At 39.3% G+C, this 133298-nt stretch overlaps 1 protein-coding gene and 1 long non-coding RNA gene across 3 annotated transcripts; one reads left to right on the top strand and one right to left on the bottom strand.

The window, feature by feature from the left end:
* Positions 1-21089: 21089 nt before the first annotated feature.
* Positions 21090-72403, bottom strand: NWD2 (NACHT and WD repeat domain containing 2). Of its 2 annotated transcripts, XM_064710255.1 has the most exons (7): positions 72253-72403; positions 51532-51620; positions 46502-46618; positions 30864-31067; positions 29119-29263; positions 28227-28816; positions 21090-26730 (listed from the first exon to the last, which is right to left on the bottom strand). In XM_064710255.1, exons 1-7 carry the CDS (start codon positions 72401-72403, stop codon positions 22798-22800), a joined length of 5229 nt encoding a protein of 1742 aa, XP_064566325.1. In that variant the 3' UTR covers positions 21090-22797. The 2 variants fall into 2 exon arrangements, with proteins under 2 accessions (XP_064566325.1, XP_064566326.1); XM_064710256.1 differs by lacking the exons at positions 51532-51620; positions 72253-72403 and having other exon boundaries at positions 46498-46621.
* Positions 72404-83625: 11222 nt separating this feature from the next.
* Positions 83626-97943, top strand: LOC135447249 (uncharacterized). Its single transcript, XR_010440042.1, has 3 exons — positions 83626-83707; positions 96565-96651; positions 97057-97943. It is a non-coding gene; the product is annotated as an uncharacterized LOC135447249 (long non-coding RNA).
* Positions 97944-133298: the final 35355 nt, after the last annotated feature.

The raw sequence follows: 133298 nt of genomic DNA, 5'->3' as shown, positions 1-133298 counted from the left end.
TTACTGGTGGAGGGGAAGGGGAGATGTGTGTGCTGTTCATGCCTCTTTCCTCTGCCTCTTTCATTAAGACTGTCTGATGTGGCACATACTACCTGATGCAAATATATCCTTATGATTAGCTAGTCTTGCCAGCTTTTATCTGGGTTGAAGGTATCTTTCTTAGGGTTTGTTTCTGTAAACAGGAACACCCAGGCATGTCCCCACCTCTCACTGTTTTCAGGCAGTGGTGACAAAGCAAGGTCTAATTTAGCTACAAAAATCAGTAAGGTTTCTGAAGAGTGTCATTCACTGTCAAAAGCACTTTTGTTGGCAAAGAGCCACGGGGAGCCACCTCTAGAAATAGGGTCTCATTTGTTTTTGAGGATGTGGAAATGGTTGACATTAAATCATGGGCTATAATTCACACAGTGAGAAGTTTGCAGACTGATTCTGTAAGTAGAAAAATCCCTTGAGGAAACATATTATGTCTACAACTCTGTCAGTCAGAAGATTAGAGTCAGTCAAAAACTAACTTACACAAATGGCTTAATAGTAAAGATTGTGCTAATAGAGGTAAGAAATTTAGCTGAAGTCTTTTGCTTAAGGCTATCAGAATTGGGTGACATTGAAAAATGGTATTTCTTTTCCTGGAGATGTAGTAGAAAAGTGTTCTGAGCTATAATTAGTTGAACATGATGCTTCTGTTGCAGCATTAGGAATAATCGTAATTACTTAAATTTGTGGTTGAACGAAGCCCAATGTGCTTAGCATTTGGTTATATATTTGGATAACATATGTAGCCTTTAGGGCTCAGATTTCAGAGTGGGACTTGTTCATTATATAATTGTGTGAGTATTATACTGACACATTTAAAGAATTGGCCAATGTGAAACAGAGGTGCTTCAGATGACATTTTGAATCCTTAGTGCTAGGAAACACTGAGTCGGGAGCAGGTTCTCCTCATGAGTTTGTTATATGCATATATATATATCTAATATATATATCTCTGTGTGTGTGTATAATCCTACTCCCTGTAGTTAGAGCGTGGAAAGTCCTTCACTACCAAATTTAGCTTTTAGTACTGTACATTCCTCTAGAAAGATTGTGTGGCTGCAGTGGCTTCTGCTTCTTCCTCCTGCTTTTGGTAGAGTGCATCCTCCTTTTGTGAATGAGTTGGTCTTGGGAGGGTGGAACCAGGTTTTGTCTTGCTTCAGAATTATGATACTGATACTATTCCACTGATGAGGAGTGGAACAAATGGATGGGCCCTTATTCTATAGCTGACATACATTCAGGTAGCTCATCTTACATCAGTAATTTGTGTAGTCAACCCTTGTTAAAAATGACACATATATTTGGTTTACTATTTGTTATGAAATTCTTGCACCCACAATGTGAAAATTCCTGTCTATGGGGTGGGGTTTGCAGTACAGGGGAGTTTGGCTGACAACTTTCTGGTGTCCTCATCAGAGCAGCAGGAGCACTTGGTCCTGGAGAGCCAGGAGTGGAGCAGGTGCCAGTGAGGTGAAGTGTTAATATGGTTAATATGAGGCTTACTCAGTGCTTACTGCCTTTCCTGAAGTTCCCCAACTCATATGTGCGAGGTGTAAAATCTGTACCCAAAGGCCAGAAAATCCCACTGCCAAAGTAGGCAATAGCTCTACCCTTTTCTCCTGATTTCTGTGCGTGCAGAGACCAGACTGTGGTGGGGCACCTCCTCTGGGTGAGAAACATAGGAGTTTTTGGTTAAAATTCAGTGTTCACATAAGGGCCTAAAAGGCACATAAAATCCTGCTGAAGCTAGATTCTCCTCAAGCATTTGAAAGTTCTAGCTTTAATGTTGGCATTATTTTCATCCTCCAGACAAATTAAAGCTCAGGAGGAGGCATCAGCAGTGAGTCCTCTAAGCAAAGCAGGAGTAGCAAAGATGAAGATTTTGAAAGTCATTTCAGCAAAGCAGGCAGTAATGAAGAAGATTTTCAAAATGAAAACAGTTCCCTAATGTGGTTTCTAATGCCTTTTCAAACCGGGTAGCAAAGGTGTTTTTCAGACAAGCTACTGCAATTCAATTAGACAGACCTAATTTCTATTTCTTCTCTTTCTGCTACAGGTTTCCACACTGATACAATTTAGTTTTCTTAAAATCATGTTATGGCTTGGAAGGGATTTGGGCACAGCACTGTTAATTGACAGAGTTTAAATATAGGAAATGTTCCCTAAAGCTTGCCTAGTCTGTATGCTCATTTTAGCTAAAAAACTTAAAAAGGACTTTTTTGATTTGGGCAGATGAAAGTTTTTATAAGGAAAGTAAGCATTGTTGCTGTCCAGGGCAAATGTAGTTTTTAAATTAAAAGTAGAGATTATAGGCCCACTCTTCTATATTTATATCATTCTCTTTGTGCTGGCTGCTCACAGGGATACACTGAGTGGCACAAACTCTCACTAAACACCTATGAACTCAGTCGTGTGCATCACATCCCACAGTTAGCAGAACTGGTTATGCATTTAAAGCAGCTTAATCTAGAAATAGAAATTCTTACTGGGCTTTCTTCAGCAGCTTCTGTTTTCTTTCTTTAACCTAATTAAATGCTGATTTAAAATGCATTGATGACATCAACATTTGAATAAGATTATGGTGTGATGGTTCTAGGTTCCAAGCCTTTGAAATAAATAAAAGTTCTTTTCAAAGCATGAAATTACTTTTTCTTGCAACCCATTCCCTAATCTAAAATCACTAATCCCGTGAGACTGACAATCCAAGCAACTGTTTAAGCCTGAAGCCTAATTTGGCCATAGACACAGTGCTGCTGTGAAGCAAAATAAACTACGAAGTAATCCAGATTTAAATCAGCACATCATTCCTTTATACAGACTTGCTTCAGTTTAACTATGCTAGTCCAACACCACCCTTTTTCTTAGAGCTGTGAGTAGTACTCATTGATATTTCCACAAGGTGCTTTGGCAATTGTTTTGCAGCTGAAGCAATGCTGCTGTGGCATTTAATGCAGGCTGGGTTGTCACATTTGCAGTGCCAGGAGACCCCTGCCCTGTGCTGCTGTGAGACTGCCTTGCTTGGCAGGTGTTGGGATTTGCTTGCAATATGCATATGCAGGACTGAAACCAAAGGGATAGTTTTATATGGTGAGGGACATCCTCCCTGCTTGCAGTCTTTGTTCACTTCATATGTAAAGAAGGTTTGAAATTCAGGTATTTATTTCTCTGTTGTAGTTCTAACTGACTAACTGGTGTGAATTGTATGTAGTCCAGGGATTTTAAGCAGACAGCACAATGAAAAGTTTTTATTATTACCCAATATTTCTTTTGATTTTACATTCAAAAACATAAAATTTTGATTTTTTTCAAGATGTAAACATCTTGAATGAGCTTTATCAAAATTTTGACGTTGCTGAGGATAGCTAAGTCTAGGAAAGACTTCCTTTTTCTGCAATGCAGTCACAGATGACTGATACCAGTCCTTCAGTCATGTGATTTCATTCTGTCAATGGATGTTTCCTCAGCTTTGACAAAACTTATTTTTTGATGTTAAAATCAGTTAAAATCCTGGAGTTCAATTATACATCCAAAGCAAATACTGATGCAGTGCATTTCTTTTACAAGTCACATTTAACTGAGGGCATAAGTGATTTATGGGAACTAAGAATAAATAATACCTCAAGTAAGAACTTTTTTTTTCTTTCAGCTGTTTAAACTCTTTCTCAGGTTCTACTGACAGGGATGCTTGTGTGGACCAGAGAAAGGAGCCTGTAGGGGTCTGTGCTGTCCCTTGCAGCATTCTAAGTCTTTTCTTGTGGTGATTCATTGTACTTTCCAGATTTTGACATCTAGAGGCATTCCTATTTATTACAGATTTTTTTTCAAATGGCATGTATTAGTAAGGATGAGTAGGGAAAGGCAAGTCTGATTTACAAAAGCCACAACGATGTAGCTTTGTTCTGGTTCAGAAAATGTAATTTTCTTGTGGTTTCTTTTTAAAATTATTTGTGAAAAGACTATTTCCCCTTTATAGCATGATCCTTGTGATGGTCTTTACCTATTTGAGAGAGCCTTGAGGTTCTTGGGTCCCTGGAAAAAATATCAGAGCTTAGTTTTTGTTCTCCTTCCCAGTCTGATATCCAAAGAACTGGGCTGCTGTCCCAGTTTGGATCACAGTGCTGGAAAGATGAGATGGTGAAGAGACAGGCAAGTGGGTGAGTTACTATTGGAGACCCAGATAGCTGCTAGATTCTATCAAATCCTGCCTTGTTCATGTCAAAAAGACATCAGAATTCATTTCAGCTAGGATGGACAGACAAACTTGCATAAAAATGTAGTCAGTGCTCTCCTAACCCTTCTGCTATCGGATCAAGTTTCAGTCTACACATCTCACTGTGCTGAGGTGAGGAAGGGGTCTGAAGGAGTAAGATATTTTTGTCCTTTACAGGAAAGAAGGCCTTTTCACACTGTGCTATCTGGCATATTACCTCCTGAAATCCTTTAATTGTATCAAGCTGTATGCTTTTATTTTCTCTGTGGCAAAATGTTCTTGCAAAAGTGACTTATGAGTGACTTGCTGTGAAGTTTCCTGTCACAATTAAATTTCTGTGATGCTGAACTGCTGCTAAGAGTTGGCCCTCTTCTCACCTATTCCTTGTGCTGTATGCATTCAACAGGAAAAAGTGAATTTGAAGTTTCACAGTGAACAAAAGTGCTGCAAACAACAGCAGTCTGCTGTGGCTAGAGTTTAACCCGAGTTCATAGGGTGAGAGGCTGTGGTCAGAGGCCTTGGCACCTGCAGAAAGCATTGCATTGCCCTGAGACAGCTGGAGTGAGGGTGTCCCCTGGCCCTGGGTGCAGCACTGAAGTGGCCCCTGGCAACAGGGAGGAGAGGTTTTCCCCAGAGGTGAGACAGAGAGACAGCTCTCTGCTGATTTCCTCCTTTCTTCCTGTAACAAAGGTTGTGTTTGTTAGTCAGCTCCTAATTCAGGTGGTGTTTGTTAGCCAAAAACCAACATGGGAATTTGCAAAACAAGCCTGTGGTTTTATCTGCAATACCTGTACTTGTGACATGGTGTTAAAACACCAGCACTGCTAAAGCCTGAACTGGGAGAAGAGAGAGAAAACCCTTCAACATTGCCACCTCTAGAAAGGAACACTCTGCATGTGATGCTGTGCAGAAGGAGCAAAGCTTGGCTAGTTCAAGCCATATTGAAAGATCTGTTGTTTGGGTTTTTGGTTTGGTTTCTCATTTATTATTTTTTCAGATAGTAGAAAGTTTTTCAAATGTGAAAGAAGTGTGGAAACTTGAGAAATGATGATTCGATAGACAAAGCCTAAGCAGAAGGAAAGAGGTGGCAAACATTAATATGAGGGCAATCAGCAGTGTGTTTTGGGTGGAGCAAAGACTGGGGAGGACAGCTCTGTGATGAACAGGCCTGACTGACTCCCAACAATCTGTTTGTGCTTCCTGCTGGCCCTGCCTGTGCTCTGTGCTCTTCTGGATGTGTGTGCACTGCAGGAGGGGTCTGTGGGACACAGCTCTGGTCCAGCTCCAGCTGCAGTCCAGTGCCATTCCATGGCAGAACAATTCACAATTCCCTGCCTAGCTCTATGGGATATCTGTTTTTTTAATGCATGAGACACTGCCTAGCAAAATCTGTTTAGTTGTCTTGAGTCCTGGTACTGGGCTTGACAGCAGCATGCCACTGGCAGATCCTTTCCATCAGTTTGACAGCTGCATTATCCAAAGCAACCTAAAGCTCACAAAGCTGGTGTTTCCTTGACTTTGGAGAGACCCTGCTGCTCTGGGTGGGCTCTGAGCCACCTCATGCCCAGTGCAGACACTGGAACCCACTGCTGCCAAAGCCATGTGAGGCAGTAGTCACCACCGGCTGTGCAATAACCTCCTGATGACACCCATCATATGGGATTTCAGCTACTTGCAATTATGTGCCTCCCAAACCCACAGGGATTAAAACCCAGAGCATTTATTTCTCAGGGATAATGTATTTTTTAACAATAAGCAAGATGGGATTGGATTGTGCCTCCTTCCTCTCCCTAAAGCAAGGATGTGCTGGAAGGCTGGATCCAATCTGGAACAGTCTGGTAATCTAAAAATTAAAAATGGTTTAAGTATGGTGAGTGTTATGAGGTGTGTCTGGGACAGCCAGAGCAGTGAGGCCCTTATCCCCTGTGGTGCTTGTAGATGCTGCTGTAGCACAAACAAGGAACAAAGGCCTGATGGCAGCTCAGAGCCAAGGCACCTGGAGCCTCCTTGTCTGGGGAAACCCTGCAGGAAGGGAGGGGCAAAACCCCAAATCAGGGTGGGAGCTGGGTAATTGTACACTGGGAGTAACAAATACCTCTGAGTCTTGCAGGTGTCTCACCCAGATGCTTCAAAAGGCCATGCATGGAAAGCTTTGTGGTAATCAATTGCTGTCTTGCTTCTGTAAGGAGCCCTTCAGGCCTCCTGGAAAGCAAAGGAAGGGCCTGGAAAAAGTAGGGTAGAGCTCAGGCTTTGCTTCAGGCCAGCCTTTCTTACCAGGCCTTTCAAAAAGGTTTATTAACATGAATGCTACATCAGTTTTGTGTTGTGTTTTGCTGGACTAAAAATACATTGTTTCTCAGTGGGAGAAAAGTGAATTGGCTCAGTAAGGAGAAGATTTTCTCAAATCAGGCATTTCTAGCCTTTGTTTTCCACATAGGTGTGTTATTTTCCTCTTGGGAGGAAAGTACCAAAGGTCTCTCTGTGTGGGAAGGTGGCATGGGAGGAGGGTGAAGCTAGTTCTGCAAGCATGCTTATTTCAAATACCAGCCTAGAGAGAGGCTGCAGATTTTTGGAGACTGGGCTCCATGTGGTAGGTGGGAGGGGGTTTCTGTGCTATTGATTAATTTCAAATTGTGTGGGATTTTCCTGGCAAAAATGCATAGGGTCTTTGCCAATTAAAACTTAATTTTCCTTCTGTCAAAGGAGCTGCAAAAGCTGTGTGAAGAGGATGTTTTGGGGATGAAGGACTCCAGTATCTGCAGGCCTTGATGGAGTTAACCTTTCCATTTTGTCTGGGAGAAGGAGCATGACTTTTCCTGGGCAGTAGTATATTTACTCATCTAGCTTCTTTTGCAACTTTCTTTTCCAGAGCCTTACTAGGAAACTCTGTATGGAGCACAAAATGCTTTTTTAATGTGTCTTTGAATATTATGCTCCTTACTGGGAATGCCATGGAGATGAGGAATAAAGAATAAAGAACAAATCCTGCAGGGTGGCAGTATATTTGTTACAGGGTTGGGAAACAGAAGATCAAATCTAGAAAACAGGAGGCTCTGAGTGGACTCAGTCCTTGGGTTAGAGAGTCTGTGCCAGTCTCTGGGTGAGCTGCTCACCCGAGTTAGCCCTGCACAGTGAGTTCTGTGCTCAGAGCAATATTGCAGGCTGCAGGAATGTGAGATAAACTAGAATTGTACAGGCCAGAAGGTCTGTTGTACTGAACAAAGAAATCTCAGTCTGTTATTAACTTTATTTCATGTCAAGAGCAGAACATACAAATCCAGGCTATTTCATGGCATGATACTGAACGATACAAGCCCTGCAGCACAGAGCATACCACTGCTGGATTTTTTGTCCTAAATGCACTTCAGAGAAATTCAGTCAGGTTAAGTTTATGCTAACAAACACTCATTTAATGCAGCTGTTACAGCAGTGCAAAGCACAGGTTGGCAGTAAGCCATGCTCCTGGGGTGCATCTCAAGTACTGGCCTTGTAAAGCATTTTTTTGCACATTTCTCTTTTTTACATCAAGCTAGAATGATATAGAGAATAAAAAAGAATTCCAGAAAATAAGAAGAATCAGTGGTTTACAAACATCATAATTGCGTGACAGAGGCAATTTTAACACATGTAGCAGCTTAACAGGGTGAAGAATAAACAGATTTGGGGGGAAATATGAGCATTTAACTTCTTGGAGGGCAAATAGAACCCCCAGGGAAAAGAGACAATGTAGGTTTCTCTATTTCAAAGAAAATATATATTGGAATAGATGATAGATAGAAAAAATGCATTTTCTGTGACTGTAAGAGTTCAAGTTATAACTGGATTTTCAAATTGGAATGGAAACAGAAGGAAAAGGGACTGGAACCTGTCTATAAATAGCTTGAGTTTGCAGAGTTACACCCTTGGTTTGTCACTGCTAGCCCAAAGTGAGTCCTACACAAAGTAGGTATGACCCACAAAGCACATGCTATAAATTCATTGTTCAGACAAAACCTATGTTTTCCTGGCAAGACTGAAGCAGAAGATGATGAATTAACAGCTTGGCCACCTGCCCAAATTCATAGATCCTAGCAGGTTTGAGAATCAGACAGCTATGCACAGGGCACGATGAGTGGGCTAAGGCACACACAGAATAATGGATTTTGAGAAATGAAAGTAAAACCTGGAGAACAGCATGCTTGGTGCAGAAGAGTCAGGTTTGAAAGAAAAAAATGATTTTGCTCATTTCAAAAAACAAACCTCACCGAGTGATAAAAATAATTTTATCATTTTCTTCATTATTCCTTATTCTTGTTGCTTTTTAATTGGGTCATAACATGAAATCCAGATAAGTCATATGGCTTGCATTGTGACACCTGGAGAAGATGCTTTCCTCATAAGAAGAATTCTACATGTTGTGGGAGTAAATTTAGTTTATTCTGTGAGCAAAATAATAATATTGTTGATTATGTCAGGTATTGGTGGTCCAGAGTTCACTTAAATGCCTGGCAGCATTTAAATGTTAGGGGCAGCAATTGTTTGTGATCAGGTATTTCAGTGAGTGGTGAGGCTGGGGTGTGCCTGGCTTGTGTTTCTGAGACAATCTTGCAGCCTGTAGTCTAGAACTGCTTCGACCTAGACACCTCTGGGACTGCTTGTGAAGAATCAAGTATGTGTGCTAAAATTAAGAATCCTTCTAAAACAGTATAAGTTATGCAATTCAGCTTCCTTATCAGATTTTATCTGTGTCTTCTCTCAGATCAGACAGTCTGAAAGACATTAAAACACCTTATACATTTATTTTTCTTTCTTTTCTTTTCTTTTTTTTTGGGGGGGGGTGAGTGGTGATGGTGGGGTAGGGTGTGTCTTTTCCCCCAGATTCACTGCTCAAGATGCTCTCCTACACAAGGCTGCTTTTACATAGCAAGTGTGGGAAAAATACCAGGATGCTTTTTTTAACCTCGTTGTTCCTGAACATTTGACATGAGGATTGGTCAGAGAGTAGAAAAGCATAGTTACAGAAGACTGTGACAATGGATAACAAACCTTTTAAAACAGAAAAATACTCAAAACAATTATAACTCACACTCAAAAATTTTCAAGCAATGACTCTGATACAATACTTTAATAAAGGCCCTTTTGTGATGTTTTCTCTTTCCTTTTGATTCAATGAACTTTTCTTTGCTTTTAAATACATCACTCAGATTAAAGTGTAAAGCATAAAGACAATTTAATCTAGAGCTCTTTAGAGTGCAGGTGAACTTTTCCATTTGGTTGTTTTAAACCAATTTCCTTCACAGACATTGAGTGATGATGGGTGGCTAAGGGAATGATTACACACAACAATTTCATGAACAAGAGCAAAGAGCTCTTACATTATAATTGCAATAACAATTTCTCAGAACAACACAGATCCAAAGTATTGACCGCTGCATGAAAAAGGTCTGAATGTTGCTAAAATGTGATAATGGTGAGATAGCAGTGAAATACAGCTGCATTTCTGTAGTATTATTGAATTGCTGATCTTGATTGCATTTGCAACCTTTTTTAGTCTCTCATTAAAACAATACTTGAAAACTATAGGAAAGGATTCATTGCCTTAAAAGACTTAGTCTGGCAACAAGACAGCTTAGTAATTTTTTCTTCCTTTAATCCTGTGGAAAAGAATGGGCTATATTCACCAAAATTATCAATGAAGATTGCTCAATCAGGTCTAATTTGCTGGAGTATGTTTTGTCTGTGGAGTTGTTCATGATGCTGTACACCAGGCTGACATTTCCAGCAGAACTCCTTGCTCCAGGGACTGTAAATGGTGTGTCTCAGGTCACACTGTCATAAAGCAAATATCTGCTGCTTGTGTTGGAACTTTATTTATTGGTCAATCTGACATATTGCCTTGTGACAAAAAAGTCACTGGGTTGGATTTTTAAGGAGTGTTAGTCTCTAGAGGCAGATTTGGCTGTCAGGGCATTTGGGAGACTGGGTTCAAATTCTGCCTCCTACCTGGAGATGGGAGCTGATTTCCCTCCTTGCTTCTCCAACCTGGCTTTCCCCCACATGGAAAATCTGGGTAGCTATGTGCTCTGAGACAAAGAGTTTCACTCTCCAGGAGGAAAGTCCAGCCACACTGATTTCTGTGGTGCCACTGTAAAGCTTTATTGTGGAAGGATGGCAGGGAAATGAAGGCAAGCTGAGGCTGGAGTTTGATGGATACCAGGTACTGGTAATTGGCTGTGAAAACAGCAAGCTGACCTTTCCCTGCCATCTAGCTTTTTGCCCTTGGCTTTCCTCTGTTTTCTTAAACTGTCTTTGAGGCTTTTTTATCATCTGAACCCTAGCAAATCCCTATGTTTTTACTCTATATAAACAAAAAGTGAATGAAAGTGTTTTATAGAAGGTAATTATTGTGACAATTGCACTGAGCATTAGTTTTTAAAGTATATTGGTAAATACAAACTAGCCTTTTAGCAATCTGTGTGCATTCATCCAAAGCAATGGAAAACTCTCCTGAGTGATTATAATTTAAAAAGAGACGTTAAAGAGACAAGAATTGGACATGGTATATGGTGGTAGCTCCTCAGGCCCCTGGTAGCCTTCCATTCAGGGCTGATGGCTGTAGTTTTTGATTCATTTACATTGAAAATGAAATCTTATGGTATTCTTGGTGTTTATCTCTTTATCTACATTTGCCCCTGAAATGGTGCCTGGCAGCTGAATCTGCATTATCTTTTCTGTGCAGATATTGCCTACTCGCTGCTAATGCTCAGTGGAGACATGCACGTACTCTGACAACAGAATTCAGGGCTGATCCCCAGCCATGCAACATCTGCTAAATTCACATGGGGAAAGGGAATATAAAAACAAATACACAAAGGGCACAGCTACTGAGATGGTAAATATTGTTTTTTCCATGCCACACCCAAACCAGAAATAGAGACAGAGGAGGCCTTAACAAAGCTTGATTCAGGTTCCTGACAGCTGACAGCAGCTGCTTGTTTTCCACTGGGCTGTAGGTGAACGAGACTGCCAACTTCTAAAACATGAATTAGCCTGAGACTTAGGCTTCTTTTACTTGGAGTAGATCAGAAGTAGATGAGAGGAACAGCTCCAAGGAAATGTGCAGTCATGTTAGTGCGATTGTTATCAAGCTTACTTGTCATAAGAGAGGAAGAGTGGATAATACTCTTTTTGGAGGTAATAAAAACTGCCTGTACTGCAATGGGACAGTGTGGAGTCACTGCCTGGGCAAGTGGAGCAGCTGCCAAGGGAGCCTGGATTGGCTGCAGTGCCAGGCCTGGGAGCTGCCCCTGCACAGTGGGCCTGGGTCCTGGAGGGGGGATTTCTGCACCAGCTCGGCTGTGGGAAGGAGCACACAGCCAGAATGGAGAGGAGGAAATTGCTGGGTGGCTGTGCCAGGGCATAGGTGGTGCTTCTGCATCCTGGGCTGTTGCACAAAGCTCAGGTGCTTAATAAGGTAGGTAAAACTGGGCACTCCCAAATCTGCTGCTGATAAAACAGGGTTTAAAAGTGGCTGTGGGTTGAAGGGGGAAGTGAGTGTAAGAAATATAGTCCAGTCTACACATACAGTCATTGCAATAAATTGAGTGGGGAGGGTAGGCAGTCAGGAGTGGAACAGACCTGCAGCCTGATGCGCCCTCAGGACTTGTGGCTCAACATGGCTCATCTGGGTCACTCCCTGCCTCTCCTGCCTGAAGGCTGCTGTCAGGTGCTCTGCGTCAGAGTGTATCATAAGAGCACATCAATGCTAACCTGCCTGGAAAAGGGCCTTAACATCCAGATGCACCTGCTCTGAGCATGGCAGATTGGACAGATGTGAAATAAAATGTTTTGTTATGGTCTGGAGAGTTTCTGTCCAGCACAGGCAAACCTGTGCTCATGCCATGCTGTTTCTGCTGGCAGCACTGTGCTGGGTAGCACCGGCCCCATTTGCATCGGATTATTTCTTTTCTCCTGTCCTCTGTTGGCAACATGAGGATTTGATACTGACCCTACTGGAACCAGTGGGAAGAGTTCCCAGAGTGGACTTCATACTGAAAGGGTTTTTAGTCATTGGGTGTGTGTTATTCTTGACATGGGGTACACTTGTGCTCGTTATTAAGCTCCTTCAGAAAAGCAGATTGCGTGTAAGAGCGAGGCATTGGACCTTGTTTACACAAATTCATACAAATAACTGCTCTTTAATAGAAAAACATAACTATATTAAAGAACTGGAAGTGATGTAAAGCTGAGCAAGGTCAAGCTGGTAACATAAAAAAGAGTAAGCCCCAATGAGAAGGCTTACTCTTTCCTTGCTGTCCTAAATGGAAAAGTAACTTGTGTGAATTAATAATAGAATATTCAACCAGAAATGTTTTTCTAACCAGAAAGCATCTGTGCCTTTGCAGCAAACATCTGTGGTAGAAGTGAAAAAAAAAAAGGGAGTTAAATAAACTTGTATGAAAAATGGCAGACAGGAAAAAAGTCACACAGAAAAAAAACCAACTTGGGCCTTTTTTCCCCCTGCCTCCTGCTGTAAGTGATTAAATGTTTGGTATCCACGCAATGTATTCAGTTCTTAATAAAATTTTAAAGTCCCTCCATATGTCTAAGTGAAAGTGACCCAGAGGAGAACTTACAGGAAAATTGCTGCCTTTTTTCCCCCTTTTCCAGCAATCCTTTTTGACCTTTCTACAGTAACTCAATTATTTTGTCCATTTTGATATCAAACATTCAATAAGTAAAATTACATTGTGTTTTGTGCCTGTTCTCCTTAGCAATAGATCCTGCTTGCCAGCCCTGTTCTGTAGGTCAGTAAAAATCATCAATTTTCATGCATCATTGCTTGGACATGAAGTTTTACCATCATGCTGGATTTGGACTGCAGCATGATCAGGTGCTCAATGAGGTGCTCCTGGTTAAGGAGGGGTGGGATTTGGTCACCTGCTCTGGTTAGCCATGCCCTCCCCACCATCACTGCTGTGTGGAAGGCATGGGCATACTCTGCTGACAGGTGATCATGTATAATCCTCAGAAAGGCAGGATCTGAAGGAGAAATCTTAAGTTCCAAACAAATATTTATTGCCTGACTACATTTCATCATGTTTCAGTGGGTTGAGTGTTTCCCCTCCCCTGTCCTTTGTGAAACGCTATTGGTGAAAGATGTGGACAATGCTGAGGCTGTGTTTAACTGGATACAGTGCAAACACAGCAAAAGACCATCCCTTCCTGAAAGAGGTGAAGAAAGGCTTTCCTTAGCTTTCATTCAGTAAAGTCTGAGAGCAAATACTTCTAGCAGGCTTGTTTCCTTGAGGTTAGGTACAAACAACAGTGTAGTTAGAGAAGGGCCTCAACACTCACAAATGTTTGCCTTGCAAGGTGAACCACTTTTAACCAGGTTTTCCAAGGAAGGAAGTCACAATTCCCCTTCACGTGAAGATTTGCCATCTTCTCACCTACCCAGAGCTGTGCAAAAATCATTGGGTTGATTTTCAGTTCTTGCCTTAAATGTGGTACAAGTTCCCTGAGATCTGCAAACCAGAAGATCCGGATGGTCTTTTGATCAATGTTTGTCTTAACTTTGGGGTAAAGAGAAAACTATTCTAAACTTCTGACAGTGTTTTGATTTTTATATTTACTTGGCTTTCCCCAAAATTCTAGAGAAAAATTCTTCCTTAGGTTTCTAATTATCTCATTTTCCATGAACGTCTCTCTTCTTTTGGTTACGAGCAGTAAGTATTTGTTTTATGTCTTCCCTATGAAACAACACTACATTTGGGTCTATATTGATGTGACAAAGCAAGAAAATATGTTCCTTTGTTTCATCAGAAAAGAATGAAGGGTAATAATTAGAGCAGTACAAATTTCTGTGCTAAGAGTAAAATTGTGGGCATAAAAAATATCAGAATTACTAGAATGGTTTGTATTCCATTCTTTAGGAAAGGAGTTAAGGAAAGCTCTCTCTCATTCAATGGCCACTTTCTTTTCGGTCACAGAGTAACTTCAGTGTGCATTGTACCTTCCACCCTATAAAGACACTTTGTGTAATTAATGTTCAACAAATTTAACTGCTGAGCTACCAAGCTGGTTTACCATGACACATGCAACTTGTACAAACATTTCTTAGAAAAAACTGGCCAGGGCAGGCTGCTTTTCCTGCAGGGCTCTTCTCAGTGAAAGCCCATGGCTGCCTGTTGATTTGGGGGCTGCGGTGTTCCTCTCCTGAGATATAAATGTAGCTTAGCAAATAAGCCCCTTATCTACAACAGTTTCTAAATAGATTTTTGTAAATAATATGGGCTCAGAAGTCAGTTATAGTAAACTCAGAGCAGTCCTTTGAAGTGTATTTGTTTATTGCTGCATTCCCGTTGGCACAGTTGGGAGCTGCTCTGTCAGGACGTTGGTACAATGAGTTTGATAAAGAGATACTTCATGGCTCAGGCTGATCTAGGCTGTGTTCCCATCTTAGCCCTCCTCAACATGAGACCTACTATGTTTCAAGATAGGCACCCTGAAAGTGAATGACAATTTTTTAAGTATCCAAACATGTTTGGACTCAAATTTATTTTAAATACTGGTAAAGAAAGCTGAGCGCTTATCTGTGGCATGTTGCATCAGATATTATTATTCTCCACTTCTTTTAGTATCTCCTAGCATTATGTAGAAACAAGAAAAAGAGATGTGTTTTATAGAATGGACTGTGGAAAAATGACATTACCAGCAATCAACACCCAACCATTGTAGGAGGAAAACAATAAACAACAACACTTGCTGCTTTTGAGCAGTGGGAATCCTCAGGATGGGGCAATCCTATGATGCACTAGAGATCTTTAGTAAATTTGGATTGTGTAACCATCTAGAATGCAGTCTTTAAATTCCTATAGAGGTATTAAAAAACTGACTATTTAGAACACTGTTGGTAAACTATTACAGTTTGACAAAAATTGTGACAAGAAAAAGATTTTTCTGATAAAAGTGCTAATACTGTAGCTGGAGAACTCAGTGCAAGTAAAAAAATTAACTCCTGAAATATTGACAGTAATTGTCAGCAAAACTTCATTGTGCCATGTGAAAACTGATATGCTTTAATGCAGTTTAACTTCTCAATTTAAAATAAACTGGTTTTAACTGACTTTCGTCTTACTCTGTATTTTGCTATTTTATTCTTCTTTTATGGTACACTGTAGTACTCTGCATCTATCTTTCATTTGCTTTTGTAAGGTTTTTTTTTTTAAATGTACCAAAGTCTAGGAGGGGAATTTAGAAATCATGTAAGTTCATTGAGGAAGTAAAATCCATAAAAATACAGTAGGATTGGTGTGGGGGAAACAATGTTCAATTCACGATATAAGGAAGTTATAGGAGTTCTAATTCCCTTCATTTCAGACATCAAAGACATATTAACTCCTCCTTTACCCCACATACTACAACTCAACCATTTCAATAACTAAGATATCTCTAGAAACATTGCTTTTGAAATAGGTTTGGCTTGTTTTCTTTGTATTTTCACATGAGCCAAGTCTATTCCTGAGTGTAAAAACAATCCTGATTCTACAACAGGTGGAACAAGTGAGATCAGATATTTTCAGTATAATGTTCTTAGACTATTTTGAAAGGTAGAAAAAAGAGTGCAAAATATGTCCTGTAAACAGTTTCTCTAGAAAGCACAATATTAAAAGTTTAAAAGAACTTTTCCTACCTGTAGCTTTTGTGTGGATCAGGAAGTGTAGCTTTTTCTGATTACAATCTTCCATGGCTTAGCTTGGCTTCTGCATTTGAATGTTAAATATGTAAGAATGCCTTGTTTAGCTTGGGAGTTTGCATGACCTCTTAATGAGACACTGTAGTTAGTGTCATTGGGTATTAAGGCATCATGTGACTGTAGATGAAAATAAAATCCTTTAAAGTTTGCATTTAATACTTCCTAGAATCTGTAACCCTTTACCTGCAAGCTGGATAAAAACCTGATAGAACTCACCGTTTTCTGGCCAGGGATAAAAGGAGGAGAAGCGGAAGAACACGTGCCACGGAATTCCTTTCCTCCGGGACAGTCACAACGACCACAACAAAGCCCGAGCCTGACAGCCTGTTCACGCTGCCATTTGCGTATACTTTAAATTAAATCTCCCTATATCACAAACAGTGCTGGAGGGATTTGGCAGAAAGTTCCTCTGTTGCATGTTGCCTGGCAATGACATTTATTCCCCACTGTTTTGTGTGATTCTCTAAAGAGAAATTCAGCTCTGAGACGTACTTGCAAGCATCGTGTCACATTTACCTTTGAAAGGTGCTGACTTTTCCTGGAATCATTTTGATTTGAGTGTGGTGTTTCCTGAAGTGATAGGAAAGATGTTCTGTTGCCACAAGCAGTTGAGAGAGTTTTCCCTGTACAGGAGGAGAGGTGTAAGTTAGGCAAGCACCTGGGTCGTGTGTGATCTTTAACGTATGTTGGTGTACCTGGAAGCTGTAAAACAACCTCCTGGAAAGAACTGGCGCTAAGATTGCCTGTATGGCAGCTGGGGGGTGCAAAGTAGGGCTAAGAAAGCCTTTTCCATAACTGAATCCCTTAGGGTGTGGTTGTTGGTGTGGTGGGAGTTGGTGTTGGGTTTTTTTTTTTTTTTTTTTTTTTTTTTTTTTTTTTGTGGTGTTAAGCCTCATGGAATCACTGAAATGAAGTTTGGCTGCTGTACTGAGTAGGCGTGCTGTTCTCACTATAAATAATGCTGGATTCACAGTCGCCTCCCTGCCTTGCAGGGATTGCATCCTCGCCTTCCCTGTGGAAGGAGGGTGCTGGATGAAGGTCACCAAGGGCTTGGTTTGCCCTGCCGTGCCTCCTTCCCCCCGTACCCCGGCAGGGAGCTGGAGCCGAGGCTGTCAATCCGCTGTCAGCAGCGGGCTGGGGCAGGCAGGTGCCTGCCCGGATGTGCCACCTGGCCCCTGCAGGAGCCAGCACACATTGATTTCATGTGCCAGCAATCAATAAAAGCTGCTTTGGATAGTCTTATTTTAAGCAGACAAATAAGTCATAAGGTGAAGACCAAGCATCATTTGCAGGCTATGAACTAGCGTGCTGCAAAGCTCTGCAACAGGTCTTTGGCACATTTTAAATATTTTTTTTCCCTGCAAACAATTAGTTTTAGCTGAAAATGGACTTGAACCAGGAAGTTTCTTTGTACAAAACGTTCACTAAACCCTCCAAAGGCTTTCTGGTCAGTAAATAAAGAATTGGCAGGCTAACATATCCCCAGATTGTGAGGGAAGGTGATGGAGGCGGGAGATGCACAGAGGTGAGGGCTGTGGATCTGCAGCTGTGGGCAGCCCTGTGCATGGCGTGTGCTCGGACTGGCCTCATAGTCCTGCCCAGCTGGAGGTCACCCCATGGCCAGCTCTGTGGTATTTTGCCTTCAATGGTATTTTACATTGTTCTTGTGGCTGCTGGGCTAATGAGGTGTGCTATAGGCTGAGATATGTCCAGTCAAAAAGCTGCATTTTAAGCCAGGAGGCCACTCAAAGCAAACACAGTGAAGCTGCCTTCCCCCCTCTCCTGCTTGGCATCCTTTTCAGACCCCTTCCATGGCTACTCTATTTTTTGTTCCACAGACTGTTAATTTCTGAGATTTCTTGAACCAGCACCCGGTATTCCTGTCTTGTAGAGCAGCCCCTGCAATCCCAACCTTGCTGTGCTGCTGAAACCTATCGTTTTCTGTGAGTATGTGCAAGCTGCTGGGATCCTTTTGGGTTGATTGCCTGACAGGTTTTCACAGATGTGTCCTGCAGGAAACGATCACTTGTCTCACCAATCCATAGTGCTTGTTCAGTAACACGGGTGTGACACTTTTTCAAAGGAAAAGTAGTTGAGACATTCAGCCTTCAGAAATCCTCTTTTCCCTCTAATCTCATTCTTGTACCTTAGTCCACTGTTTTGGCTGTGGTTTTCTGGAGAATGCTCCTGCTGAGATAGAAGGCTGCCTCGAAAAAGTGCAGCCTAAAAGGGTAACTTTGTGACTTCATATGCTATTGTCAATGTGATATTACAGTGGGAAGTGCTGGGCAATTTACTAGCAAGCAATGGGATATGCAGACAAATGGCAGTAAACTATCCAGTTGCTTTGGGGATGTTCTGTTCTCATCTGTGCTACAGAATGTCTGGATTTTTGCTGCATCTCTCACCCTGCAATTCTGTGTATTTCACTTTAAATATGCTAACTAGATCTATTTTAGTCTAGAAGCTTTCTCACATGCACTGAAATGCATGTGTAATCAGAGATGTAGTAGGAGAGCAGGCAGATGATTTTATTTATACAGTACTATGTGGTGAAAGCTCTGACAGTGGGAACATGTGAACACGCCTTAAATCCATTTTTGTACATTCTCTGCTGAGGCTGGAGAGGAGACCAGTGAGCTACCACCAAAAGAGCAGGTGCTGCAAATGGAGAGTGTACTGTGGCTGGGATCACATCAGGGGCTTTGCTGAGTTGGGATGGAGCCTCACCCACCCTGGCAAGCAGGCAGCACAGGTCTGGGGTGACAGGACAGCACAGGCAGGGAGAAGACCCTGGTAGGGGCAGATTTTAACCTTGGGGAAAGGTGTGATTTTAAGGGCATGTTATACTGGACTGGAAACATTCCCTCACACTCTTCTGCTTACTGGCCTCTGTTTTCAGGTGCATTGAGCACTGTATAGCTTGTCCTTGATTGTGAAAGACCTCTTTTCACAGAAGGGTCATGGTTCAAACTGCTCCTTCTGGAGAAATACATGGTAAAAGGCTTAATCCTGCCTTGGGAAGGATCATGATGACTATTCTTGCAGCCTTTGACCTTCCTGTTGAAACTCAGAATTGAGATTATGAATTGGACCCACACTGAGAGCATCAGTTCATGTCATAAAAGTCAGGAGATTACCTCCAAAATGCAAGGAATGGTGTTCTGTAACCAGGCTGGAAAGGTAAACCACAGGAAAAAATGTAGCTCACTGGTCTCCCTGCAGCCATGTAGTGATCTAGGAAGAGTAATGTCCATAACAGGTTACAAGAACCTGAAGTAGGTTATATTTGTAGCATAAATACTTTATAATGATTCTTAGTAACAAACCCTTGTTAATGAAACCTATCCAGAGGCCCTAGTCCACGCTTTGATGACTACATGATCAATTTTATGATTATATTAAAAAATGCAATCATTTCTTTAAAATATTATTATATTAAAAATAGAAGAAATAAAAATATATTTCAGAAGTCTGTCCTTTTGCAGTCTTAATATTTATACTAAAAGAGGTATTTTTAAATCTTTAATCAACAAAATGAAACGATGCAGATTGTTGTTAACAGCTTTATGGAAGTGCCCCAGAGGACCCATTTTATGAAGAATTATACAGACACATTAATAGTTTTTGACAAAGAGTAAACTCTCAGGGTTTTAAGCTGAAACAGCCCCCTCTGCATACAAATCCCATTTCAGCGATCAATGTTTGCTTTAAATTCTTATTGCAAAATGGACAATACTTTTGTTTCTGCAGGTAAATGGCTTGAGTGTGCCTCATGGAAAAATCAGAGCTGGGGAAACCTGAATGCCTTCTGAATGCAAATTTTTCCAGGCTACATGTTAACCCACATTCTGATGTTATCTGATAATAATGTGAAAAAAAGTCGAATGGCCACAGGCTGTTTGAAATGAAGTCACGGGCCATGCATTCCCCAGCTGTGGTGCAAAGGAAATGACTGATAAAAATATTTTTTCTAGCTGACCTCTGGCTTACCTTTGTCTGCCTAAGAATTTCCGGCTAATTCCCTGTTAAAGCCTTCTTGCAGCTACAGTCTATTCCTAGAATCTTCTGTGTCAGAAAATACAGACTCCACCTGAGCTTGTTTATAGATGCACTTTATCTAAATGATATCTAAAGGAAAGCCTTGTTCTAGAGATGCAAACAGTGCTTCTTAACAAAAAGTAAATTGCACTATTCCTATGTAGGGGTAGAACAGCACTTGGTATTTGGATGGCTCATTATTGGAGAAAGTACTCTGTCTCAGTACCACTGGATACACATACTTGGGGACAGATTTGTGAAGGGCTGTGGAGCAGTCACTCTTGCAGTAGCAAGTGTCAGCAGCCTGAAGCCACTCAGAACCCTGTGTCTGCTGTATAGGCTCAATGTGAGGAGTCTGACCCCTGAGAAATTGATACAGAAAACTGGCAAGCTGAATGAGATAGGTTAGGCACAAGGTGAGATTCTTGGGGGTGTCCTGTGCAAGGCTAAGAGCTGGACTTGATGATCCCTGGGGGTCCCTTCCAACTCAGAATATTCTGTGATTCTGTGATTACATTATACTCCATTATTAACCCCAAATCAGCCACTCTCCTGGCAGACAGAGGATGTATTTTACCCTTGCAAGATAATGAAAGAACTTACTTCCCAATATTACACAGGTTATGGACAGGGAGTTCATGGCCAAAATGCACAAGTCATGCACTGTGTTTGAAAGAAGGTGGAAGCTGCCTCTTTTGGGACAGGATCCTGGGAACTGTGGTGCCTCTCCCCATAGCTTCACAGGTCTGAACTGGAGTGGGGTTTCAGCACCTTTTCTGTGCTTTTTATTGGCTTGGTCACAAAAGCCTTCATGTCTGTTGATTTGCACACTGTCAGTATGCAATTCAGTCATAAACATCATCTAAGAAGGGTGTTTTTTTTTTTTTTGGCAAATCTCATTGTATTTTGAATGCTTGATTTAGTTACCTGCAATGACAGAAACGCTGGAATCTTTCCTTATCAATACTGTCCTTAAAAATTATTTATGTACAGGCCAAAGGAGGCTGCAAAGGCCACATGTCCCTCTGTCAGAGTGGAATTTCCACAAAATTAAGGGACACACACAAGTCTGCTTCCACAGTTTATTAGTACAAACAATGCATACACAAGACTGTATATTTGTTTGAAGACTGCAATAGATTTCTAATTTAACAACTCTGTAACAAAATTTAACTAAATTTGACATTTATGAAAATATAAATCTCTGATTGGGTAGGTTCTCCCAACAATACAAAGTTTACATAAAAACATTCAATATGATCTATTAGTTGCAAACCAGTTAGGAAAAATCATTCAAGTCACTTAATATACTATATTGGCTTGTACATTGAACATTCACACACTACATTAAGTTCTAGTTTAGCATTCATTTCTTGGAAATTTGTGGTATGGAATTCTGATTTTAAAAATAAGATTATTCTGTTTAAATAATTTGAAAATATTTCCATGGGTATGCCATCTTTAAGATATGTAAGTAAGGGAAAATTTTCTTATGCTTTCAGATCTTGTCCAGTATATTTACTTAGGAAAATGTAAATTTTTTTACAGCATTTTTCATTATTTCACAATTTCTGCCTTGAAACTGGTAAAACTGTACAAAAGGCTCAGAGCAGTTTCTAAAGCAGAAAGTGAAGGTTGTATGCATGTGAGAGTAAGAAAAACCCATTACAAACTGGACTAAGAAGGGACCTGTTGACAGCCTTTACATTTAGTGGAATATTTCAGCAGGTACACAAACAGTCTCAGAGTGTTTGGTCATTTGATCGGTATTAATCATGGGAAAGAAGAGAAACAATACTAAGGCAAATGTTATAAGGACTAATACATGGCATGTCTGAAAACTACCAGGATTACTTTGGAGACAGAGGAGATACTTTAGACTTTCTTACAACAAAATGGACAGCAATATTTTAACATAAAGAAATTAATGTCTTTAAGTGTTCATCAGTAATGCTCCTTCTCTTTGAAAAGTTTTCATTACGACCTGTACTAATACACACTATGAAGACAAAACATTTCCCCAAACCAAAAATAAAACCCCAATCCCTATACTTCCTTTAGAACTCAGGACTTTTATAATTTTTATCACAATACAGAAACCTGAAATCCCTGCATGCAATTTTAAAAAAAAAACTCTCATTGTGTTCATTGAGGTGAACAAATACTTGTTGCCTCACGTGCTGACATGTTAGCAGCTGACTGGCACTTATTCCTTTCAGCCCAAAGATTAAACCCAATTGAAAAGAAAAATAAAAGTAGATATTTTTAAAATGATGATGGAATGTATCAAGTGTTCCAGGTTGGCAGGTGACATCTTGTCATTGCACCATCAAGCAGAAAAACACATTTTTGCAAGTGGGTATAAAGTTGACTGTTAGCTATAGACCCATCTAGGTGCTTGGAATATAAAATAGTGGTCTGACTTCTCACCAATCACTTAGAGCTTTGGCTCTAGTTAAAACAGTCTGTCAGCCACAGATAGAATCACCTAACTTCTGTAATAGCATAACAATTTTGATAGTATTGCTAGAAATTTTTAATCAAGGCCCTGGTGAAATTCTGGACTAAACCTTGTATTCCGAAATTAAAAAAAACCCTGCAGCCCATTTGCTTTACATTTGCTTTTATGTTTACAGAAATGTAAGACAGGAAAAAACAGCTGGTCTGCCCTCTGCTGTTTCTATCTGTCTTCCAAGAAACGCACTGATTTTTACATGAATTCAGAAGACGTACCTAAGCACGTGTACTACTCAGATAAGCTCGCCCAGATGGTTGCTCAGTTATCAGATGCAAAACTGTGTCTGCAATCTATGGCTGAGCACACTTTCTCATAGCAGTAGCTGTGCCTTTTGGTTGGTGTTGCTTCACTCACCTCAGCCTCTGTAACTGTAATGGGGCTATCCCTTGCAAATACTTCTGTTGATTCCCTCCAAATGCAGTCTGCAGTCACTTTGAAACTATAATTGTGACACTTTGGCCTAATCACTTGTGTTGCGTTGTTGAAAATCTGACGGCTGTTTGAAGTAGCAATTTTGATTTTCAGTGCAGCATCAACTCGATCCACTACAGTGTAAGTACCTATACTTCCATCATCAAATCCAATAATAATGTTTAAATGTCTCTGTGAGAGTGCAAGAAAAGTGGGAGTTTTATAAAGAGAGCAGGCACCGATGTTTTTGCCATCTGCTAGCCTCATTACAATTAAACTAGAGACTGCACCATTGTCATCATCTTCCTCCCCACGACAACAAATGTACACCAGGTAGCGGCCGTCACGAGACAGCCTCTGCCGCCAGATGACACCCGGAGCGTGAACCACACGGAGTTTTCCACTGTGCAGATCAAGCACATTGATGTTCTCATCACCACGGGTGATAATTCCTAGCTTCCCGTTTGGAGATATTTCAAAGTCTTCCAATTTTTTTAAGAAATTGGTAGGCAATTGTACACGTCTGCATATGACTTCCTCTGTTAGGCTCCAGATGTTCACACTTTCAGTAGATGTTATAAATACTATAATATCTGGGCAGTCTGGTATCAACTTAATATCCACGATGCTTGCACCATCATCACAGCAAAACTTCTTCGTTATACTGCCGGTCCAGAGACTCACTGCCAAAACTTTGTTCTTTGCCATTCCAACCACAAATGTATTTGCAGTTGTTATAAATGCATTCTGTAAGGCAACTAAAATATTGCAAACCCTATGTCCTGTAGCCAGTCGCCAAACTCTGGATGCATTTTGCTCGCAGAGAGAGACTACAAACTGGTCATTGTGAGTAATCATTAGCTCTGAAATTTTTTGTCCATTAATGCGAAATATATTTTCACCACTGACCGTGTGCCATACATACTGGCTGCATTTGTCATCTGATGTAACCATTATCTCTCCAGAAGAGGTCAGCACACAGTTTTCAACAATACCTTCATGCTTGAACACAGCTTCAATAAATCCAGTGCTGAAGTTCCACTTATGGACAGAATCTGATCCATCCAACGTGTATATTAATTCACCTCTGGCTGGCAACACCAGTCTTTGGATGGGTTTGCCAGATTTGTCAATATTGGACATAGCAGTTATGATGTCTATATCCCAGATAGAAAGGACACCACTGGTGGATAAGGATAGCAGCATGTTATGATGATTTGATTTAATTAGCCTGACTATAGTTCCTGAGATTTCCTGTAAGCTTGCCATACACTGTCCAGTATCTCTTCTCCAAACAAAAATGGCTGAGGTATTTTCCATTGAAGCAATTATACAGTTGCCATTTTTGGACAACACGGCAGATATAAAGCGCTCATTGTGTTTAGCTCTAAACTTTTCAGCCACCTTCCACACACGAGTGTCAAGAAGTTCAATGCTGAGAGCCTTACAAATTAAAATTGCACTTTGGTCTTCAGAAAGCTCTATGCTGACAACTTCACTGTCTTCTCTTTTGCAGTCAAAGTCATCTGTAAGCTGAGGCTTTGCAATTTCCTCTGTATTCCAAACAGAGAGGCTACCCTCACTGTCCACCATCACCATTTCTTGGGCTGTGTCTAAAATGAGAAGGAATTTCACAAATCCACTTGAAAATTCAGAGGTCACAGTGGTCAGCTTCTCTCCACTGCCCAAGTGGAAAATGGTTGCGGTGTTCAAATACTGCCCGCAGAATGCATAAACTCCATCTGGAGAGCACTGCACACAGGTCACTTCGTACCAGCAGTGGAACTGATAGAGAGGCCAACCGTAAAGCAGATCTATTACAGTAACATCTTTACTGGCCTCCAGCCAAGCAAGAGCATGGTTGACCGATAATGTAAATCCATTTATAAAACTGGAGTCCCCTGCAATTCCACAGTGTTTTGACCCCTTAATTTCCACCTCAGAAAGAAGACAGGAATTTATGTTATCATACACCAAAAGAGTGTTGTTTGTTGTAGCTACTACAAGATACTTTTCATCACTAGAAAGCTTCATCCCTAAGATAACAGATGGAGCTGTTGTAATTTGCCTTAGTAGCTGGCGGGTTTCTACATCCCAAGTGCTAATGGAGCCATTTTCTAAAGCAGCAATAATTGTGCTGGGATTAAATGTAGGCAAAATCTCAGTGACATGCATGCAGCTGGATGACAGTGGCAGGCGCTCAGGGCTGTAAGTCACATCCATGGAGGAGTGCAAAGGGACGATAGAGCAGTACTTGGGTCCGTCCTTGTCACATTCTAGGAGGAGATGTCTGAGTTTGGGCAATGAGCTTACTACTGGGAGAAGTCTCTGCTGCAATTCAGCTGAGAGTGAACCTGGGTATTTTACTACTTTGAACTTTATACTGCGGAGGGTACTGGCCAGAAATTTCAGCTCCTTTTCTTGAGAGTAAGTGTAAGCTAGTTCTATGTCAGAAAGTGCTTTATCAAACTGCCCTATTCTAATCATGGTGTACAGCCAGCTGAAGTTCATGATCACTCCATACAGAAGGTCATCAGTTCTTCCACATCTTGTTAAGTGATGAATAAGCTCTGTCATTTTTCTGTGATTAATAAAAAAGATATCAGGTTCCAGTGGGTTACACTGAAAGACCCAAGGCTGATCTGGAGCCTGCCTGTCAAAAGCCGCCTGATCCATGGAGTGCTTTTCATCCTCGTTCAGGCCTCTACTGGCGTGGTCAGGACAACCACTCAGGTATTGGTCATTGCTGTAAAAAGGTTTTCTTCGTCCACCTGACCAAACACCAAGGAAATACTCTGCCATGACTGTGTGCATTTCACGCAAGTCTTCTTCATTGTGCAGGTACAGTTTCTGGGCAATCAGCTGCAAGTGCCTATTTGCCCAAAGAAGCAGCGTTACATTTTTCACCTGTCGCTCTATTAAATACCCCTGTAAGCCCTCCTTAAGTCTTGCAATGTATATATATGGAATTCTCAAGGGGTTACTTTCTCTGACTCTCTCATTCAGTTCATACATAACACTGTTGTCAAGGGCTAAAATATCCTCCAGTTCCATTTCACTCAGGCCAGATTTGGACATAGTGATGTAGCCAAGTGCTCTTGACAATAGTCTTGACCCACACTTGTTTTCCAGTGACCAAAACAACTGCTCTATGCTTTCATGGACAGTAACACAGAGGGAGGACTCATCCACATCCTTGTGAGATCTCCAGTGCCTGACCTCTCTGAAGGTTAAGTTCACAAACATAGGCAGTGTGCACTTGGAGAATGCCTCATTGACATAGATTTGTTGCCCTGATGTTACTTTCCTTTTAACTCGTAGTAGCTGATGTTTCAGTACTTGACTGCACATCTTTCTGTCCCTTGCAGTCAACTCAATGTAGTTGCTTTCTTCATGAATAAGGCACCTCAGTTTTTGCAGGATCCCATGCTTGTTTGGCAGTGTTGACAAAATTATCCGTACTGAACGTGGAAGGTGAATGGGAAGCCACCAGAGCTTTCTACCATCATCACTATCTGTTAGCTGTTCTAAAGCATCAAATATAATCACCAGTGGCCTGTGAAATGAAGACTCGTTCAAGAGATTTATGAACAAGTCCCGAAGGTCATGAATCTTTTTTGGGTAACTTTGTACGAGGCAGCGATAGTTGACTGCTAGTTGTTCACAAATGCTTTGAAGTATATTCTTCAGATCTGTACTTGTTTCAGTAGATCCCAAAAATCTTATAACTACCACAGGGTCAGAATCTGGTCCCATCTCTTCTTGTAACCAGGAATAGGCCTAGAATACAGAGCATAATTTAGTTTATATCTCAATGAAGCACAGTAACAGAGTTTATTAATAGTGATAGTCTACATATGAATAAACATTTAAAAATATTACTGGTTGAATAGAAATGCTCTCACTGGCAGAGTTCAAGGCGGGTGCACTGAATGAAATTCAAATCATGTATCATCTGTGTTTAGCACAAAAAGACTTACATCAAAGGGGACATGACTAGAATGTATTCCATAAATCCCAGGGCACTCTTCACAAAATCTGAGTCTCACCTCTGAAAGTGTGTAGATAGAGTGTCTTATAAATAGACTTCCTTAGACACTACACAATGTCATCCTTGGTCAGCCTCACCAGCCTACTACCTAATCCTGTTTAGCATTGATTCTGACTGAGTAAAAAGACATGTCTCTAGAGGACACGGATCAGAGTACAGATCCCTGGCCCATGGAACTACACTTTGCCCTGGTGTACCTGTGACTTTAAAACACTGCCACAAAAAAGAAAAGGTGTCTGTCGCCTGAAGTTTTCTTGGTTAGAGCACTCCAAGCTAGTGAGGAATGTTAACTTTAAATCTTCCCAGTCTGTGCAGGCTAACACACTCAGTTCTACATCTCTTCACCTCACTTTATGTATTTTACACTATTTTAAAAGAAAAGCAGCACCAGAGTCTCTAGGCTGACTTATGTACTCAGATATGAAATGAGATCTTGAGTTGCAACTCCCAATTTCATATATGCAGCTAATGTGACTCCACAGGAAGTAGAGACAGGGATTTTAAACAGTATTGTTCCTTTCTTCATTTCCTTCTGGCTGATATGGCTTTTTCCCAGCTCACTATGCTAAATTCTCTGACCACCCTGCCAGGATCTCAAAGTTGTGACTGTCATCTGCAGAATTAGGTCTGGTGATGCCAGCTTGCCTTGTTCTGCATCTTGTCCTGCCTTGCACAAAGTGTTTCATTCATTTTCCTGTAGTACTCAGCTCAATGACTTAAACAGCATATTCCAGATAAGTATGGGTATTTTTGCAGCTTATTCCATATAGATTTGTAGCCAGTGTATTAGAATAATTCTGGAATAGTTTCTTATTTGAACATGAGATGGTATGACTTGGAAAGATGTATTGCAATTTGTGTTTAAGATTGAAATCAGAATAAGATGTTTAGATGGTTGTGGATTCATAGGGCCTCAGAGGAACAAGAAGGAAAGAGATCATTCTAAATTATGTTAATTCAGAATATATTGATTCCTATTAGATTTCTAAGAGCTTTAATAAACTATATTTGTTTTGGCTAAGGACATGATACAGATACGTTATAATTGAAAGGTAATATTTTTCTGCACATGTGTACAATAATATGCCGAATATACATGTTATTATTTTTATTTTCTGTATTGAGGGCTGATAGATCTGTTGAGAAAAGAAAGAATTAAATTAAGTTGGCCTTTACACACAGTAATGCTCTCAACATGACCTCTGGATGTAAGATACTTATTTACCTTCTTCGCTGCTTCAGCTAACAGAAGAGTCTTCCCTGTGCATGGTCCTCCATATATGATAAGAGGGTTAATGTGTCCTATTTTTCTAGGTAAAACATATTTGTGAACGATGTTTAATGCCTCACATCTATATTCATAAAAAGTGGAGTACGTTTTACATAGCGATGAGTGTTGAAGGACTTCATCGTACAGCACATCTGTCTCTGTGTCAAAATTCTGCTGCACTGTAGCTTGGATTATGTCAATCATGTCTTCATAGAACTGTTTGCCAAGTCCTTCAATGTAATGGCTCTCCACTTCTTGGGAGTAGCCCAGTTTCATGTCACAGTGGGTGACGGAGGTGTACACTCTCAGATTGGACGATGCGACAATGGTAGGAATGAATTCATCCCTGAGCTTGATCAGTTTCTCATGGGCTTCAGGATCTCGTAGGAACTTCCCAGCTTTATGGACCACGTCCATGTATTTTCCCATCTCTGGAATTTTAACGAAACGCTCAATGTTGGCAATTTTCCGGATGTAGCAAACACACTTCTTTAGGAAAGCTGGTGTTTGTTTACCCAAGGCAAAATCAAGTTCATCTTCAATAGCTGGGGATGAAAAGAGAACACAGAGTCTCTGTCAACTTTTCTTTATAAACAGTTCAAGAACATGCCCTACCCCCAACAGGCAGACTTGATTGCATTTGTTCTCTGTAAAAACAGAAAAAACAAACACAGAGAATTTGCTGAGTGCTTTTGTATGGGTTTTAGTCTCAAGCAAGCACAACAAACCTTTTTTCCCCCCTTTAATTATATGAGAAATGCCAACAGAAATATATTTTCACGTTTGTGAAAAGGTTGACAGGACAGACAATAAATGAAAACATAGAAATTGTTAGTGTGAACCTTACCAGAGGAAAGATATCTCTTTGCCTGGCTGTGTTTCATTTTTCCTTTCTCATACAGCAATTTCACAGCAGTCTTAAAAATCTTCTTAATCTCTTCTGATATATCTTGCCATTTGTTCTCATTCATTGAATTTGAAGAAGATTCCATCTTTTAAAAATATCCATTGTTAAAAAGTAGGTGTAATACATACATATACAACTTCAGAAAGTAGAAGTCTAATATTCAAAGCCAAAAATAACATGGTAACAGAGAAACACATACACTAACGAAAATCAATAAAAGATAAATATTTCATACTGCAGATGATCATACTGTATTCCATTCTAGAATTTTAAGAGTTAGCTCCTTGGAGTATTTTCTAAATCCCTAGTGTAGGCAGCTAATGCAATATTTTTCAAGAATAAGGCCAATAACACCTTTATAGAAAGAGGATTTTGAGAACCAAGCCTGAAATATTAATAAAGCAGCAGCAATACTGCTAAAATTATTGCTCCTTTAATGAGATGTAATAATGATAAAAATTTAAACTTAGATCTCAAAACTGAAAATGGGGTTCCTGGTACCTATAATTAAGTGCCTTCTATTAGCTACCATATTTTAAAAATACAGGATTACATGCGACATTATGATCACTCATTCATTGCTATAGTAACACTAATCTTAACTGTCATCAGAGAGGAACTCTAATATAAATTCACTAATCCTTTCAGATGGTATCTTGCAAATGCCATGCTGGTGCTTTCTCTAAAGCAGCTAGGTTTCATTTACTGCTGGTGAAATATTTCAGGGGTCTCCAGTTTTCTTGGAGTGCGGAATCTCCAGAATAAGTTCCCTAGCAACTCTTTCTTGACAGAGCTGAGTATTTTTTAATAATTTCTATAAGTTTATGAGATGTAACTCTGTGTTACATCTTTAAGTTATGTTACATCTATGTTACAGCTTTAAGTTATGAACATATTTTTTAAATTAAGTTATGAATATTAAGTAATTTAAGTTATGGACATATTTTCATTTAGTCCTGTGTTAGTCAGTAGCTTCAGGAAAAGTACAAAGATTTAAGAACAAAAACCCCTAATAATATAATATGGCACTCAAAATGAAGTGAAAACTCTTTTAAGGATTTCATTTTTTGTACACTAAAATATGTCCTTAGGTATATACTGGATGTGTAGGAGGGTAGAACTGAGCCCTGAGAAATAGATACGGTTTTTATCATCATCAATTAAAGACAAATGCCTGCTTTAAAAATTATAATTAACAGTGTTGAAAAAATCTTATAATGCAGTTGATAAGTTAAAAGTATGATACCTGACTCAGGACAGTGCTAAGTACTTGTTTGACAGGTTTTCTTCTATGGGGATAGAAGGGAAAATGTGTATTTCCTCTGGAAGTCCTGTTCATTGAAATCTAGCATATGCCCAGATAAAAGCAGAAGAGCCTGAGTTCTCCATGTTACAACATCAGGGAAGAGACAGCTGTCCCTCCAGCCCTAACAGGGCACAGATGACCCAAGCTGGCTTGCTCTAGCCATCAGAGAGCACATCAATGCAGGAGTTGTGCTCCTTGGGGTTCTGCAGTTTCCCTGTGTACAGGAAAGGAGCCCCACAGCAGCAGTTGTAGCAGTTGTTCAGGTGTGGATGGGGCTGTAGAACCTAATTCAAAGACAACATCAAGTGCCTGGCCTTGGGGACTGCCTGCCACTGTAAAGGATCGAGAAAAATTTCGTGAGCAGGAGACTGTGACTCACCGTATTCTGGTAGTTCTTCAGCATTTCTGATTTTGGTCTGAGGTAATATGCTGGTGGCACTGCGTTCTCATCCCTGCAGTACCACTCTTCTAAAATCCTTGTCTCTAGCTTGGCCTCTACAGCAGCATCCAGGATCATTTCAAATTCTGCTGACTCAACTTCCCCTGGTATTCGGATGTTCCCATACTTCTCTCCCAATAGGCCCTATGTAGTTACAGAAAAGCAGGGATTAAATTTTTCTTTTTTATTATGCAAAAAGCATCCTTGGGATCTGAATTTTCTAAAAGTAAGTCTGGTAATGACTTTGAAATTACTAGGAAGGGAAACAGATACTGTGTGACAGGAATTCCTGTTAAGGGTACTGTACTGAGCTATATTTTACCATGATGACTTTGAAAATTTCAAGTCGATGCATTGTCTCTCATGGTACTCATGAGTAGTAAAAATACTACTAGTATTTTTAGTACTACAAAGAAGGCATTCAAAAGAAATAATTAAAAAATACCCAATATACTTAGCATGGAATTGACTCATGTATTATTGAGTTCCATTAGTCACAGGTTGAGATTATCCTCACATGCAAAAGCAAATTGACATTGTGGCTTATACCAGCAAGGATCAGTGTTGCAGAACCCCAAGCTGCTTTGCTGTTTTCTGTTCTTGTTGTCTTTGCCCCAGTAGCTGTCCACTGAATGAACAGTGGGGCAAGGAAGAAGCCACTACTGAGTAGAAATTGATCAAACCCAATTTTAGTACTGCTGCATAAAGGTAAAGGTTTGTGGAAGTCAGTCCTTAAACTGGTGCACAGGAGACATTTTCCTTAAAAAATGAGGATTATAATACTGGTTGTCATGCTCTAAATATACTCTTTTAAAATAAATTTATTTCTGTATTTTACTGTTTGCAAATATTTTGTAAAAATATGATTGTAATGTCCTACAACTTCATAGACAATAGTATTATAAGAAATTACTGCAATCTTTTGACATTTTTTTCAAATTTGTCACCATCAGATCAATTCTGCATTAAAGACTTGGCCCACAGAAGTCAGTGAGAATTCTTACTTAATTTAAAATATGATTTTAAAAAATTCTTTCCTCATTTTAAATGTATTCAGCAAAAATCTCGTGTTAATGAGAAGGAGTACTTAATGTGGAGAGGAACCAACAGTATCATAGTCCTGATTTGAATCAGAAAGATCTCTTGGTAAAGTAATGCTAATGCAAATATATTAGTGCCCTAAAAATGTAAGTGAGCATGTTTGTAAATAATATCTAAATATTCATTATTTTTAAACCACTTGTCATAATGAGAAGCTGTTTTAAACTCTTCCAGCAGAAGAACACCCTGAAAATCAATAACTGATGAGGATGAAGTCTGCTTCACTGATTATAAAAGCAGGAAGCAGCAGGACACTTTGCTGAAGCCAGCTATGCTGGCACACAGCCCTCCAGTGGCTCACCATGGCAGATGCTGCAGCCCCAGAGCAGACACCAGAGCAGTGCACCAACACCTCCTAATCCTTCCAGGGAAAACCAGCCAGCTCAGACCACACCTGGCATTGTGCAAACTGACCTGGCTGATTTCTGCCTGGAGCAGACTAGCGAGAAGTCATGAACCACCATACTGCCTCTGATGGCAATCACTTGGCACCCTCCAAAAAGGAGCACTGGCAAAGAGCTGGTGGACAGGAACAAGTCAGTGTCTGCCCACTGCTCAGGAGGAGCAAAGGAATGTAGGAATTGTGATTGTTCGAACAGCCCAGGATCCAGTTTCTGACAAGTCACAGCACCCAAGTCCTTCAAGAAGCTTCTCCAGTAGAGAGGCTTTGGGGGAAAGTTGAGTTTGCCTGGCTGCCATTCAGATCCCACCGTGGCTCCAATTAGGGCACACATCAAGGAGTCACGAGAACAGAATGAATGTGTTCAGCAACTAGAATTATATAATAATTAATTTAATGAAATAAAATGATCCAGTATTTCTATAATCTAAATTTATTTTTGATTTGTGATCATTCCAGCTAGTAGCTCCCTTCAGAGAGGGCTATGTTGCTTCAAATAATGAGATGGATGGGGAAAATTTCAAAGCTTTTACTGTTCTGATCTATTCATAGAGCCCTGTAATTTTGGAACTCTGAAGCTGCAGAGGTTAAACAAAATATAGTATTATTTTCCTTCTTCATTCAAGTGAGGTTAATAACTTATATCATGGTGAATTGGAAAGCCTCTTCACATTCAGGTTGACATAGAAATCTCATAAATTTCTCTCAGAGGGGCTTTTACCTTGTTTAGAAATTATTACTTAGAATTCATTAGGCTCCACTTTTTCTAAATGTAAGTCCAGTGGATTCAATAGACAGTTCCCTCAGCAAAGATCAATAACTGGGCCCTTCATTAACAATACTAAAATGTCAACATTATTATGTCTGATTTTAATGCACTGCATTTAAACAACTAAATTTGTTTTGGAATTATTCTGTGTACTTTTCTGCTTCTCTGGTACAGGTTATGCTGTTCTCTCTTCACTGTACTATAGTTAAATAATGACTGGTTTTACTTTAAAATGAAAAGACAAGACTTTTTTTATACCTCTCATCTGTCATTTCAAAAGACATTATGTAAATAATCTTGTATTAGGGATTATCCTCATGACTACTTGAGCAAAACACAATAAAAAAGAACTTTGACATGATCCAGCAAACCCAGCAAACTAAATACAGTGCTGAGCAGGTGTATCATTTAGAGCAGGTCATCCCAGGCACTGCACTGCAGCTGTGTTCCACAGAAGTTACCTGAGGTTCTGGTATTAATACCTGACTCAGTGTAATCATTTGAAGAATATTCTGGTAGAAAATTTTATGAGGTAGAAAGCTCTTAATGGAGTCACTCCTGTGTTTTCTGGTAACTTCAGACCAGCCTCAACCAGCCTCAGCCCAGTTTTACTGGCCCTCTAATGGAGGCATTGAAACAAAACCCTGTTTTACTGGAGAGTACAGAAGTGACTAGCACTGGTTTTCTGCAGGTCTGTGGTATCACAGCCCAGCCTGGGAGCAGGAGGCATGCTGAGTAAGTGCAGCTGTTTTCTGCTGAGAAACTGATGCTCAAATGCTGGGTTACACCACATAAACACACCAGGCTCCTGGGGAACAGCTCTTCACCCAAATGCCCCTTCTCTACATGCACTGCATGTTTTCCATTAGCAGTGGCACTAGTAAATTAAAAAAAGACTAAGGACTATAAACAGACAATATGTATTTGGTGGAATTTTAATCCACTTTGTTTCTAAGGCTGCATGACAGCCTTAGGATGAGTGCATTTGCAGGTACAGGCTGTGAACACTGCATCTTCCCATGTTAGAGGAGAGCCTTGAAGTACCTCCTTCCCTTCACTCTTTTGGTGTCATTCTGGTTAAATTCCTATATATCTGTATAAATGTTATATATCAGGGTACCACAAAGCCACTGCAACCTTAGAGGCCTCAATGAGAAGCTCTGAACTGCAATTTTCCTTCAGGAGCTTCAGTGTCTGAACTGCATCTGTGCCAGAGGCTTGCAGCAGCCTCTGGAAATATCTGCCCCATCTCCATTTCCCTATACATTCAAGTAAATATAGATTTCTTCTTAGGAAAATGAAGAAAAATGAAGCAACAGGATTGAAAGTAAACAGAATTTTTCACAATCTTCATGTTGTTTCACACTTAGCCTGTAAACAAGAATTACCACTATTTCAGATCCTTTTGAAATATATTATAGTACTCAACTTCAATTTGTGATAACAACATTGCAGCATTTTGATGATTATTATAGGGAATTATTTTTAAAGGGAACAGTAATGTTTATGCTGTGTTCACTATCAATAGACAGTTTTATATGCAGGCTCATGAACCAAAATCTCCCACCTGATGAGTCATTTTCCTCTAATAGTAAAACAACAAATTAAAACTCATGTGATTGAAGGTGGTTGAACTGTATAAAACGACCAGGCTGACAAAGGTATAAAACCCTCAGCAACCATTTGTGTCTAACAAAACTTTACAGAATTAGCACAGAGCAGCCTCAGCAACAGCCTTGTTAGATTTCACAGAATCACAGAATGGGTTTGGTTGGGAGGGACCTCAAAGATGATCTACTGCCACGTCCCCAGCCTTGGGCAAGGACACCTTCCAACAAACAAGGCTGCTCAGAGCTGCATCCACTGTTGTTCCCATCAGGAGTGCTTTATTGAGGCTGAAATCACAATTAAATGAAGGTTAAAAAACTACTGTCTGTACAATGGGAAGTATTTTTCATTCTAATATTCTTGGTGTAGAAGGAGATTGAAATTATAGGTGCAGTCACAATAATTACCAAAAGGAGGACACAAAGAAGATTTAGATTTGATCTTGAGGTATGAGGGATTCACATGGCATGTTGTATGAATATTTCAGATATCATCACTAAAATATTAATGAATTCTGATGCCATACATTATCTTAAAGCAGAACAAGCTGAAATTTTAGATATATTTAATTCCAGCTAAGATATTTGTGGTAACTTTAATAAAAAAACAACTGTCAAATAACAGCAAATTGTATTAATTACTGGTTGGTTTAATTAATCTTTTTTAACAAAATTATATATTGACATCTGCAAATGAAGCCATTTGAGAAGTCAGATTAGTAATGTTTTATGGACTGGTTTCAGGTACTTGACAGCTTAAGAGCAACACTTTTTTTTTGGCCATTTTGCCAACAGAGATCTGATCCAATGACCTTTTGCTGAGTTACTTGGAACCAGTCCTTTGTCTTGGTCTTTGTGAAGATGTGACACTGAAGTGCAAACCTATGGCCTCTCTGTCTGTTCTCAGAACAGTCCTGGATTGCCAGCTTTTTGAAGCAAAGGCATCCAAGAAATTATCTTTGAAGGAATCAAATCTAACCACAGCTAATTTTTAAACTTAATATACTTCCTTGTGTACAGGGTTAAGCACTCCTTAAACAATCTGGTTTTGCAAGATCCATGAGAAATTACAAGTACCACTGTCCCATGTGACACAGGAATTAAGTGGAGGGAATTACGGCTAGGCCAGGACTCAGAGCTGGGACAGACATGTATGCAATGGTCAGTCATAACCACATTAGTGGAAGCTACTTTTTCCTAATTCTCAGCTCTGTCCTTCTTACAGAAACTGCTCACTACTGAAGGAGGAAAGCCCTGACCCCTTGTGATGACAACTTGAGTGACTCACATTTCAGCCTGCTCAATTAATATAAGCTTAGACTAAGATCACTTATTCAAAGAGGAACAGCTCCACTAGGAGAATGAGTATCTCACATTATTGAAGAGCTGCTCAGGGCTTCACACTGTGGGCTGAGATTTGGAGGGATTGAAGAGATTTAAAACACCATGGGGGGTATTAAATTCATCTGTTGTCAGGGGTTGGGAAAGGCTGGTCTTACTGATGTCCCAGAGGTGTCCTTCTACCATTCCCAGGAGAGCTGTGGATTGCAGTCCGGATCATGCTATGCCTCAGCAGGAAGCCTCACACAGAAATTTGGTGTAGCTTGTGGGCAACCACCTGGAGCAAGGCATGAAATAAGAATGCGCATCCATGCTGCAAAAGCCCAGTTTCAAAACCTCCCCTGAAGTGGAAGAAGGACAGGTCTGTGGTCACCAGGTATAAACCCCATTCAGGCCTCAGAGCGTGAATGATGGGGTCACAGTCACACCTCAAAGCCCTGCTACTGCAGCTCCTTTCTGTGCAAGCAATCTCATAGCACTGAACATTAGCAACTGAATATTAACTGCAACAGAAGTGTGAATGTTATCTTTCCACAGTTTGCATGACTAACAAGGGCTACAAAGTCCTCTGGATCCCTCTCTCCCCTAGGTCACTTTCTATTCATTGCCTTCTGTTTATCCTGGGGTTAGAGACCTAACTCCCTCAGCCTTTGCTTCTGGGCTTCCTCCCTTTTGTAGCAAAACTTTTTTTATGAAATAAAACCTTTCTTTCCTCTTTAAAGCCATACATTTCAGTCAAATAGCCATTTTTTTCTCAGACACATATGTTTTTTTCTCTACTGCTTACTGGGATGTTCACACACACGTTAGCTGGTAAAATGTATGTTACTATGCAGTGGATCAGGCTTCTTTAGACAAAAGAGACATAAAGAAAAAAAGTAAGTGAAATATTGACATTTATATTCGGCACCAGGCTTAAAAGACATCAGATGTAATCAAAATATTTTTTCTAAAAAGCATACTTACTGTAATCAGATTACAGTACCCCTCAATTTCTTTCAGTTGCTATATTTGTATGTATGGAGACAGAATCACTTCAGCACCACTACAAGAAATGCTCCATTGTTTTAAAATCTTACTTTTTACATGCATGCTGGCTACATTCCATGTCTTGTCCTTCATATTGAATGTGGAGGTGGTCAGACAGCACATTTGCACGTGCAAACCTGCCCAGGAAGCCATTCAAGTTAAGGAAGGCACACAGAACTGTAACATGTCAGCATGTTTACCCTCCTTGTCTGCAAAAATGTGGATTAGCCAATATAACCAAATATACAGTAAACCACATCTAGAAAATCTGAAACAAATGGTCTGTATACCAGTTTTTAAGGGCCTTTTATTTAACATCCCATCCTCAGAAATTTAGTACAACTATAGCTCTTTCTGATTTCTTGCAGGTTTATGATAACTATGTTTTAAAAATATCCTGTAGAAATCATTTATGTGATATAAAATGTGCAGGTCCAGCCAGACATATTTTGGGGAAAAAAAAAGGAAATGAAAATAACAGGATTAGCTGAGTCTTTGCCTGCCAGGCCTTGAAACCAAGAATTTACTACCAAAAAACAAACAAAAAAGAATGTCTTATTTTATTTTTTTTTTATAACTTAAGGGAACAATAGCCAACTTATTTAAAATTCAAAGCAGAAATGCTAATGGCTAAACAATAGTGAATCATCAGATCTAAAGCCAGAAAAGTATGTTTACTTCAATTTATCTCAATGGAATGTACATGTTAATTGCTTGTTAGGGCAAACTCCAAGCTGTTGTACCAGAAACTGTAACCAAGGTAAAGAAAGCTGTAATATTATGCTTAAACGAAGCCAATTTTTAGGAAGCTGGAGTTCCAGAGTAGCTGGTGCCCAGGAGATGTCCTGAAAATAACTGCCTCTACTCCTTTTTATTGTACTTCTAGCTGCAATGAGGTACAGTGTAAAGACATCATGACAGAAACACAGGGAGAATGTCCTCCAAATAAATAAATACATTTGATGGCTCTTCTTGCCTATCAAAGGTGGAAAGTTATGTTGCACTGGTATTAAGTCTCCCAAAAATACTACCACTAAAAATTAAAAATATGAAAAAACCACAAAAATGTCATAATCTCTGATTTGTGGGATGTACAGGTCAAAATATCTTTTAGAGCAGCATTTTTCTTCTCTGCCAAGAGCTGTAAGGCAGTGCAGCTGATCAGACAGAACATTAGAGCTGCTGCAGATCTCTTAAATCCTCTTTCCTTCTTTTTCTACATCTCAGTATGGAAACTTTTAAGTTCCTGATACTTTTGCCACTGACTCAGACCATCTATCCATAAAATGAGGTTAGTGATAGCTTGCAAAAGAAGCCTTTTATTTTGAATATTTCTATTTTGATATGCAAAGGATGTGTATTTATGTATCAACAGTGATGGAACTGTTATTTTACACTGTTTGTCCTTTTTAGTTTTTAAGGGGAAAATTATACCATAGGCAGTATCAAACATTTTCATTTGCTTTTTCATTTCATTTGCTTCAACCTATGGAGATAGGTTGAAGCTGTGAATAAATAGAATTAATTTTAGAACTTCAGCTGACTGTAGAAAACACAAGAAATACAATTTTTAATTGAAGTTGCTGAAGTGAATAGGAAACTGAAGGCATAATAAAGACGTTTCTGTACTGAGAATTGTTTTTCCACCTGCCCGGATATATATTTATGTTCCCTGGCTTGAGAAATATTGCAGTGTGTTATTTCACAGAACCTTGCCCTAATTTCTGTTTTCCCTTTTTCCCTGGAGGCACTGCAGGAGCACCCTGGGCGGGGGGGGAGGGATGGACGACTATATGAGTATCAGAAATTCAAGACAGGTCTTGGTTTCAGTTTCATGAGAAACAAAAAGGATTGTTGAACTACCTTGTAAGAAAACTGACTGCAATTGGGACTGGAAGGATGAGGTGCAAGTGCTGAAGCGTTTTGCTGTGAGTACAGTTCCTGACATAAAACGTGTAGAAAAGAAGAAAATGATGGTGAAGTTTCTTGATGCTTGACCTGTCTTTCAGAAAACTAGAGTGGCAAAACCTGGCTGTAAATGAGCCAATTCCCTCAACTCTGAACTTCACCCACAATGCCGTATTTTTAAATCTCAAAGCTTTCCCTAGTGGTGGGGATGAAATAAGGATGAGTAATTTCTCAGGACATAGTGTGTAGGAGCTACCAGTCTATCATACAGAGTGAACGTGCTTCCTCAGAAGAAATTCATGACCTACTTCCTTGATACAGTCTGCTTCATCAGAACTCTCTCCTGGCTGAGAAAGTATCTATGGTCTTTCTCCACAATCTCCCTGTCTTCTACAGGATCATGCAGCACCAAATTAATTCTGCTGCCTTTTCCTTCACTGCTTATTATTGCTGGGTCTTTGATCAGCCTGAGCATAGATGCAGGTGAGAAAATCAGTCAAAAAATTATAATTAGGGAAGAGGTCAGTGAATAAAGATAGCATAGAGAAAGAACTGGAGATTTTGCCTACCTCTGCCTAAAGATCTGAGGTGCTCACTCACTCTGACTTTCCTCCAAACAAACGTGTTATTCTCACTTTGCTATATTTTTGAAATTGCATGGGAGATTTCTTGACAGGCATGTACCTTTTCCTTTCACATAAAGCTCAGGACCTTGCAGGTAATTCCTGCCACAGTCCAGATTTCTGTCAACTCTCTGACAGGTCCTGTAACACTTGACAAGAGTGGAACTGGGTAGAAAAACAAACCAAAAGGGTTAGGTTTACTAAAAGACTGGTGCACATAGCCCAGACTGAAGTCAATAACCTTGTCTGTAGAAATCACAGAGAATGGGGAATGCACCTTTGTTGGAAACAGTAAGGAGATCAATATTGTCTTTTTGAGGAAGGCACAGTGGTGTAACCTTCCTTGCTTTGTAAAATAATCACAAACTCATCTAAGCCAGAAAGAATTGTGATTTGAAACCCTGTCTTGCATCTCACAGGCAAAGGGTGGCTAACAGGGAAATGGAAAAGCTTCTCCTCCTACTGCTGTTTAATGTGCCCTCCTGAGTACCCAGGGACACAGATATCATGGAGTCAGAAAGGAGGAAGATACTCTGAGCCCATCAGCGTAGTCCTTGGGAGGGCAGGGCACTGACTTCTGGACCTCAAACCCTGGAGTCAAAAACTGGCACTCTTCCACATTCTCACTGCCCTCTTTGGAATACTTTGTATGCAAGAAGGGGTTGTATCTTTTATTCTCTATGAAATATGATCTTTCTTTTATTTATCAAAAAGGTGGCTTAGTTTCCGCATTCCCATTTTGGAATGGTATTTATTATTAAAAAGTGAGGCAAAGAGCTTACATCGAGCTAAAAATGAAAAAGTGCCATTCTATTGGGATATCTTAATGACTTTTCTAACACTAATTTTTACACAGTAGGTTATTTGACTTACAATTAATGGTAAGCATACAAACAGTGAATGTTAAGTACCGCCCTGCAGGTAATGGGTCAGATCATTAGCCAAAAGTTCAAAAATTCTGCAGCAGATGTCCATGGAAGTGAAAAAAACCAGCAAAAGTACATAAATGCCACTCACCTGAATGAAAACACTGTCTCGCCTGTGCCATGCATGTGTGTGACTGAGAGGCAGAGGATACAGACAGCCAAAGCACGTGGCCACATGGTGAAATGTGTTTCCAGCCATGAGCAGCACTGGTGTACTAAAGCATTTTAAAACCGTTTCAAGCATTAAAGTAATTTCTGTGCTATGCAAAAGAGCTAACAAGAAAAGAACATGTAATTTACTCACAATAATTGCAGTCTCCCTAGTTTTCTAAGCAAATACTCTGTGCTTCATTTTTTCAAGGTGGAATGAAATAAAAAGTTACTCTGTGAGTAATGTGTTAGTTGATAAAATGTATGTTACTATGCAGTGGATCAGACTTCTTTAGACAAAAGAGACCCATAAACAAAAAAAGTGAAATATTGACATTTATATTTAGCACCAGGCTTAAAAGACCTCAGATTTAATTTATGCTAGGTGCTAGCAGCACTATTAATATCTCTCTTTGAACTTACCAGCTGCCTGCTAAATATTGTAAAGTATGCTGTTTCCTTACACAGAAATAGCATTACAAGGTTTAGAATCCCCTCCATCTCTCTCATTTCTGCAGAATAGCTGATGCTGGATTTTTGACCTACAGATTCATTTGCAGGGCAGATCATTACATTTAATTGATTACAGTACTACCTCAGAAGATTGTTTGGTAAAGTTCTTGAGGGTCATGAGAAAATAAATTGCATAAATCTCATGCAGCCTATTTCTCCCTCTACACATTACATAGAACGATGGAAATATGACTTCATGTTAATCGTATTCTGCCTAATGTGGTCATTCATATTAAATACAATACTTAACCTTTCTGGAACGCAGCACCAGAAATTGTATTTATGTCAAGAAAAAGAAGTACAGTGGCTTAGTAGAAAATATGTGCAGTCTTCTGACTGAAAATGCAAGTTATTTTTAGACTACATAAAAACCCATGCAGTTTCTGTGTTACATGGAAAAGCTGTCAGATCAATCTTGTACCTGTTTCCAATGGGTCAAGTATAAAAAATGGTTAAGTATTTAAAATTTAGAGAATCAGAGATGATTCACAGGAAAATACACTCCCATCCCTAAAGCAGATGAAGGAATTCACTTACAATAGCTTAATCATGTAATACCACCTCAGGCTTGATTTTACTTTCTGTGTGTATGTGTTGTTCAGAGCCAAACTATGGGGAAAGGGGTAGACATCCTTTGCCTTTTAGTCTGGAGGCTGTGAAAGAAGAGCAGAGTTTGCTGGGGGGGAAAGCTGCATATTTTGTCTTTAAAACTGATCACTTTGTTTTGAAGGGTTTCAAAATACACAAAGCTCTACTTTGATTATTTACAGAAGAACCTTTCCTGTTGGCCAAGTCCATCTAAAGCAGGATTAATACTGCATACATGTACTTTACTCCAGATCAATGCCAAGAAGTCCTATGGAGCCATTACTGATATGACCCCAAATCCACTTATATTAGAGGGAGTTCTTGCTTGGATGGTTTTAAAATCAGATACAGAGTGAGAAGTAATAATTTGGTATTTCTTTCTTGGAATTTACTTTACTGGAAGAAGTGGACTGTTCTGCCATGTCTGGCTCCATGTATTTATCCTCATTCACTTAAAAACAAACACATAAAAATAAATAGAGCTGTGTCCTGGGGGAGAATTAAATACTGAAATGCCCAAGCTCAGAAAACTTGTGCTGAATTCCCCAAAAGCACTGGGTCCTTAGCAACCCCCCTGAACTGGATGTTTTAGTATAGATACATTTGACTGACTTTTGCCTCCCTAACTTAAAGTGTGTGGAGAATTTCCCAGGAAAGCAAAGGCAAAATAAAACTTAGGCATTCCAGACCTTGTGTGTACTTAGTTTTTACATTAGGAATAAACCTTAAAGTAACACCACAACTGAAACTGGAGTTGATGAGATCCAGCAGAGCAGTAATAATATAATTTGGAATTTTCTCTGATCTGGAATGCACTCAAAATTAATTATAAACTATTTGTACTAAGAAGAGAGACAGCAGCAATATATTTCATGGAACAATTAAAGAATGCATTATACTGAAGAACAAAAAGACACAAACACTTGAAACATGCCACTCCATAATTTACCACACTTCCTCTTCAATTTCAGTGTGATTTAAGGACATGCCAAATATTTTAAATTGCTAATATTCTTTTAAAATCCCACTGAAATTCCAAATTTATAATGCTAGATTCTTTAGGTCTGTGGAAGTTGAAAGAGTGTTATGCTTCCCTAGGAACTGTTCAGGAAGGGATTCCTGTGTTGCTCCTGAATTCAGGCCTGTCAGTTGCTTCCTCCTGCCCTTGCCCTGGACTGAAAGTGCAGAAAAGAGCTTTTATACATCCCCAATAGGTCTGTGGAAAGAGGAGCTGCAGAAATTCTCTGTGGGTACCTCAGCAGACCAGTGAAATCACAAAGCCTGATGCAAGAGCTCAGGTTACATTTGTTTAGATGTGGCAACTCTTGAGGACGTGGTGAGACCCAATTCAAAATGTTTGGTGATTCTTTATCTCGGAGTGGTCACCTGTTCTCTATCAGCAAACAAGGAAGAGAACTGGTTATGGATGCCATGAACAGATTATCAGATTAAGAACAAGCTGCTGGCAATTTGAGAGGGCTAATGTAAATTTCAGTTGCTCTTCAGAGTACATTGAGAATGTTTTTAATATTCTTTGGCCCAGATGTTTTAAATGATAGGTGGAGATAACCTTTAAGGTTTGCACAATCCCAAGCATTAATTGAGCAAACCTTTACAGGTAACAGACTGACCTTTAATTTCCATTTATCTTTTTCATTTTACAATCTTTCAGGACACAGTCATGCAAGGACAGCAGTTCAGGCAGATGGAAAAGCACCTATGTGTTATAATTTTCAGGATGTATGTAAATGTAAAGGTTCCAGTGATGTGCTAAATCAGTTTTTTCTTTGGTATTGTTGTGCAATATAGAGTTTAAGCAGTTCACAATTTAATAAATATACTGCATTTCAGTCTTCCCATGTAGATTCCAAAGACAAGAAATCTGCATAAAATTTGTACGAAAAGTATTTTCCACTCATAAATGAGTCTTCATAAATTGTTCTGTAGACCAAAAATAGCATAGTATGTATTTACCTACAGTAAAAGCTATGAGTATTTAAATCATTTAAATGATAATATAATAGGCACTGATTTTATACGCAGAAAAAACCCTACACAAAAACCACAACCTAACAAATAACCCTAGCTTAACCAAAATCCAAACAACTTCCCTCTCCCTTATCTGAATCAAGTAATAGTAGAGGTTAGGTAGCAGTTAAGGGAAGAACTGTACATTCCCAAAGTCAATGTTCACAGGAAATTAGTTTTGTATTTTTATCAGAACAGTCTCCTGCTTGTGCTTATGTGTTAATTTTGATTATATTGTTTCATATTTGGAGAAAAGCTTGGGACTTCCACCTCATTCACTGCACTAATTTAAGGACTGAATTTCATTTTCTCTCCATCCGATATTACAATGCAGGCAAAAATTGCCATAAAAAAAACACTTTCTAAAATCAGTATATATCAAGTAGCTAATTCTGAATAGTTCCGTTTAATCCCAGATCTGCGTCGCAATTCAAAAAGTGGTAATTGATAACTAAAAAAACAAAAACAAAAAAACCCAACAAACCAAGCCAACCAAAAACAAACCCAAAAAACTCCACCAGCTGAAAAGAAGTGGCACATTTTATAGAACTTTCTCAAGAAATGGCAGGTTGCCCAAAGCCTGCAGTGCCAAAGTCAATTTTTCATTATGTTACTATAAATTAAAAATAATTATGCCTGCTGCAATAGAATCATCTCCAATTTTTGTTGTAAATGAAACAAGCCTCATCTCACTATGGTACAACAGAGAGAAAAAGAAATGTGCATAAACAGATTTCTGTGGTTTTGCCAGTCTAGTCACTGGGAGTGCTACTACTTTGGCCCATACTTGGAAAACCTGAAATAAACATTGAAGTCACTGGCTTACTGCAACCTCTTTGCTAACTGTTTCATTCTGTTTAAAAATTCTGATTCAGCTTGATTTCTTTAGCAACAATATCAGGCAGGCAGTTTTTAAGAGCTTCAAGACTCTGAGCTGCTAAAATATGCAGCAATAGTATGTGACAAGGTTTCCTTCACTATCAGAGATTTTGCAAATCATGTCTAAGGACACTGGGTGTTGCTACATGAAAACCTCCATGCCCTTCTGTTCCAACTCTAGTTTTTTCATCAAAGGGAAGATAGAAAGTAGAAAAATAAACCCAGAAAACTAAATATAGTCACACAAGATGAAAGCTACCCAAACTCTCTAGAGATCTGGGCCAGTGTGTGCTTGTGAAAAATAGTGTCATGACAGCATCAAACCCAGCCCAGACTCTGTACTCCAGATGCTGGGTTCTTATGGTGAAGCCTTTGTTCTCCGGGGCTATGAAGCTAAACAAGAAAGTGAGGCAATCAGGTGAATGAATAAGAGCCAGAGAGATGGTTGTGAGGGTGTGATAGAAGTACAGAATGACATGTGCTACAGATTGTTCCTTGTCTGAGCTTTGGCATGGAGAGAAGTGATCTCCATCCTTCACAGCAGGCATGTGTCCTGCTTTGACACAATTTGTATCCTTTCCATCCCACTGGATACAGTTCACAAAATCTTTAACATTCTTCACTTAAAAAAATAATCAAGGACTTGCAGTTTTTTTCTCAGCCTTACTATTACAAGACTAAGATTTAGAGCTGACTTAGCTACGTTTAGACACAAATGAGAAAAAACTTTGTACTTTTTGTAAAGTATTTTCTTGGCAAATATAGTACAGAAAGGAAAATTTGGGATAGTGAAAGCATGGTGTTAAGACTGTTTTGCATTGAAGTGTAGCAAGTGACCATGGAGAGAATAATCAGTTGCACATCAGTATATCAGAGGGGACCTTACACTCTCTACAACTTCCTGAAAGGTGGTTGTAGTCAGGTGGGGATTGGTCTCTTTCTCCAGGCAACAACTGACAGAACCAGAGGACACAGTCATGTTCTGTGTCCTTGGCTGCACCAAGGGAAATATAGGTTGGATATTAGGAAAATTAATTTTACAGAAAGAGTGATCAAGTGCTGGAATGGTCTGCCCGGGGAGGTGGTGGAGTCACCGTCCCTGGATGTATTTAAACAGAGACTGGATGTGGCACTCAGTGCCATGGTTTAGTTGAGGTGTTAGGGCATGGATTGGATTCAATAACCTTGAATGTCCCTTCCAGCCTAGTGGTTCTGTGATATCACACACTCAGAGCCTCCTCAGGTTGTCACTGACCTCCAGTGTTTTCAGTCTCTAATACCTGCCATACTAAATTGCCCTGGGTTTGTGACATGAAACAGCAAATGCTGATCAGAGCAGATAGCTCTTTGCTGCTGCTGCTTTTTTGTAAGTCTTTCTAGGCCAGCTGATAATGCATGTGTGAGAAGTACCAAGAATTAATTAACTGTGGACTCCTTAAACAAGTTGTCAATAATTCTGTTGTGATAGAAGTACAGTCATACCCATCTTGCTATGAGGACTGATCATTAAAGATCCTTCTTTCCTCTCCACTAATACTGAGTAATCACTGTTAATCTACAGAGCTGCATAGGGAAATATTTGCACAGCAAATGCACAGCAATGAGCATAAAGTATTTTAGAAAGAAGAAAAACACGCATTTGTTACTGAATCATGCATGTTAGGATAGATAACATTATATTTTTCTTGTAAGGTAAAACATTATTTTTATACCCACAACAAAACATGGACCTGCAGAACTTTTCAAGCAATCTTCAAGCAGCTTCATGCGAGTCTTCTGCAGCTCAGGACTGTCCCATTCATCTGCTTCAACTCCCCAGTATAAGTCTATGACCTGGAAAACAGAATGCAACAGAGTTACTTATCATATGCTCTTTCTACCAATCAAATTGAAAATGAGCTTTGCCAACAACCTGTGCACTAAGCTTTGCTCTTCAGTGTGGTAAAATGCAATGAGTTCTACATCCAGTCCTTACACAGACTGGCAAGGTTTCCTCATACAAATGAGAATTCCAGCCTCTTACTTTCCCTCCCAGATAGTCCCTCCTGGGACAGTCTCTCATTTCACAGTCATGTGGAGATTATCATGACAAGATCTTGATTTGATGCAGCCTTTTATTTGGTACTAGATTGCATATAATGGGTAGATAAGAATAATGAGAAAGAATTGAAAAAAAATCCTGGCTCCATGAAAATTAATGGGAATCTCACTGTGAATCACAGTCAAGACCATGACTTGACACACAGTGCCACTTGTATCCACAGGATACAAACTCATCCTGTGCACATGGCTCAAAAGAAATAATAACAATGGTTTCACATTATCATACTTCCTTTGTTAGCTGATCCTCGCACTTTGGAAGCAGAGATTGTAGAGATATGCAGTGGCAGAGAGCTTGCTGTCCTGCCTTTCATATTTAGCTACAGACTCAGTTTTATGACCCTAATTAGTTACAAACAGGCTCCTGGAAGAAATTACTAATATTATACTTATTTGAACAAACTAAGTGACGACCTGTGATTTCATTTTAACTAAAAGGCTAAATTCTTACATTGGGAAATCAAATTTAAAAAGATAGTGATCATATGTATGAATTACTTTTGGAACAAAACTCATGGTACAGGCCACTAATCTCTCATTTACTACTGATTCTTAACATCTTGTATGCAATTTTAACAAAAAAAGTCTAGATGGATAATTAAAAAAAAAACAATCAAAATTGTCTTAATACATGGTTAGCTGTTGTCCAAACAGATTATAAAATTAATCTGAAGATTTAATATGAGAACTAATAATGAGTTGATGTAAAACTAAATTTCAGCAGTTTTTCAGCTGGTTAATCTTGGGAAATTTCTCCTACCAATACCAAAGTGTAGGACCAAATCCTAGAGCTATTTATGCTGATGTGTAATTGCAGTATCAATAGTTTGGTTGATTATTTCTGCCTTAAAAGTTTGTGACTCATATCAGTGTTGGCTGCAGCAGGCACATTGTTACCAAACATAACAGGTAGTGTCCTGTGTGACTCATGAGGAGTGAAAAAACCCAGGTATGGAATGCATTGACTGTAAATGAAGGTATTGAGTGCATTTTCTTGGCAGTCTAAGTGTAGCTTACACTGCCAAGAAAATACACGCAATATCTTTACTTTTTACAGAAACTCTGTTGAAAAATTTTGCAGGAACATGCATTTTCTGCTCTACAAAGCTGCATTTCAAATAACCTTCCTATTTCCCTCACTTGCACAGATTTCTTTTCTGTCCTTTCTTTTTAGTCTCACTAGGAAAAAGAAGTGTTGCCTTCTTCCTCTCTACTTTCTGTTATTTATTAATGCAACTTTATTATCGAACTTCACATTGTATTAATCTGTGATTACTTGCGTGATGTATGATAAAACTTAAATATTCTCATTATAAAATCCTTCAGATACCAATCTTAGCATACAGTAAAAAATGTTTTAATTACTTGTTGAAGAATTTATTGTGCTGCAGTAGTTCTTCTGAAATGTGAAAGCAATTTCTATTTTAATTAACTGTTCAGAAATCACATTAATTCTGAAAATGTGAAGAAGAAGCTCCCTGGAGTACCAGACAATTGCAGGGGCTCAGCAGCTGTTTGCTGTTTTATGGGGTAACAGTTTTGGTGCATAGTATCTTAACATTATACAATTTGATCCTGCAAGAGTAAATATTTTACCAAACAAACCCCTGAAGACACCAAAAATTTCTAAGTAAGGTCTCATCAGTTGATCATTATGCTAACTAAAAGAAATAGGATTTACAAAATTAAAGAAATGGAACAAGGAGACAATTAAATCTGATTCTGAAGCATGTTTTTACTTTTATTTGGAAAACATTGTGCCAAACATTCAATCAAACTCTCAGCAAGGCTGCCAAGGTCATATGACAACTAGAGCCCTCTGCAAGAGTTCCTTACCCACCGTGGACTGACACTGCTCTGGTTCAGTCCCACACGAGTCACCTAACAAGAGACTCTTCATTCATAATTCAGTGTTTCCTTTTGCTTACTTTAGCTTTTGTCCTACCAATCCTACAGTTTCACAGATTTTGCTTAGGAGATAAAATTATTTTATTTTTATCACTTCCAAGAGCTTAAAAAAGAACTACAATTTCCATTCATGCAGAGTTCTACTTTCCTTCTACCATATATATGCTGTTGAAAATTATTTGAAGCAGTTCATTGTTTTGAAGAAGAGTATGTTGCTAATTAACTATATTTGGTTAGCCTCCCAGAATTTTCAATTACAACTACTTTCTTTAACCTCTCCATCCTCTCCTGTAAAAGTACTGTATTTCAGGTCAAAACTACCACGAGCTCTGGAAGGATTTTTCTCAGCTTATTTGCTTTCTTAGCCAATAAGTGTGTATTTTTCTGAAATATTTTCTGTTACAATATAAAAAAAGGCCATCAAGCTAAAAAATTCATAGTGTGATTGAAGACAGCCAGTTCTGCTTCCACTCATATGGTGATTATGTACAGTAAGAGCTCCCACCAGATCGATGGCACCTCACAGATCTCAAGCTTTGCAACAACTGAAACAGTTTGGAGTGCAGCCAGGTGACCCAGTGAAACTTGCAGTAATGCATGTACTCAAATGCTTTTCATTTGGGTCATGATTTATTAGGTAGAGAGTGTCCTGAATAGTGCATTTGTGTGCATTTGTGTAATCTTCTACTGACCAAGTTCTTGCTTGGTCAGTAGAAGATTACTTATGAGGATGAAAAGTTATGTGCTCTGCTCTGTTACAGAGAAATATAAATTTACCCCTGTATCTCAAAATTACCTAATATTTTAACACTGCATGTAAAACTGTATTCTTGACTTTGCATGCTAAGCTAAGAAATTTAGTGTATCAGAATAAGAAAAAATAAATGTCTTACTAAAGTCTACCTCAGAGTCTCTTTCAAAAGGCTTTGCTACTTTTCCTTGGTTATTTTTGTACATCTTCCTACTTTGCTTCCCCAGAAATGTGATAGCTTTCTAGCAGTTTTCCAAACTGTGTCAGTAGAACTGTCATTCAGACCTCATATCACATAAAGATGCTGGTGTTGAAACTATATAATAAAATAATTTGCTTCCATGAATATCAAATAGAGTATGAATATCAACTAAAGTTAATTGTTTGTCCCCTAGAGACTACATTACAATCTGTTTGAGGAAAGACATGTGTCCCCTCACAAAGAATTCAGTAGATTATGATCTACTTGGAAGAGACATTTCCTTCACCAAGAAGTCTCCTCAAAGATAACAGAAATAAGGGGTTGACATTTTTAATGAATGACACATGGTAGTAATACAAGAAAAATATTATTTAAATATCTTTTGCTATTCTTTTCATGTACCACTGCAGCTGGGACTTCCCAATCAGCTGATGAGCTAGGACCTTCAGATGAAATTCTTTTATAGCCATAATCAAAAATCACTGGAATTTACCATCATGCAGATTCAGCAACTTCACTGTGACTCAGGGAATTAAAACCAAATATCCTAATTTAAGAACTTGTTATTTTGATTAAAAACCAGCTGCATGTGCATCAAGAATAATACACTGGGAGGAACAGGATGTTGCATAAAAGGCATTAGCTGTTCCCAAGCTACACTCTGGAGAGATGAATTTTTAGGGTCACTAAGTATGCAAGGAAAATTTGTGGATTCAGAGCCAGAATTTTTGGAAGACTGAACAACATTTTTGCAACATCACAAGCTGTATTTGTTTATACTAGCAGAGAAATGGTTCCAGGCCTGCTGACATATAAAGAACTGTGAATTAGGACATACCTGATTTAAAGTACCAGTGACTTTAACAGTGATGCCAAACACACCTGTTTTAAATCAAATACAACTCTTTTTATTACCAACTGGCTCCTGCCAAAGATGTGTATGAGTCTATGTCTCTCATGGAAAGAGAGGAAAACACAAACCTATTGAAGCAATGGGAGTGCTACAGTTGACATTAAAGAAAGCAAGTTCCATAGTATATAATCACAATAAAAAGACAACCTGTTAAATTCATTTTGGTAATCAGTTTTGGCATTCACCTGGTTAAATTATTTTCCACATTACAGTGGAACTTAAATGTGGTTTCTAGAAACACAACACAGTACTTCAGATGTAATATTATTTCTTCTTATATACTCTGAATACCTAAAAGAGAGGTGATGCTTTTTCATCTGTTCAGAATTTACCTCAAATCTGCTGTAAAATAAGTACATCAAAGTTCTGAGAGAGCTAGGCCTGTTTAGCCTGGAGAAGATACAAATGAGAGGGGATTTTATCCAAGCACACAAATAACATGAAGGTGGGTGTCAAGAGGAAGTAGCCAGGCTCCTCTTGATAGAGCCAAGCAACAGGACAAGAGGCAATGGGCAGAAACTGGTGACAGCAAGTTCCACCTAAACATGAGGAAGAACTTCTTCACTGTGAGGGTGACAGTGCACTGCAACACACTGGCCAGAGAGGGTGTGGAGTCCTCTTCTCCGGGGGTACTCAACACCTATTTGGATGGAATCTGATGCAACTTGCTCCAGGTAAACTTGTTTTAGCAGGGGGAATGGACTACATGACCTCCAGTGGTCCCTTCCAACCCCAACAATTTTGCATGTGATTATGTGAACTAAAGTTTTTGTAATTTTCTATTTTACCAATGATATTTAAAAATGTTATCTGTTCTAAATAGAGTTAATTTCAAGACAAATTAATAGAAGATTCAACACAACGAAACCTACCTGAAATTCCAGGCCATAGTTTTCTCTGCAGAATTCTCTCAGCTTAGGATACACATGTTCTCTTAAGGCTCTCCTTTCTGCTATTGTATCTGTGTTGTGGAAAAATATGCTATTAACAATATTTATACAAACTCTTCTTTTAGTCAGGGATACAGATTTTTCACTTAAAAATGAATCCTTGACACACACAGAGCGCTAATGAAAATCAAGTTCTGGGATCTAATCCCCAAACTGTATGTTGTACAACACAGGGAAGTATTAGCATGTGTAAATATATGTAAAATCACATAAATGTGTTTGTATGTGTCAAAATTATGCTTCATACACATTCTAATGTGGCAGCATATTATAATTCAGTGGAGCTGAATTAATTTTTTAATTCAGCAGTGAGAATTTCTTTATTGTTTTGACTTCCATTTAGTTTCCAGAAAGCTGAATTTTACAAATAAGAAACACCATGGAAAAAAGAGATATAGCAAAGATGAAAGAGATCACAATACTTAGAAACAAATCAATAACATGAACTAACAACATTGTCACAAATGTATCACTGTCTTCATCATCCTTAATCTAATAGTATCCTGAAAGCATAATTCATATTATTAGCATTATTTTTCTTTTGCCCAGGCAATTCCTCCTATAATACCAAATACCCAGTTCTGATATAATGTAATTCTTATCATGCAAAATGACATGTTTTGATAATTAAGTACCATATGGCAATGTCACCAAAATTATTATTAAGTTCAGTATGTCCAAGTAAACCTCAACACATTTATATAAATATACCACTTGCACATACAGTCAAATGTGAAGTAAAGTCAGTTAGTAGTGAAACTTTGTACAGATAATAAATTTTATTATCTTTCACAAGACTATGATATGTGATGGATTTTGCTACATTGTAACTGAGTTGAGAACACACAGAGATAGCACTGTTGCTAAGCTATTTCCAAAAATAGAACAAAACTGTTGTAAACCCCTAACTCTGAGTGCCATGTGATGAAAAATGAAGTGTTAACTTATAAATGATGGGGAACATCTACTGCAGGTAATGCATTATTTGTGTAACTGCCCTGAAACAAAACAATAGATTACAACTGATTTGATGCTTCCCATTTTGTTGCAAAGAAGAGACATATATGCAAATCTAACAATGCTTTAGAGCCACAATCAGAGCCACAGTTGACATACCTGAGTCAGATGTGTGTTCATAGAATCATGGTCACAGTCTTATACTGTTTTCATCTAAAAAATCTAGGAAAGTGTGAAATCTGTAATTTAATTTATTATACCAAATGAATATCCTTCTCACTGTTTAAGTGTATCTTGGAAATATTACACAAATGTGTGGTATAACTACCACTTATTTTCATGAAAGAAAGCAATCCAGAAACATCCAGGGAATTATTTCTCCTGAAATCTTCACCAAGGTAAAAAGTCTGTAACAAAAGGTTCAAAAGTACAGTCAGGTTTAATTCAATTTTTCTGAATTACCACAGTTCTTCTTCACAAACTTTTGATGTGATAAAAAGCCAGAGACGCTTTCAGAAGACATCCGCTCTAAGTGGAATAATGGAATACAATGCATTTATGCTGTAATGTTTTAAAATATACTATGCTTATGTGTTCTAACAGTGGTCCAAGACGCATTGAAGTCCTTGCTACATCACAAGCTTTCCATTTGACTGTCCACATGCCATGTGAAGTGAGAGCCTAAATCTAAAGTGTAGATCTCTTTTATATCCAATGTGAACACTGTTAATGAGAGACCCTGCTCTGGGCTACGTTTGGATGAGTGCAGCCTCAGTTTCTCTGGGGCAGTCATTCCCCACCCTGACACCCCCTGGCTTCACCAGCAGTGCTGTGCCCAGCCCTGGGCACCCCAAATCAGGAGGATGGGGAGGAAATTGGAGAGGCTTCTGAGACAGAGGCCAGAAGCACACGGCCTACACAGAGGGACAGAGGGATCTGGGCATGATTAGTCCAGCAGAGAGTGTAAGAGGGAGCCAACGCAGCCCACAATTACATCCAAGGCATTTACAAAGATGAGGGAGCCAAGGTGCTCATGCCAGAGAGTACAACAAAGACAAGGACAACATATTACATCTTGGAAGTTCAGGCTGGGCACCAGGAGAAGCTCCTCTGTCCTTGGAGCTCTTCAAGACTGAACTAGGCAAGTTCATGGCTGACCAAGTTTCTGCTGACAGCACTCAGGAGGGAGGTTAGCCCATGACCTGACCTGAGTTCCCCTGCAGTAACCTGCAGCAATCCTCAGGAGAACGTGCAGGTTTGGCTTGGTTATCCAGGCTGCTTGGACACTGCCTGGAAAGACTTTGGCTCCTGTCTGGGCTGGTGGGAGCAAAGCTGTAGAGGAACGCAGCTGGTCCCAAGGACCCAATGTTGATGCCATATATTTTTCAGGGCATTTTACTTTACATGGAGCTCAACCCTCACAAACATTTGGAATGCATTTGGTAAGAACCTAGAGTTATCTTCCTGTTTTTTATCAAAAAGGAATCCATGCACACCAAGACGCTCCTGTGATGTGAGTCAAAGCGTATTACATAGTGATGATCAAGAGATTCACTTCACTTGCAGATCTGGCTGAGTACAGACAAATATTTAGGAATAGAGTGAAAAAAACCAGCACTCTCAGCTTAGAGCTGCCTGTGTCAGTACATAAAGGGGATGGATGAGTTGCTCCCTCCTTAGGATCCACAGTCATTAATTTTCTCTCATACTTTAGTGTCTAAGTCATCCTTTCCTTGCACAATGTAGTACACAGCTAACAAGGCTAATTAGTCAGAGGGTCACACAATGCCAATACAGCAATATTATTTTGGCTCCAAAGCAATGGTGTTGCTGTACCTTGTGATAAAAGCTAAATGTGTAGTTTGCCTTTGAAGTATTTGAAATACGTCATTTTTTTACCTTCACAGTAACTGAGGTCCTTAGATCAGTCAGTGACAGAATTTGTATTCTATTTTTTTTTTCCTTAACACATGTTAATTTTGGCATGCAAGTTTATGAAAACACAGAGCATCATATCTTCATGATCAAGTAGAGTAAACTCTGTTGAAAACTGAGTTATTACTCAATTACTGAGATAAATCAAAATGATTCTTGCATTTTTAAATGAAAATCAATCATGACTACAGCTTGGTTATTAAGGAAGCAACAATCCACAGTTATTGTTTGCAGTTACTTAAATGTGACAGCAGACAGAATGGTCTTAGGGATATAAAACAGGTGAAGTTGCAGGAACAACAACAAAAAGGAAGTTTTTCTGGAAAAAAGCAGAATTGTAAATGATAAATAGAAATATTTTGCCTGAAGTTTACAACAGATAAAACCATGTTCTCCTACTTTTTGTTTATGCCCATAGGATTTATACTGCAGAACCCTGCTGGCTCTAGTTTTAGAATGTGGTGCTGCTCCCTGCAGCTTAACGTGCAGAGTCTCGTTCAGAAAATGAAACAACACGCTGCAGGAGTAGTGCTGCTTGTAATATCTTAGAAATGAAATAGATAAAACATTACTTCAACTAGAACTGTGGTCTGGATAAGACACTTGGCATATCCATTCTGTATTTTTATTCCCACTTTCATATCTAATGGAGTGTGCTTATCTAATTGGAATTTGAGTCTGGTGCTTGTATTAATTAATTTTAAGAATTCCTGCATTTGAAATCAGCTTTGAAACTTTAAGGAAACAGAAGTGTATATAGTTAAGATGAACTCTGGTAATTAGTATGGATGGCAGATAAGCTGGTTTAATTAAATATAATCTAGACTTGATTTAAAGTGATGGCAAATCTGTGAAGCTGGCAGCTCCTAACAACGTCACACAGGCAAATTCCACCTTCCAGGCTGCTGCTGCAGATGAACAGATTAACTAAATTACATTCTTCTAGCAGTGAAAATGAGACAGTAGTTCTGAGATGAGCTTACTACACCTCTTAATGTTAATTCTGATACTCAGGAATACAAATAATAGTTCACAAACTCTGGGAATGAAACTACATCTGAAAAAACATAAGAGAAAACTTTAAACCCCCCCAACCCTAAACTTATTTCCAGTATTTAAACAAACCCAAACCCACAAGCCAGGGACTCACTGAGTGCACATCTCTTCCATACAAGAGCCATCTCTTGCAGATGGCTCCCTCCTAAGCCATTCCATAGCCACACTGTCCTGCCCATCCCTACACTTGGAACTGACAGAGAATGTCAGCCCACCGTCCTGCTCCCAGGGGTAATCCTGAGAACTGAACTGAATTAGTCACATCTCCATCTACATCCATCCTGTCCAATAAACAGAACTGTTTGTGTGCAGTGTGATTTCTGAAGGCTTGTGGCTCAGTCAAATCACTGCCAGTTTCCATTAGAGTGCGCCAAGGTGCTGCTTCTCAGCGTGAACTATTCCCATGCCAAAGTCTGACCTTCAAACACAAGCTGTTCTGCTATTAAAGTCACTTATTTTATTTCAATAGAGCAAGTACATTTTTCATTCTTGTATTAGTAAACAGATGATGCGTATTTACAAACAGTCGCCAAACATTCATCTCTGGGATAAGATAAGTCATGGAACACAGCCCTGTTGAAGAAATTTCAAAATGTATATACAAGTGAAGAGAAAGAGTTAACATGGGCCTGATGGAAATCGCCTGTTTTCAAGCACCAGCTATTCTGTCCTAAAACCAAATAGTTTATCTTCTTGCTGGTGCTGTACTGGTCTGAGTTCAGCCACAGTGATGTGGATGGCTGTTTTCATGTATGTGGGTTGCAGTCACACATGGACTCTACCCAGTCAAGGCTTGATGCAGCAGAACAAGGAGATTGCTCAGCCCCATTCTCCTATCATGTGTTGCAAAGGAGGTGCCAATGTGGGTTCTGCTCACCATGCTCAAAGGAGCAGCACATTCAAGTTGAACATTCAATCTGCTCATGGAAAAGTAACCTGTGAGTACTCATGCATGGTGCAAGCTAAGGCCCTCAAGCAGAGGAAAATCCTAAGCAGGGAGGGTGTTTGCCCTGCCACTCTGACTGACAGAGGAACATTGCAACACCCAGCTTGAGAGAGCCAGCAGGAAAACTGCTGACTGACATAACAAGTTGAGGCAGGCAGCTGAACCTGGAAGAACCCAGGCAGAAAAAAAAGAAAAAAAGAAAAAAGCTGCTCTTGCAGCTGTTCAAGGCACCACAGAAATGAATGTCATATGGGGTCACAGAGCTGTCTACAGGTGCCATCTCCAGGCAGTCACCCAAGAAAGAGCAGCTCCTCCCAGCACAGGCAGAAGAAACAATTTCTGTATCACCTCCTCCATTCTTGGTGATCTCGTGCTTTGCCATGGGTCAGGACACGGCATGAGGCGAAAACTTGCAGGTTTTCACCTCATGCCTTTCAGCCCACTGCTCTGCTGCCAAAGTCTCCTGCCCAATTCACATCATTACATTTATTAGCACATAATGTTGGAGTCTCTTGTGCAACTGTGGAAGCCCTGGATGAGCAGCGAACTTCTGATCTAGTCCTGAATGCGTGTCCACTAAGATACTCAGCTATTTGCTTTCTCTAAGTTTTCTAAATACTTAGATTAGATAGAAGAGTAGAACAGATTCCTACCGTAGGATTTTTTTTAATGCATTGCAATATTTAAAAATGTGGGTATTTTATAACCATTGTCTGTTAACTGCAGTGAGAATTTCTGCACTTTAATTATCTAAGGTTAAAAATTACTTAGCAGTAGTGCCAAGTAAGAAGTGGCTGCCAAGCCTCTTAATGCTGGTATGTTCTTGACTCATATGAATGTTCAACTGAATTATTCCTCTTAAACTGCCCTTTTCACTGATAATGCACAACAGCACTGTGCTGCTAAAACTTCAAATACTAGCAGCTAACATGTCCCTAAATATTATGGAAAACTTGTCTCTGAAAATAATACCATAATAAGAAGTAATTTTCATTTCTATAGTGCCTTTCATCTCAGAGCATTTTGCAAGCAGTGAGTTTGAATCATGTAGCAGGTAAGAGAGGGGGAAAAAAGACTTGGGCTCCCTACTACCCTTGTCTTCCTAGAAAATGAACTACATAGACACTGGTGTCATTTTTCCCTTGGAGTTCCTGTTAGGAGAGAGCATTAGAATAGTCATCCAAAGCTTCCCAAGATTAGGTAGACCAGGAATGGGAACAGGTTGGTCAGAGTCAATTCTCCCAGTGTCCTTCCCCCAAACAACAATGCCAACCTTGAGGTCTCCACAGGCTCTCTGGAAGGCAAATAAGAAAATGGACAGTCTGAAGACATTCATTAATTCAACTAAACCCCCAAAATAACTAACCATCCAAATAAATCCTGATTAGCAAACCACTGCTACTGTCATGTAACAGAGCTGCGTGTCCTTACTCCACCTGATGGTCAGAGCTCTCTCAGGAGATGGGCACAAAGTCTGTGTGACTCAACCTTCTCAGTTCTTAAAAAACATAAATACAAGACTGGACTAAGCATTTCAGCCCAAAGGAATGTCTGCTTGTCATGAAAGTCAGAAGAAATAATGAAAAATAACATTAAGATGGTAAGTAATTCTGAAATGTGTCTCTCAAGTGGGAAGAAATGACAGGATGTGATTACAAATTTGTGATCTACACCAGAACACTCAAACAAACTCACTTTCAAAACAAAAGACCTAACTAGGCAGGATTCAAAATGCAGGGTATAATTATAAGCCTAAAACTTCTAGTTGCAGCAATTACCTCTTCTTTTTTAGCCCCAAATCAAACAATACCTGATTTAAAATGAAGCAGTTTTCTCTGAAATGTTCCATGTTGTCAGTTCAGTAAAATGACAAATATAAAAAACACATAGCCATTAAGTGATCATATCCAACATGTATTTTTAAAATTATGTTTCTAAAGTTATAATGGCCAGGTTTCACAGTGTCATTTTATAAAATACTCTGCATCTTGACTGCTAATATGCTTAACCAGTGCCACCTATTGGTTTAACAATAACACCCAAACAATTAAAAAAAAAATGGTTGGATAGTAAAATCAGAGAGATACAGACCCATGTTAAAATACAGAATTTAGGGGAAACATCAGTATTAAACTGATAGAAGGGAAAAAGTGGTTCCTATATCCAAATGTCAAGATTCAAATTTTCATTATTCTCATGATTGTCTTCCCAATTTGAAACAAATGTTGGTTTTTACAGTTCTATTTTATGTGCAGCATGCTTACATGAAACAAATTTGGATTTGGATGCAAAAGTTGGTGAAATTAGTGGAAAGATCTGCTAATCTTAGCAGATTTTAAATGAAGTTCTACATTTGGCATGCACTGAAAGCCTAAATCTTTTGATACCTTACTGACTTCCACAGTCTGCATGAAATCCCTCAATCCATAAATAAATCAATCAACCATTAAATAAACAGTACACACTCCTGTGTCACTCTAGTGGTGATGACATGGATGAAAACTCTGAAGCAGAATTTTATCTCACAAGACGTGTCCTAATTAACTAACCTCACATTAGCCCTTGGGAACACAGCACCCCTATAGATAGATGTTCCTAAATAAAACAAGAGGAGTTAGGTTGACCTGGAATCTTGCCCCAAGCCTGCACAGGTGCAGATTTGCAAACCGGCACATTGCCCCTAGAGTGCTGCTGGGTGCAGAGGTGTCCTGGTGTCCCCTGACTGCGATTTGAGGCACACACGGGAATGGCACAGACCTCAGGAGCTGCAGCAACACCCAGCAGGCGGAGAGCTGTGTGCACTCCGCAAACTGCACAGGTGGAAGGACTCAAAAAAGTCTAATTCCTTCATGTAATAAAGCCAGTCAGGAAAAGCTCCTGGAAAAACATGACAGTTTGCAAACCGTTATTGTGGTACAATTAAATGATGTGACGGGAGCAACTGAAGACACAGCACATTTAGAAACACCAAGATTAAGTCTGAAAATTATCTCTGCAGAACACCAAAGATTATGAAAAATAAGCGCTGGAAAACAACAAGGCCTGTTAGGACAAGAATTTGGTACTATGATCAAAATTAATGTGAAAGAAAAAACTCTTGTAAAATCTAACAGAGGGGTTCAGAATATGTTGTGGAAAAATGAGTAACAGATGACACAAATAAAGAACAGTGCAGTACAAAAGTTATGAGCAAAAATCCCACTGATTCATTGAGAGGTGTCAACTCACACTTCAAAAAATTATGGGATTTCCCAGAAAGGAGAAAAATGGCTTACAACACTGGAAAATGTTTTTAACAATTAAGTTATGCGCACTACAATAGCTTTGCTACTATTTTTCTCACCTCACAGACCAAAGAGAAAACCATCAGGGTGTGTTATGGCATTTAAGGTAATGAGGCTGTGGCAGTCAATAAAGCAAAAGGATGTCACAGACATTCTTCATCCTAACTGCAGGTTCAAGTGCTGGAAGAGAATGAAGTAGTATGTTGCAGGCTTTGAGAAAGCATAAAGCACAGCAGGGCCCTGAAAAACCACAAGAAAGCCAGTCTCATAAAAGCACACACTTATTTCATGGTACAGCTGGTACAGGACCATCACATACACCTCATTCTGAAGAAATTCCAATAAAAACTCCTATTTGACTTTTCATCTGGCAGTACTGCAAAACAATGGAAGAGCTCTGCAAGCACTGTTGGCTCCTGGATAAAGCTGCCCTTCCTTGATCTAAATTTTCTGCTTTAAGTGCACTAGCCATGGAGTTCCAATCCAGCTTGCATTCTGCCTTAAATTTGGTGCAATACAGCCACAATTTGAGTGACACTACAAAACTGGTGAGGTCTGCTGGGCCAACTGGAAAAGCACGACTGAGAAATGTGTGGGCTTCAAGTGAATGATGTGAAGGCTTTTATGCCAGAAGATGAAAAAGCCTCGAACCTGACACTTTTGGGTGTGCAGAAGCACCCACATAAGAATAAGAGCAGCTGCTTGCTATCAGTGCAGTAAGTTTGCATCAATACAGTAGGAGTTTTCTTTGCAACAGATTTTTTTCTTGATGCTAAATGGAGAGGATTAAATAACATCATCGAACAGTCAGAACAGCTCATGGCTGTTGTAGAAACTGCCATCAAAGATGAATAAATGAAATGACAACCCCAGCAAAGGAGAGCAGCTGCAGGAGGGCATTAAGCCCAGGACAGTGGGACTATATGAGGGAGGGATGCCAGATACTCTGCTAGGGCTTGCCTGAAGAAGAGGATCTCAACTGATTTTTAAGGACCACTTCACTTAGTGGCAGGCAATTTCAACCTAGGTATTAACACCCACTAACAGGCCCTGTGGTACAACAGTTCTTAAACTGAGAATTCCAAGTAGGGCCTGCACTGAAACTCATTGAGCATGGCCAAATAATTTACAAAGCTGGCTCGTTTTGATGGATTATGTAATGTCTGAGAGGCAAACAGTGACTGATATGTAAAGGAAGAGTGATTTATCAGACCTTGTTCTCCTTACCCTTCCAATTCTAATGATTCATCTAAGCATTATTTTTGGTGAAGATTATATAATCCAGTCGAAAAGGCTATTTTTAAGATATTCTAAAATATACCTGTTTTTATCAATTATTTTTCTCATGTCTTGATTTTCCTAACTATTGCTTTCTTGCTCTAGGTTTGATTACTTTATTCTGCTTGCTAACCACATTTTGATGATTACATGTAAACACGTAACATTACATGTAACAGTAAATTTGCAGTTTAACAATCTTGAGGAGTTAGTAATTGAAAAAGGACAACATAAGTTCTAGTCACTTTGACAAGCTGATGTAGTTGAAACAATTTCTCACAAATACCTGATACAAGTATGATACAGAAAATAATATTTAAAGAAAACTTTCAAATGGCATATCAATTTCATTAATCAGTGACTGAACTACAAAATGTTTCCCAGATTAGCACTTTCAAATTACTTTAACCATCCTCCCCAACTCTTTACTCTTCCTGATTACAATACCCAATGAGTTATAATTACCTTTAAAGGAGGATAAAGACCTTCTGTGCTGCTAAGGTCTCAGTGGCAGTGTAGAACCTGGCTGAAAGGGCGGACTTGACTTTGTTTCTCTTTCTTGCACTGCCAGACAGTATCAGTCTTTCTCAGTGCCTGCAAAGGTATTTGTCCCTTGGCCACAGAATAGAGAAAAAAATTAATCTTTTAACTGCCACACACAGTTAAAGGCAACTGAATTTATAACTGGAGATTTTGTTTGAAACTATTTTGAATTTACATAATGACTGTGAGGAGCTGACTGTGGCATTAACATTGGAACAATATACTAGCAGTGGAATTGCTTAATAGAATTATATAATATTATACATGGCTGATTATAGAAAGTGTAAAATAGAACAGTTTTAATTAAAACAGGTAGAGTGTAAAGAGATTATTTGCATTTTAATCTCCCTTTTCTAAAAAAAAAAAAAAGGAGGAATAAATGATGAACTGTATTTTCTACATGTCTTCTGTTCTGTTTTTGAAAAGTATTCCTAACACATTAACTGACATTAAACAAATCAGACCGACAAATCACCATGTAAATAAGAGAAATCCTATAAATGAGTCTCCCATTCATAAACAAACCACCAAAGCAAAAGCTGTAACACGAGCCCTAAATTACAGACACTTCATGAATGCTTCATTTCCAGAAAAGCTTTACCTGAAACAAGCAGACCACTGCAGGACATATATCCCTGATAAAGTTATCCTTACAGGAGTTTATTGATTGTTATTGTCTATCTTTTGTACAGATGCTCAGATTGAGTTCCTGACACGGTAAAAGGATGAGAAGGGAGAAACTGGATCTGAGAAATTTGTGAATAATTACATACCAGTTACTGAAAGTTATTGAAACTCATTCTAAACAAGGAAGTTTTCAATAACTTTTTTTTACTTTTGGTAATTGTACTGACTAATGAGCTTATTTTGTGTCTGTATGTTGCTTGTAAGCATGACCACAGTGCCACTGAAGACACACCACTGCAGTATGCTGTAAAGTCTGCTTTCCTGTGGATTTTCTTAACTGGAGGCAGCTCATGAAGAGTGAGATAATCTGCCAGGAATGGCACAGGTAAATTTGCTCCTGCCTCAGACAGGAGGCCAGATCTGAAAGCCTCAAGAGGTCCCTTGCAAGCCCTACAGTCTGTGATTTACACAACAAAAAATGACAAACGAAATATCTGTTTAAGGTCCCTTGGACTCTGTGCCAGCCACACACACCTGCTCTAGGTGCCAAGTCACAGAACTCAATGGCACTAACTCTGCCCACCACAGATGGCTCAGTTCTTCATAATCCCATGTCAGAAATGACCTGCATTTCAAAGTAAATCATGATCCAAATTTTGCTTTGTGTTTTGCTTTGCTTTGTGTTTTGATGTACCAAATCAGGGATCACACAAACAGAAGTGCTTCAATAACTCATTTCAAGAGCACTGCGTAATTCTTCACCACTTTTAAATGTAATGCAATACATATATAGATAAAACAAGACCATTATCAAATAATAATATGAGCCTATAATTTCCCTAGTATTTTCTAGCAACCACTCCTAAAAAGATCAACACTTACTGCTCACTGATATCTGAACTATTAGAAATATTATAGAGTGAAAAATAAAAATTTTCTTCAGAACTCGTTACTTTGTCTTGCCAGAACAGTACAGGCTGTGAATCTAGCCACCACAACTATTATCAAGGAAGAAAATACTTTTCTCTTGATCTCCTTTTCTAGAATTTGTGGGGCCTTTATTACACAGCAGTAAGTATGGAAAAATAAAAATATTAAGTCCTGAATTTCAAAAAATCACTTATAAAGTGGTCATACAAGATTTATATTTAACTATGACAGTAAAGCAAGATCCTCTAGATGTGTCATGTTGGCATAATTAAGTGTAGAAAATTCTCAATAATTAGATAGCCCTTAGATTAGAGTCCTGCATAACACTCCTTTGGATCAGATTTCATACCTTATGCTCCTTAGATTGTTGAATGCTGTCATTTCCTCATTTATTTCTTATTATGGCTCCATTGTAACAACTCTGTAGGAATAAGGACATCTGGGTACCCAGGCCTTCACAGTTAACCTCTCTTTCTATATACACATGCACAAAAATGGATCACTACAATGATGGTTTTGGATAAAGTTACTCTTTTAGGGAAATCTGCTTCTAGGTACTCCTTCTCCACAGATACTCCCATGTTTGTTTTTTGAGCTCTCCTCTTTGGTGAATGTGCACAGTCTTGCTCATAAAAAAATTCCCAATAAACTCAGCAGGACTAGGCCTTTTACTGGGCAATAATCCATCTCAAGATTTGGAAAGGTTTTCACACCTACCAAGACTATTGACTAATTATTAAAGCAACTATACAAATTCATGGAGGCAAAAGGCCTCACAGGTTATTAAGCACAAAGACATCACCCTCATCATTTTGTCCCTCTTGTGATTTATTATTCTTTCATCATACAGCTGAAATTGCCAGGGTCAGAGAGGAGCACTAGGTTCCACTGGTCCAACTCACTAAGCCTGATTTTACTGCATTTGCTTCTCCTTTATCTTGTGTGTAACAGCTGATTTGCATAACTCTTCAAGTATGGATAACTCCTCTCATCTAAAAACATTTAACCCACATGGTTACTCATTGGTTCTCAATCATTTAAAAGTCATCTTAATCTAGTATTTTAAACTTTAGTTAAACTCTGAAACTAAAGCTGTCCAGATAAGGATCTTAGTCATTAATTCTCCTTTCATCTTAATGTTTTGTAAAACATTACTAGTTAGAGACTAAGTAAAAATTTCACAAATAACATTGCTAGGTATTATACATGTACTATAATAACTATCTATCCTAACACCTGTTTCAGTTTGGAGATTCATAAAGCCTAGATGAGACTGTGAAGGTACTCAATGGCTAGGAGGGTGAAATGGGCTCTATTAATAAATGTTTTCAAGAGTTTAATCATTCTACAGAGGACTGTTACTGTACTGAAGAATGCAGTTCTGCCACCCCAGGAAATGCTAGGAGCAGGCTGAACAAGAGCATTTGACCAGCTCTGACAGTTTGAAATCTGACCTCTTCAGCTACTTGATCAGTCCCAATGATTGATACACACAACAGCATGACTCTGGATTAAGTTCAGTGTGGAAGTCCTGCCATTTTCTGGTCTTTCCAGTTTCTGGCAGGAAGTATATTTTGAACACTCTGATAAATCAGGTCTCTAAAGGTGACTTTCTTGATTCTGCACAAGAATGACTGTAGCTGCCCAGGCTTAAGGTCTGTGCAGCCCAGTGTCCCATCCCTTCCAGGGGGCAGTAACAGGTGGTGACAGAGGGAGCTGAAGACCAGGTCAAAGACAGATGGAGCCATTTAATTATGGTGGTGGTGAGGTGGCTTACAAAAGTTGCATTTGGCACATGGTCTCCTTACCCAGCACAGCACCATGCACATGGCAGGCTGCACTGATTTGGGCCTCCTTACTATTTACTCTGCTTGTTTTAGTCTTCTTACCATTTACTCTGCTACACTGCTTGTTTTCAGCTACCTGCGATTTAGCCCTACTCCCCTTCTGACTACAGATTTTCTAAGTAAAAACTTTTCTCTGATACAAACCTCATATTAATAAGAATAGTGTCAGGCCTTATTTTAGAGGAGCACTGACACAACCATTATTAAACTGTGTTCTCTAATTCTATCTATTATTATCCTTCTTTAATTAAAATTCCAGTAAGGGGCTAAAGCAGTTTTCTTGAACAGTGCTGCCTATATTAAAATCTGCCAGATTTCTTTGTAATCCATGCACATGACTATTTATGATATTCTATTTATATCTACCACCTTCAATATATTAAAACCTTAAATTACTGTAGGTAGATACTACTAATGTATTATTACTGCAGCCTGAAAGCACGCACACAAAATACTCTTTCAGCTGCTAAATTAAAAGAAATTTCATTTGTTTTAGATGACAAAATTACCACTTGGGCACTGAACTCATATCTTGAATTAGAAGTTTAGTAACTCCTTGAAGTTTTCTTATGTGACATATATTTTAAAACAGTCCAAACAAAACTTTAAGTCTAAGGTAGGATTTTCTCTTGCATGTTCACAAATCTGTGGACACATGCCCACACAGTCATTGTATGCAAGTTTCTTAAGACGAATTATTTTGCTGCATGAGCTTAGAGATAGGATGCCAAGTTATGCAGTCAAGTACCTTTTGTACTCCACTGCTCTTATGTGATTACACAAATCCCACCACAGAATACACGTGGCCTCCTTGAAGCACAGCCTTGGAAATCCTCTTCAGCTTGCTGCTCAGCAGACTGCTGCTCAGCTGAGAGGCCACCCCACTGCCCTTGAGCAGGCAGAAAAGAAGCTCCCCTTTCTTGACTGGAGAAGGCTCTGGGACACTGCCTGCTTGGTGCTGTCTCTCCTTTAATGGTCTCATACCTTGCTGAGGGAGCAATTCCCAGCAAAGACCTGATTGAACACCACAGCTGTTCATCATCTAATACATTATTTGAGAAATTAATATCACATGAAATTCGCACACTTGTTTCGTTGTCCCTCACTGTACTTAGAAACTGTCAAGGGTCCAGAAGCTCCTCTTCATCACTGAAGGAAAGCCACTGCCCCTAAGAATGAAGCATGGTCCAGCATGCAAATGCATCCAAAGAAATAAAGCAATATTTGCCAAGTTAGAAAGAAAAAAAAAGAAATTGTAGGTAGGTTCTGCTTTGTTTAATATTATTTTTTCAATGCTATGTAAAGCGTTCATCCTCCTCTGCAAAGCCTTTACTTTTACAACAGCAGTCAACAGGATTTAGGCAGCTCTTCAGTACTGCTAGAAATACAACCTTGAGTGGTACCTTTTGAACATACTCAGTTCTCACAAGAGAACTGAGCCCTACCAGCAAGTTTGAATACACTCTATGACAGTGTGACTAGAGTGTCACACATCCATTTATACCATGCTGTACAGTTTAGAGTATTTTACATAATTTATGTATGTGTGCATATGTGGGTACAGACAACTGTAGATACATAAAATTACAATATTTTTAATATTAAAAATAATGGACACATGGTCAAAAATTTTAAGTAGATAACGTAAATACCTAATTCATTTGAAGCTGACAACTCCAGGTGTTGCTACCGGGAAGATGACTGATGACCAGGAGTTTCAGGTAACTTTGCTTATTTCTAAATAGCAAGAAGTAGTCACAAACCCAACAAATTACATAACTTGCTCTTTTACTAAAATACCCCTACCCAACACCTCTTGATTATAGTACTGTTGCCAAATGCACATCCTACCTTTTGAGTACATGAATGAAAATTTTGTGGAAAATGAAACAAAAGCTTTCAGTGTTTCCATTTGCATATTTGGTGCATTTAGAGGAAATCCTTAGCCCAGTCCACAGGACACATAAGCAGACAACTCACATGAAGAACAGGAGGACACCAAGAGCAGTTCTTTTCATACAGATTGTCAGATTATTACATTTTTTCAAGTTCATCTGTGTGACAGAATAACAGCAACAAAGGCTTGAGGATCTACTTAGCAAAAAAACCATCTTGTACTGGCTGACTCTGCCTTGCAAAAAAAGTTTAAGCCTACATAGAACTTGGTCATACAGTCTCAAGGAAAGTCAGATCTTGCTTTGTTCTCAATTACCCCAACAATGGAGTTGTTTCATAGCACAAGAGGAAAGAGAAAATTATACATAGGAACAGAAGTACTGGAAATGGCAGGTTGCTTTCCAACTTAATAAACTGTTGGTATCTCTAACCTCTGGACCTTCTGAAATAAGACATATTTCAAGTCAAGGTTTACACCAAACCTGGGTACTTTAATGGTTTTTCTCCCCCAGACTCTGAGATAGTGAACTCCTTTCCCCCTCCCCAAGTGGTAGCTTGGTTTTTGACTCTTAAACACTACAGTGATGTGCGTCACACAAACCCATAAATAGGTACAAAATTAGGTAACCAGAACTAACACTTAGCACAAAAAAAGTCCTGGAGTTATTTGTCTCCACATCTCCGCAACACCTCCTTTGCAATTTCATACACTTGAACATCTGTGGTTTTCTTTAGCTAAGGAATAAATTCCACCCAGATTATATAAAATTGTCTTTATAAAAAGATCTTCATGTAACGTATCCAAGTAGGGACACCATATGGTATTTTGGGACTGGTCACAACAGACCATCATTAACTAAGCATTATTCTGGCTTTTGAATATCTTTCCACTTTAACATTTCCTCAATTATATTTTCTTTAAGGAAAACAATATTTCAGGTAAAAATAATATAACAGACCTTGAACATGCTAAGAATGCCAGATTATGCCTATCACATATGGCAATAACTTTGTAAATAAAGCAACCATAATTCTTCGTCTGTTTTATCTACCATCATGTTCTAAACTACAAATTCACATGAATTTCTTTTCTTTCACATGTACATAACATAGATAAAAACACATGTAATTCCTGCAAAGCAGCCTAAAACAACAGGTCCAAATGAAAACACTGGTAAGACCTGTTTCTGCAGTCATTATTTAATTCTTCTCTAGTTAACAGAACTAACTGCTGGTGGCAATTTTGCTTTACAAGTTTCATGAGAACATAAGAAAAGTTGGCATTGAACACTTACACTTCACAACAACAGTGTTTTTCAAATTAATACAATGTTCCGGATGATGCATGTCAATGGAAATGAACTAAGGTGAAGAACTGAAGAGTAAATCAAGAAAACTCTAAGTCATTCCACAGCGTAAGAGAAGGAAACCTCACTCTGGCAATTCATGGGGAAGTTGGTGAAGTTCCAGCTGTACAGGTTGGTTTTATACTGTGCTTGTACAATGGAATTATTAAAGTGGTGGTAATATCAGTAGTATCTTCTAATACAATCAGACCTTAATTTTATATTTCTGCATGTATACATAGGACTTCATACATAAGATTGTTAATGATGTCAAAACTAGTAGTTGGTTTAATGGTTTTAAAGAATGGGTACTGGAGACACAGAAACCATGAGGAATTAAACAGGGCTGTTAAAACAAAGCTTGTTCGTGATCTCATCAAAGTTGTTTGTTTGTATAACAGAGAGTATTAATAGGCTAAAATTGGCTAAAAACTATTAACCAGCAAAATCCAGTAACAACAATCCAGTGCTAGAACTCAGGAAGTATGCAAGGGTGCTGCTCAAAGGAGAGTGCAGTGGTGGGGAAGGGGATCATCCTTGTCGTGTGAAGTGCCAGGTGCAACCCTGCTTACACTTTGAGATCAGGCTGGCTAACACCACCTGTGTCAGGACACACTCAGGTTCTATATAAAGGTATTATCATCCTGTCTGCAATGGAACCACCTGTGTGCAGGACTTGGCTTTATACACATCCCTTGTCAGTGCATTCATTTGTTTCTACTGATTACTAAGGCATGTTCACAACTAAAACTCCAAGAGATCAGAGTAAAAAAAATTATCCATGTCTTAACTAATTGAAACAATAACAAGACTTTGAGTCAAACTAGCAAAGAGCTGATTTTCCCACTTTTAGAAGAACCAATAGGATTTAAAGTGTTCAGAGTTTTGACTGCTGTTTCAATTCACTGGATTTAATTTTCAAGACAAATTCCTAACTCCATTTTAGGCACCAGTTTCCATGAGAGCTCAAAATATTTCCTTACACCACCAAGCTCAAAACAGCTAACTTTGCAGCACAAATGATTTTATGTTTGAAGCAGTGACAAGAATCATTGGACTGTTCTGAACCTATATAGGGCTGATACCACAGTTCCATGTAAAGGAAGCATATGGGAGTTTATCCCTGTTGTTTTTCACATGAACTGTATGTTCATGGCAGGCATCTACACAGGCACTACTGAGCAGCAGAGAAACTGTCATTAACTGACTTGCAGTTAACAGTGCACAGATTGCTACATGGAACAGCAAAGCACTCATTATAACCAGGCAAAAACGGCTTACTTTTCTTATCACTCTGAAATACTGAAAATATCTTGAGAAAACCAAAGTCAATAAAAATCTTCAACTTCTCTTAGCCAAAATGCCTATTTAAATACATATTCAAAATATTGCTGATTGCTTATATCTACTGAAATGTGAAAACAGATTTATTTGTACTCAAATAATAGAACAACTTCCATGTTTCTAAAGAACTGGTCATTTTAAGTGATTTGAAGATGGATTAATTGATAACAACAACTTGAGCAAGACAATGCTGCTAACTAGTAGAGGGAAATACAGTTTCATTTATCTACAAGATTTCCTCTAGAAAACAAAACTGCAAAATGAAGCAATCTTGCTCCTACTACCCATGCTCACTGTCTCCAGTTGTTCTTTTCAGGGACTTCTAGTTAAGAAAATTTTCAAATAACCACTTTTTTAGTTGCATAATAAAAACATAATGTATTTCAGTCATACTAAAGTATGTTTATAAAGAACAGACCAAACACTGATTACCAGAGTTCTCCCCTACACACTTACTAAATATAATTCAAGAAAACTTATTTTAGGCTTGTACACTTTCAGTGGTAGATAAATTACTCTTGTGACTGCTAGCAGGATTAATGCACACGCTTGCTTCTCTGACACCACAGTTCAAGTCTACCTCTGAGTCTGGGGGCTCACTGCCCTTTTCAGGAATGCTCTGCATCAAGACAAATGGGTATAAACTGTAGATACACTGAAAATTAACAAGAGAGGCCCTAGTCATGCAAATATAAATTGCAGCTGAATGTGTTAAAAGATTTACTGAGTAGGAATACTTCAACCTTTTCATCCAGAATATTTGCACAGTGAACTTTTTCAAATGTTTTACCAACAACAGTTCTATTTCAAAGTACTTTACTAGATGATGTCTAAATCCCATTATAGGCTAATTTCTTGTTTACCCATGTTTCTTTTTTCAAAAGTCACATTTAGACAGTGATACTTCAACAACAGTGCTATCACCAATAACTAGTAATGTTGTTTCTTGTCAGTGAGAGTCCTTAAATGTTCATAAACAAAACCTGTAGCCACTCTGAAATTTTTAAATTTTAAATAATTTTAAAAGCAGGAACAATGTCACAGATAAAACACTTGGCATGAAGAGTGTTATTCATTGTGACCATATGAGACTACAAGAAAGATAATGTAAACAATCCTAAAACATTTTAATTGTTTTCTTTCAGTGTTGGGATTTTTTTAAAGCTGATATTTTCAAATTACAATTCCAGGGCAAAATCCTGGAAATGGATATATATGGCTTTAAATCTCAACTTTCAGAATGAGTTTAGTGGGTTTTCTATTTTAGCAAATAACTAGCTAACATACCAAGCTACCCTAAATGCCATTTACATCAAATGCAGAGGCATCAGCAGCTCCCCAGTTAAGGCAATGCTGGCAGAAATCCATTTCTAATGATCCACAGTAATTTTCTTCCAGAGTTTCAGTTTTTCTAAAAATCCCCAGTAATTTTCTTTCAGATCCAAATAGATTTTTTCAATTATCACTATTTTTATATCTCTTTGGCTGGATTGCAGCAATAAACTGCAAACATTTTCATGCCCTCCTTAAAGAAGGTCATCTTTTTACACAAACAGGGATGTTGAATATGAGACCAGAGAGTTTCCTTGTGTTGAAAGAAACTAAGAAGTGCTGGAGGTGTAGGAGTTCTTCAAAGCTGCACTATGCCAAATTTTTTTTGCTTGTGAGCACTATTTCTCATACTCCTGTAAGTATTTGTGCCAAGACAATTTTCACTTCAAAGTTCAAACTATTTTGTCATTTCAGGCATGATTTTCAGATCTCTGATGTTTGCATAAAAGGCGACAGTATTGTTGAATTAGAAGTGTTGGGGGGAAGGTGGTGGGTGGTGGTGTGAAAGATAATTGTGAATACAGTGGGCTCATTTTTTTACAGACAAGTAACGTCACAAGTGTGAACGCTTAATTTATTATTTCCGTGCTTCAAGTGGGAATATGCTTCAGCAACTCCTATCTTACAAGTGGGAATGACACCTCCTGAATGTATGCAAATTCCTCGAATCAAAGGGTAATTTTAAAAATAGGCTTTAAACAGCAGGATGCCTAATTAATTCAGATACTGGGTAAACGACCCCGACTTTATTAAGCTAAAACTGCAGGTTTCAAGGCTTGCTTCCTTGGAAGCAGAGTATAGCCGCGATCAAAGCATCACCTTAGCTGTAGCCTTAGCCGCCTAAGACCTGCTTTCATTGCGCTGTGAAATATACCGGAAACTCTTATTAACCAGACCCCCCAATAGAGCTCTTCAAAACATCCCCCCTGAAAGCTCCCCTTCGCTAGAAGGCAGCCCGTTTCCCTGCCTCAGATCCCCGTGTGCCCTGCAGCTCCGACAGCGCAAAAATGAGAGGATGCCCCGCGCCCCGGTGCCTTTCAGGCGTGTCATTTACACACATAAAACTTAAGGAGCGACCTACACCGGTGCCTCCAAACCCCGCTCCGAGCTCGTACACCCACACCCGGCAAAGCCCGTCCCACAACCCCGCTGCCGCCTCGCACCGCTCCCCGCACCGCCCGGCCCCGGCGCGGCCCGGCGCCCTCACGGAGAGGGGCAGGAGCGGGTCCCGGCTCCGCCGCCGGAGCGGGGGTGCCGGGGAGCGGCGCGGGCGCTGCGGGCGGCAGGGGGAGCTGCGGGGCGGGCGCGGCAGCCGCGGTTACCTTCGGGGTTGGCGCTGATGAAGACGCGGACGCTCCTGCCGCTCGGCACCAGGTGGGACGGCAGCGCGGAGAGGTTGCCGGAGAACGCCGCCCGCCGCAGCGCCGCGTCCCGCGGGCAGGGCAGCCTGCCGCCCGCCCCGGCCGGCCACATCCCGCAGGGCGAGCCGCCGGCTCAGAGCAGCCCCCGGAGCGCCGCGGCGGCGCCAGCAGCTCTCGCCGCCGGCTGAAGGGCAGCGGCCATGCGGACCCTCGGGCTGCCCGGGGCCGCCGCCTGCCTCCGCGGCAGCGGTGCGGCGGGGGCTGGGGCTGCGGCCGCCGCCCGGCGCCGGAGCGCGGCGGGAGCGAGGAGACGAAGCGCCGGCCGCCCCCGCGCCGCTCCCTTGCGGCGGCCGGCGGCGAGGAGGGCGCGGGCAGAAAAGTTTGCGGCGGAGCGGTGCCGGGCGCGGCGGCGGCAGCCGGACTCCCAGCGCCGCCCGGCCGGGCGCGGCCAGCACAGACGGAGAGCGGCGGGAGGCTGCGCGCCCGGAGCGCGGTCTGGCCGGCGAGTCGCTCTGGTTCCCCCTCCGCCAGCGAGGGTTTACGGTGTCCAAAGCGGGGACGCCTCCGGTGAGGCTGACGGCGCCTTCTCTCCTCCGAGTGTGTCACAGCCCCGGGATCGGATTTTTATAGGAAAACTGCTGCCGGCTCATCCTTTGGACTCGGAAGAGTTCAGAGCCCTTCTTGCGTCGTGTTCCGTAATCTCCTGCACAGGAGTCCCACCTGCTCAGATACAAAGCAGAGATGCTCTTGCCGCTTTTTTCTTTCCTTTGTTTTTAATCAGTTATTTATTTATCGGAATAAATGAAAAGCTGCGGTTTGAAGAATGAAAGAGACAGGAAGCAGCGAGACGCGCCGCCGGCGGGATGCGGTCCCTTTGCAGCAGTCAGTGGCGGGGCATCCCGTTGGGCAGCGCCGATGAAATATTCAGGAGGGCGGCGGGGTCGGGCCCGGCTCCGCCGAGCGCGGGGGCGGGCGGGGGCGGCGGGTCGGTCCCCGCCGGAGGGCGGCGCGGAGCGAGCGGCGGCCCCAACCCCAGCGGGCCCCGGGCGAGCCGCGGAGTTTAGAAACCTCCCCGGGAGGGGCGGGCAGGCAGGGACATGGCAGCGCGGCGGAGAGGAGGGGCTGGGGGCAGGGGAGGGGTGGGCGCGGGGCTGCCGACAGGCTGGTGGGTTTGCTGGCCGTGGGAATCCCTTCTAGGGGGGAGGATGGAGACTTCGACGGAGGGATTTGTCAAACACTCTGCAGGTGTTTGTCCGTGTTTGAAAGGCTGGCGACAAAAGTCTTTAACGCGGGTGATATTTATACCATGCGCTTTTTCATGCGCTGTAACCGATACAAAGCTGATTTGTCTATTTCCAGATATACAATACAAAATGTACAATGTACACGAAACAGTCTTACTGTGTTTTTAAACGCAGTGTTTAAGACCTGTACCCGCCTGCGTTCCCCCCTGCGCTGCCGTGGTCCCCGGTGGACGAGTTGCCCGCTGTGGCAGCAGCTGGGGAGCCTGAGCTGGCTTTCGCGGAGGCACTGCTGCTAAAGTAGGCGAAAGCAAACTGCTCATCTCTGCTTCAGAAACGAAGGTGACAGCCAGATGGGCTCCTTAAGTACTGATGAGCAGATTTGTTTAAAAAAATCCTGATTTCTTAAAGAAATATGGCTTATGTAGAATTGCATCCCGTATGTATTTGCATGTGAGTGTAAGGGAGTAAATTTGGTGCTGTTTGCTTGCTGTTGCTTTGTTAGTTCTGCACCCCATAAATTTTGGGCTGATTGCAAACAAATGAAGCAGAAGGGTATATTTTGAAATATTAGTTCTCAAAGAGAGAACATTCCTCTAAATTCTGTGAACATAGCTGGGCAGGGGAGAATGTGCTTATGTGCCAAAAGGAAAAAATATGCAGGATATATTTCAACCATTAATGCTGAAATGTCAGCATTGGGCGGAAGGGTCGTGGGATTGTTGAGAACTGAATGTCCAGGAACTGTAAAAATCCCACTTTTAATCCTGTAGGATTCAGCAGTGTCCAATAAAGAGCTAATCTTACTTGAAGCCTGTCATGGTAGACATGCATATTTATCTTCTCTCTGGATTTTCTGATGCTCTGTTTAAGACAAGCCTGAAGCTTTGCTATAATTCGGTTTAAAAATCTGACAGTCATGAGATGCAATTCCCTAGGAAATGAGGCTTCATATGTGTCACTGCCTGCAAGACTGTTGGTCTTGTCTGCACTTCCCTTAGCCTTTGTGTAGCCAATATGCTTAGGCGTGCCTTTTTCTGGCTAGTGTCATGAACAGGTAATTTCTGTAATACAGAGATGAAAAGCAGCTCTTTGAGGCTGCAGACAGTTAATGAGTGCACAAAGGAAATGATTTATGGTGTGGGCTGAGTTACATCTTACATACTTTACTGAGACTGACTCTCAGCTGGGCCATCTCCTTTGCTTCTGCTGCATAAACTACTAGGCAGTTCTTAGGTAGGAATTTGTTTGTGGAAGCAGCTCTTGATAAGGATGCAGAGACTATCACTTCATATTGCTGCTGCCTTAGTGTTATCATCATTTTCTCAGACAGCTTCTTTGGAAGATGAGGCTCATTGATCTACCCCTTTACCATGCCAGCCATAATGCGGTCGTTTTTTTAAGACTTTTTGGCAGTCATCTTTACTAAGTTGAAAACTTGAGTTTGCATAATTTGAATTCTTTTGAAATTTTGTCTTTGACAGCATTGACAACAACATCAGCTTTAACTGAATATGTTGTTCCATGAACGCAGGCTGAATGAAATGGGACCAGGCGTATCAGTTCCAGCTGTTCACCCTGTCTGTTTGCTGCCTGGCTGGTGCTGGGCTGGTGGCAGCAGGCAGAGCTGTGTTGCATATGAAGCAGGTGGTCTGTGCAGCTTGCAGGCTGCCACGGCGCAGCTCAGAACCTGTGCTGATCTATATTACTGTTTTGATCCGTACACTGGATTGCCTTATGCATGACTCAGCTTCCTGTCACGGTAGCTGCCACCTCTGTGAAAGCTGAAATGGACAGATGCCTCAGAGTGGTAATCTCTTCTGCTGCCCAGCTTCAGTCTGTTTGTGTTTGGGGCTCAATGTCCTAAGCTTTAGCACCTGTGAATATAAAATGCTGGGAATGAAGTACAGTGAGGCTGAAATGGAGAGGATAAAGAAATGACTACAGAGAAACTAATTTATTGCTTTACCTGAGACATTATCAGTATGAAAGCACTCTTGGTGAACTCAGTTGGGAGATTAGTTAGTAGCTTTTCGCAAATTAGGAATATGTACTTTGTTAATTCAGAAAATTAAAGCAGTATCAAAAAACTTTATGTAAAACAAAATTAAAATTGTATCTAGGGTTCTTTGTTTGTTATAAGCATACACCAAAATGACCCTGTTTCGTATTGAATAACAAGTTTTTTAAATTGTTAATTTAGAAGTGATTTGTTAAAATCGGTATTTGAGTCCCCACATTAGTTATGTGGAAGCTGCCTGGGCAGAGGTTCTTGTCCTGTGGAAGATGGTAGAGCATTGCCTGTTGGCATGATCTCCAAACTTTCACCCTGACCTTATTGTACTTGCAGCAGATCTACAGCGTCTGTCATTAAAGTTAATGCAGGAAATCTCCGTGTGTCAAATAGTAAAACCAGATCTATAATTCTGCAATCACTTCATATAAACATGGCTTGATCCTGAAAAACAATAAATCTGCATAGTAGCAAGGAATCTTTGCCCATATGCACTTGGTGTATGTTTTTTCCCTTTCAACATAACGTTTCTTGGTTATCCTTCTGTGCTTGATTGCTCCAAGTTGAGTTACTTTTAAATGGAGCTACAGAATTCATTCCTTGGTAAAACACATGAGTGAAGTCTAGTTATTCCTGATGGTCTGATCCTGCCGTAACTCAAATAGAGTGATGCTTTATTTCTTGAGTAGTGCCGCAGGAAATGGTAAGATACTGAAGGTAGGAAGAACAGTTCCATAGTCCTGATTCACATCCATCGTGGTCAGTAAGAAATGCACCAAGTTGTTTGGCTTAAACCCAGCATGATAAGGGTCTGCAAATTAAAACCAGATTTCTGAGTCAAGTTGTCTGAAAATGAGCATTACAGATCAGTTCTACTATGTTGAAGAGCTTGGGAAGTAACCTGAATGATATGCTACAGGTAGTGTTGTGATGCAAACTTAACTGTGAGCAACACTTATTCTGTCTGCAAGCTAAACTTAAGTTCTTGTTCATATGTCTTCTAATACTTCAATATATATTGTGGAGTGTGCAAAAGCACTTGGTAGTAGTTCAATTTCAGTCTTGCTGCTGTCAGTGGAGACAGGCTCAGTACTTCTGTTTGAAGGCACACCTGTAGCTGGCACTTTTGGAAAAACCTATACCAAGTATGTGACAAGGCCACAACAGTTGAGGAGTTTTATTTTTATCTTTCAAGTAAAGTGTTTTGCCTTGCACTGAAATACAGGCACTGTGGTATATACCTAAAATACCCATCAGTTCTCCTCAGGTATTTAGAGCCTGGTTCTGCTAGGGGCTGCATGTGCAACCTTGCTATTGTCTTCATTCCAAACCAGTAACTATTTGCAGGAGTTGGGAAGGCAAAGTTTTAAGATCAGGTCAAAAATCAAGGTTTAAGGGCCTGCAAATTGACCAGCATCTCATCTTTTGTGTGGAAATTAGAAGATTCCTGTGTAGAGTTACATCATCTGGTGAGATAGTAACTCGGAGCTGAGTGTTACTTTGCTGCTCCCCAGCAAGCTGGCCCAGTTTTACAAGCAGGCGATGAAGGCAGTTGCCTAGAGCGACAGACAGAAGGAGGCAATAAAATCACATTCTAAGCAAGAACGAGACCCTGTGACTCTGTGCCTGTTTTTGGCAGCTTAATGAGGACTCAGTGCATTCCCCAGGCACCATTCCCCTCAAGGTGCTGATGTGCTGAGACTGAGCAAACTCCTTACTACAGGAGCCATGGCCATGGCTGTCTGAACATCCCATCTATTTGTGCTTGTCTCTGCTTCAACTTGCTGCTGCTGAAACGAAGTGCAGAAACTTTACATGCTCCTCCTCTGTTCCTTTTTCTTGACAGTGCTGTATTACTTTTGCCAAAATGGTTAGATTGGCAGGAGAGCAGGGACAGATGTGCTGAGACTAGAGAGCTCACAAAATTCATGCTTCACTAAAAATCCCCTTGTTATTATTAGCCTTGCAAATTAGGAATGACAAGCTGCTGAGATTTACTGAGTTTATATTTATGTCAAGAAACTGATTGCAAGAAATAAGACATGTCTTAGTAAATCTTACATGGGTACTGGATTGCTATATGGACCTTTTAGTGCCATCTCAGGGTTCAGTTAACACTACTTGATGTAGTCTTCCATTTTCCATCCGGTTTTGGGTGCTAAAAATGTTTCCATCCTTTTCTCCACTGATTGTGCTCTGACACCTCTAGACTTTTGGGATGGATCTCTTCCATGCTGCGAATAGGTTGCTGTATCAGTCTTTGCTAATAGACTCGGTGGAGACTTCAGTATCACTGACCACGTGGCTAACAAGCTGTAACAGAGAGCCTGTCAGGAATGACAGTCATTTGCCCTACTGCTTTTTACAGGAGCTGCTTGGAGCAGCAGAGATTTGTGAGCTGACTGCAGGGGCTGAGGTGACACTGTATCGGTTTGCTTTAGGTTCACATTGGGTTTGTTGTGCCATCCAAAGGCATGCACTGAAAGCATTGCTAGGTCAGCCCTCACCACACATCGAGGTCTGTCATAGAAAGAAAGGAAATGTGTATGGATTACAAAAAAAGAGATAATCTAGTCTCATCAGAAATAATAAGAATTTGGAAAGCATACCACATTTCATTAGACTTTGCAACTTTAGTCAGTCACTGTGTCATCAAAAGGAGATTTATGGGAAGCAGATTATCCCATGCTGGCCCATTGGAATGTTCTTATGCTGTGTAACATCTACATTACTTCATCCAAAGGAGGATGCTACACGTGGGTTTCATAAAACAGGGATGAGTTTGAGTTTCCATAATTTTTAATCCAGGAATACGTTTTTCTTGTGGGTGAGCCTGTAATAAAATTCTGCTAACTTCTCTGTGTTCTCTGTACAATTTCATAAAGTTTTTTTTTAATTTTCACTTTTGTTATTTTGCTTTTGAATATGCAGTAATGGGATATGTGTTAGGTTGTCAAATCACAAATGCTAAGGAGAGGACTCCAGCCTAGAATATGATTTACAATGTGGAGGGATAAGAGCAATCCTGGCTTTCAGGAGCAGTCAAGCAATGTGATTATGCACCTCTACAATATACAGATTATTCTGTATTTCAAGGAGAAGAGAGAGGTTTATACCTGATTTGGTTTGTACCTTTGTAAGCACAGCTGTACTTCATTCCCATCTTCAAATTTCAGTTATTTTATTCTAAATCCTGGCATCTGGGAATCTGCCTTGACCCCTGGCTTGACAACGGACTAGAAATTGAAGAGGTCTGCACCCTGAGGTTTTTTGTTTGTTTCTTTAGGTTTTTTTGGTGTGGATTTTTTTTTAAAATCTCCTTTAGAAATTTTCTGTTTTCTTTGAAACTGGGCGAGGCAATCATAGCCTTTTCTCTAATGTTGTAAGTGGCTACAGCACATCTATGCTTTTATCTCATCTCACGCTTGATTAAAAGGTTCTTCAGACCTAAAATGACATGATTAATTTTTTTGGGTGTGTGTTAGTTTCTACTGGAAGATTAAAAGAAGCCCTTTTAATTCATGCAGAGTTAAGAGTTCTCTTGCACACGTATGTAGAAGTACACTCCCCAAGCATAGGTGCATACACACATGTACACACTCAAAATACACACAAGAACGTATGCATAACTAAATTCACATGGAGTATGCAGTAATAAATTCAAATTTGCCTGCATGCCTTTACATTTTACCCTGTTGCCCATAAGTGTTATAGAACTTATAATGAACTGACCCAGCACTCTCCTTTACAATCTCTTTTCATATCTCAGTGCAGAAAAGAGGGGTGTTCATTTAATGAACAGTTTTCAGTTCTTTGTCAGGGTGTGTTTGGAGGCAAGCTTGCAGGTCACTGTGAAGACCCTGTTAGAAGCAGGATTTTAACTTGAGAAGTGTCCCATATAATTTCCTAAGTTAGTGAGTATATAAGCATTTCCAAAAGCTGAGTAACACCCAAGCCAGAGGAAGTTTTGTGTTTCATTATTGAAGCAAACTTGTTCCACTGAAGCACAGGAAAATTAACACCTAAAGTATCAATTAATTTTGGATGCCCTCTCTGAGACAGCAAGGACTGCATTTTTTTCAGAGTAACTTGTATTAGATACTGAGTAAAAGGCATGATTTTTTTTTAGCTTTGGTTGTAGCTGAGAGTGTTCAGCGTTTTTGTGTATCAGCCTTAGGACTTCCAAGTCAGGTCCCCAGAAAATGAAGAACCTAGAATTAATGACCACCCCTTAAAATTTAAATTACTTAATTTGCATCATAGGAAGTCTGGGGTAGAAGCCAGGACAAAATGTCAATCCCTCCCCCTCTGCAATGTTCACTTTCTTAGCTGTGAAAGTTGTTCTTTCCTTTAATTCCTTGCCCCATTCCTAACCTCAGCTAAAAATAAATTTGCAATCTGCTTTATTTTATCATCCTGCATCATCCTTAAAGGTAGTTACAATAAAATAGGCAAAATATGCTCCCAAGTGCTTTTAACTTACTCATTAAGTCCCACTTTCCCTCCTTTGCCCACTCTCCAAGTCTGCTCACATGCTTGGTCTGCTTCCCTAGGCACTTTATCCAGCTCTCCATTTCTTTATCCCATTCTGCTTGTCTTAACCAGCTCTTCCATATATCTCCCAGATTCCTGTCCAATGTGTTTGTCTCTTTCCATTGCCCAACACCTGATTTTCCCTTTTTCTAGCTACAGGTCTGCTTTCTGTGCAGTGTGAGTGTCTGTCTGTTTTTCCTCCCCCTCCCTTCCCTGCCTTGTCCTCATTTTTTTGGCCAACCACTCACTTTTAGTTCATCTGTCCCTGTGCTTTCTGGAGTTCCTGACTTCCCTTAGCTGTTTTGAGCTTCTCTTCTCCCTAGTTCCCAATTTTACGTCATTCCTCCTTTTCACCAAGGGCAGTGGGGTGGCCCCTGCTCCTCCCTGACTTCTCCTAGGACAGTGAAAATGAACTTTAGCCCTCTGGAATGTGTACTGGTAGTGGTGACAAGCATGGTAAAGTCCCATATGATGACGACATTTGAGATGGACCTAAAGGCTCCTGGGTCTAGAAGTTGCTTATGGCAACAAGGAAGATACACAGTGCACTCTCTCTGAGGAAATGCAATCCAAATACAAACCAGAAAGTAAAGGAAGAGGAGGGACAGAAGGCTGAGACGTTTCTCTGAGAGCCTGTCCAAGTTTCTGTGTCACTGCTTTTGCATAGATTGTTGTGGCAAGGAATCTTGGAATCATATCCGAAACAGAAATTAGGGAGAGCTGAGCCTGGGAGAATGTGCCTGTCTGCAGCTGAGTTAAGAGAGGCCCATCTGTTGTGCAGGTTTCATGAGTGTTTTCTGCTTCTAAGTGAACTTCACCTACTGCACAAGTGGCAAGTCAATTTTAGATGCATAAGTCAAAATATTCATGCTGCAAGGTTGCTGGTGAATAAAATTTAACAATCTGATTTTGCATTTGTGTCTCTGTGTATGTATTTATTTATTTGTGCACATTACATGCAGAATAAAGTTATTGCTCTCTGATGTGTTTGCACTAATAGAAAATGATGCCATTTACACTCCATTGTTAATGTGATTTTATGGGATTTATTGACATTGCAAGTTTATTTTAGACATATGAAGGCCTGGGGGAGTAGGATTATAATAACAACATTAATTTGTCTTCTTAGTGCTAAGAACAAAATAAAGAAAAAAAGAAAAAAAAACTTGCTAAGCTTTGTTTAACCTGCAGGGGATCTGGAAAAGCATCTGTCACTTTTAAAAGTCTTATTTAGTATATGCCATCATTTTTCATCTGGATCCTGAACTGATACTGCAGCTGTGCTGGAGGAAAAGGAAACCTCCTCCACCTTTCCAAGTCCAGAACAATGTACCTAATCTTGGAGGCAAGCAGTGAGAACAAAAGGGAGTGTCTTTGCATGATTATTCTGGCACAGAAGTGGTGGCAGTGGATTTCTGTGTCTAGTCTGCTGTTGCTAATAGTGATTTCTGTAAGTTGATGGAGCACAGAGTACCTTATTACCAAATGTCTTCACAGACATGTTTTGCAATCACTGCCATGTCACAGTTGTACAGTGCTGTGCTCTGAAGTGTTGTAAAGGCCCTTAGGCAGCTTCAATGTAAAAACATTTGCTGAAGAATCATGAAGACAGCTATAATCATCCAAGGGTGAATTTTAATTCAAAATAATCTTTATCCACAAAAAGTATTGGTCATTTGGTTCATTGCTTCAGTAAAATGATTTAATTTTTATTTTTAATGGAGGCAAGAATAGTTTAGTCTATTCTTGGCAGTTAATCATATTTTCTGAGCTATTTAAATAATTCAGTAACTCTTCCATGAGCTATGTCTTGCTTATTGTAGGGAATTACATCAGTCTGTTCTTTCATTAATGTAGGTGTGTATAAACCAGCAGATGCAAAAATAGAATTACAGAATCGTCAGGGCTGGAAGAGACCTTTAAGGTCATCAAGTCCAACCATCCACCCAGCACTGCCCCTGTATCCCCTAAACCACAGTGCCCAGTGCCAGATCCAGATGTGTCTTGAACCCCTCCGGGGATGTGACTCCACCACATCCATGGGCAGCCTATTTCAGTGCCTGACTACCCAAACAGTGAAACCTTTGCTTTAATGTCTAATCTGAATTTCCCCTGTCTCAGCTTAAGGTAATTTCCTCCACTCCTCTCACTGTAGGTATGTTGGAAGAGACCAGCCTCCCCCTCCCTACACCCTCCTCTCAGGTGCTTGCAGAGAGTAGAGATGTTCACCCTGAGCCTCCTCCAGGCTAAGCAAACCCAGCTCCCTCAGCTGCTCCTTACAGGACATGTTTTGTCCTTTGAGGAGCAACAAAAATATATCAGGGCTCCTAGCTCTAAAGTCCTCGAGGTTGCTGCTAGGGTGAGATGATGTACCAGCCCCTTTTCTGCATTCCTTTTTTTGGAAGAAAATGTGCCTGCTAGCCTTGGCTGGATGGGAGCAGCAGCAGGCACCAGGCAGAGACAAGTGCCTGGACACTCTGTGGCACCAACCTCTGACTCAATCTTTGCCAAGTTCTCTGTGAGCAGGTAAGTGTGCCTTACATGCCATTTGATATTTCCTATCAGTTGAGCTGCCTGAAGGGTGCAATCTCTCCTTTTTTAGTTTTCCTGTGTAAGAGAGTTGGCAGATGCTCTTCCAAGAGACACAGTTTTCTCTTGTTTGTCTGGATGCCAACTGAAACCAGTTGGATGGCTTTAAATCTTTTATAAAAACAAGTACGTAAAAGCTTTTCTTTAAGGTGTCCAACTACCCACAAAAAGCTAAAAATAATAAATTCCCTCTTCTTCAGAATTAGAGCTTGTTCTCCCGGTAGGAGTGTGTGAAATTGCTTTATTGGCTTTTTTGTAGCTGCCTTCTATTGTCAGAAGTGAGGCCTGAAGATGGAAATGGACAGTTCAGGCATGCTTGGGGAGCCCAACCCCAAATTCTTCTCGAGTCTCAGTTGAGGTGGCTGTTTTTACTCTTTTTCTGTTAAAAAAAAAAAAAAGAAGAAGAATCAAAGCAATTGAAAGCATTTTATCACACACCCCCTCCCCAATTAATTTGTTCATGACAGCACATAAAGATGTGAATAATGAGGAGAAGTGTGTCCCTTTGAGGATGTGAGTGCTCACACCTGGTGATTTCAGCAGGAGACAGAGCAGAGCCAGAACAGGGATGAAGCACATACAGTTAAACAAATTATTAAATCTGAGTCAGGAAGATGATTCCCTCCAGGCCAGGTAGGGCATTGAATGTATTTACTGCACAAATTCTCATGCCTACAGTAATTTTGTTTCTTTGTAGTGCTGTATGCATGACAAAGGCTTCAGTTTGTTACTGGGTGTTGAAACATGTGTTATGGTGTATTTTAATATGCTGCTAAGTAAAATGATTGTAGGGGGATAGAATATAAGAAAGTAAAGATAGTGTAGAAAGTAATCTTACCCCTAAGGAGTTGCAGCTGGGCCAATTATCAAAGATTAGGAACCGGCCTGCCATTAACAGGCCACAGCTGTAACCAATGAGAAGAAGATGCTATAAAAGAGAGGGGTGGCTGGTTGGGAAGGGAGTTGTAGTCTGTTGGTCACTTTGTGAAGAAGAAAGAGTCAGTGCTCTGAGGACCTGCCCACAAGAAACACCAAGAAGGTCTGAAACTTTTCCCATAAGGGATAGCAGTATGGAACCCCTGCAATAAGATGGCAACAATGGTTTTCCTTTAGGGAGGGTGTTTTTTTACCTCAAATATGTGTTATGTATTCTCTTCAACTTGCTGATGGAATTTTCTACTGAATGAGGTATGGTCAAGGCATCAGGATTTAATTCCAAGGCCTGTCAACATTTGAAATGACTAAACAATTTAATTTGCTCATCTGAGAAGTTTAAGGATATAATTCCAGGTGATCATGATGCATCTTTGGCTGCTGCTGAAACCCTAGTTTCATAATTGCTAATTTAGGTCATTCAGCCTTATGGTTTCTGAGAGCCTCCTTCCTTAGAAAATAATTATTTCCAGGGATATGCAGAAGCTAGGGAGTCAAAGCTGCAGCTGATGACTGACTAGGTTTAGCAGTAAGTTTATATGCATCATTTCCTCATTAGTAAGCTGTGAGGGAGCTGAGATACACAAGCTGCTGTATCTCCTTGCCTCACAGGAATGATAGAAGCATTAGAAATCATGAGAAAAACATAAGCATAAGACCCTCTGTGTTGCACTGGATGTCCATAACAAATTTCAGTAGTTGTGATACTTGAAATGAAAGAATTTTATTTAAAAAATTGAAATAATCTAATTTACCAAGTCAGGATTTGACCAGGACAATGGACTTGAGTCTACTAGTCTACAGTACCAAAAGAGGACTACTTTTGGTACTGTCATAACACAACTGCACAAGATGCCATTTAACTCTTCACCTGGAAAATGGCATTTTGATTTACATTCTCTGCTAAATTCAACTTGTGGCATTGAATCGCTGAGAGCAGGTAGGTGTTACAAGTTACCATGGCACCTCCTTGGTGATTTCCACTTCATGGTTCCCTTGAGCAGCAGTACCTTTTGAATTTTTCACAAACACTGCATCCTGGAATGGTGTGTTTGTATTGTGTCCCTTTTTCAATTTTTCTTTTAAGGTACAACACCAAAACTGAGTTTTTAAGCCTGAATGTTTCTCTTTGAAGACACAGCCTTGAGGTGTGAAACATTAGCAGCTCAGACAGGTGCTGGGGCTATTTGCATTGCTCGTTCTGTCCACCTCTGCAGCACTGCTTGGCAACTAACGTGGGACTAAGTAATACTGCTTGGCAGTATTTTGGGGCATCAGCAGCACAGAGGTGTCTTGACATAGGTGTTCTTGTGTTTAGGATTGAATTAAAGTTTCATTCTTCATAGAGAAGGTGTCATAGAGGTTGCTTGCGGCTTTCCAAAGGAGATGGGCAGCTGAGCTGTTCAGAAGATAAAAGCACAGTTCTGAATGATTTGTTGAGCAAATGACTGTCTGTGCCTTCAGAGTGCAGCAATATCATGTCTGACAATAGTGAAGTCTCACAAACTTAATTATATATCACAGTGAAATGTATAAAGCTGTTTACATTTGTACTCTCAAGGGCTTTTGGGACATTTTGAAACAGAATAGAAACAGATGGCACCTTATAGCTGTTACATTTCAGGGTCTTGCTGTGTTTTCAGGACACACTAAGGTGATCAATGACTTTTTTTTTTTTTGCCATATAGATTCAGCTCTCTGCAGTCCTCACTTCTCTCTCTCCAGCTGGGGCTGACTTCTCTCTCTGTCAGGATGTGCTACAACTCAAGGGGGATTTTCATTATGTACACTCAAATGGCCATTTTTTCAATGGACATGCTATTTTCTCTGAAATCCTCTTTTCTTGGACCCTGTAGGAAAGCACTGGAGTGAGAGATACAATGAATTATTTATTGGAGTGACTGGGTCAGGTATGTGGCAGTAGTGTATTTCAAAACAGTGAAAAACAGTGTGCAGTGAATAGCAGCATTTTTATGTGATTTTTCTGCTTGTAGTGGCTTTTCAGTCTCTGAGAAGCAAAATTGAGAGTATGTATTGAAGTGGATGTTGGGCTGTTTTCCTGTTTGCAGACATGGCTTGAGCTTTATGTGCTCTTAAAGCTCAAGGCTTGGGGAATGCTTTTGTTCTGTCTGGCCTGGTACAGGCCAGCATTCAGCTCTGCTTGTGGCTTCCAGAGTAGCTCACAGCTGAGGAAGAGGAAGAAGAGCTAGGAAAACAAGCTGTGGGGAATCCAAGCTCAGAGAAACATCATCTGGACCTGGAATGTTCTTGTGGACTCCTCAGTGAGAAGGCCACTTGGGGGGACATGCAGGGGAGGATCCTGTCTATCAGGGACAGGGAATATGCTGGAGGTGTTCTGATCCAATTATTGCAAGTATTGGAGATGCCTCTGCCCGAATTAAGGTGCAAACAAGACCATATGCCAATAGCAAGGATGTTATTTAACAGTAATTATGAGGTAGAGAAAGAAATAGGGAAAAGAGAGAGTGGGGAGGGAGAAAGAGAGTGACAGAAAGCCAAATTAAGTTGAAAGATAGTCCCCGCTTCTGTAGATCCAGTAGTGTTCCACTTGTCCTGTTCTTCTGGTCCTCTCAGTGGTGAGAGTCCCACAAAACTCAGAGCTCATTGAGTTAGGATATGTTCAGGTGCAGGTGGGAATGCCCAAGCACCTTTCCTGGGGGTAGTTTGACATTGTGTTTTACAACACTGGACCTGTTGTAACATTTGTGGGTTGTGTGCAGTCCTCTGGAGGAAGGCCTCAGAAATGTGTCTGAGGAGCACTTCAGGGGTCTTTGATGGCTTGTGCACCCTTCTGAGACATGAGACGCCTCTCATGTGAATGTCATCTTCCCTTGGGATGATGAGGAGTTATACAACGAAGCTAGTTTGTATAAGAGAAGACAATTGGCACATGAAAAGCACCATCAGCGGGGTCTGCTTCTTATCTGGCCCAAAACTCAGCTTGTAATCTCTGGTGGTGGATGTTCACTTCCTCTGTTTTATGCAGACTAGAGGTTTTGCTGTCACCCTGAAAACTCTCCTGCTCCCTCTTGGTTTGTGGGGAAGAGTGTGGAAACCCAGACTCAGCAAATAAGTCTGTGGGCTGTAGCTTCCCCAAGCCTTTTTTATGTCTTCTTAGACCTGAGATAATTGGACTACAGAACCACCTTTGTTTTATCTCAGGTTCCTGTCAGGTGGTTTAGCTCATAGTCCAATTTCCCAAAATCCAGGGGGCATACTGGATCCATACACCCCAGGGAGGGGGGGCTTTGGTGGTGCAAGTGAGCAGTTCCTTCTTTGCACACTTTGCTGCCGTGGGCAAAGTCCTCTGGTGATCTTAACAGTGTTTAAGAATTATGATTTTTAAGCCTGATACAGGAGGACAAAGAGCACACACTGTTGGGAGGGTTCCTGGGAAGCAGGGAAGGGAGTCCTTGGGAAGAGACAGCTTTCCATTGATTTAATGGTCTAAGCCTTCAGTGCTGCATAGAGAAATAGTCCTTCTGATGTTTGTCTGGAGCTGGTGGCAGAGGATGACTTTTTAGCTTTATCAGAGGCTACTGGAGCTTGATATGACAGGAAAAAGGAAACCCTGGAATATGTATTTCCTTGGATCAGCCAATCTGCTCATTTGTCCAGGGTGTTAATTATTCCTTAAGGGGAAAAAAAAAAAGAAAATGTATTTGAAGACATTGTACATCCAGGTAGCACACAGCTGTCATTTATTTTTCATGAGAAAAAAAGGTCTATTTTTGTTCTTAAAAACCTTTTCACTTTCCTTCTTTTAAAGCACAATGACAGTTAATGATTAATAGACACAGTCCACACTGCTGCCAGCAGGAAGCCAGCATAAGTGTGGAGGAAGTCTAAATAATTGAAGGGAAAAGGTGACAGAGGCAGCCATTAGTTCTTCTGGATAAGAAATTCTTCATTGCCTGGCCATTTGCCCAAAGGAAAGGAAAAACCTACTGCTTGAGCAGCACAATCTGTAGACTTTATGATGCACTTCTCTTGGGGACAAAACCAGCAACTTGGATCAGTCTTTTTAAATTAATAAAAATTGATACAAAATCCCCTCATTTTTAATTGTCACAACACATTATTGGGCTTTCAACATAACCAGTTTGTCAGAAGTAACTGGGCAGCATTCCAGAAACAAACACCCTACAGCAGAATGAATGATATCACACTGGACACTTGCATTCACAGAGTGACTGCCCTCCTGGATGTCCTGGTCATCACAAAGGACCCTGTGTACTTGCAAAGAAGGCTGGTAATTTTTAGGACTGAGCAAAACAAAGTGTCAAATCTTGAGCAGAACGCTAGCTTCAGTAGTTCCACCAAACTGGGTGACAAAAACCAAAATTATTGAAAATAAATAAAAATTAAAGAAAATAAAAAGAGCAAGCTTTTTTTGTTTTCTGAATTGTGCATTCTGGAACTCTGTGTCATGGGCTTAAGTAGATAATATTATTTCATATTCTGACTGGGAGAATGAGGATTCTTTCCAGCATTTTTTGATCAAACTGTGGATTACTGTCTCATCTGACACTTTGCTTAATTTAGTTTCCTTTAATTTCTAGTCATAATTCAAAAAGTGTCATATCACAGGCTGTCCTATCTTCTATAGAAAAAGTTTTCTAGAGGAACAGTTAAATGTGCTCGTTTGAGAGGGTGGAAGCAGCAGTTACACCCAGCTCTAGATAGCATCATGTCTTGGACAAAGCTCTCCAGGCCTGTGGAGCAGCAGTAGCAATGGCACAGTGTGCCATGTGCTGGGGTGTGTTGCTGCCTTTCCCTTTGGTGTGATAACTGAGCTTTCTGTCAGCTGTGGAATTCTGGGATAAAGCTGTGGCAGCAGGTATAGAGAGAACCATTAAGCAAAGTGAATTTGATGTCCTTGACTGTGGCAGGTTTTCTTAAAACATTTGTGTCTACTACTCACCTTCCTCTTGGTGGGGGCTTGATGCCTCTGCTTAGCCCTGGTGAGGCCTCATGTGGTGTGCTGTATCCAGCTCTGGTCTCAGCACAAGAGGGACATGGATCTCCTGGAGTGAGTCTAAGAGGCAGTGAAGGGCTGTGAAGGTGATTAAGGAACAGGAGCATCTCTGCTGTGAGGAAAGGCTGAGGCAGCTGGCTGTGTTTAGCACTGAGAAGAGATGACTGAGAGGGGACCTCATCAATGTGTATAAGTGTCTGAAGAGAGGGTGTCAAGAGGATGGAGCCAGGCTCAGAGATGCCAGGCAATAGGACAGGAGACAGTGGGCACAAACCAATGAACAAAAGTTCCACCTGAATATAAGGAAGAGCTTCTTTAAAGTCACCTTTAAAGGTGATTGAGCACTGGCACAGGTTGCCCAGATAGATTTTGCCCACAGTCCTGACTAATGTAATCTAGAATGACCCTGGTTGAGCAGGGAGGTTGCACTGGATGACTTCCAGTGTCCCCTTCCAACCTTTTCTGTTCTGTGATTATGTGATTCCATGAACTGGAATTTTTAATGCTTTTTCATGCAGGATCTCCTGAAAGTTCTTTAAAAATATCTATAAAAATATAAGGAAATCTACCAAGTGCAAGCTTGCACTTATTCTTTTGGTGAGGAGGATATTTTCATTGCACAACTTTTTTCTGTACAGGCATTTAGGTATTTACACATGTTCACTAAGTGCTCATCAAATGGAGGTCTCTGATTTTGTATAACAGTAATGCTCTTCCAACTGAACTTGATGTATTCCAGAAAAGTTCCAAAACAACATAAAGGAGAGTAGTAGAGGTTGCCCTTTAAAAGGAGTTTTAAATGAAGGGGAATCATAAAGGTATGTTTGATTCTTTTTGCAAAGGAGTCACACTCATTGATAGTAGTAGGTACAAAGGCTGAAGAGAGAATCTGGAGTTAAAGGATTTTATTTGAGCGCATAAGATAGTACCCATTCCTTGGATAGCAATGAGAAGGCAAGACACAAAAAGAGAGAAAAAGTAGAAGCAAAGTAGCAAGCAAAGTCAAGCTAGAGAAGGTTAGGGAGGAGGAAGGAGGCTGTGGCAGGAGAAAGGTGGTTGAATGCACAGGAGTAGGAAGAGCTGCACAGTCCAGACCCAGAAACATTTAACTTATTTACAGACAGCCCTTATGTTGTGAATGAAAGTCAATTATATATTCTGCTGCTTGTTTAAATCTGACAGATCTATAATAGTATTTCCTGGAGGTATTTTGCCTTCAGAAACTCAGGATGTAGCAGCCGCCTTCCCACAGTGACAGTCAGTGTAGGAAACTGCAGAGAGGCCGTGTCCTGATCCCACCACTATTTCCCATCTGGTAAGGTTGAGACAATCTTCCTTACCCTGCTGAAAAACGTTGCAGCAAAAGGCAGTTTCAGGAAGGTACCAGAGCAGTTCCCAAGGGAAGGGTCTCAGAGAGGAGTTATAGAAGGATGTGAGGCAAAGAAAGCACTTTGAAGGATGAAAGGTGAGGGCAGCCTGAGGACCTAACTTGGGAACATCCAGATGTTACAGAGGGGGTACATCTGGTCTTGGTGGAGAATGAATCGAAGACTTTTGTTGGATTGAGTTTGCTGAAGCAAACCTCAGGTGATTACTGTGATCTTCTAGAGGAGGTGGAATATAACTATTTCTTTTGAGAAATATTTTTTATGTACATAGTTTGTGTATTTAAGCTATTACAGCAGTTGTCATGCTATTCCTAACAGAACTTAATTACAGAAGAAAGGCTTCATTTTTCTTCCTCAAATAAGACATAGTAAGTCTTCAGAGATTCTCAGTGGGACTGCGGAAAAAGTAAAAATCATAAGTGATCTGTTTTGATTGCTACTTCCATTATGTTTCTTTTCTAATGCTGAGGATTTTCCTAAAATTCTAATATCTTTGAATTTGATACATTATTTCTAAATATAGAAAATGTGAAAACTGCAAGAACTATTGGTAAGACTGCTTGTATATTATGCTTGGTGAGGATAGTTTTCATTAAAACCCCACCATATTTACGAAAAACTCAGAAGCTGATTTATTAAGTTTCCTGGGCACTCTGCAGTTCTCAATGAATATTTTCCTGAGCTCCTGTGACTTCCATAAGTCTCCTCATTTTGCACAAGAGATATTGATGTATCAACTAGTTTGCTCAAGCTGATGAGAAAGTCTGTGTTAGAGGCAGGTAGTACCAGATTTCAAATTCAAAACTAGTATTTTAAATGCACATTTTAAACAGGTCACTGCTCAGATGGATCACCATAGTAATTGCAATTTGACTTCCTTACATGAATCAGATTAAAGCAATATTTTCAGTGCATCAATATACTTAACTTATTCTATTATCTTGTGCTTGTTTGAGGTAGAAAAGGTGCTGCAGGTGCCTTCAACTTTCATTTTTTTTCAGTTGGCTTGAAAAGAGTTTAATCAAGTTTTATTCACTAAAGTGTATCTCCATCTTAAGAGCTCTCGTACTGACAGAAAGGTCAATGAAATCATAAGGGAATGATCAATGTTTCCATTCCACATCCATGCTGTAAAGTTTTAAAGAATCTTCTATTCTATCTGCTAGCAAGAACTTCCTTGACATTTCTCTGAAGAAAAGGAGAGTCTCTTTCTCTGTTTAGTGGGAAACATCTGTCTCTAAGCTCTCAGCTCTAGAATCAGATAAGTAGGCGTAAATGTAGGCTTTTCAAGATGTGCTGCTGGTGCACAGATGTGCAGGCATTAATATGGTGTTAGTGAGCAAGGTCACTGATCAAGGCTGGGTCCTTACCCTCTGCAAGCATATGATGATGAAGGTTTTGTTCAGATAAGAACTGGACAGGAACAGTCCTGTTTTCAAAAGTTACAAAGTAAATTGTTTTAAAATATCTGTGCTTTTTTCAATATTAAAATTGCTTGCTACACTTTGGAGATATTCTGTGAACCTCTAACCCTTGTCTAGTTCGTATTGGCCAGGTACTGAATTCACTGAGGAATGGTCTAAAATGGCAGGGCTTGTGTTGGATAGAGGTAGGGGTTTGAATTCCCAGCTCCACTGCAGAGCCAGTCTTGGGTTATTTATTGAAAGATCCACTCTGAAAATGTGGACCTTGAAAGAGCTGTGCTCCTGTCTTTGGGAAGGTCCTGGGGATAGGCACACCATGGAGGGATTTTGATTATGCTATACTCTCTATGACCTAGAACACTCAAGCATTTGGCAAAAGGTTGTCAAGTCCAAGATATTTTTAATAAAAGTCTGTGTTCCACACATTGACATTTTCTGACAAATACTCATCCGAACATTTCCACTGAATTTAATTCCTAAGTAACAGAAGCCATAAAATTTCACCAAGCAGTCCTCAACAATAGAATGTATTTGGGTCAAACTACAGCATGCATCTCCAGTGCTAAATTAATATCCTCTCTATTGTTAGTCCAGGCACCTCATAGCTAGTCAAAGCATGAGATAAGCTGATATTAAAAATTACTGAGCAGTGGCTAAGACAACCAGAGAAGTGTTGGTATATCATGTAATTATCTTGATACAGAGGTGACTCTGTTATTACTTAATCAACTTACATATTTTATATAGGGAAAGCCACTGTACTATGACTATTATTTACATGCCTTTGTCTAGTCAGAATCAAATGCAAATTTTATGAGAAAAGTAACCTTGAAATGTCCAACAAAAAGTATTTAGATTACTCAGATATTCAGAATATCTGAATGTTATGAACAAGGATGATTCTCTATTGATTTAATTATAAATGGGGGAGGGGGCATAATTTAAACATGTTTCCTTGAAGAACCTAAAATCAGATTTTAAAAATATTCTTATAGTAGATAACTGTAGGTTTTGTTAGGATTTAAGCTTAAATTCCATATTGTATTATCAGCACCATATGGATTATCTTTGACTCACCCACCTAGACACCACAAACTGTTGGTGACAACGTCTGGAGCTCCTGCTCTGATTCCATGTTAGATTATTTTAAAATAGAGATAGCAGTGTTTCAGACGTACCATCCATGGATGTGACTCTGCTGTGGGAGCACAGTGACATAACAGTACAGCTACTTTACTGCATTGCTGGAGGGATAAGATTTTTAACACCTGTTCAGATATGAATGATACATTTACTCCTCATATCTCTACACTGAAAACTCATTTTGCTCTGAAGATAAAAGTAGTTCCTTCTGTCAAATCACCAAATGCCCCCATTTCCACCCAGGAACCTGCTGACCCCTCAGAAGCAACCCATTCCTTCCAAATTCAAATCATCTGTTTCCAGATGGAAAAGGTCCATGCACTGGAGCAAAATTTTGATGGAAGTGATTAGACTAAAGCTACATGCATGCCCTGGCTGCCACATTTTCAGATTGCCCCTAATATGTCAGTCTGTTTAGAACAGATACTTACAGGGTAGTTGTAGCTCTCCTGTGGGAGGAAAAAGTGTTTGAGCTTTTTATGAGAAGAATGTCAGCCTTATTAAGAGGTAGCAGAACAGGATGGAAAAGGTTTATTTAGTGTCCAGAGAGCAAGTGACAAATATGAAGGAGGCCAAAAACCAGGTGAAAACCTGGCTTGATCCCAACTTGGTTTTTTACTGTGTCATATTTTTCATTATGTACTTGGATGACTCCAAATCTAGTATGTGGTGACACTGTGTGCTCTGGTAGGTACATAGGAATGCGGAGTTGGGTTATAGACAATGCTCAGAGACCAGCCCTGGGGAAGGACATATAATCCCTACACTAAGGAAAATGTGTTTCTTCAACATATTCTGGAGTATGTTCTGTTTGTAGCAGGACAGACCAAGCCATCCATATATAATATGAAAATGCCTGCTAGGGAGATATTCAATCTTTAGAAGTAATTAATACATAGAAGTCCCGAAAGCAGAGTTTAAGAGGCTATGATGTCACAGACAACTTTTATGAGAAATCCTTTCCTTAGGATTTTTCCTCCTGAGAAGCTGAGAGACCTCAGGAACAAAATGCAAACATTGATTATCTGCTGGTGTGGAATGGAACAGGTGGATCTGTGATTGGTCTCATAGAGTTGTTTATAATTAAAGGCCAATCACAGTCAGCTGGCTTGGACTCTCTGTCTAAGAAGCTTTTGTTATCATTCTTTTCTATTCATAGCTAGCCTTCTGATAAAACCTTTTCATCTATTCTTTTAGTATAATTTTAATATAATATATATCATAAAATAATAAATCAAGCCTTCTGAAGCATGGAGTCAACATTCTCGTCTCTTCCCTCATCCAAGAGCCCCTATGAACACCGTCACACCACAAGAATGTTTCATTCTCCTAGGAACGCATTTGCTATTATAAAATCAAATTCTTCATGTGGACACTCAAGTTTCTTTCATGATTTTCCTACTCTAAAGAAAATTTTGGATATGAGGATTTTGTTTAGAAGTCAGAATGCTCTGAAGAAGATAAGAGGGAAAAAAAAAAGCATTGGCAAACTTGATGCTGTTAAGCTAAAGCATACTGTGCAGATCTTCTGTAAAAAATTGGCTCCAGAACTTACTGTGCTCCTTAAATTAGGTCTGTAGTAGAAAGAAAAATTATTTGCACTGTGAGTAAATTAATTAATTTCCTGTTCTCTGAGATATGCTTATTGTGGGAGTGATTCTTCAGTGTCAGTTTAGCCACAATATTTATATGTGTCTGTACACCTCTTCAGAGACAGAGCTGGTAATCCATCCTGTTAAAGGCTTAAATACTTCTTTGATACTAAAATATTTTTCTTTATTCCATAAATATCTGGTACCACTGTAGTGGATATACTGCCTAAGGTGACAGTGAGCTACAAACTTGGAGCCAATGGGCAATGTTAAAGTGAGCCTTTTGCAAAGCAATTAATGTGATAAAACTTTTAGAAACACATTCTATAGGCTTATAAAAAGATCTGTCAGCATTGCAGATACCTGGCAAAAGTTTTTGATTCCTGTAGTTGGCTTTAACACCTATAATGGGATATTTTAAAAAAGTTTCAGGAACTTTCAGCAGTGCTGATCCCAGCAGAACAGCGAATATGGTACTGTACAGAACAAGCACTTTTCTGAGCGTTCATCCATTGTGCCTTGACCCCAAACCCAGCTGTACTGGCCTCTGCAGGGACTGTGCCCTTTAGATTTACCTGAAACAGAATTACAGACTAACTAGGTATGTACTGTCCACTTAACCATGGCTCCTCTGTAGGGGAAGAAGGGGACTTTCTTTTGAGAAGATCTCATTAAGTGCAGTGGATGTTGGTTCAAAGTCTGAAAGTACCTCATCTCTTCCCTTCATGCCTAACACCTGAAACCCAAGCTAAATACTGCACATGGAGAAAATGGCCTCTCTTGATTTTTCTTGCAATGGGCAGAAATGCACTGGGTATACAAATGCATTACTTTGTATGGTCAGGAGAAGGTTACTTATATCTGATTTTTAAAAATAAAATACAGAGTGTCAGTAAAAGTAGCATCATCCTGGTAATTGTATTCACATACTAATAAATGCACTGTGTGCTTGCTTCGTACTAAAATACAAGCATCATTTTAAATCTGTCTCCTCATTTAATTTTTCTCTTTGTAGTATGGGCCAGAGGAGCCAATATATTCTTTTTTCATCCAACAGAAATTCAACAGAAGTGAACAAATGGCATTTCAAAATGCTATATTTACTCTGTAGGATTTTATATGAAGAAAAATATGTGGATGATGTCACTGTCAGATTGCTGTCCCATGTAAGACATGAGGACAAGTTGGACAAGATAATATTTGTAAAATACAAGACAAATGTTATTTCAAATGCATGCTGATATTTATTGAGGTCTTGCAGAGTCATCATTTGATTTAATTCAATATAAAGGTCTGTGATAAAAACAATGGCAACAGCAGCAACTCTTGCACTGATGCTCTTGTTGCTTTGGGGATTTTAGCAATATTACAGAACAATTGCCAAGGAAGAGAAAAAGCCTGGAGTACTGAAATAGTGATATTGCACCAGAAGAAAATAAAAAGAAAATGGCAACTTTTTACAAATCAATATTACATTTCAGTTGGAGGGGGGAAAAGGGTGTTAGCATGTCTCAGTATTTATTTGACACCTTATGTATTTAAGGGGACATTTTAATTCTCTTCATGATATATCATCTGTTTAGAATATATGACAACACCCAAACTGGTAGTCTAGGTGTATTTCTGAATTGAAACTCATTAAACCTTTTTTATTTTTATTGTTTAAATTTGGTGACCTTGGCCTCTGTAGAAGACTCTGCATAATTTAGTTTTTTCTTTAGTGTCATACAAACATACATTAAAACATACACTGGTATGACATAAAGGATCTGTTGCTGACTTTTGAATGAATGAATTTTAACTCAATACCTATGGTGTGTCATTTACCAGCAGATAAGCCAAAATTTGTGCTGTTTAATTCACCAAGAGGTGGCAGCCTTCACTCAAGTCCCTCCAGACTTGTTCCCTGATAGAGGTTGACCAGATGTGTGTCTGGCATTGACAAGGGTGTACAGTGGTTGGTGAACATCTGAGACGGGTCCTCAGACTATCTGCTATTGGTGTTCTGTAATATTGACTAATAATAAGTGGGAAAGGACATAAGGTGTGTCAGCTCTTGTTTGTTATAATGTTTTCTATGCAGCTTGTATGGACAATCTAACTGGAAGAGTTTTAGGTAGGACTCTTGTGGGTTAGTTTTCTAAAAAGTCAGATATTCAGTTTAAACAATCATTTGGGCTGTCATAATTCACAATGAGAGAAAATCTCCTCTACATTGCATCCTAGGAGTCTTTAGGATGCATGAATTGAATAGCTGGTTAAACATGCCCATCTCTCCCTGCAGGCTGTGGAGGAGGTAACTGAGGTAAACAGTTAAGAGTAGGTCTGAAATTGAAGACTGAAAGTGAGATGTCCTGAATATTTGTGTCTTTAAATTCTATCTGAAGGCAAGCATAAATTTTCATTTTTCTTCCAAGGTCTTGTGGACGTGTATGAAGGAAAGAAACCTAAACAACATAATCCTGCTGATCTTCATTGCCTCCTATTTACATTAGGAAAAGATGGTGAGAGAAAGCACATCCCATTTTTTATGGACATTTTGTACCTTTGAGAAGACAATTTTTTATTATTTTGTGAAGATTCCATAGAATTTATAGCTAAATAAAGTTTATAAAATGTTGTTAAGGCCAAAGAGTATCTGAGATATGACTACATATTGTGAGATCTTGATTTCTTATACTTTGCTTTGTGAAACATGCAACAGATTTGATTTTAGATTTTCTGACCTATGAGGATGAATACTGATACAAACCAGATTGAGATATGATGCTCTGTTTGTGATTTAATCTCCCATATGCCTTTTGGAAGCAGATAAGTAATTTCCATCATCATTTGCATTAATAAAATTCTGGAAAAACATGCTGGAGAATGATTTCTCTCTTGGTCATAACAGTTCTTGACATTTGCAGAATTCCTTTGGTAGCTGAAACAGAAACATCACAGATGAAGCCATGGAGGAGCAGAAGAGTTGGCACAGATAATCCAGAGGCAGTGACTGTAAGAATATCACAGCCATGTGGGTATGCTGCCAGTGTCTCATTAGATCCCAACACTCTTCCCCTGTTTCTGTGACCCCCCTGATGCTCTGTTATCACACATTACTGGCTGTCATGTCATTCTGGAGGTCCTTGTAAAGGTGATTTAAAGCACAGGGGGCAGTTGCCAGTTTTTAAACTGCTTGCCCATTCCCCAGTTTTAACAAGCAGTTTTGAGGAAAGTAGATGTATTTTATCTGTGATGGTGATGCTCCTTGTAGTTTTCTTATTTCTAGCGATAAGATCTGAACTGTGCATTTGTACTAAGAAAGATGTTTATAATGGTTTTAGTATTATTTGTGCACTTCAGAGGCTTCTTATTCTGACTGGAGACAACATATGCATGTGTTAGGCTATTCAAATAAATGAATGTCTGGGCTGGAATAGTCTGTGTAGGGATGAAAAGGAGAGGAAGGTTAAAAGCTAAATGAGATCATTCAGAAGATTTACAATCAGCTGTGAAAGCTGTTTCCCTGCACTAAAGCTAATCAAGACAATGAATTTTCATGTTTGTCTTGTACTGCAGAGGAAATTGAATCAGATGTCTCCTGGGGATTCTGTTATTATTTGGCATTCACACACTGGCACCCACATTTCTTCAGCTGCTGGCAGTGAGAGAACTTTGATGCACGCACAGTAACTAGGCTTCTTACAAGAAAGTGAAAAAACAACATTTCCCAGCAACCCCCGGTATATGTTACCTAATGCAGAGAGATCCAGCACTTAGATAATGAATGGGTTCATTCCCACCTGTTGGGTGGTCCCATTTTGTCAGCTGTGGGACAGATTTGGGGTTTCAGATCCCCTGTGGGCTGTGTTTTGTTCTCACTGCTCAGAGTAGGGGATATGGTTTGTACTGCAGGGCTGGGGATGGGCTGATGCTTGGGACTGGTGGCAAGGAGAGAAGGATTTGTACCTGCAGCAGCAGCCAGAGTGGTCCCCTGTGGCAAAGCACAGCTGGGGCAGAGACAGGAACACACACTGTTCAAGAATCATGCTTTTAATTTTTTTTTAACATAAGCCTGCTATTCTATTGCTGTTTCAGCTTTTTTTTTTTTTTTTCTTTTTGAGAAGGCCACAAAATAAAATGTGACCCTTTTAGTGCCTTGGGTAAAGAGAGAAACTACAAAGTCATAATTCAGCTGAGACTATAATATACATGCCCAGCTAAAGTTAAAGCTGGCTCAGGTCATCTGTTTTAGAAGATTAGTCTTGGTTGGGATTAACTCTCCCTGGTGCTAGCACATCATGTTTTGGTAGTTGAGACTTATTCAGTCAATTCCTTTCTGGTATCTCAAGATTCATAAACTATAAGCCAGTCTGGCTTTTCAGAATCTGCAAAAGGCTTAAATCAGTAAAAGAAGAGTATTCAGCAATTCCTGGAACATAAAAATATCACAGAATAACTGTCCTGTTTTTATTAGGTCCAGAAGATATAATGAAGACCTTTTTTTTAAACAAAATGAATGTGAGTTAGTATTTGATTTAAGAAAATATTTTCCAGATTGCAAAAAACAAAAATTTTCATAGATCATTTGAGGAAAGCTAAAAAAACCCCTCTGAGCTGCTACTTCATGAAAGGTAGTTACTCAATAAAAGGACTTTATTTAAAAAACAACGCCATTAGCTTGCTTTAAGTAAAAATGGAAATTGGGCAGGGTTTCATTAGAAAGAACTAAGCCATTGACATTCCAGCTCTTTCTAAGCTATAAAAGCTGCCACAGACTCATGGCATATGATGGCAAAGAGTCAGCCCTCTCTGCTGCCCCATGGAGCAGGTGTTCTCCATCCAGCTCCAGTGGGGAAATGGGCAGGCCAAGGGACACCTGTGCCTTGAAATAAGGAGAGGAAAGCTTGGCTGCTCTTCATGTGTTTTTCTCTGGTTTACTTTGAGTTCTTTGCCTCTCTTGCAGTAGGAAAGGTAATGGGAGGATTGTTTAGCTGATACTGATGTTTTTTGTTTTTCTTTTTAATGAGAAGTGCTCTAAGTGGGCTATAAGTTTCTGTCTGCTTGTTCCCTGGACATTGACGGATAAAAGGGTAAGTAGTGATTTGCTTTTCCAAGAGCTAAGGAAGAAAGAGAGGCAAAAAAATGTTTCTAGGAAAGGGCTCTGGATTTCTTTTTGAGAAAAGTTCTAGGAAGTAGGGTTAGAAAAAAAAAGAATAGAGGAATCTTGCAGGTGTGGTTGTGTTTGTGGTGTTATACAGCGCTTCAGCATATTTGGATTTTTAATTCTGAACATAGGAGAGATACTCTGTGACTGTTCCTGGCTGTTTGTGTAAATTGAGAGGGATTTCATGACTCCACTAGGAGAAGTTGGAGAGAAATGTAATTAAGTGTATAGCTATGTGAGAAAGCAAGCTGTAGTTTATTGGTGATGAAGGAGGTGTGATCTACTGTCTTGTGATGAGGAGTTTTCCATGGAAATAAAAGAGGAAGGAGGAGAAAGGGAGCTTAATAAAAGCTTTCTGGGTAAAGTTTTTATGATTTTCCACTTGGGATGAGCTCACTCCATAATGCCCTGCTTTTACAGGTGCACACAGGTGTAAAATGGGAATATGCAAAGTCTGAGGAAGTGCTTTCATGTGTTGTAAGGTTTGTAAAGTGGCTACTGAGGAGGAGTCATTCAACTGCATGTCTGATACCTTTCTCAGGTGATTGTGCTTAGAGGTTATTGCTCCACTTCAGAAAAAAAGTCTATACAGGGGTATGCAATACAGTCTGAGCAATATTTCTGTTTTGTGTGGGTAGTTATTTTTTTACTTACAGCAGCTAGAGCACTAGTGTAGTCAAGTTTGAAAAGACTTTCCTGTGGAGGTGCTTTTTGCTAATGTGCAAAATACTTTTCTTTAGTGATTGAAAGTATCTTTAAATTGTGAGATGTTGAACCATCTCTTCCTCCTCTGTATGCACACCTCATGCATCCTGGTTTGCTGCTAATATGGTGAGGTGAACTTGGATGTCTCTATCCTTTTACCAGAGAGGTTTGTGAAGTGAATTTGGCTCTCCAGGATGGTTGCATTGCCTTTGCATGTGGCAGGAGAGAAAGCAGATACTTTGTCAGGAGAAGATGAGGGGAAATGGGGGCTTGCTTGGTTTTTTGGTTAGTTAGTAACCACTGAGTTGTGTTGATGGGCTAATTATGTCTACCTGGTTGTGGAAATAAAAATTCTATGTCCTTCTTTCTCACTGTTCCCTCAATTCAGCACATTTTGCTTTGTGTTGAAGTCTAACTTTCCCTTGAGATAGACTGGAAAGGGGCATCTGTTTTAGATATCCTGGTTAAGTGCTGTTCTTGTCCTGCTTGCTCAGCCATACAGCAAGTGAAGCTTATGTCTGGGGGAGTGAGCAGAGATAGTGGTTTGCCTTTTGCAGCAGCTCCTTGAAGACTGACCTCTGCTTTTGTGGAAGGTGCTTCCCCATGGGGTAACAGTGAGCTGGGATGAAAGAGTTGCTCAACATCTGTGCAGTGAAAACTCTTTAAACCATCCCTTGATGGAAGGAGAATTGGTGACTTAACAACGCCTGAAAGTTGTTTATGTGAGTATAATGGAAACCCTAAGGTACATAGTAGCACTTAGGAATTTTTGGAGTTGCAAGCAGAACTTCCAACTGCAGTACTTCTTCCAACTCACAAGCTTTTGTCTGTGAGAGCCCAGCCCTCTCCCACACCTCTGCTATAGCTGCAAAATAGCTCTGTGTGGTTTACAGGTGTTGGAGCAGGGCAAAACTGGGCTCTCTTTCAGGTGTCAGACATATGCTCTTGCTGTAAAGGGGTGTTTAATGCTGTGATTTGCACTGAAATTAGCTAGGTGCTGATGCAAAGAGGTTCTCTCCCCAAATGTTCTGGAGGTACTTAGCTGAAAGAACCAATTTCTCACTGAGAGGGGGAGTGATGCCATTGTTCAGATATCACCCTGTCTATAAGGGTTAGATTATGCTAAAGCTGCCTTTCATTAAGTTGTATTTGACTAAATTACCCATAAAACTAATATTTGTTTCACCCTTTGTTCATCTCTTGCCCTGAAGATGCAAAGCATTGAAGTACTTTGGTATAAGCAGTGCTAACATTTTTTTAAAAGTCAGGGGTGAACCACAGTCAGTGCATCTGGAAAGATGCTTATTTCTACATTTGTTTTCTTATATTAAGGTATCTAATTGTGATGTGTAGTGATATTGATAATACAAAACTTTGCTTTTTCCCTGAAAATCCCCACGTATGCTTTTGGGAGGTAATTAATGCAAAAAGTAGGTCTTTCAATATGAAGATTATTTTCCCATTAAACTCTTGCTTGTATGATTTTTAAACTTCAGAACAAAGTAAAAAATGTTAGGTCTATCAGGGGATACCTGCCATAGAAGTGTGTGGTGGTGGTTTTTTTTGGTGGTTTTTTTTTTTTTTTTTGTGTAGTGGGAAGGGAGTGTAGGAAAATATATATTGCTATCTCATTAAGATTTGTTTATTTTTGCAGCAAGTGAAGTGAGAACCCTTTAACTTGTATCTTGCTTCTTGCCATAGCCACTCCTATGACTTTGTGTGCTTCCAAGATGTGAAACTAGTTGGAAACACTGCCTGGTCTAGATGCCTTCTCAAACAGGGTCCATGAAAGGGGAAAATTCTAGACCAAACTTCTGTTTGGGAAAGCTGGACATTTAATGCATGCTTACCTTGAAACCTTTTCTGGTCTTTAATGCAAAGTATTTAAAGGAAAGCAATGGCTCCAACATACTTTCAATGCAGTTAGCAACTCCAATAAAAAGAGTTAGAGGATTCATCTATAATCAGGCAGGACCCCAAGATCTGAATTGAAAGCTGCAATAACCTGAAATATAAAATAGGAATGAGCTTCATATAGTCATTTGTGTAGGTCTTAAACTGACAGAAATTTGAGTCTTCTATACATTCAGATCTCATTTTTAAGAAATGTCTTGTTTAGTACCTTTAGATGGTAGTTATGGATCTTATCTGCAGTGCTGGTTGATGCAGTAGTCACATCAGACTTGAACAAACAGGATATGTCATCTTTAGAGGATATTGGAGGAAGTCTCCTGAGAGAAAAAATCACAAGTAGGTATCATTTTGATCACTCTCATGGGTTACCATTGACAGGTATTCACCAGGAGTACAAAAATCACTGACTTTTCTGAAACAAAAGAAATCAAGTTACTTGAAGTAATATTATATGAGAAAAATGCATATTTTATTTGAGGAAGTACTCGCTAGACTGACCACTTTGATAGAGTGATTTTTGCAACATTCTAAAACTGAAAGTGCTTCTAAATTTTGATGCAAAAATGTATGATAGAGAGAAGCCCCTTAAATCACAAGAACTGATGTGCTGAGCAGGCATTGTGCTGGTCATGCAGTGATAAATCTTTAATAGCTTTTAAGTTTTCTCCAAATGAATAGACCAATTGTATTTCAAAGCATTCTTGAATCCTTCTAGTGAAGAAAACTGAAATAGGTCACAGTGACATTGACCTTTGAATAAAACTTAAACTTGATTTGAAGAGGAGCCTTAAGGCTCCTTTCCAGCTGTCAAATTTGACCTTTCATCATAGTCTGTTTTGTTTTGAACACAGATTTTCACATATCTACATATTCATGTCAAACTGATGCTCCTGATGTCAGTTACTGAGTCAAGCATTCAAAGCAGAATAGCAAACAATTGTTGGTAGCCAGCAAGCATTCTGCACAAGATGCAATCACCTAATACAGAGTAAAATCTCATTTCAGCATAAAACCTGTTGGGTATCATGCAAATGATAAGTAATGTGCAAGTTGGGATAAGTAGTCTTAAAAATAGCTTCAGGAGTAGAATAAGCAGTGTTTTACTTTTATTCTTGCTATGTGGATGAACTATGAAAGTTTGTGTTATTTCTGTCTCTGTAAGTCTGCTTTAACAGGACCAGATGGCAGCCCATGAATTGTGGTGTAGCTAGAGAGAAAATAGGCCCTCATCACAAGCAGCTAGTCATGAAAATTTAAGGGCTGTATTAGTCTTGATATAAATGGGCATATAAATCTTGAGTAAGTGTTGATGGGTATAATTGTGCTGGCTCCAATATACACTACCTTGTTTGCTAAACAGTGAATTAACTGAGGGTAAAGCTGCTCCTTCAAAAAGAAATGATTTTGTGTGAGCTGGAATAAAGTAGGTGTGCTCATATGTCTAGCAATTGAAATTTTGACTTTGTATGTTTCATGTTGTGCCAAGTTCACTGGTGGAAATTTTCTGATTTTTCAAGTTTGGCGTGTGTTTTTAGAATTCTAGCTGGTAAAACAGGGTTTCTGTTTGCCTAAGTGGGTTTTTATTGCAAATGTGAGCACTGAGATTCAATTTAAGAGTAAAATGAATATGTTATATACAGTGGACTACAACAGTAATAATCTGTAGTTACTATTTGATTTTTACTTAAATATTTTTATGGTAAACAATTGAAAGAAATTTGCAAGGATGTAATGTGGATTTCAGGTGGTTCTCAACCTTGTGTGTTCTTTTGTTCTTCTGTGTGAAGTCTGGATTTTATTTCTTCAGATTTCATGAATGTAGACACTTTTGCCCTTGCTGTGGCTCAGTATGCCATGTCCTGTGCAGCAAATCCAGAGTTTGTAATGAAAATGTTTGTTTTTCTGTCATTGGTAAGAGAAAATGCAATTGTGAGTTCTTTATACAGATCTGTTGGTGAATGTTCATTCCTGGTGGATCTAACTGGTTTGCCTTCCAAAGTGTTTTTTCTATGTTCCAAAGGGGTAGTGCATGAAAATCCTCTAAGAATTGCAATACCAGAGTTTAAGCCTCAATTTGTCAGCCTAGTGTCTGAGGAAGGAGGGTGAGCACAGAATTGGATTTTTACCTTTCTGCTGACTTCCCTGAGCCTGAAGAGACCTGAATTTTCTGAGACAGGTGGTCTTTGCCAAATTGAAATTGGCTTGGGTTCTAAAACTTTCCTCTTCTATCATCTAAGGCCTTGTAATGCCTGTGGAGAGTAAAATTGTAAGTATATTGCCTTAGTTTTATTCCCTCTTGGGAGATGTGCTGATTTTAGTCAAGGATCCATTAAGGAGGAAATAACCAGCTTCATGCTGCACATGATAGTTCACTAACTCTCCCTATAGGAAGGGTGAAATCTGAATCTTAAAGCCATATTCATTTCATATTCAGTATGAAATGCTGCCTCAGTGACACTGCTACCTGAAACATGTGTAGGTGAGTTATTTTCTTTAATGTTCTGAAACCACCAGAAAATTAAAAAGAGTATTCCTGTCTGTAGGGAAACCTATGAGATTAAATGAGTGTGCTTTTGAGCTGAAGGGTTACTGTATTTGATTTGCTTTTAAGATTAAGAGCAAAGACAGATTACCAAAGCATGTATGGTTTGTCAGCTGTGAACTGGCATCTCTGTGGAAGTGAGTTGGAAAGAACAACAGACTTGACAGAACAGCTCTCATATGCACAGTCCTGCCAGGGCCTCCAAATAAATGTGAGATCTCTGCAGGTAGGATTTGAGAGGTTTTAGAGCCTTATAACTTTATTTTGTTGTTTCAAATTGGAGCTGAAGCAGTAGTCCTCCCTGACCTTGCATGGATTACGTTGTAAGTAGCTGAATTTGGGGTTCTGGCTGGCACTGCAATGGGGTTCACTTTTCAGCTGCTTGGTGGTGGGAGACCAGTGACACCCCAGTTTTGTCACAAGCCAAACCAACTGGGTTTGCAAGCCATGCTGAGCTCTGTTTCTGATAGCTAGTCCAAAGCCACCTGCCATACTGACTGCAGATTATTAATTTAGGGTATGCCTGTATTGTTTTGTCTGCATCTGTCTGGAAAATGGTGTGTGCCTTGCACATGGCTTGCGTGCAGATCAAACGTGAGCTTAATACAGTGACCTACTGAGCTGAGGAGGAGGAAGGAAATAAAAAGAAATGAGAAGCTAGTGATCTACATACTTTGGAAAGTAGCACATTTGGACAGGGACACTCTATATTTAACAGGATATCAATCAAGAGGTCACTTAGGTGGAATTGTTTGTGGATAAAACTGTCCATGAACAAGGAGGAGAGCTATAGATGTAGTAGCATGAAAAATGTCATAGCTGTGGAAATAAATGCAGTTTCTGTGAAAAAGAATATGCTTGAGATCAAAATGGTCGTGTGCTTATTTAACTGATGATATGAAAATCAATTTATTGGATAAGGAAGCAAATAAAATGGGAATTTTAACTCTGAAGATCAGTAGGAATAAATGGTTTTAAGCTCTATTGCATAATTCATTATTTCACTGACTCATTTTGTTCAGGAGTTAGGAATCTAGAAGGATTATTGCATACACCACTACACTGGCTTTCCAAGAAGAAACAAGTTCTGTATAAAGACAATATAGTGGAAAATTTAAGTGCAGCTGTAGAAAAGGAGAGTTATATTAATCCTTTTCTGTTGCAAGTAAACACTTGTATAAACTGAAACACTTATTAAAAAAGTGCTAATTAGCATTTCAGTTCCTCTTCAGGAAAAGCAATCACTTATCACATCTAATATGTTATAAATAAACTGGTGAGAAATACTTATACTCTTATTTACAGTGAAATGCATATTTTGACTTGTGTTTTTTCAACTGGGAGCTGCTGCATCACTATAGTCCAGCATAGTCAGAGCTTTATTTTTTAAAAATCAGCAAAACACAGTATCTGGGTGAAAATATGTGACTTAAGAACAAATTATTATAAAAGAAAGTAATCTAAGAACTAATTAATATTGTAACTAAATTTTTAGTATGGCCATAATCATGAGAAATATCAGTTGTCAGGCTAGTTCTTGTCCCTATCAATGTAGAATTAAACTTCCATGTTAGTTGTTTTTCTTGTCATAAAAACCCCAATTTTTAGGCACTAAACAAGAGGTGTGGGGAAAAAAAATAAAATGTCCCTTTTCACTTTTTTGTTACAGTTATATATAGCATTTGAATATCATGCAAGTTTAATCTTTAGGTTGTATGAAGCAGTGCTTGCATTCTACATTTGAAATGGCTTCCAAGTGACTAAACCTCTTCCTGATATTTTCTGCTGTTTTTGAAAGGATAGATGAATTAACATTTTAAAATAGGGAATGAAGCCATTTCTGGACTACTAGGTTTTAATCAAACCCCAGGAAATGCATTTAAAGAGATTTTGGATTGCTGTATCTATTTTTTTTTTTATTGGAACATAAATTCTTCTCCTTATAGACCTGTGAAGAGCTATATTTATGCTATACATATTCATGTTCATTTTCTCTTAAACTATGTCAAAGAATGAATTATTTTCTTACAGGACTTGTTTTTAACTTTAACCTAAAAGCTATTCTTCACAGATGACATCTATGAATTTGAGCGTTTTCAAGATGGAAATGAGAGTTCACTGAAGATTTAAGATGACAAAGGGAGAACTGTAGTATTGCTGAATAAGGAATGTATTACTAGAGATCATGAGCCTGGTCCTTCATTTATTTGCACCTGGTAGTCTTTAAATTAGAAGTTGAAGTGGGTATTTGCCACAGTTGCCTTCAGTAAGTTCTTGCTTTGAATAAGTTTGCAGTCTGTCTTCACAGGTAGTAGTGTTTACATGTGTTCATGTAAAGTGATTTGTGCTGCATGTAAGTAAATCTAAACAAAGTATTATGACAATTATGGCATTTTTCTAGTCAAAACTGAATGACATCTTCCCCATTACTACTGCTAAGTCCCTCTTAGTAGCTAGCACCTCCCTTTGCTGTAAATTGCCTGCTCTGGTGAGTTTATTTAGTTGTGTCTGTGATTCCTAACGTGGCTGTGTCCTGAATCATGTTGAAGACTAATAAAATTAAGTAGCAATGCCAAGCTGCTTTTGAATGAGCAATTAGTTCTCCTTGCCTCTGCTGTACCCATGACTGTGTGCAATATTTTCCCAAGAACTTATTTATGACTTGGTTGTGATGAGCTCATGACCTAATTTTAGATATGATCAGCTCTTGTAACATTATATCCTTAGTATAACTGCAGCTGCTATTATTTCTTTAAATGACAGTTTTTGAAGAAGCTTCCTTCCTGCTGGATATCCTATGTATACACCATATTCTTGGGAGGTTTTGACCTTTATGAGAGCTCATAGACCATACCAAGTGTGGGGCTTGGTTGTCAGCTGGGGTTAAACCATGACACCTAGTCAGGGAAAGGATCAAATATTGGTCATTTTATGTTCTATTTGTGATCTCAGTAAGTGTTTTTATTTTATTTACGTGTAATGTGTTTCTGCAAGCAAACTGAGTTTGCAGAAAATGTAAATGGCCAAGTTCCCATTTGAATGTGGGTTTCATGCCTTCTTGTGATTAATTACAAGTTGCGATGTGATAGAAATTTCCCTTAGAACTGGGTAACAAGAACAGCACTCTACTTTTCAGAAATGTATGAGCAACTGTTAAATGTTTATAGCCTAATGGCATTGTGGCTGGGATGTCTCCAAAAGTACTTACAAATACTACTTGACATGGAGGCAGAAGAAAGGAGAAACCTTAGCTGTGTGGAAGTCAAGTAAGGGTCAAATAGATGAAAGGACTTTTAGAAGAAATAAAAATAGAATTATCTAAAAGCAGCAGGCTTGCCTCTTTCCATTAGCTTTTTTTTTTTTTAATGTAGAAAATGCATCACTACTCTGCTTGAGTCAGAGTGTGAAATGCTTTTAGATTCATCTTTTAGTATAGTGAAGGAATGTTACTGTAAGACATAATTTAGAGAGGAGGAACCTTGCTTGGTGCAGTTGTTTTTCAGATGTACATGTTAAAACCATTGTAAATGTATGAATAAGGAAGGCTGGTGGGGATGTGATGTAGGCTGCCCTTTCTTCTGACTTGCTGTCTTGTATCTGTGCTTTCACTTTTCTAGTTTTTGTTTAGGAAAAAACCCAAAAAACCCGAGAACAACAGAAAATAAAAATCCACAAAAGATTTTTTCCCCCAAAATTCTTTTTATCTTCTGTGAGTAGTTTTCTCCCTGGAATGTCTGGAACTGGAGAATGGAGGTAGAAAGCATGTGCCATTGCAGAGAAGTCTTAGAGGGTGTCCTTAATATTTTTGATCTTGAGTGCTGCCCTTTTCTAAAGGTGTAAGAATCCCTGGAGGTTATTTCACCATGTGTTGCAGTAAAAAAGTGAAATAGGTGAGAGGCCACCTGTGAAACAGCAGCTGCTGCCTCTCCTGCTTGGTGTGCAGGTGCTCAGGTGAGTTGTGCACAGGGAATGGGAACTGCAGTTCCTGCTGTCTTCCTTCTACTGTCTCCCTTTCCTGTGGTGTCAGCAAAATTAGAGCTCCTCCAGAGGGGTTGGGATTGTTGCTATAAGATGGAGAGCAAAGGCAGGAAATCCTTTTGACCATGCTGAACTGGGGGAGGGCAGTCCCAAGGTTTATTCTTTGCATCTGCAGCTCTCCTGTACTGCTCCTGAACTAATTTTTTGTTTTCTATGTTCATAAGCTTTTTCATCTGTACTGAATGAATTTTGAAGGGATCTTTATGCTTTGATAGTGTCATTTCTTGACTGGCTATGTTTAAATAGGAAAACAATGTTAAAACCAAGTGGAAAAAATTCCAAGTACATAGGAGTTCCAGAATAAAACTGTAAAAGTGATTTAAAGCCCTTACAACTGTCCTATCCAGAAGGTAAAAGCATTATATAGAAATGCTAAAGATGTGCTCTCAGCCTAATAGAAATGTGAATGAAGGCATCAATGGAGTGTTTTAAAGTATTTGTAGCCTCTCATTGTGATAGACTTGCTGTCAGGCAACAGAGATAGGTGTTGTGATGCTGATATCAGAAGACCTATAGCAGACTTCTGAGACATATGTGAAGGACCAGTTTTCACTAATCAGAGGCACGTTTATCTGAAAATCTAGTTGGTATCTGAGCCTTGAAAGTGTGACAGGATTAAAAACTAGACTGGATGTTGAATCTCAAATAAAATGCTGAAAAAACCATCTTGTTGCGCTTTCAGTTGGTTTTGTCTGGGTACGTATCACACAGGATCACATTGTAACACAGTTGAATTGTGTATTGTAACTTTAATATACTATTTATTGAGATCTGGCATTTTTATATCACAGGCTCTCTATTTGTCTAATATACATTTTGCATCACTGTACCATATATATAGTTAATGTATATATGTGTGTATTAGCATTTTTACACTCTAAAACCTCTATTTCATGCTTATTGCTGATCTTTCCTCGGGCCTTTTCTAATAGTGCAATTATTGCTTTTAAAGATTAGTGTCCCTTCTCAATACTATTTTTCAAGGAAGTCTGGGTCAGACTTTGAGGACTTTTTTCTGCACAGGTAGGTATTTCAAAGGGTTAATGCAAATACACAAACTTAATAAAATCTGTTAATTTAGAAACTTGACTGACAACTTATTACTGTCTTCATAATGAGAAAGTGAAGTGCATGTCCTCTCACAACTCCTTTCCTAGCCAGGGAAGGAATTAGGTCACAAAGTTTTATCAGAGAAGATGCTTTATTTATGTCTCTGGAATGAAGTTTAGTGTTTCCCCTTTGTGAGATACAGTTCTGATACACCTGCTATGGATGCCCTGATTCTGATTAATTTTGAATTGGAAAGTTGTCTTTGAAGAAATAGGGAGCAGTTTATATTAAAAAACTGAGATTTAACTGAGAAATAACTTAATCCACAATTTCAAGTCCAGTTAAACCAGAAGCCTGTTTGATTCGTAGAGAGAGCAGATATCTTTTTTGAAGAGACCATATTCCTTGCTCTCTTTAGAGTTTTATCCTTAATGTCCATTGAGGAAAAAGACCCTAATAAATATAGGTTGGATGAGTGACACTTTTCCTATTTTTAATTCCTTTCTTAATTTGTGACTGCCATCAAAGAGTAGGCTTAGTGAAAGCAACTACAACATGAGGTGCTAGCAGTGATGGTATTGCAAAGCAAGGAGACATTTCTGAAAAGCAGATTGTCTAATGAGGGAGAGAGAGTGTGAACTGCATGGGAAGAGGTGACATTTGGTTGCATGAAAGCACTCTAGGGTTCCTGATGACATTTATTACTTCTTCAATAATTTAAAATCAGGCGGTGAGTAATGGTGCTGAGTTTATCTACCCTATTTAGATTGCTGAGCAACAAATTGCCTGAAGTTGAGGGAAGTCCTTCATGTTCACCAAAAGCCATGCAAGGCCAGTTCAAATGTAAGCATAAATAGGTCTTCTGTGTGAATATCTGGACTGCTAGGCTGCAAAATCCTTTCCATGCGCAATGATGAAAAAAGCTTATATATACTGCTAAGCAGCTGTTTCCTTAAGTCCTAGTCTGTAGCCATTGCCTTTCACAATGTTAGTGGATTTTTATTTGGAGACAGGGTTGTTTTTATTGAATCTATCAAGTTCTAAATGCTCCAGAGCGGTTTTCTTTCATAGTCTTGCAATTCTTAGCAAAAAGGAGAAAGAAAAAGAGAGAAAGTGTAATAGTTGAGATGTAACTAATTTTGAATGCTGGAACTCATTCCAGCCTTGTGTAAATCTGCATTATGAATGCTGTCATGCTAATTCATCTTTCTAGGATTGCAGGTTGCAACAGGAAGGTTCTAGATTTATCTAGTTTTGAGACACTTAGGTATCTTAAACTGATGAAAGCTAGAAGGCCTAAAGGAAAAAGTTCAGCTAAGAGTGTCTCTCTGGTCTCTCTGAGCTTGTTTCAGACCTGTGCAGTTTTGGCTTCACATCAGCAGGCTCACTTATAAGAGGAAGCAGGCACACAAATGATACTCGTTCCCCAGGTCTTTTACATTCATGTCATTCTTCACACTATTAGCAAGAGATTCCTGAAAATTTTCTTTGTCACTGGCAGCAAGGGTAATACAGCCTTAAGAACACTTGTAGAACAACTCTATTGTTTTCCTGCCTGTTTCTTCTAGAGCACTGATTGACATTCTCCATGTTCCTCTTGGCATGTAAGGTTTTTCTCTGTGTTGGAGATACTCTGTAAAAGTAAAAGCTGACTTCTGAAAGAAAGGGATGAGTGGATTCTTTTATGTAATTAACACAGAATTTTTTCACCTCTGTTTTATTTATGACTGCTTTTATGAGTGATGGTAACAACAGAGAGATTGAATGAATCCTGTTTTTAGTAGAAGCAAGTCTTTAATGTAGGCCAAGTAAAGGTTAACTTAGAGATTAAAAACATTGCATTATTTGAGATGTGCTGGTATTTTTTTTGGAATTATTGAAATTCAGTATTTCTTCACATGGAGGAGCTGAGTGCATGTACATTTAGCTATCAGTTTCTGAGTTTAAAATAGGATGTGCTGATTGTGATGACTAGGGTGATCAAAGCTGAGGTTTGAAAGGGATTCATGACCTTTGTTTCAAAGAGGATAAAGAATTTTTGAAGATGGCTTGTTGGAAAGCCTCTTTCAAGCATTTTGCCAGTCAAAGTGGAATTTGAAGGTCAGCTGCCCATGCAAAAGTGCCAGACAGGCTTTTCCAGGCAACATTGCACACTTGACTTATTTTCCCTCGAGAGATCTATGTGCTTTCCCTTCAGAGTCCTGTGGCCTTGAGGCTACTGAGACTCACACTATGAGCAATGCAGTGAACAGTCTCTTGGAGCTTGATGATTATTACTAGGAGAAAACAGTTGGCTGGAATAGTAAGAGATAATGGCTTGTGTGCCCTTGAAAGGCCTGGAAGCTGATGTGGGGGAGCAGAATCTTGTACTGAAAATGTGTACCCCGTCAGAAATTACAGACAAGAGTAGATTTTAACATGGATAAGGTCCATCATAAATGGACCTTTCTGCATCAAATTCTTTTTTTTTTGTGGGATTGTGGAAGACTTGTTAAAAGGGACCTGGTCATCTGGTCTGAGCTCATGCTCAGGGTAGGATTGTGCTGTGTTAGGTCAGTTCAGTTGTTGGTGGTGAAGACAAATCTTGGTAGGATTCAGGACAATGTGAGGACTGGAAATTCCATGACCACCTTCATGAATCTGTTGCAGTGCTACATTAATGTCCAGAGACGGTGTCTAAGGTTCAGACTGAACCTTCAGAAACCGATGACTGATCCTAGTGGTTTACGGGAATGGCACCCAGTGAACTATTTGCTCACAAAGTACATCAACAGAATCATAGAATGATTTGGGTTGGAAGCGATGAAAGATTCTAATTCTAACACCCTTGCTAGAGGCAAGGACACCTTCCACTAGTCAGGGTTGCCCAGGCCCTCATCCAGCTTGGCTTTGAATGCTTCTAAGGATGAGAAATCCTCAACTTCTCTGCCCAGTAAAAAAAGGTTTTTGTTTTGTTTTTCTTAGCCACATGTGTAAAGATGTATACTAGAATTGAAAGAGTATTCCAAATACTTGTTTCAGAAGCTAACATCAAGAATGAATGTAGAATTACAAAATAGCTTCTTGCCCCAGATAGAAAATATTTTCTATTTAGGAAATACTATGATTTTTAGGAAGTATACATTAAATTTGCTATTCTTTGAAGGTAGAGTAGGAAAATGGTGGGCTTTTCCTGTCACATGAAGCTAATATCATGCAAACATTGCTAAATATCTTCATTTTTGGGTCTTGTATTATTGATCTCAATTTAATGGCTTTGAGTCAATTTGCAGGCTGTTAGAGAAGATGTAACAGAAAGAAGCTTGATCAAAGGAGCTTGCAAAAGAAGTGTAATATAGTATGACTTTCAGTCATGGTGATAAATATGCTGTTTGTGGACAGTATCATAATTACTGTAGATTTGTTTATACTTTAGAATACCAAATGTGTTTTAATGTTTTCCTTGCTCTCTTACCACAAATGGAATGCTGTGTATGGTGTCTTAAAGCTCCTGGAGTATGGCCACTGTTCTGCTTCTGAATGGTTCATCTCCAAAGGCCTTACAGTCTTTCTACTATTTTATGATTTGGAAAAATTATTGATTGTTAACCTACAACTTCATGTTTGCTACATCATGCATAATTACAGAAAAAACTATGATAAATACTGGGAGTTTTAGTGAGAACAGAGACTATAGCTATGCTTAGTCCTTGCAGCTTTCTTAAAAATAAGTATTTTCCAGTCTAAACCTTGTGTTGGTTTATCAGAAAAAACACAGTGGATGAAGCTGCTGTTCTTTCTACAAACACCTGTATTGTGTTATCTCTTTTCCAGATGCTGACATTTAGGCTGCATCTACATAACATGAGGCACTGTCCCTGTAGAGCTTTGAATGAGAGTGCTTAGATGATCAAACTGTTAGAGATGCACCACAGCACATAATCTTTGGGATAAATAGTCCTGTTGAGAAGCAGAAGGTATTATTCAGGGGAGTGTTGTGCTAATTTTGGTTTCTTGTTCTGCAGATATGCCCTAAACCCTTCTTTCAAACATTTAAAATATTTTTTTCTTATCAACTATGCAGCTACTTATTTTTCTAAAAAATTTCCCAGGTTCCCTCAATGAGAATCTGATCCAACAAAAGAATATTTAAGTAGAAGTGCAGCTCAGGAGATCACCAACTTTAAAAGCTGCTTTGCTGTTACTTTTAAGTAAGAGAAAGTTTGTAATTTTTTTCCTGGTGTGAATAAGGCTTTTTTGTTTTATTGATGAGTGAACTTTACTGGCTTTATTTTACATAAGTGATAAATTATTTGATATTATGAGATGCAATAGTAAATAAGTAAATCTTTACTTGTACTAACTATAGTAAATGGATCGGTTTTATGTGTAAATCAACCTGCTAAAGGTCATTTCTGTCTACCATCTCCACATATATCCATTTAAAATACTTAAACTTATTTTTTATTTAAAAAATCGTAGTAAAATTATAAAAAGAATATTATTACTTTCAAGGTGATATGTTATTGTTAGCAGTGTTCTGGAAATGGTGTTGGTAGCAATATGAGAATTAAAATAAACTGTTCTGATGGCTACAAAGAAAATTTTTAGTAAGATTTAATTTTTAAAAGCAAACGCATTTCTATAACCAAAGCTCTGCTGGCTTTACTTGAGCTGGATCATATTAACATAGGTGTCCTACATTTGTGTAAAACTTCTTATTGTAATTTAAGGCTGAAAATGAATTTTGAATAATCTAGTGTTAGGATGAAAGAGACATCTACTCCTTGAATTATGCTTCTTCATAACTATAAATTCACAAGCAATGACAAGGTCTTACAATTATAAACAATTCAATGTTATTTTCAAACTTAATTTGACTTTTATTTAATGGCAGTCACAAAATGAATATCAGGTTCAAGGAAAAGAGCTTTCAACTGGAGTGTTGTGTAGGAAAATGTGATCTCTAAAAGAATTTCTGTTATTAGTAAGGAAGTAGACTCCACTGTAGAGTCTTTCATACATCATGTAAGCACAGATATTTTGGTTTATTGATATCAGTTATCAAAAAGCCAAGTTAAGCTTTGTTTAGCTGGTAAAACCTTTTGGGTGTGTTCATTCAAGGCTTGATATTGTTCTGAGAGTCTGGGACTTTGGCACTCAAACACACTTTTAGCATCCTGAGTGCTCCTGTCTGAAGCCTGGCAGCTGTGGTTGAACCCACCTCAGCCTGTGGCTACTGCACAGGTCTTGTCCAGCAGGATCTGGAGGAATGCAGCACACTGTGGGTAGTTGTAAAGATTTCTCTTGTCTTGTTTTGACAGCACAATATTTGTTAGCCAGCAGACTGCTCCTCAAAAAGCAAACATACACTTTGGGGTGGGTACACATTAATGTGCTTAGTGTAAGGCCACTGTACCCTGAGGCCGTCACTGCGAGCTCTACACAGATAGCTGCATCCAAATCATTTTCATTTAGCTTTAAGTTGGAAGTTTACAGATCTCTTTAATTTATTAGGTAGGTATTGGAGCATCATGTCCAGCAATGGGGGTAGAATTAATTCATTGCTTCATGTGCTTGCTTGATAGAAAATTGTGACCTAATGAAGCTGTTACATTGATTTAGAGTGTTTGATTCTTGCCACAGTCTTTCACTTAAATATTTGTAAAAAAGAGATCTGTGTATGTTTGCAAAATTTTCCTCAGTGAAGAGACATGCTTTTTTCTTCCCCTTAGGCTTGCTTGCATGGATGATACTTTAAAACAAACATTGTAATGACACAAAGACATATTAGGTGCAGGTTGGTTTAGAACTTTATCTTGCGGAAGCAAGGAATTGAGAGAACAGTTCCAAAACTTGAGCCTGAATGGAGACTTAAAGTAATATTTTCTTTTTGTGGTCTAACAATTACTGTGTAATCAAATTTGGAGATGCTCAAAATAACCCCCATAAGATTAGGTTCTGTATCATCAGGACTATACTTACATAGTAATTATTTCATAGGGAAAACACATTCACCTAAAAATGAGAAATGAGTTTATATATTACTGAAGCTTCCTGAAATGATTGGCTGACTCAGTAAATTCATTTTGTTTGAGCATTTAATCAATCTGAAGATTTTCTGATAGTGTTCCAGAAGTTAGCAAGTAATAGAAAATGGATTAATTTATTTGTCAATTTTCTGGCTTTGAGCTGATTTGCGATAAGTGATTTTTAAAAAAGAGAAGAAAAGTAAGTTTGTGTAACTCTTGCTGATTACCACCATTACTGTAATAACTTTCACATGTGGCCAAAACAATCCTCTTCTGGAAATGCAGAATCACAAGAATTTAGTTGTGTGGAGTAAAGCACATGTCTCAAAGGACATGCCAGATTCCCAGAGGGAAAAGAAATGTGATCTGTTGATGGGGTGTGTCTCTGCTTATCCAGCTCTGGAGGAGAGCAGGAACATCATGCTCAGAAAAAGAATCTGAAAGCAGAGATGTGAGCGGATTAAAATGTTGCGTTTGCCTTGCACTCTTAGCGTGAGGTCACTGTTGTTACCTCGTGCTTATGTTGGTATCTGCACACTGACCTTCAATCTGGCTTTATCTTGGAGCCAACTGGCTGCCTTAGCAATATTGCACAGCAAAAGAAAGTGGGGAGACTGGCTTCTCTCGCAATCCATTCCTGTGGCAATTTGAAAAACTGGCACTTGCAGTTCAGAGAAAAAGATTAGAAGATACTTGGGAAGTAAAACTGTGTGGAGAAATTCAATAATAGCATTTGTTTTTCTTCTACTCTCCTAAATTCATTTGGCTTCCAAAATATTCCTCACAGAATGCTGAGAAAATGTTTCTGTAACCTTTTGTAAATGTGTTAACTTTTAGGATTCATCATCCAACAAAGGGAAATACTGAAATATTTTGTTGAAAAGAAAAAAAAAACCCACACAGTTACAAAACCTGTTAGATATTCTTGACTATTAGATTAACTGGAAGAAATCCAGGTGACTTCCTGGAGTTACCTGTTGCTAACAGCAATCATAACTTTGTGTTTTGCTGTGCCAATTGAGTTTTTTGTCTCAGCATAGGTGGAGTTGATAAAATGTTCTCTTCTTTTTGTTTTCAGGGATTAGAAAATACCGATTAAACTGCTTTATGCTGTGCAAACCCTGATGAACCCATAATTGTGTCCCTGTTCTAGCAATATATACAAACACAGTCTTGTGGAAAAAACAATACATTTGTTGCTGAGAAAGACACAGAAAAACCCCAGGGTGCCAAGTTTGAATGCTCCAGTGCTAATTGAGACAGTCATGCAGATCTGGAAACAGTTAGAGATAAGATTGTGCCTTTCCATCACTGCCATTAAACGGAGGCTATTTTTGGGCTTTGTAATCAAGTCATCAAATCTATGTATCTAGAAGAGGACTGAAATTTGTCCTCTGAAATTAGAAATTCTTAAGAATTATGGTTCTTTTGAACATGCAATTCTCTACTTAATGCTAGGAGGATATTTCTAGTCTTTAGGGAATATTGTGATTCCAAATATTCACATAATACTTCTAGTTTAAATTTTGTATCATTGAAGAGGGGGTGACAAAGATGATTAAGGAACTGAAGCATCTGTTTTATGAGGAAAGGCCGAGAGAGAGTTGGGCTTGTTCAGCCTCAAGAAAAAACAACTGAGGAGGGACCCCATCAATGTCTGTCAGTCTCTGAAGGGAGGGTGGCAGGAGGATGGAGCCAAAGTCTTGTGGTGCCAGGCTATAGGAGAAGAGGCAAAGGGCAGAAACTGATGCACAGGAAGTTCTGCCTGAATATGAGGAAGAACTTCTTTACTGTGGGGGTGACCAGGCACTGGAGCAGATTGGCCAGAGAGGCTGTGGAGTCTCCCTCACTGGAGATATTCAAGAACCATCTGGACACAATCCTGCACCATGTGCTGTGGGATGGCCCCGTCTGAGCAGGGAGGTTGGAGCAGATGACCCCTGTGATCCCTTCCAGCCTGAGCCATTCTGTGAACAGGAAAGGGAAAACAAAACAATAATCAGAACTCCTATCTTAAACAAGTGTGGGGGTTTTTGGTGCTTTTTCCACTTTTGTCTAACTCACTGGAGAACACCCTAGAGGTGTATCTTATAGAAGGATCTTCTCAGAGAACTAAACAGGGATGATTTTTAGTACCTTCTAAGTAGATAGATTATTTGTTAAGGACCACTATAGCACAGATGGCTTGAATCAATTGTATAAGGGAGCAAAGTGAGCATTCTTAAAATATTTGCTTCTTTTAACATGACTTAGCAATGACATCTGTTCAAAGGCTCTTTTGAAAAAGGCAGGTCAATGAATCACTGTGAAATTCCAAATTTAACTTTGCTATTTTGGTTTGTTATGATTGGCTCATGCTGCTTTTCTGGGCATACATGGGCTATTCTCTTCAGTGTGAGAAGTGATTAGTATTCTGAACTACAACAACAGCATCTCATTAAAATCATTAGATATCTTTGAATCTACTGGCAATGCCTTAACTTCTGTCTTGCCAGTTGTGACTCAATTTTTGTTATAGTGTAGAAAGTTTTGTGCTGGGAAGTTTTTGTTCCATGTTCAACTCCAGAGAACTGACATATTATATGATTGCAGGAAAAGTACTGTATGGAGACTGAGCCAATGACACTTTCAGCATCTGTATTTCCCTCAGCTGCTATCTGATGTGCAGTGGCTGGTTGGGATGCATGGAATACCAGCTGTTGAATTGCTGCAGCAAAGGTGCTTACCCACTGCTCCCAGCTGTGTGCTTGAGGACCTGTTTCTAATACCACTTCTTCTGGGGATCACACTTATGCAACCTTGTCCAACTACTGAGAAAACTTTAATGTAACTTAATTTTTTGCAGCCAAAATTATTTGTTGTATAAACCATCTCACTATTTGCATAACAGCTTCACCATTAGGTATCAGGAAATGACTGTGTAGGTGTTGTGTAGTTTGGATCTTATATTTATAGAGGGAATCATTGCTGCAAAGTACGGAGGAATTGTCAGTATCTATCTTGTGGAAAGCGAGCATGAGTAAAAATAATCACCACCTGCAAGGCCTTTTAAACTTGCTATTTCAAAGCCATAGGTTGCTTATTTCAACATCAACAAGAATATAATGAAAGACTAAATGAAATCTAACTTGTAAAGAAAGCAAGCCCTATGGTCTGATTTCAGAGTGTGGTTGTCTCACATGTGCTGTTCTTTGAAGGATTATGAAAAAGGTGTTGTATGTTTTCAGGAAAGTCTAACTTTGAGACCCTGTGGCCTGTTCCTTGCTTAGATTACAGCTGCTTGATTTCTTTATGGACCAAAATGGTCTTTCAACTTACCTGTCAGCTGCAGAATCATAGAATGATTTAGTTTGAAGAGGAGCTGTGGAAGTTGCTTTGAACCCTGTTTAAACAACAGGAGGTTGGACATGCTCCAAATTTAGCTGGACAATCCAGGGTTTGTCTAATGCGGGGTTTGTCTAAAATGAATTTTGATTGCTTCCAGGAATGAAGTTCCAACAATCTCTCTGGTCAACCTATCCCAATACTTGACCACTGCCATGGCGAAATTTCTGTACCTAAACAGAATGCCCCTTTTTGGAACTTTCATGCTTCTGTGCACTTTGCAGTGGAGCCTGGGTCCATCTCCTCTGTATGTTCCCATTAGGCGACTGCTATCTAATCTCATTTCAAAAATGAATAAATAAACCTACATAAGACAGCTTACAAAAAAACCCCTGAAAATCCACATAGCACAAGATGGACCTAAGATAGGCAGCATCTTAACTTTTGGAACTGCCCTACTTGTGCATGAGCAAACTCATTTTCACCTAAAGGCATGTGTTGGTTCTACTGCTGCATTTTCTCATGGGTAGGGGAAAAAAAATCTAAAATGTCTGGTAACCACTAACTTCACCTGGATATAAATTAATAAATAAATTTTAATGCTTGCAGAAGGCTGAATAATCTATAAGTCTCATTGTGTAGAAGGATGTCCAAGTATTTTTTTCTTTTTGGTAAAAACCCCACCATACTTAATTTTAGAATGCAGTTAAACCTCACTTCTGGTGAAAACTGTAGAACTGGGATGTCTTATTGGAAGTGGAGCTCAAAATAGGGATTTTACCACCTCTGAACTCTTTAGAAATTGACTGTAATGTTCAAAACTGGAAGCTATATCCTTTTAGTTTTCCTTGACAGCACAAGGTTCTGTTGCTTCTCAGACTCTGTAAGAGATGTAAAGAAGGAAATCTAGGCTGTTTGAGCTATTATGAAGCCATAAGTGTAATGAACATGTACTGTGTTTCACTCTTTCAGTTTGCCCTTTGAATAATCTTATTTCACAGAACAGATACTGCATGTCAAGCCAAATTTTATCAAATCTTAGAGCCCTCAGGACTTCAGCGACTTCAGCTACTGTAATTTTCTTTCTGTTCCTTATTTTTTACTTGAGTTCTTGATTCATGTTATGAATTAATCATGTTGCTCCTATATTTATTATATTGAATAGTCTGAGGGAGTCATCTTCAGCAATGTACACTATCCCTCTTAATTTCCTTAAACTTGCTTTGAGAATTATTTTGCTTACAAGTAAATGCTTTTTCTTTCATATTTGTTTGATTTAGTAACTTACTAATATGTAGTCATTGTTTCATAATCAATATAAAGAACATTACGTCTTGTTTTATAATGGATTTTTACTTTACTTTTATGGCAGATTCCTCTGGCTGTTCTCCTAGTTGAAACTTTTTTTTCCCAGTTGCTCTGTAAACTGTAAACAAAATATTGCTGAGAGCTGAGACAGTTTCTGCTGCAAAAACCTACATCTTTACGGTATATCGTGTTTAAAATACAAATAAATGCCTGAACCTGTTCTAGGTAGAGCCTTTTGAACATGTCTGCTGCTCATATCAGCACTGGAAGTTGTAACAGTAAAATATGAACCTCTTGGATTAGTGGTACTTGGACCTTGCTGTGTGTTAGCACATACCTGGATTCTCTTTCCTGTGTGCTTGAGACCTTGTAATGACATTGGCAAGAAACAAAAAATAAGATTTACAATGAAGTTTCTATAAAAATTCTTTTTTGTTCCTAAAAAAGTGCTTTTTGTGTCTGAAAACCTACCAAATATGCACATTTTAGGTAGAGCATAAAGATAATGTGAGGGATGGAGAGGGATTACTGCAGAGGAAAGAAAGAAGAATAGTTTCTTCTGAACCTGAAATTTTCCAGTAGAGATGCCACATATTTGAAAAGCAAAAAGGAAGACTGACTTTCAGGAGTGGAACAGCAAAACATAAAATATTAATTACTTGAAGCTTCATAGCTATGACCATGAATAAATGGTAGTTAATAAGGATACTGGGAAGCATCTGATGTGAAGGTCAGGCTGACTTATGCTATAATCAATGTATAAGTAATTATATTGCTCTAATTTCTGTAGAAAGGATAGAACTGTGAAAATCAAGGCTTTTAAAAATTTGTTGGAATATGCAGTGTTGTTGAAAGTAAAACGTGCCATGAAAAGAGTAAGAGACCAGATACAGGATACAGAACAGGAACAGGAGATGGACAAAGACATAGATGCATTCCTCAGTGTTGAAAACTTAATAAAAAACCAGGTGTAGAAACCATTATTTGAGGAAATCAGTGCTGTCTTGCTGCCACCTTATGCTATCATGCTATAGAGACACACCTTGAAGTCAGGATATGTTCTGCCAAGTCTCTGCTTCTGAAGTTCATAATTTTTCTCCTGCAAAAGATGTGAACCTCCCGTGGCTTTAAAACAGCTAGAAAGCAAGACTTACACACACTCTATGAAACTCCTGCCACATGAAGTGCTAGCAGGGGGATAGCTGTGAAATTGTAGCTGACAACAGGAGCTCTGTGGTAGGAAAAGCTCTATCATTAGTGCTCTGCAAACCTTTTCAAAGGGAGGCACAAAGAGGAAAGCTGAATTGGTAATGCTGAGGCTGGGTGCTCTTACTGAAATGGTAAAAGGCCAATGCAAAGTTTTATGAAGTCCTGGTTATAACTCTACATGTAGCAAAGTTAAAGAGAAGATGCTTTTTCCTTTTGAATTTCAGCCCAATACATTGCTCTAACAGATCAAAGCTCTTTGAGTTTACACTGTAGGGATAATCCTTTTACAAGAGATCTGCTGTGACATCAGGCAGCATTTGTTTGTGTGATGTGAGCTGTGGCAGTCGTTGTCTGACAACTTCTTCAGTTTTTGTGTTTTCTCATGTTCCAATGGTTACAGGATGTGACTGTAGGCATGTGATGTAGATTTTGCTGTCTCTGTAGCCAGGAGCCATGTTATACAATGTCTTTGCACAAACATGTAATCTGTAACATCAGCAAGGCTGCCATGGCGTGTCAGTGCTCTCCTCCTGCGTCCATTCTCTACAATGCCAACTGCCTAAAGCATTGTAGAGAAAACCCAAAATATGATTGCTGTTATTAATAAATAGGAATATTTCAAGTGTCAGCTTCTTCTGAAGGCTGATCCATCTCTATTAATGAACTTGTCTCAGGATCAGATTTCCTTTGCTGGAGAGTTGTTCCTTCCCAGTTCATGGATATGCTCTTGGCTGTCCCCAGCAGAGCCAGTGGCACTCAGCCCCTCACCTGTGTGTGCCTCGGGCACCATGCCGTACTCTCTTAGCCCATGTGAAAGATCACAAAACCTAGCCCTGCCCTAAAAGACGCTGATGGTCCATGTTCTACCAATTTTTCCTGCTTTCTCTGTCCAAACCTGCCATGCTGCATAAAGCCATAAGCTCCAAGAAATAACAATGAAAAGAAGGTTATAGCTCTGCCTTTCTTGGTCTCTTCTCAACAGGTACTGAAGTGAAAGTACTTGAAGAGCTTTAAAGGCTCTCTTGTTTAAGTAGTCTGGCTTTCAGCACAGTAACAGATTTGTTGTTCTAATGTTGTAAGCTCAAAATTACAATGTTTTTTCATTTAACATTGCTGCATGCTGGGAGGAGGAAGAAGATCAGGTCTCGACACCTGCTGCTTTCGTGTCTTGTTAGGAGACAGTCACTTCACGGAAAACTTCATGCTGGGTACTTAAAATAAATAGCAACCAGCTGCTTGCATTTCCTTTTTAAAAAAGCCAAGCATTATAAATTCCTGTTCACTGTAAATTAATGGGAGAAGGAATGTCCATTTCTTTAGGTGAATTCTGCTTTCTTATTTATTTAGCTGTGGGGTAGTACTGTCTCCCTCTGCAGATAATTTATCTACTTGGAAATCTCATTAGGGTTATGGACATTTCCCATGATTTTCAGAGGTGTCTCAGACCTTGTCAGGAAGAGGGTCAACAGGTAAATGAATCCTTGTAATGTTTTTACTGACTTCTTTCTTGCAAACATCTGGTAGCTTCACAACACTACTGGGGGGTTATGGGCTGGTATGCTGGTTTCAGCTGGGGTAGAGTTAATTTTTTTCACAGTAGCTGGTACATAGATATGTGCTGAATGTAGGTTTGATTATAGAGAGATTTTTGTTATTGCTCAACAGGATTTACACAGAGCCAAGATATTTTCTGCTTTTCATAAGGATGCGCTACAAGCTGGGGATGTGTGGGAGATTGGGGGCAGACACAGCCAGGACAGGTGACGTGAATTGACCAAAGGGATATTCCAGACCAGAGGGGATCATGTTCAGTGTATAAAGTGGGGAGAAGAAGGAGCGATGGGTGGGATGTTTGGAGTGTTGGTGTTGGTCTTCCCATGTCACAGCTACCTGTGATGGGGCCCTGCTGTGTTGGGGATGTCTGAACTCCTGCCTGCCCATGGGAAGCAGTGAATTAATTCCTTGTTTTGCTTTGCTTGTGTGTGGGTTTTCCTCTCCCTATCAAACTTTATTTATCTCAACCTATGAATATTTTACCTTTTACCCTTTGGATATTCACTCTGATTCTGCAGGTGGGGGAGTGAGTGAGCAGCTCTGTGGGACTTGGTGCTCAGTGGGCTATGCATGGCAAACACTCATTTTGATGATGAAAGATCAACCAGGAAAATGTTTTGCATATCTCCATACGAAATAGTATGTCTTACTCAAGTGTTTGGTTGTGTCCAAGTTGCAGAGTAAGCTGTGTTGGATGCACAAGGATCATTGAGTCCAGCTCCTGGTCCTGCAGAGAACCATCTGCAAGGGTCACACCTTGTGCCTGAGAGCATTGTCCAAATGCTTCTGGAACTCTGTCAGGCTTGTGGTGTGACTGCTGCCCTGGGGAGACTGTTCCAGTGCCCAACCACCCTCTAAGTGAAGAACTTTCTTCTAATATCCATCTTAAACCTCCCCTGACACAGCTTCACTAAGGTACTGGTCCAGAGAGAAATTGAATATATAGCTATAAATTAAGACAAATTGCATCTCTTACAAGTTTCAATTTAGAGTAGCTCTGTTACTTGTTTTTCTGTGAAAACAAGGTTAGATGTCTGTATTGAATCTATGTGCTCTTGATGAAGACATCTTTTAAAGTGGTCCAATGGCTGCAGAAAACTTATGCAGAAAAGCAATGCTTTATTTTGTATTGACTCTGCTCACAGCATCAACTTAGCTGCTGATTTGAGATTCCAATGATTTCTGGATATAAACAATTTTTAGGTGCATTGTGAGACTGTTCAAATTAGTCTTACAAGGGAAGGAAAACATTCAGAAACTATTTCTGTAAGGAAATGTGATGTGTAATGCTGTTGAAGTTCAGTCATGCCATTATAGTTGGTGTCATAGTAAAATCTTTATGATACATGAGAACAACTTTAAATAAGGTCTCAGCAGCTTTTCTGAGCCAACAGCCAGAAGTAATAAAGCAATAGCATTTATTTTTAATCAGGAAGAGAAATAGAAGCAGAACGCTTTTCTGAATCAGAATGTGATGAAAGAGATAATGAAATCCTCTTTTTGGAACATACTCTTTGGTTTGTATTACATTTCAATGGGCTGTCCTTCCAGGAAGGAGAAGGAGCCTACTCTCATGGGGCCCTCTGTACCTCTCTGGGGAACTTGTGGGAGGACTGAGGTAATTCACACTACTTATTCCTCCTGAGATTAAACAAGAAAGTGGCTTCCAACTATTAATTAGGAAATTCATAGAGAATTCATAGATTTGCAGAAACAATGGACTTAATTACAGGATTTAAATTGTAATATATAATGGAATTATTTCATAATTGGTTCTACGTTGTCAGTTGAGTAACACTTCAGAAAAGTCTGCTGCAGTGACAGTGAATTTTCTGCAGCAAGGAAATATATTCTGATTTGCTCTACAGGTTTGCTCTTGATGTTGGCTGTGGGAGTAGCTGTGGGCATTTACAATGCAAATGAGGAAGGACATCTTTCACTTTAGTCTTAGTACACATAAGCAGCTTTGATATTGGAAGACTGAAAAAAACCATAATAGTCTGTACATTGTAGTCCAAGACTGCACCTTCTCACTGATCACCTGATTGTTTACTGATGTATTTTTCTTCAGTAGAATAAAAGATACAGTTACTTAATCTAAAGGCACTGTCTGGGCTTTCTTGAGGGAACACTTGCTTGTTTCTCTTAATCTTTCTGGAACATTAACTGGTCTGAGTTTTAAAAAGACTCTACCTCTGCAGTTGGGAATGTAATTTGATTTATCTCTTGTTTTATTGACTATGTAATAGCTGTTTGCCTCTTAAAAAGAAGTTAATCACTATATAATGCAAAAAACAAAAGAGGGAAGAGTTTAGATGTGATGGGCTTGAAACACATGTTGTGTCTCTGTAATCTCAAAAGAAATGGCAAATCATCTCCAGTTTTTCAGAACTTCAGTACCAGTTATGGAAGTGAGCTTTAAAACAATTTAGCTAAATCACAAATCAGTTTTGAGACAGGATAAGCAGCATTTCAGAAGTATGTCCTCTAAAGTGACTTATGCATTGGCAAAGTAGTGACTGCACAGAAAAGGTGAGAACTGCATCATTTGCAGAGGACATGAGGATGGAGCAGAGATTTTCTGAGAAGCTAGCTACAAGGAGAAGCTCTGGCAGAATGGAAAGATCTAAATTTTCCCTTTAGATCTTCAGGATCCTGTCAGGTCAACACCAGGGTTGAAGAACTGTGACTTTTATTAAGATTCCCCAGAAATGGATCTCAGGAGGATTTTGAATGAGAGTGCGTGTGTGGGGGAGGGGGATGGCATATTGGAGTGTGAAGGTTTTTTCTCTTTTTTTTTTAAGCAGAGTGGGCAGCATGGAGGGAGTGTGAAAAAGTAGCAGGAGGAGGAGACAAATAGGCGTTTCTGACTAAGTTGTTGTGACAGGAGGTAAGGTCCAAGGGCTAATTTAGGATGGTAAACCTTTAAGACCAGACCTGATCTAATATGGAAACGTGGAGGAAAGTACTGTAGAGGTTTGAAGGGAGGATGTGGTTTCAATAAAGAGAGAGATTGAACAGATGTTTATTAGAGTTCCCAGAAAGCAATTTTAATGTCTTGAGTGTGAGTGAGTGCTAAAAGCCATTGGACGAAGAGAACTTAGCTATCCTTTGTGCTGATAAAAGTTTAGTGAATGAGATGTGAATGAAAGTGTGAGGCTTTGTAGTGCTGCAAAATAAATAATGGTGACAATAGAGGGTTTGTAAAAAATAATGGAAAAATGTTGATGTGAGAGAGGAAAAAAAGTATATATTGTCCATGCTAAGTTTTGTCTTGCCTCCACTCATTCAGGACATGTTCTAGCTGACAAAGGAGAGACCAGATAAACTAATAGGTGCAAAGACATGAAAAATCTAAGGAGTAAAGCAGATGGGAGACTGTCAAATAAGAACAGTAGGTGAGAAGCAGCAGACTTGTAAGTTGTTAGGACAAGGCAGAGCAAAAGCTGAATTTCAAATACATTGCTGCCCAGCAGCCATTGTCACCTATGTATTTTCACATCACAGCCCAGGCTTTATGTTGTATCTGGTATTGTAAATCCTGAACTCATGCACAGGATAAATGAATATGTCTTGTGTTGTATTAAGATAAATACTTTGCTTGAAATGCAATTTGATTAATTAAAACAAAGCTGTTAAAACACTGAAGACCTGAAAAGAAGTATTTTGAGTAATAAAAACTTGTAGTTAAATTCAGGCCTTGTGGGCTCATATTTCTCTATGGCAATGGAAAATTGTCCTCCAACTTAGTTTTTGCTAGGTCAGTATTTTCTTTCCATGGAGCAATATCCAGGCTATTGAGACCTTTTAAGCCACTGGTGTTGCACAGATGTTCTATTTAGAGGTCTTGTTCTTCCCCTGGCAGTTCTGCACCAGAACTGTGTTGTCTTGGCTTCTTGTGGTACTTGTGACCAGGCACACGCTGTCAGTGGCCCTGCTTCAGACCTGCTGGTTTTTGACTGGGTCCTTTTTAAGGGGATCAGCTCAAGCTAGGGAGAACAAGATGAACAATGTTGATATCTGGACCTTTTCTTTCTGTACTTGAAGAATCCTCTCTATCAAGACAGGGATTTGTATCAGAATTTGTACCATGGATGTCAGCCAAGTGATTTGCTTCAGTCTCAAACTTTCAAGCCGTTCAGAAGCACATGTAAAGCCCTAAAGGACCATATAACAGTGGTATTTAACACAGCCCTGTAGCAATTATTACATAGCATTTCTTGAAGCAGAGCGGACTCTCCCTTGCGCAGAAGATTTGACTTCAATATAAATAAACACTGAAGATTTCCTGGAAGAAAAATCATATATGAAGATGGAAGAACCTGAGCACCCTCCAACTAAGTCAATTATGAATTTAGATAATATAGTTTCTTTTTTCCCCTTATTCTTAATTATGTCTATTTCACAATTCATGTTTTACATACTGTTTTCCCACTCAGTTTTCTTGTTAAAGATTTACGAAGTTAAAACCAGGCTACCTTTTAAACTGCTTTCTTCGGTGAGGCATTTCTGCCATTTAATTTAAATAAAAAAGCTGTATGTTTATGTCATTTCATTTCTTGACATAAAGCTGATGCAATTTAAAATATGGTTTAAATGGGAAGGGACTGAAGGCAGTCAATGATATCTGTCTCCATTTTCTGCAGAAACAACAAGCCTATCACAGGCTTTTAGCAAGCCTCAAGCGATGCCTGTTATAAGATTATGTACCATAATACTTTATTAAAAAACTCTTTAAAATAGTGTTAGTAAACCATTAAATCTTCTTAGACAGTTTCATTCTGACTTTTGCGTATATGGGCTTTTCAAGTGGACTTAGAGGCTGACAAAAAGTTTGCAAGGCAGTGTGAAAATTTGGTGCTGCCTTAGTAATCCTGAGCCATGGTGACACTTGCAGCTGGATAAGGGCCAGGAAGGGCCTGCAGCTGTGTCCTGTGCAAGTGATGGCTGTAGCAATTCATTGTTCATTGTTGGACCCTGTGGAGAGCAGTGAGGAATCTGTGCATTCTGCTTTGTACTCTTGGGAAATCAATGAAAGTTTGACATCCTTAGTAACAGCTCTGTACATGTAATTCACTCATAAATACCCTGTCTTATTTGGGAAAATTACTGGTGGAAAAGAGACATCTAAAACATCTGTTCTGTCTGAGTAGGATTAAAAGATGCTTTGTCAAATAGCATCTGAGAGAGTGCTGTGGTACAGACACATCAGCTTTTGAATTTGGTAGGGATCACTGGCATGCTGCAGAAAAGCCACTCAGCAGATGGCAAGTAAAAACAGCTTCTGTCCCTAACAAGGTGGGATGACTTTAATTCAATGAACTGAATGTAACAAAAAATATTTGTCAGTTTTCCAGTCTGACTTAATTTTCCATAATAGCACAGTTTGAATTTTTGGGCAGAATTTGTATATCTTAATTTTTTTGTACTTTTTTTTTTTTGTGCTTGTTCCCATGGTTTGATTAGTTGCATAGAAGACTTACAACAGGTTTGTTTTTATTTTATTTTTTATTTTAGTTTGTTTGCTTGTTTATTTTGCAAACAATGGAAATGAATAGGTTTTCGTGGAGATTTGAATTACCTGTGTAAATGTCTGACAACAGACAGGAGGGAGACTGTTCTTCCACTTGCTTGATGGAAATCTTATGCTTGATTTTAATTTGGGATTTTCTTTTTCGTTTGTATGATTACTGTTTACCACAGTCAACAGTTCACTTATATAACCACCCTGCTGTCAATTTTAGAGGGCTGGTGTTTTTCATTTGTGTATTAGAGCTTGAATGAAATGTAAAGGTTTGAAAACTTAGGTGTAGGTCTCCTACTCTTCTGGAAATACTCTGTCATTTTGCTATGAAAAGCTAATGAGAAATCTTGGAAGAATATTAATCCAGTGGTGGGGGACCACATCTGCATGCTTTGGGACAGCTGGGAACAGGAGATGTGAAGTTTTGTTAGTGATTCTGTGTACTTTTCTTTTCTCTGAAACTTGACCCTTGTACAAAAATATGTGTTAAAAGCCAGCAGTAGCCAGTCAATTCTACCTAAAGTCCCTTGAAAAATTGGAACCTGTATTTTTAGAATAATGGGTCCCCAACTTTTTCCTTGTGTGAAGAATACTTCCAAATAGCACTTGAATTTCCCTACAGCTACATAGGCATTTTTTTAATATTGAATCACGAATATCTGGGATGAAAATCAAGCACCTGTCAGTGGTAGGTGCTTAATTTATAGGCATTTCTTAAAAATCACATTCTGGTATGAAGAAAAAACTTGGAAAGGGAGAAATTTTTCCTGTCTAGAACACCAGCTCTCTCAGGCACAGCAGAACAGCTGTTGTGAGACTCTGCTGGAGGTGCTGAGTGGGCTGTGGTGCCACGCAGTAACCTATAAGGAGAGAAACATGTTATGAATAGAAATAAATATAAATGTCAATGATGATGAATTAAGGTTTGTTTGCAGACCACATGGGAATGTTTATTTATATATATTTTAATACATATACATAAACACTTGCATATGGAGAGGCAAGTTCAATTCAAAATGGAATATGAAGAACAATCAAGAATTGTACAAAGGCCTTTAAGTTATTAATAAGGAAATATGATGGAGAACTATAAAGTGTTTAGATTATTCCCTTAAAGGAAGAAGTCATAAAATCATAAGATGATTTGATTGGGAAGGACCTTTAAAGATCCTCTGGTTCAACACCTTTGCAATAAGCAAGGAAACTTTCTACTTTGATTGGGTTGCTCTAAGCCACATCCAACTTGACCTTGGCAGCTTCCATGAATGGGACATGCACAGTTTCACTTGGCAACCACCATCTTCATAAAGAATTTCTTCCTTACATCTCCCCTCTTTTAGCTTAAAATTGGCACCCAAGTTCTGTCACTACAGACCCTTGTAAAGAGTCTTGCTTCATCTTTCTTACACACCCTCTACTTATTCAAGTTCTGTAATAACATCTCCCTGGTGTCCTCTCTTCCAGGCTGAGCTGTCCCGCTCTGAATCTGCTCTCATAGGAGAGGCACTCCAGCCCTCTGACATTTCTGGGACCCTCCTCTGGACACACTCTACCAGCTCCACATCTTTCTAGTGCGTCTCAAAGCTGCAAGCAGTATTCCATGTGGACTCACATCAAAGCAGAGAAGAGGGGAAGAATCACCTCCCTCAAACTTTGGCCATGGTTTTTTTATGCAGCTCAGGACACACTTGAATTTCCGGGCTATGAATGCACATTGCTGGCACATGTCCAATTTCTTATAGAGGCCAAGATAGGTGACGTGGTGTCAGGTGTTCTTTCCTTTCCCAGAAATGCAGGCAATCCAGTAGCTGAACCGAATTTCTTTGTTGCTAACCAGCAACTCATTACTTGGAAATAAAAATTATATAGTGGTGAGGACTAGAGGTATTAATATAATATGAGCAAGACCAAAGGTCAGTCTAAATTTTAGCAGGCTATCTTTGATACAAATTAGCATTAAGAATATGAGGTTTGTAAATTGATATTTCAAGAAATTATGCTCTGTGAAGTTTTATGGTGACTCCCCTTTGTTATTCAAGAACTAGAAAAAGTGAGCTGCCTTGCAGGTTCTCTACCTTATAAGCACAGACCTTAAGAGCAATTTCAAATCTCAAATATATTGATCATATTTTCAGCTGCTGGAAACTGACATGGCTTTGCCTTCAGAGAAATGATGTTCAACTAGAAGAACAAAAAATCTTGCCCTTTAGTCTGGAGTAACCTTTAGTACATATGCTTCATTGCACTTTTGGGGCAAAAGCTTTCATTTACAGTTACAGTTTGTAACCAAGAGAATGAATGGAATAATCGTGCTAAGTATAAATATCCTTACTTACTTATCCTGGCAATTTTCCATGAGATAAGTCATCTATGGAGACACAGAAAGTAGTGCAAAGTAGAGTTGAATGAAATAAATGAAACATGAGATGTTTTGGCATCAGTTCAAATCAGTTTTCAGATGTGGTGAGAAACAATTTAGTATGTTTTTCTGTGTACTACAGCTTCTTTAAATTTTAGTGAATAATAATTACAGATATCACACTTGATGAATTTTTTTAAATTCATGGTTTGGTTTATTTTTTGTTAAAACTCTTTGAATTTCCTGCAATTGTATCTTAGAGTCTTAATACTTTACAAGTTCTCATCTTGTCATACATGTTAGTTTCAGTTATTGAAAAAGAGAAGGTTTTCATAAGATAAACCTTTTTCTCTATAAACATTTTTTTTCTTGCTGAAATGGTAGCCTATTCCATCTCTTTGGATTCTGATTTAGAAAGGTGTTTTATTTAGAAGAACTAATAGGTGATCTTGTAGTATGATTCTATGCCTTCCAAGCTCCCCCATGATGTTTTCTTTGTCTACAATTACAATGAAAAATAACTGAAAATAAAATGGAGAATAACCTTAGGTGATAAATACATACTAGTAATTCTGGCTGCATGTAAATTATTGTCTGATACGTGGTGTAAATCTTGATCTCTGCTGTAGAGGCTTTACTTATGGGGGAAAGATAGGTGTGGAAAAAAAGAGGTTACATGAAAATGGGAGAGTCTCTTATAAAAAGTAAACAGATGTCTGAATCTTTTTATCAAGGTTTCTAGATGATATTAATTTGAATATTTGATTTCTGAATTAAAACAAGCCATTCTGTAACCTGATGTGTAGATGTCACTATTCTAGCAAGGCAGATATATTAGTAATTCACTGCATACACTTGATCTGGATAAACCCAAGGTTTTAGAGGATGGAAAAAAAGTGAAAATGTATCAGATATCCTGAGAGTGAGAGTTTCAGTCAAAGAACTTTTAACTCCAAAAACAAAAAAGGCAAAAATGAGTAGGATTTAGAGCTGGGCTGGAAAATATCTTGTCATGGGTTAGGCAAAGTAAATTTAATGCAGATCTAGATGCTGGGGTGAGTTAATCTAAGAACAGATACAGGTGAGCTGAGAGCTTTTGCCCAGCTTGACTCTAGCTCACATGAGCTTCCTCACTCTTACACAGTGCTGCATTCTCTAGGTCTTGGCTTCCATTCCTGGCAAAGAGATTGCTGTGGGTCCAGGGAGGTTGGGCAGGAGGTTGTGGATGCTGCTGTGGGGATGCTCATTGTTTCGCAGTTTCAGTCCCTGGTATTAAAGACTGCGGCTCCTCTGCACCACTGGCATTTGTCTCCATGCATCCTTCATCTTCAGGTTTTTCTCCAGCACTGATCAGTTTCTTTGTGTCTCCTAGCTCTCCTCTTGTTTTCTAGACAACCTGGTTTTGGGAACGCTTTGTGAACTTTTGGGAACTGCTTTTGGGAATATTTTGCCTCTTTAGGGAACCTCAGGTCCCTGTTTATTTTTGACAGTCTATGTGCAGAAGCACGCTCCGTGATGAGCTTTCTAATCTGTGGTTATGTCTCATCTCTTTTTCTGTGAGTTGGTGAATTTCAGGATGTGCTGCTTTTGTGTAGATGTTATCAAAATGTGCAATCAGCCCATAATGGTTGCAAGTAGCAGAGAGGCTTTGGCTTGAGAGTTTAGAAATTGTGCTTTGGATATTCACTCGCTCCTTACACACCCCCATCCCCTCTCCCCAGTTATGTGCTCTTGTATTTGCATTCACAGCTCAAGTTATGTATTCCTATAATTGTGGAAAATTGAGTGTTGTGATGGACTGTGAGTTAAAAACTGCCTTCTTTTTGGTTTTGTCTTGAGACCAGGGCTAAAATGGAGATAACGTGCAATTACATTATTTTGACTATGCAAATATCCGCTGCTCTTTAGTCAAGTGAGCAAGACTTGTGACAGGCCATTACTCATTCCTGTAATGGTCTTTTTGAACAATAGGGACTTGTTTTAGAGCCGGTTTCAGCAGCATTAAGTTTACTGTGGTTTCTCAAGTGCACAAAATTGTTTTCTAAATGCTATTTTTGCATTTTTTTGAAAGTAAAACTTAGATTTCAAATAAATATGAAATAAATTGCAAATGAGGTGAGATTGTTAATTTTTAGCAGAATGGTTTTTCTTTTTAGGCATCAGCTATACTGCAGGTCAATGTAAAATCTGGCTGAAGGTTAAAGGACTTCAAGCAGAGCTGGTTACATTTTTGCTTTGAAACCAGATTTACTGGTACAAAGTACTATAAATTTTTTTTCTTAATATATCTGTTTTTGCTTTCAAACATCTTGAGGTTGGTATTCAACAGCTGTGAATTTCCAGGTAATTAGCATAACTCTCTCAGCAGGAAAGTTGTCCTTCCTGACAAAGATGTCACTGTCAGTGATATTTTCTCTTTGAGTCACATCTGCTACAACTGCTGTGTTTCTATTCTGACAGGTCA

The sequence above is a fragment of the Zonotrichia leucophrys genome, chromosome 4 (genome assembly GCF_028769735.1).
Source record: "Zonotrichia leucophrys gambelii isolate GWCS_2022_RI chromosome 4, RI_Zleu_2.0, whole genome shotgun sequence".
Lineage (NCBI taxonomy): Eukaryota > Metazoa > Chordata > Aves > Passeriformes > Passerellidae > Zonotrichia > Zonotrichia leucophrys.
This window is presented reverse-complemented; position numbering and strand designations above follow the sequence as displayed.

Bases quoted from the DNA above. Each gene is read 5' to 3' on its own strand.
- NWD2 (XM_064710255.1), bottom strand. From the start codon at position 72,403: ATGTGGCCGGCCGGGGCGGGCGGCAGGCTGCCCTGCCCGCGGGACGCG. The intron at 29,264-30,863 runs GTGAGTCACAGT...TATTTTTAAAAG, and splicing joins TGAAGAACTACCAGAATACG to ATGGAATCTTCTTCAAATTC. The intron at 28,817-29,118 runs GTAAGGTTCACA...TTTCATCCCCAG, and splicing joins AAAGAGATATCTTTCCTCTG to CTATTGAAGATGAACTTGAT.